The sequence below is a fragment of the Ochotona princeps genome, chromosome 2 (genome assembly GCF_030435755.1).
Source record: "Ochotona princeps isolate mOchPri1 chromosome 2, mOchPri1.hap1, whole genome shotgun sequence".
Taxonomy (NCBI): Eukaryota; Metazoa; Chordata; class Mammalia; order Lagomorpha; family Ochotonidae; genus Ochotona; species Ochotona princeps.
Window position 1 is genome coordinate 33,716,658 of NC_080833.1, and position 139,534 is coordinate 33,856,191.

The following is a 139,534-nucleotide window of genomic DNA, read 5'->3' on the forward strand; positions in this document are numbered from 1 at the left end:
ACCAAAATTACCGACGGGTGTAAAACCACTGCCCAAGACGCTCATTTTTGGCCTGTTTGTCATCTGGAGGGAATCCGTGTGCCCAGAATCACTGGAGCCACCCCTTGGCACCCACCAGGGGGCGCACACGCACTGTTTCTGAACCCACGCAGGCAACAGCAAGCAGGGAATTGGAGGCTCATCAGGCCTGGGTGGCTCAGCTCACATCCACCGGCCGCTCTCACTGCAGGCCGTTCACCCCGAATCCAGGGGCCTCCCCCAGCTCCAAATCTCGCCTATTTCTCACCTGACTCCACAGCAATCCCCGGGCACACCTCACTCTCCTGGTGCCCTGGGGGTGGGCTGAATGGACCACAGGGAGGGGCAGGTGTGGGCTTTGCTCAGGAAGGAGGGCGGAGGCAGGGGCTGTGGGGTCCCTAATTTCCCCGGGCTAGGGACTTTGGAAGACATCTTCAGGTGGGTTATGGGTTCGGTTCACACATGGATAGGTCAACATTTGTCAGAAATTCGATACTGGGGTTCCAATAAGGTGTGGGGGTGTTACGGGCCTTTGAACTCAGGGACTGAGGGAGCATCCATACCCAGCAGCTCAGGGCATCAGAGGAGTGGATGAAGAGGAGGGACTGGGGGGCGTCTCAGCCAAGCCAGCAGCACCATGGGTCCCAACGGGACTCTCAGAAGTTGGCTCAGGTGAACATCCAAACTGGGCTCCGAGTTGGGTGGACTGGAGCACAGAATCTGTGAGGGGACCCTTTCTGGTTACCCAGTCTCCACACTGGAACCTAGAATTCCCGCAGAAAGTGTACTGGGAGAGGAACGCAGCCATGGGGGCTTTGTGTAAGGATTGGCAGCCCCTGGTCCTTGGGGCTCCTTCAGAGGGTCCCCCAGGGTCGGGGCTCCATCCATCATCCAGGGATGTTGCCAGTGTTGTTCATCAGGTTAGGGTGGGCGATAGTCCTGGATTTTGGGTCAGGAATGTTATTCGAGGGCCACAGAATACAAGGTTTTGAGTTGGAATCATTGTCTGTGTCAACTCCGAGGGGGTCGGGTTTGGGGGTGGACCCAGATCCGGCAGGGGTTCCCCTTTAGCCCTCGGCGCCCCTGGAAGGATCTGCCCTCGGCGCGAGGAGTTTCGGCCTCTCCCGGCGCGCTCGGTGTGGACTTGGGCTTGGCTGGGTTGCGCCCCGCCTGGGCCTAACCGGCTCCGCGGCGCTGCGAGCGCGAGTGCACGAGGGGAGGGGCGGCGCCGGGCACGCGCACGGCAGGGCGCGGGCGCGCGCGGGGGCGGGGGCGCGCGGCTGGAGCTGGCGCGGGAGCGGCGGGAGCGGCGGCAGAGGCGGCGGCTCCGGCTCGGGCTCCAGCTCGGGCTCCGGCTCCTCCGGCTCCTCCGGCTCCGGTGGTGGTGGCGGGAGCGGGACCAGGTGCCCGCGGCGGCGGCGGCGGCGGCAGAGAAGCGGCTGCGGCGGCGTGGCGGGGAAGGGGGGTGGGGGGTGGACATGCGGACCGACGGCCCCTGGATAGGCGGTGAGTGACCCCCGGGGGCTCCCCTCCGGTCCCCCTCGGCGCCGGTTCTGTCCCCACTCTTCCCCCGCCCTTCCCCCCTCACCCCGCGTCCACCCAGCAGAGCCGGGGGTGGGGGGTGCTGGGTGGGGGGGTCGCCGCTTCGGCCGGGCCGCGCCCCCACCTGCCGCGCCCGGGGCCTCGGCTGTGCACCCCCCGCCACACACACACGGACACACACACACAGACACACACACACCTCCCCGGCCCGGCCCGGCCCGGCCCGGCCTGGCCTGGCGGCTCCTCCCCGCCTTCACCCCGCGGAGGACGCGCCCCCCACCCCCGGCCACCGCACCTGAGCCGCAGCCCGCGGCCGCCTTCCCCTCCCCTGACCCCCCCCCCCCCGTGCAAAGTTTCCCGTTTGCATTTTTGCGCCCCCTCACTCGTCCCGCCTCGAGCCCCCCATCTCCCCATCCCCACTCCGGAGCGACCGCGCTCCGGGGGCGGCCCTCAGCCTCCCACCCCCCAACTCCGGGCGGGTCCAGGCCGCGCCCCCGCCCCCGCCGCACCGGCGCCCCCTCCCAGCCGGCGGGAGATCCGCAGCCGACGCGCTCGCGTCTCGCTCGCCGCCCGGCGCACGTGCGGTCCCGGGATGCGCCGGGCGCGAGTTCGGAGCTCCCCCCCTCCCCCGCCACCCCATCCAGTAGTCTCCAGCGCCGGCCAGCTATGGGTTCGAACGGGCTGTAGCCACCCGCCACCCCGACGCAGCCCCGAAGGGCCTGGAGCCACCTGTCCCGGGAGGACGTGTCCACTCGGACCCGCTCCGAAAGTTCACTCCGTCACCACCCCACGTCCCGTCCCGGGCTGGCGGGCCCGTCCCCAGGCGCCGTACCCACGTCTGCTTTCTTGGTTTCCCCGATGTGCCCCTGCCTTCCACTTCCACGCCCTCCCCCCCAGGGTTTCTCCTGCGGTTCCCGTGTATTCCCTCCTTGGGATCCCCGTGTTCTCCCTCCCGGGGTCCCCGTTTTCCTCTCGGGGTGGCCCTGGTCTTTCTCTCCGGGTCTCTCCGTCCTTCCCTGCCTTCTCACCCAGATCTCTTGCTTCTCCTGTTCTCCCCCTCGCTGCCCAGGTCTTCAGCCCTCTTGGTGTCCCCGCACCCCCTCTTGGATCCCCTCCCCCATCGCCATGGAATGCTGCCCCTCTGGTTCTTCCACCCTTGGGAGGGGGAGGGACTAGCCTTTCAACACCCCTTTCCCCAGAGCTGGGCCCCTCAGTTGGAGCAGGCTTCGAGGGCGGGGAGCCCCCTCTGAGCTCTCTGAACTGGGAGGTGGGAGGAGGCCTGCCCTATGGAGGGGCTCTCTGGATACCCTCCCTCACCCCCCCCAGAGCCGCAGGGCAGGGCCAGGGATGCTGGACCCTCAGGGCTGGTGACTGAGGCCCCGCCTTGGCTTCCGAATGGACAAGGGCTGGGAGCCAAAGGGATCTGGTGCCAAATCCTCCGGCTGGACAGTCCAGGAAAGTGTGCTGGGGTGGGGGCCCGGGGACTGGGCCCGGAGGAGGCCCTTGCAGGAGGTGGGATCTGCTCCAGGAGCCTTTGGGACCCACAGGGGAGTCCTGCCGGGAGAACTGAGGGGATTCTGGGCTTGGCTCCATGTTAACTCTTGGTTCAGCGAGCCTGAAAATCCCTGGTTTGCTACTGATTGTGTGAACGGGCCTCTGGCTTCAGGATGGAGCAGGTGGAGCAGGTGAAACTGCCTAAGTTCAACCCGAGGGCCCAGGGTACACAATGCAGACACTCCTGCCTGTGTCCCATGCTGAGCTCACCCCTCCTCCACCACACCTGCACGCTTGGGCCTGCACGCCCCGGCCAGTGCTCAGCAGCGGCCTGTGCTTGCACACCTGTGTACATGCATGCCTGTGCATGCACGCGCTTGCACACTTTCCCTCTTGGCTCTGGAAGTGTTTGTGATTGTGTTGTCTCCCACTTGCTCTGTCTCTTCGCTCATTGTTCCCTCTAACAAGGAAATTGTGTTTCACGCTGTCCGTTGCTCCCTGTCCTGCAGCTGTGGGCCTTCCCCCCCACCCCGGGCGGCCTGGTGTGTGCACTGGAAGTTGATGGTATTGGGGTTTTGTGAGTGAGGAGGTGGCTTAGGAACCCGAGCAGCACTTGGCAGGGGACTGCAAGGGTAGGCTGACTGGGTCTTTCTGAAGGAGCTGTATTGATGTGCAGCTGAAGGGACAACCTGGTGGCTTTGTGCTCCCTCCGCTCTGTTTCCCATCAGCTCCGCTCCTGCAGTAGAAGCTTAACAGCTCCTCTGCTTTGCATCAAGAGCTCGGTTCCCTGTCCTGTACCGGGGGGCAGCTAATCCACCCCAGGGCAGGTCCCAGGGCTCTCGTGAGAAGCCAAGGGAACAGTGTGGCAGTGCAGCGTCAGCAGTGGGAGTCACTTCATGGAGGCAAGACATCGAGTATTCAGTAACCTACTATTGATTATCAGCTGTGTGCCAGAGCCCGGGCTAGGCGCTCCCAGCTGGCTGCCTCACTTCCTGGGGGCTATGGGCTGGGTGGGAGAAGCCACCTTCCATTCCCTGCAGCCAAGGTTGAGGTATCAGCCCACCTAAGGCAGTCACAGTTCTGAGCTGTGGTTAGGAAGTTGGAGGAGTTCAGAGGTTATGTTGAGATCAAGAACAGGCTATCTGAACTGGGTTTGGAAGGATATGAAGGAGTTTGTAGGTTGAAGAGGAGAGGATACAGTAGGAAGAAACCGAGTACAGACTTGAAGGTGTCACCTGTGGGGTATCCAGAAATAGAGCAGATTTCCAAGGGCCTTGAGTGGGACTTTGAGAATATTGGCAAGAGAGGGCGAGGGGGAAATAGCAAAAGTTTCAGCCTTGGCTGGGGGCGCAGTGTGGACTGCAGCCAGATTCTGTTTCCAGAGGATGATTCTACGGAAGAGGGAAGTGATGGAGACAGGATGCTCTGTGGGGAGGAGGGTGCAGGCAGGTCGGAGTCCCTGGTGGTGGAAGCGGCGTGTGGCAGGAGAGGTGATAGATGAGATGTGGGGGGCCCAGGCTCCTGGGGGTATCTGCGTGGAGCAGCCGAAGCTTCCCTGAGCATGTGCTTATGGTGGGCTGGAGGCTGGGGGTTTCAAGCTAGAGGCTGGATGCAAGGATCTGGCACTTGGGAGACAAACCTGATTCCCTGAAAGAGAACCCAGAGTTGTCAGAGCAAGCCCAGCGCTGCTCTGGTCAGAGCTTTGCCCCTTGCTTTAGAGGGGTTGAGACCAGACCCTCCTAAATAGCAGTGTGACCTTGAGCAAGTTGCTTTACATCCCTGAAGCAGTCCCCTCATTTGTCACATGGGTACCATAAACTTCCGCACCTCCTCGGGTTGTTGTTACAGGGATTAAACCTCATGGATTTGTGTGCTTAGAACAGGACCTGCCATCTCATGATTGCTGTGCCAAGTAGTGACACTTGTCATTGTGACCATGGGCACCAGGAGTGTACAGTAAACCTAACCTTGTTGAATCACTCAGGATTGCCCCCTTTTTTCCCCCAAAGAATGATGGAGGAGGGGTTAAGAGAAAGAGAGAATTTACTACCTACTAGTTCACTCCCCAAATGTCTTCCATAGCCAGGGCTGAGCCTGGCCAAGGCGGGAGGCCAGGAACTCCTGCCTGGTTTCTTAAATGAGTGGCAGGGCCTCAAGTACTTTGACCATGCTCTGCTGGGCACATGAGCAGGCAGCTGGATTAGAAGTGGAGTAACCTGGGCTTGAACCAGGTACTCTGATAGGGCATGTGAATGTCCCAGGCAGCATCAGGGTTGCTCTTCAAAAACTGCTGCCAGGGTTGGAGGGCACCTGCCTGCCTAAAGCAGCTGCAGTTCTGAACTGTTGGGGATTCAACTGTGGATGGACTTGTGTGCTGCTTGGGGAGAGGGGTGGAGAGAGGGAGTCTCAGGGGTTGACCTGGTAGATGGGCCTGAGAAGAGTGAAAGTGAGGCCCTGCAGAAGAAAATTTATGTTGTGGTGGAAGGAAGGAAGTTTAGCTTTGTTTTAAGGATTTGTGTATTTGAGAGGCAGAGTTGGAGAGAGAGAGGGAGGCAGATCTTCCATCTGCTAATTCATTCCCCAATGGCCTCAACAGGCTGACCTTGGCCTGTCCAAAGCCAGGAACCAGGAGCCGCCTCTATGTCTCTCAGGAGGGTGCCTAGGCCTAAACACTTGGTCTCAGCCCCCACTGCTTCCCAAAAGCATTAGCAGGGAGCCTAATCAGAAGTGGAGCAGCTGGGACTCAAACCAGCACTCGTATGGGGTTGTGCCTATGTGAGATGCTGGGTTTGCAGGGGGCGACTTAACCTGTTAGGACACTAGGGGCCCAGGAATGGAATTCTAAGAGGAGGAAGCCTTGAGGTGCTTAGTTTCCCATTTCCTCTCTCCCTGCCTGGGTCCTGTATACTTCCCCTGATTCTGGCCTTCAGGGTCCAGAGGCACCAGCTGTTGAGGCTGCCCGGGGGCTACTCGGTGTGCAGTAGTGTCAAGTCCTCGACTTGCTCCTGGCCTTGCTGCCAGCCAAGTTTCATGCCTAGCAGATGACAAAGAGCGCCGCTGGAGGCTGGCCGCTGATTGGCCTGATCTGGGGCCTGGGATGTGGCTGGCTGTCAGCTTCATCCCTTCTGGGGCTTTTTTCCTTAAGATTTATTTATTGATTTTTTTTTTTTTTTTTTTTTGAATGGCAGAGTGATAAAGTGAAAGGGAGAACACAGCAAGAAATCTTTTTGTCTGCTGGTTTACTCCCCTGCTGGCTGCCAACAGCCACATCTGGGTCAGCCTGAGGCTGGGAACTCCATCCTGCTCACCTGCATGGGTGGCCAGGCTCCAAGTACGTGGACTATCTTATGCCTGCCTTCCTGGGCACGTTGTGGGAAGCTGGGCTGGAAGCAGAGCAGCCAGAACTGGAACCAACCCTCCCATGTGGAATTCTGGCATTGCATGCAGCAAGCAGTTCAGCCTCCTGCCCCACAACACTGGCCCTATCTGACTTGGATCCTGTGTCAGTCAGCCCTTTTGCATAGAGTTTTCTAGTTGACCTCTGGGTGTGCTCACCAGCATTAGCCTGGGGCGTATCTGTGGTCCTAGTTGCAGTGGGAATCTGAAGGGCTAGTCAACTGCCCAGCTAGTCCATCTGGGGCCACTCTCATCTTGGATTGGTAAGGTCAAGGTGCTGTCTCTGTATCTCAGGGTCTTTGCCAGGTGCAGGGTCCAGGGTGGGTTGAGTCTGTTCTTGGATCTGCCTGCTCTCCATCTGGGGTGCATAACTCTTTCCTTGTGTGTCTCTTGTTGGAGGCAGTGCCTCTCGGTCCACAAGCAGGAGACCAGAGCTGCTGAGCTGGCCTGTGTGAGGGACCTTCTCTACCGCAAGGTGGGCCATGCCCTAGGGTCCCAGAGACAACCAAGGTGGACCATGCCCTAGGGTCCCAGAGACAACATGGAGCCAGAAGCCTCCTGCCAGCTCTGGGAGGCCTAGTGGGCATTGTCTTGGCATTTGGGACTCAGAAGCTGGTTAGTCTGGCCAGACCTGCCAGGCAGCCTGTGTGCTGGGGAACATTGGGCTCTGGAAATTTGGGCTTCTTGAGGCCCTAGGGGCTGGCAGTTCTGCCAACAGGGTCATAGGGGATGGTCCTGGTCAGGTTGGTTGGGATGGCCTTCAGAGCTGGTGAGGACACCTCCTTTTTGGCACACGTGGTCAGTCTCAGACAGCAGTGTCCACGTGCAGAAGCGAGGAGGGTCGGTCGGATCTGTGAGGATATTCCCAGCTCCCTGTGCTTTGTTACGTGTAGGGGCTGGGGGTTGGGCCAGGGGGCACCAGTAGAGGTGGCAGGCTGAGCTGTTGTGAGGAGGGGCTGAGACAGTTTGGGTGTGGATATGACAAGGCTCTGCCCCACCCAGGACAGTGTGCAGCCGTTGCGGGCTCAGTAATGGTTCTAGAAAAAAGGGGCTGGCCCTGCCACCGTGTGTGCCAGAGGAGGAGGCATCCACAGGCACTCTTTCATTTTAAAAATTACAGAGAAACAGAAAGTCAAAAATAAACATTGCTTCCCAGGCTGCTTTGGAAACTGGCACATCCGTCCACTGGGAGAGTGTTCCTCCAGGCTGGGCGCTGTTCTCTGAACTCATTCACAGACTCATCCCCTCATTTGGCGTGTGCTGACCGAATGCCTACTGTGCGCCGGGCTCTCTGCCGGGTGCCAGGGGTGCGGAGCCGCGTCGGGCAGGCACAGCTCGTGCCCCGGGCCAGGTTGAGTGATTCAGTGATTGTTGACAGATACAAATGGATCATCGCATTTGCTGTCACAGCTCCAAGGTGCGGGCCTGGTGTCTCAGACCTCACCCGAGGCTTCCCTGGGCAAGTGCCATGGGAGCCGAGATCCCGGCAGCGATTGGCAGAAACAGCACGGGGAGCCCGATCCAGGCTGCACAGGCAGGGTTGACAGGCAGGAGGAAGTTGGGCGTGTTTGAAGAGAAAGTTTGTGTGGGAGGAGAGCTTGGGCATCTGGGACCACAGAGGTGGGTGGGACCGCCTCTGCCAGGGCTCCAGGGTCATGCTGAGGACCTGGGACGCACGTTCAAGTGCTGAAGTCAGGGACTTGGTCTGGATGCTTGCAGCTGTTTGCATGGCACATGGCAGGTGTTCAAGGAGTGTCAGATGAGTGAGAGAAGTGAAAAAAGATGGGTGTTTTGCTGAATGTCATTTGTCTTGTCCAGTGGTTCTGTTTTTCTGCATGAGCAGCGTGTTTTGATGGTCTGCGTCAGTACATGCCCTGCTATGAAAAGCTGGATGCGTTTGCATCCTGTGCTCTCTGCCCAGGAAGGAGTGTAAGCCGCAGCACCCAGGAGTGATCGTGTGAGTAAGTGAGGACCCAGTGAACATGCCCTGGCCACACTGTGGCCTCAGCAGGGGCTGTGGCAAGCCATGCAGTAGTCCACAGGGTTGTGAGACCATCCAGGGTACCTGGGGTTGAGAGCAGTGGAGAAGCAAATGGGTCAGATCTGAGTGCTGTGAGGGGAGGGGAGGTTGCATCTGGGGCAGGAGAGGGCAGAGTGTTGAGCCCAGCGCGCGGCTTCCGACCATGTCTGTGGGTGGGGAAAGACATGCAGTCAGCTGCCGCAAGTGTGAAACAGGCTTTCCAGGTCAGCTCGGGACTACGTGAGCATCCCTTGGCCTGGCCTCTCAGTGGGCTTCCATAACAAAGACTGTCCATGTTGACCGTAGAATGTGATAGGCGCAGGGTACCCACAAGGTCTGTGACCCTTCCCTGTTAGACGTGCAGAGAGTGGGGCTGGAGAGTCAGTGTTGTGAGCCTTGGGTGTCGGGTGAAGGTCCCATTTTCCTGGGGGTAATACAGTCACTACCCGGAGAAGCCAGGTCCACACCTTCCGGTCTATTTGGCTCTCTGTTCACTCATGGGACTTTGAGGGCTTACTGGAAGGGGTGGGGTGTAAAATGGCAAGCCAAGTGCATCTGGTGGGCATGCTCAGAGTGCAGCCTTGTGTTGGTTTGTGCACTTGGTTGGAAAGGAATGACTGGAAGCAAGAAGCCCCATGGAAGAAGCAGAAGAGATGAAGGCTTCTCCACGCTCCCGGCCTTTCAGACTTACCAGCTGGCTGTGTCCTGGCGACCCCAAGGAAAGAGTATAACTGAGGGAGACTGAGTTGTTTTTCCTTTTTTTTTTTTTAAGATTGATTTATTTTACTTCGAAAAGAGGGAGAGACAGATAAAGAGAGCTCCCATCTGCTGGTTCATTCCCCAGATGATCACAGTGGCCAGGGCTGGGCTGATCAGAGACTAGGAGCCAGGAACTTCTTCCAGATCTCCTACAGGGCTGCAGGACCCCAAGACTTGGGCTTTCCTCGGCTGCTTTTCTGGGCTATCAGCAGTGAGCTGGAACAGAGGTAGAGCAGCCAGGACTCAAACCGGTGCCCCGGGGGATGCCGGTACCCGAGACAGAGGACTAGCAGTCCATGCCGTCACATCAGCCCCTGTCTTTTTTTAAGGTTGGCTTATTTGTTTATTTCAAAGACAGGGTGACACACAGAAATAGATTCCATCTGCTGGTTCACTTCCCAAATGGCCACATAAGCCAGGCTTGTACCAGGCTGAAGCTAGAAGGCCAGGAACTCCATCCTGGTCTCCTTTGTCAGTAGCCAGAGGCCCAAATACCTGAACCACCACCTGTTACCTCCCAGGCATGTTATCAGGAAACTGGATCGGAAGCAGAGCATCCAGGATCTGAACCGGCACTGCTGGTATTGCAAGTGGTGGCATAACCGGCTGCTCCACAACACTGGCCCTGGAGACAGTGCATTCTGCTTGGGCTATCCTGAACTGAGAGCTCCAGAGACCTGCTTGCTCTCTGAACTCCTTAGGAATAGAGCCCACAATTGTCTTGTCATCAGTTCTTGTGGCTGAAAGAAGGCGGCCACGGAGGCAGTGAGGCTGATGCAGGCAGGGAATGGGGAAATGAGCAGGTCCGGAGTGCCGAGTGCCTGCTGGTGACCGGGGCTCTGTGCTGGTGAGGTGGGCGTGGAGGCTATGTCGGGACCAGCTGGGAAGGGCTGGTCACAGGTGTAGTAGTCAGAAAGGCAGCTTGCCCTTTCTGTATGCGGATGAGGGCCTGTTCTCACCACAAGAGGGGTTTCCGAGGAGAACCCTGTGCCCTCCGGGGAGGCAGGTACTGATGGCGTTTCTGGAAAGCTGTAGGTCACACATGTTCCAAGCTGCTGTGGGGCCAAGGAGAAGTGACTGTGAAGTCCAGAGTCTTCTTGAGTTGAGGCAGGTTTGGGCTGCCTTGGATGCTCATTGGGGCTAGTCGCATGGAGGCCGAATCAGCTGAAGCATCCATCCTGCTGACCTCTCAGACTGGATGGTGCTTTGTTTTGGGGGGACCAGGAGTGCTTGCAGTCCCAGGATGTCCAACAGCAGCCTCGATTTATACGCACAAGATGCCAGCAGTGCCCCTCATCCCCAGACTTGACAATCACAGGTGTCTCTGGGTGTTGTCCTGTGTCACCTGGGGAGGGCTGGCCTGGGAACTTGTGTGGGGGGTAAGCATTTCCAGCTGGTCTCTGGAGGGTGAATTAGTGACAGGGGCTGCAGCCGCAGAAACCACATGGCTAGTGTTAATCCCAGCCCCCCAGGCCAGGGGAGGGCTGCACCCCTAAGCAAGGACACGAGGGTGTGAGTGTCAAAGCTGTGGGAAGGGGGGGCGGGGGGCCGAGAGAGCAGTGGGGAGTTAGGACTGGGTGTTGCCTGTATGTCCCTGTTCCCGCAGGTTGGCTAGAGGGAAGCAGTGCCGGCCCTACCCTGCCAGCTGCCTCCCTCTCTGGGGTGGGGGTCCCGACCCAGGCCGTGATTTATTCCTGTTGTAATCCGGTGGTTGGTTTGGTGAGAGCTGGAAGTGTGTCGGTTTTCCCTTCCCAAGTGTAACAAGGCCTGCTTCCGTCTCCGCGGCCGCTGCTGCAGTGCCACGCGGTGAACTGTCCAGGACATGACAAAAGGGCTTGGTTAGCTGCCTGTGGCTCGCAAGATGAGCGGCTCCAAGGCTCTCTGCCGAGCAGACCTTCTGCGTAGCCCGAGCACCGAACTGGCCAGCCGGGCTGCTACCCCTGCTGCCTGTGTCCTTTTTTGGGCCTCAGCCTCCTGGAAACTGGAGTCCTGGCCTGGGGAAGCCAAGGGGATTTGAGGTTTAGTTAACAGGTGGTATTTGGAGACTAATTAATATTTGTGAATAGTAGCGCGTGCCCAAGGGAAACAAACCAGTCTGTGTTTGCATATTCATGAAGGGGTCTAAGGATGACCTCAGCTGGAACGCATCCCCTTTGCCAGCCCGCTCCCTCCTGCCCCCCACCATCTCTAGCATTGCATGCCTCTCTGGCCCTGTCTGAGACCAGCAGGGGTGACTCGGATGGGCCGCGTGGTGGTGGCACCGCCTCTGAAACACGCATTTTCTGTGACGCTTGTATGCGAGTTCGTGGTTTGTTGTGGTGCCTGCTGCTTCATTTTCTCTCCAAGCTGGGATTCCCAGGCTCTCTGGTTTCACAAGTCAGTTCTGTTTCCAAAAGGACTTGGGGGCCAGACATAGGGTTGGCAGGTTTTTTTTTTTTTTTTTTTTTGCTAAGTAAGGACATTATTAAAATAACAACCCTTTGCTCTGCCCATCGTTTCATATGAGAGAGGACATTTTAGCACCAAGGACAGAATTGGAGAAGAAAGGACAGTTCCTCCCAAGAAAGGGCAGTTGTCCACTTCATACCCATGTAGAGGAGGGATAGACAGAGCTGTTTCACTTGGGGAGACCCTGCCCCGCAGTTGGACTCCGGAACCTCACATGGAGCACCAGGGCCTTCCTGCCTCAGATCTGGGGAGCTGCAGCCCAGGACAAAGGCAGCGCCAGGGCTGTGGTATCCGGGCCTGGTTTGTATCTTGCTTGTTGAAAGCCTGGACGCTCCCAGCCCTGCTGGCAGGGTGGACATGCTGGCCTGAGCACTGCCGGCCTGGGGCCACGGTACAGTCACCCTAAAGGCAGCCCTTTCTCACTGCTTCCTGCCTGCTTCCTCCCCACAGGTGACCCTGGGAGCAGATGGGGAAGGGCGCCAGTGCAGCGCTCAGGTCAGGCCTGGGCATCCGGCTGCTCTGACGAGGGAGGCCTTGAGAGCTGGGAGTGGCCTGAACCGCCTGACACAGGGGCAGGCTCTGTGCCCACAGTCTGGCAGGAGGCGCCTTGCCCATGCCAGGAGCCAGGGAAGGAGGGAGGGAGGGCAGGAGGGCGAGGTCCCGGCTCTGCAGCCTTGCGGCTGCGAGGGTAATTCCCCAGCAGTTTGTGGGGTGTTCCTCATGGCGTCTCCTCGTCCTTGTGACTGCCTGGGTTTCTGTACCTCCAGAGGGGTGTCCCTGTGGTCAGCTTTCGGGGGGTCCTGCTTTCGGGACAGGGGCCCCACTTGTCTGCCATGCCAAGGATGGTGGCATTAGAAATGCAGATTCTGTGGCTTCCATGGTTGGTCTCATCCAGGATTGTGCCACATGGATATCTTTTTTTTTTCCCCCAAGGATTTATTTACTTATTTCAAAAGAGTAACAGACAGAGGGAGAGACAGATCTATCTGCTGGTGTACTCCCTAGATGGCTGTCACAGCCAGCACTGGGCGAGCCAGAAGCCAGAAGCTTCATCCAAGTCTCCTACATGTGTGGCAGAGGCCGAAGCACTTGGGTCATCTTCTGGAGCTTTTCAGGGGAACCACTGTGGCAGCCGCAGGGCTGCAGGGCCAGGGAGTCAGGTCCTGCTTAGTAGGGACTGGATAGGAAGTGGAGCAGCTGGAACACGAACAAGCACCGACATGGGATGCCAGAGTGGCAGGCAGCAGTTTAACTTATTGTACTACAGTGCCCATCCTCCACATGAGTGTGGGCATTTCGTGAGGGCTAGGCCGATGACACACACCCTTTTAGCATCAGTTTCCGGGACTGACCCCCACCTGTTGTGGAGAGTTAACCTCCATGGTAGTGTGCTGGGGGTTGTACTCCTCTGTCCCCTTCTCGGGCAGCTTCCCCTCCATGGTATCCACACATATCGGAGGGTCTGCTTTGCCCACATGGGGGATGCGGGCTCTGGAAGGGTGTGTGCCATGGCTGTGATGTGCCTGCATACCTCCCCAACATTGTCTGATTTCTAGCGTCATCCCCTGGGGATCCTCACGCCAAAGGGCCTATTTTCCCTGTGACATTGCCCCATGGTGTCACCTGCCTGGAATGCTTGTACCTGGAGTGGTCAATTTTATGTTGCCACACTGCATGGGCACCAGAGGAAGCAACTTTGCCACTGTCCTTCAGTGTGACATGCTGTTACATTATAAACCCATGGACTGGTGCAGGGGACCAGAAGCGGGTCAAGAAGGACCTGACCAGAGAGCTCACCATCTGACAGCTGCAGGGCAATGGAATCCCCTGTTAGCTGTGAGGACCAAGTCCACACAGGGCCTTTGTGGTGTGTGACCTCTGGCTGTGTGCCCCACCCTTGCCTTGGCCACCTGAACTGTGGGATCACTGAGAAGAACTTTGGGCTTGAGGTGAACAAGGCTGTTCCCCATCCTGCCACAGGCCGCTTCGTTCCTTCTGCTTGTGCTGCTCAGCTTGTCTCGGATCTTTGGCAAGGTCCTGGGACAGGGGACACCTCCCATTCTTCCACCTTTATCTTCAGCCTTGTCTAGTATCTCTGCTCATTTGCTGCCCTCTGACCTTATGACCTTTGACTGTCCCAGTGGAAAGAAGGGTTCAAGTTCCAGGAAGGACTAGAGCTAACCTTTGAACCTTGTCACCCTGTCAATTCACAGCTTGCCCTATTGCTCTAGACCAGCAAGCAGTTGGATCTAATCACAGCTCCCCCACCCCCCAGTCTGCAGGTGCCCCAGGGGCCCCCAGCTGTGTGTGTCATCCCCCATTCCCCCAGGTTGCCCTGTGGTGTTGGCAGAGCATTAATGAGGGATTGTCTGTGTGCCAACCCCTTGCCCAAAACAAGGTAAGGTCAGAGCTGGTGGGCACTGCTTAGCCCTGCAGTTCCCAGGCTAGGGACATGAGAGAGAGGCCCTATGGGGGCTCGCCAAGGAGGCTGCCCTGAGACATCAGCCCATGTGTAACTACGATGTGGCCAGGGGCTTCATGCAGGTGCTGCAGAGTGGAATGGGCACTCCAGGGTGAGGAACTATGTGAGCAGAGGACGGAAGCCTTCCCCTGGCCCCCAGTCTTTGCCCAGCACAGCCTCCTGCCCCAACCCCTGCTCTCTGTGGCTCTCTTCCTCCATTCCCCACCTTTGTCCTGCCCTAGGCTTCCAAGACAATGTCAGAGGAGGAAGGGAGGTTAGAGGTGAGGGTCCAGAACTCCCAGTCTCAGCCACTAAGACCTGCCGTGGTTTCTTTGGGGTTGGAAGGTGTCATGGGAATCAGTAGGATGGTGGGTGGCTGGGTGGGACAGCCGCAGCCTGTGGAGAGCATGCCCTGGCGAGCCCTGACGGGCTGTGGCTTTGGCTTCAAGCCCCTGCTTCCTGGAGCTGGCTGTTGCTAATGAGCCTGTGTTCTTGGGAGGGGCACCAGCATGCCCCCAGACACCCAGGGTCCCTGGCCTGTGTGTGTCTGCCTAGCACCTCACTGCTGCCTGTCTCTGTGTTGCCTTTGTTCAGTCTGTCTGTCCCCACCTGTGTGTCTCTGGCCCCATGAAGGGAGAGAATTAGAGGTTCAAGGTGTGGGCTGTACCTCCTGGTTCGAGAACTCCCTGCAGGATGGCCCCTGGTTGCCCTAGTGGGCATTAGACATTCAGTAGGGGCCTGAGTGATCTCAGGAATCAGAAGGTCTGGGTTCTCAGTGCTGGTTTAAGGAGAGGGGGCAGTCTTTAGGCACTGGTCTCTGGATGGGCTAGGAGGTGTCATGCATGCCCAGTAGGGCTCCTGGTGGGTAGATACCAGCACACTGACCCTGCCCTTTTCTCTATTCCAGGTTGATTGTCCTGGGCTGTGGCTGACAGAGCAGCTGGAGCCCTGGATGGGCCCTGACCCAGCCCCAGGGAGGACGATGGTGCCCCTGGTACCCGCACTTGTGATGCTTGGTTTGGTGGCAGGTGCCCATGGGGACAGTAAGTATGACACCTTCAGATGCAGTGCTCCCAGGCCGAAAGGCGGCTGGCATTCCTCCCAGCAGGACCCTGGGTTGGGAACAGGACCATTGAAAGATGCCCCTGTCCATTGTATCCTAGAGAGATGTCTCCACCCTTGGAGACGTCCCCTGTCACAAGGACTAGCCTGACCCCGCTGTGACTTAGGAGCAGTGCCTGTGTGTGCCATTCCGCACAGCAGGATAGAGCATGACTGAGCGTGACCCTGCTGCATGGGGTTGGGGTGAGACGTGTCTTAGCATCACGTGGTCTTTGTAATGACGTGCTCAGGCGTGTGCTCTGTCCGCTGGGGCAGAAGTGTGCAGGAGGAGCAGAGTGAGACAGGAACTGGAGCAGGGGAAGCAGCACACACAGGGAGGGGCCCTGGGGACCTTCAAGGCAGAATGTTCCTCTCCCCTCCAGAGCCCCTTCGGCCTGGATACCGTGGGGGAGGATTGTGCTCACCCTGCAGAAGGCTGAAGCCCAGCCTCTGTGTGTGTGTGTGTGTGTGTATGTTGACGATGGGTGGAATTGTCCCCTACCCAGATCCAACTCCGAACTTTGGTCCCTTTCTTGCTGCCCTTCCCCCTGCCTGGCACTTCTAGACTGGCCGCAGCCCGCCCTGTCACCATGGTTACCACTGCTTGGTTACTGGTGGGAGGCGGAGCCGGGGCAGACTTAGCCAATAAGAGGGCTGGGGGGAGGGGCGAGGTCGGAGCCCAGGTCCCTGGGGGAAGGGACTGTTCCCAGCCTGTCCAGAGCCCTGGAGTTGGTCTGTGGCCAAGGGGAGGTGGGTCATCTGACCACAAAGACCCCACCCGCTCCAAGTCTCTGGACCTGGCTCCCCTCCACTTGCCCCTATCAGAGCTCTTTCTACTAATGGCTCATTAATTATTCAGAAACCAGTCCTGGAGGGGGTGGGACAGGAGGGCCGCCCTTTGTCCTCCCCATTGCTGGCCCTAGGTGGGGCTAGAAGGACAAGGGGAAAGAGTAGGAGGAGTGGTGGTGGGGAAGGGACATGTAGAGCCTGAGATGCCACAAGGGAAGAACTGAGGGGGTCCCCGTAAGGGTTGGGGGTGGTCTCCAGGCTGACGGGAGAGAGCTTGAGCCTGCATGGGGCTGAGAAACCAGGCCTGCCCTGCTGGAAGGGAGGCTTGCCAGGTGTGCTCAGTGTGAACTGCCCTCTCCCCCCAACCTCTGGACACCCTTAGGGCATCTTTGATGGGAAGCATCCCTGCCCCACCCAGCACTACCCCAAGTGTCCCTGCGTTCTCACTGTCCTGGCATTCCCACCCACCTGGTCACCCAGGTCAGGAGCTTGGGCCTCCTCCTTGCTTGCTGTCCTCTCCCACATCTCATCCATCACCGCATTCCATTACTTTTACCTTGTGAATATCTCTAGAATGCATGCACTTCCCTCCGCCACCCTCAGCTCTGGTTCAGGCTGGAACATGCCACAGCCTCCTGAAGGGCTTCTGTCTCCAGTGTCTTCTCTCATTATCAGTTCTCTATCCCAGAGTCGCGTTGCCAAGGGAAAACTCCGCTCCTCACCCTAAACTCTTCTCGTCCCTCACTCCTGTTCCCTGCAGATCCTGTGCGTTCTGTGTTAGCAAGTCACTGTCTGTGTCTTCCTTCAGCGGCAGTCAGCCTAGCGGTTAAGGCACCCGCAGCCCACGTTGAGTGCCTGGGCCCGGTACCCAGCCTTGACTCCGGCCTCCTGCTGACGCACCCTCCGGGAAACAGCAGTGGTGGCTCAAGTGGTTGGGTTCCTGCCACCCACATGCGAGTCCTGGACTGCATCCCTGACTCCTGTCTTCCACTTGCATTGCAGGCACCTGGCAAGTGAACCAGCAGATGGGAGCTTTCTCCCGTGGCCACTTCTCTCTTTCTGCACCATCTCTACCTCTCCAATAAACAGCCTCCCAGGCACACAAAAGGCAGCTTCATGCTGCACTGTCACCCTCAGCTGCCCCTGCCATGCCGTCTTTCCCAGACGCTTACACGCTGTGCTCTAGCCAGGCCTTTACTTTCGTCCCCACATTTCTCACCTGACCAAGTCCTGCCTGCTCCCTGTGCCATCACTTCCTTCATGTGTGCGGCTGTGGCTGTGTCAGCTCCATCACCTCACCTGACTGGCAAGGAAGGGGCCAGGCCATTGTCCAGCTTAGGGCTGGACTAGGTAGTAGGTAAGGTAATGGGGCACAGACCTGGACCCCCAGAATGCACAGGTAGGGAGAAGATGGAGCAGTTTCTTTTTTTTAATTTAAGATTTATTTTTTATTGCAAAATCAGATATACAGAGAGGAGGAGAGACAGAGAGGAAGATCTTCTGTCCCATGATTCAATCCCAAAATGACCGCAACAGCCAGAACTGTGCTGATCCGAAGCCAGGAGCCAAGAGCTCTTGGGTCTCCCACACGGGTGCAGGGTCCCAAGGCTTTGGGCCGTCCTCTACTGCTTTCCCAGGCCACAAGCAGGGAGCTGGATGGGAAGCGGGCCACTGGGATTAGATTCGGTGCCCATATGGGATCCCGGCACATGCAAGGCGATGAGTTTAGCCACTAGGCCACGGCCCCAGGCCCAGATGGAGCAGTTTCTATAGGAACCTCCTGCTGGCTCCTTGGGGACCAAACACCAAAGGATTTTTTTTCTTTTTCCTTGAGAAAGGGAAATAGTCACCATCCACTGTTCTCTCCCTCAAATACCTGCAACATCTGGAACTGGGTGGGGCCAGAGCTGGGAGTCAGGAACTCAATGTAGGATTTCCATATGGGCAGCAGCAGCCTAAGGATTTGAACCATCACCTGCTGCCTCCCGGGGTCTGCATTCCAGGAATCCAGAGTCAGAGCCAGGGCTGATGGCTTGAATGTGAGTGAGATGCAGGTATCTTAACCAGCATTGCAACCATGTGGCCAAAACACGAAACACAGAGCTGGGGTCTCAAGAGTAGAACCAGAACCATCTGCAGACACTGAAATCCCCCTCTCGGCAAGGTGAGGGGTTCAGATGTCCCAGACGACGGGCCTTGAGGCAGAGGCTGGGCTTACTGGGGGGCTGGTGACCCAGCCTCAAGACCTACCTCAAATAGAACACACTTTTTTGGATGTGTCCCTTTGCCGAGGTCAAGCTTGGGCTGAGTGTGGGGTACTCATTGCCAGAGGCAAGTGGCCAGATGCAGACAGGCTAGGCTGCTGCAGAAGGTAGGGCGGGCGCCCCAGAGAATTGACGACCAGAGCAGTGGAGCGCAGAGCGGACAAATGTGTTTCTATAGGCCTCTTAACGAGACAAATGAATGGGGGCCCTGGCCTCGGAAGGGAGCAGAGGGAAGGGGGTGGAGAAGCAGCTGCCAAGAGTTAGCCCAGAGGCCCAGTGGCAGTGCCGAGTCAGCTCTGGTGGAGACCTGGGCATACACACGGGGCTGGAGCCCTGCTCGGCAGCCCCCAGCTCTGTGGTTTCATGGGAGTGGAGGCTGAGAGGCCAGACCTGGTCCCGAGCCAGGTGCTTAGACTGGAATAGTCCAGGCCCATGGGCAAGTTTGGTGGCACTGGAACAAAAGCAGAGACCTCAGCATCCTGGGAAGGGAAAGTGCGGGGCTCCCTCAAAGACGGAGGTTGAAGGATACATGAGCATGTGTTTGTGGGGGTGCTGTGGCACAGTGAGGTGAGCTGGGAATTGGAGAGGGGTGCAGGGGAGCCACCAGAACCCCCAGTCAGCAAGGCTCAGGCAGGAGGCAGGCTGAGGTGTGAGTGGGGCCCTGGTTGTGGCTCCGATTGCTTTGAGCCCTGGGAGCCCAGAGCAAAGTACTTAGTGCTGGGTGGAAGAGGCCTGCAGAGGGTGACAGGCACCACACACATGGCTCTGCCTTGCCCTCCCCCTCAAGCCTAGGACTGGCTGAGCTAGACTCTGCCCTCTCTGTGGAACTTCCGGCACACACAGTGCTTTCCTCTCTTTCTGGACCTGTTTTCCTATTGTGCAATTGCAAGTAGTCACCCCCATCTGGAGAGGTTGACTGAGGTCATGTGAATGAGGCACCTGGCACCTGGCAGGTACTCCTTCTTAAGGGCCACAGCCAGGCGCTCACCTTGGGACACAGATGGCATCTTGTGTCCTCTGGAACTGGTCATGTCTAAACTGCTCTCTTTCCAGGGGAAGTCACTGGAGTGCTTTAATGCACTCGCAGCTCATCAGATGGCCCAGTACTTGGAAAGCCACCTTTCCAGGAGCTCCTCCCACCGCCCCACTGTCCCTTGCGGCCCTGTGTCTGCTCCCTGCTGCCGTGAATTGCTTGTGTGTATGTGTGCACCTACTCCACACAAAATAGCAGTCAGGCTCTCCAGGGAGGAGGTTTGGAGATGGCCCAGTTGGACTTCCCTGGGCTGGACCCTGCAGCCCTCTCCAGAGGCATGCTCTGCCCCGACACCCTGAGGGCCCAGGACCACAGTTCCTTTCCCAGGCCACTTGCTCCCACCCTGCCAGCCAAGGCCCGAAGGTGAGGAGCCTGGATGGTCAGGGCCTACACGGGTGGTGGCCAAGACTATGGAGATGTATACTCCTTGGCCTGGACAAGGTACGCAAGAAATGCTTCTTTGCAAGAGTACAAAGGTGGGGAGGCTGCAGAGGTGAAGTTAGAGGAAAAGGTCTGAGGAGCAGGGTGAAGGACAAGAGCCAGGAGAGTGTGTCTGACCTGTGCTCCCCAAGATCCTTGGTGAACAAGCTGTGTGGGGCACCCTGTGATGGATTCCAGAGAGGCTGGAGTAGGGTGGGAGCCCTCTGGCTCGGCCTCCGGGCTGCACTGCTGGGAGGGGGGCAGGGCAGGCGCGCTGGGGAGAAGAGTATGTCGTGTTCTGCCCCCACAGCAACCCCCCACCCCCTGGCCTTGGGCACCTTCCAGCCTCCAGCCTCCTCAGGCTTTGCCCTGGGCAGCCATCCTGACCCACACCTACCTTCCCTCCCCCGGGCTTCTGGGCTCTTTGTTTGGCCTAGAAGCCCCGCCCCGCCCCGCCTCCAGGCTCACTCGTCCGCCTGGCCATTCTGGTTCAGCAGGTTCTAGCCTCTGGCTTGGGGCGGGTAGCCAACGTGTTGAGGCAGGACTTGCGGGGGCCGGGACTTTCTTCCCAAAATTTCCCTCCCCCATGGTGTGTGTGTGTGAGAGAGAGAAAGCATGCAGCCGCAGTCTCCACCTTTGGCACCCTTATGTGCCTGCACCTGGGCCACCCCGGAACCCAGTAAGAAAGAAGACTGGCAGGTGTCTCCCCCTTGCTGCGGGTGTTAAAGGCAGAAAAGCAGACCCCAAAAGTGTAGAAAAAATAATACCACCCCACACACACACGCACGTGCGTGTCATAAGCTGTGAGCACGAGTTATTACCTCACTCACCTCCCTAACACTTTGCCAGCAGCTGTGTGGTTGGTTGGCAGAGGGCGTTCCCAGAGAGCTCAGAGCCGGGACTGAGTCAGTGTGGGGTGGGGCAGCCAAGGGATCCAGGGAGGGTTTTTGAACCGATGATGTTTACCTTGAGAAGGGAAAGTGAGTAAGAGTTAGTGGGTGTAGACTTAGCTTAAGTTCTCAGCCAGACAAGCAACTGTGCAAAGGCCCGGAGGTCACAGGGAACCATGCTTTGTGCAGGGCATCCCAGAGGAGAGTGGCTGGGGTAGACCTGGAGGGCTCGGATCAGGAGGGAGCTGGCTGGTGGCAGAAGTGAGATTGGAGGCCGGAGTATGAGCATAGCGTGCAGCCGCGGAGATGGTATCTCCCGCATAGAAGGAGAGCAGGAGCTGTTCACCAAGTCTACAGGTGTGGGGCAGAGGGTGAGGGTGTCTGTGGGGGAGGAGTGCAGCCCCCTCCACCTCCCCTCAGAGGAATAGCCACAGAATGGGCTGTGTAGACAGCTGCACCCTGCTAAGGCCTGCACTTCTTTCAGAAGGTATGGAGGGAGGGATGTGCTCATTTTCTGGGCTTACCAGAGCCCTCTTCCCCCGGCCCGTGCTCCTCACCAAGACTGCCCCCGATATCCTCCGTGCCCTGGCTCCCCTGGCATATGGGCCTTGTTCCACTGCTTTTCTGTTACAGTAGCAGAGAATTAGATCAAAAGTGGGGAGTGGAATGCTGGCATTCTGGGCAGTGTCTTAATCTATGTGTCCACACCTGTATTGAATCATTCGTACATCTTTAAGAGAGGGCAAAAAGCGCAGTGGCACCAAATCCTCATAGGAACACCGGTTCCGGGCTGCCTGCTGATGGCCTGGGAAAAGCAGCAGCAGGTGGCCCAAGTGCTGTACCCCTGCACCCACATTTGGGACCCAGATGAAGCTCCTGGCTTTGGCTTGGCTCAACCCGGGCTGTTACAGCCACCTGGGGAGTGAACTGAAGATCTGTGTCTCCCTTTGTCTCTGTAACTGATTTTAAGTAAATAAATCTTTCCAAAAACATGTACAGGCCTCCCTGCAGCCTTTATTTCCTCCCAAGTCCCAGCTCCACATGCAGGCCCCTGTGCCATCCTATACTTCCTCACCTCCTGCTCATTCCATGGCCTGGCATCAGCCACGACCCTGCTCCTGACAAGGGCCCGCTCCTCCTGATCCCATGTGAGCTGTTTTGTGCCAGGTATTTTAGCCTCAGACAGCTTGAATTCAATTTCAGATATGCCTCTCAGTGGCTCTACGACTTTAGACAAGTGACCTGAGCCTCACAGGTGGGACTACTGGGGACAGAGAAGGGAATAAGAGTCCCTGCCCAGCAGAGAGCTGAATTTCTGTGCCAGGGTGCAGCCTGGGCCCCAGGCGCATGGGCACCAGGCAGGTGGTCCGAAAGGTCATTCCTCACGGTGTTAGTCCTTCTAGAGCTGTTCATTGGCCTGATTAATAGGACATGGATCTGCTGTCAGGGCTAACGAGGCGTTGCCACATCTTCATGAGCCAGATTTCTTTGGTTCTGTGACCCTGGGCAGCGGTATTCACAGGGAGGTGTGCTGTGGGCTGGCCCCAGGGTGTGTGCCAAGGTGATGTGGGTGTGTGGCTGCACAGAGACTAGACCCCTCCCCTACCTCCCAGTGTGTGGGGGACCCTGGGGAGCAGTCTGTCCAGCCTGTTGGGAGGCAGTAACAGCAGGGAGGGGCGGGCTTACAGGAAAGCATTCACCTGGGAAGGCATCCAGCGATACTTAGAAGCTGGAATGTCTGGGCCTTTGGGGCCCACTGGTATGTGGGGGCCAGGGAGAGGAGGAGGCACAGTTTCTGGCTGGAGCCTGGGGGTGGCTGGAGGTGCCATCCCCAGAAGGAGAGCGCTGGGGGAGGGGCAGTCTCCAGAATGCTTCTCCCTAGAGCTGGGAGTGGGTGAGGGTCCAAAACAGAAGCGTGACCTCCCAACGTGGAGTGTCTGGTTTCTCGCATCAGCACCTGGCACATGGAGCCTTATGCAGGGCTAGGGATTGTTACTGGTTTCCCTGGAAATCCCTCTGAGTTGGGGCCCTCCCACTGTCTTCCCCAGGGACTACCTGCCACCTGCACTTCTGGCCATACCGGTAGTGGCCAAACCCTAATGAGTTGGTGTCTCCCTCTCTCTTATAGGCAAACCTGTGTTCGTTAAGGTCCCTGAGGACCAGACAGGGCTGTCGGGAGGTGTGGCTTCCTTCGTGTGCCAGGCCACAGGGGAACCCAAGCCGCGCATCACGTGGATGAAGAAGGGAAAGAAAGTCAGCTCCCAGCGCTTCGAGGTGCGGCCTCCATGGGAAGGGGCAGGCAGGACTCAGGGTCTGTCTGCTCTGAGATCTAGTCCCACACCTCTCCATGGGCCTTCTGGGGGAAGAGGACAGCTGGCTGAGTGGGCTCCCATATCCTAAGTGGGCTGTGACAGCACTTGTGTCCTCTGACAGGTCATTGAGTTTGATGACGGGGCAGGGTCCGTGCTGCGGATCCAGCCATTGCGAGTGCAACGGGACGAAGCCATCTATGAGTGCACGGCCACCAACAGCCTGGGGGAGATTAACACCAGTGCCAAGCTCTCAGTGCTTGAAGGTATGTGCCAGAGAGGGACCCGCTGTGCTGGACACAAGGACAGAGGCATGGGGAAAGCCAGCCAACCCTGTCCCTGTTACAGGCCTGTATGTATTTGGCACAAAGGTGGGCTGATCAGTTTGGCGTTGGCTGAAGTCAGTGGTGGACAGGGTTCGCCCCTGTACCCAGCCTGGACTGTTCAGCTTGTGCGAAGGGCAGGTAGTACTGCTGGGTTCTGCTGGGTTCCTGCTCACCTGAGGTCGGGTCTGGATCTGGCAGCGATGTGGAGCTGCAGCTGTGTGTTCTTGAGGCTATGTGACTGTGGACCTGAGTTTTGTGTGCTGTATGGCAGTAGGTGTTGAACAGGTGTGTTCCTGTTTTGCCACTGTGTGCAAGTGCCCAGGCAGGTGATTGAGATTCTGTGGATTTTGATGTTTTCTGTCTGTTGCTGCCTCTTCCATTCTTTCCCACAAACACTCCCTGGACTGTCCTGGAGTGCTCATCTTGAGAAAGTCTCAGCCTGGGGGACTGGGGGTACCCAGGGAGGGGGAACTGTGTCTGAACCACATCTTGAGAGGTAGGAGTTGGGGGCAGTAGCACATGGTAAGGCACAGAGAGAGAATGGAACTGTCGTTGCACGCTGAGGTTTCGCTGGGGGCTTTGGGGGTTGGGGGCAGAGTTGGAGGCTGCAGGCAGCAGAGATGAATGGAGGACAGCCCAGGCCTGGGGAGGAGGTGGGTGGACACATGGGGTCAGGCTGAGCACCTTGCTCCCACAAAGGGAGCCGCGCAGGGTACGGAGCAGCGTGCTCAGGCCCTGCTGTGGCAGATTCAGCAGGCTGGCTAGGGTCTGTGGGTATATTTTCAAAATATTGCTTTGATGTGGTTTTTAACCATTTTTCATTATTATTTTTAAAGATTTATTAATTTATTTGGAAGAGTTACAGAGAGAGATCCATCTGCTGGTTTACTCCCTAAATGACCACAATGACAGAGTCTAGACCAAGCCAAAGCCAGGAGCCAGGAGCTTCATCTGGGTGTTCCACATGGGTGGTAAGAACCAAAGCACTTGAGCAATCTTCCGCTACCTTTTCCAGGCCATTAGCTGGGAGATGAATTGGAAGCAGAACAACCAGGATACAAACTGGCGTCCAGGTGGGCTACCAGCACTGCAGGCAGCAGCTTGGCGTGTTGCACCACAACATCAGCCGCTATATTTGTATTTATTTGGGAGATACATAGAGGCAGAGTGAGCTCCCACCTGCTAGCTCACTCCCCAAATGCCTGCAACTGCCAGGGCTGGGCAGGAACCAGAGCCAGGAGCACAAACTAGGCTTCCCCCATACGGATGGCGGGAACCCAGTTACTTTAGGCATCACTGATGCCTCCCAAGTGTCTTCAGTGGAGGGGAGTTGCAATGAGGAGCTGGAGCAAGAGACCAAACATGGGTCCTCCAAGGTGGGCTGTGAGTTAACTGTGAGCCTAAACGCCTGCTGCTGCTTTTTCACATGCAATCTGTTCCCTGTTGAAACACTGAAAAGCATAGAATAGCATATAGGAAGCATTTAAATCACTCATTATCTTACCTCCGTCCTTAACATCTGCTGTGTTGGATTTTTTTTTTTTTTTTTTGGCCCATTTTCTGTGCCTACATGTTTGTGTCTACACTCTATATCAGACATGAGGTCACACCAGTGATCTGTGGACTACTCTTTCAAAACAAAAAGAGGGCACATGCGTTTGGAGCAGAAATTCAGTGACAGTTTGTGGCACCAGAGGCTCACATTGGAGTCCCTGGGTTCAGGTTTCTACGTTGCTCCTCATGCATCTTCCTGTTAATGTACAGTCTACACATTATGTGGTGGTTCAAGTACTTGGGTCTTTGCCACCCACATAAGAGACCTGGATTGAGTTCTAAACTCCTGTGTCTGACCTTGCTGAACCCCAACTGTTGGAGGAGCAAGCCAGCAAGCCAGTGGGGAGATCTCTTTGTCTGTCTTTCTCTGTGTAGCACACACACAGAGAGCAGACGTCAGGGACCAGCATTTGCCCTTGTAATTAAAACAATTGTGACCGATCTGACACGTGGCCTAGTGGCTAAAGTGCTTACCTTGAATGCGCCAGGATCCCATATGGGCACCGATTCTAATCCTGGCAGCCCAATCCCCATCCAGCTCCCTGCTTGTAGCCTGGGAAAGCAATCAAGGACGGCCCAAAGCCTTGGGACCCTGCACCCGCGTAGGAGACCCAGAAAAGGCTTCTGCCTCCTGGCTTTGGATCGGCACAGCTCTGGCCATTGCGGCTTGGGGAGTGAATCATCAGACGGAAGATCTTCCTCTCTGTATCTCCTCCTCTCTCCCTCTCTATGTATCTGACTTTACGATAAAAGTAAATAAATCTTAAAAAAAAAAAAAAACTTGTAACTATTGTCAGAGACCCTGCATTGAATTCCTGGCTCTTGTTCCTCACTCCAGCTTCCAGCTGACTTGGATCTTGGGACTCGGCTGTGTTGGCTTCAGGAGTTGACTTTCTGCCACTCAGGAGGGAGACCTGGATAGAGCTTCTTGCTTCCAGCTTCCCCAAGCTGTTGTTGCTGGCATTTATGGGGTGAACCAGCAGATGGGAGCTCTCTGTCTCTCTGCCTTTCAAATCTATAAACAAAACCAACAAACCAAAACAGAAACCTCATATTGTGAACATCTTCCTTGCCATTAAATATTTTTCTGCATCATTATTTTTAATGGCCAGGGTAAGGCTATATTACATGGAAGCAGCCATTCCCTTATTGTTGGACATGTTTGTTGTTCAAAGTCTTTTGCCTTTAGAAATAAATGCCCTACATAGCCTGGTGGACAGGTGCATTCACCTTCCTGATTATTTCCTTGTCCCAGGTCCATGGAAATAGAATTGCTAGGTCAGAGGGCACACTCAATTCTAAGCCTTTCAGTATTTGCAGAAGGTTCTATCTACTGGCAAGCAGGTCATAAGAGGACCTCTTTTCTGTACATTTTTACCACCATGAATTATAATTTTAAAAAAAATACATCTTTGCCAACTTAATTGGCAAAAAAAAAATGGCATCTCACTTAATTTGCATTTCTTTGATTGCAAGAGCAGTCGAACATCTTTTCACATTGGCCATTTTTACGCTGGAACTTTTCTATGTTCATACAGGCATCCACTCTGAAACTCTTTTGCCGTTGTGTCTTGGGTAGTCAGTGGGTTCCACAGTCTTCACGCAGCCCTCTCCATCAGGGCTGTGGAGGACCATGGTGAAGAGCAGGGACTTGGACCATGCGCTCTCCGGGCATCCTTGGACCAGTCCCTCTGCCCCTCAGCCTCATTTGTTCCATGTGTGAATAGGGCTGTGGCCACCCAGGCTGGTTCGGAGAGCTGAATTCGGTGCAGTTAGGCACTTCCCAGGCTTGTGACCTGAATGCACAGCTCCCCTGGGGCTGGAAGGTGTATCTCCCCAGGTGGACATGAAGATGCTGCCTGTCCCCTCCATTCCCTTGAGGGAAGGAAGTTGTGGAGCTGAAGCCCAGAGGACAGGCCCCAGGCCAGAATCCCTGCCTGCCACTCCTAAACTCACCGTCTCCACATGTGACCTGGGAACAGGTATTTCAGCTCTGTCCTTTCATCATCTGGCCTGCTATGACACTTGGCAGGTGGCTGGAGGGCTGAAACTGGGGCTTGTGCTCCAAAGGGCACGGACTGGGAAACAAGGTTTCCTCTAAACCCCAAGCCACTGCCCTTGGCAGCTGCTGCATCTAACAGACACAGGTGGTGTTTCCAGGCTGGAGGTGAAGGGACCTTCCTGGGTAGGGTTTCTCGCTCAGGGACCAGGGGTATATGCTTGTACTCCCAGGTGCTGCCAGTGTCTGGGGGGCATTGTGGGTGGGACAAGTTCCTGCCCTGGCCCTGCTCCCGCGGAGGGACTGGCAGTGGCTGCCATGGGTTTGAACGGGCCCCTCCTGCTCCTGAAACAGAACCCAGAAGACAAAATGCTGACTTTCCCGGTGTGTGTAACCTTGACCAACTCCTGACTTAGAAAAAAGAGCACAGGCCAGGGAGGCGGGGTTGCATGGAGGTAGCCCAGGCTGTGACTGCCCTGCCTTACCACCTGAAGCTGAGGTGCCCACAGGAACTGGGTGAAAGGATGGCTTTCTGGAGCTCTGGGGTAGGATCAGGAGAGAGCCAGGAACACTGGGGAGCCACATGGGGCACACGGAGGGTGGGATGAGGATGAGACTGGGCCGGACTTCTCCAAACACGTGAGGAATGGCCAGACTCGCCCAGGGCTGGACTTGAGGCTGCTGGGACACCTGGCTCAGGTGTGGGTTCTTCACTCCTAACAGGAGCCCCAGCCTGCCACCAGCCCGCTTCCCTCATGCCTCCCTGCAGCCTCCACACCCTGCTTCCATGGAGCCTCGCGCTGTCTAGGGAAAACCTTTCCTTGGCCTCCTCACTGACCCCCCCCACATTGGGGCCAGCACAAGGTGGGGTGCCCAGTACCCGCTGGCTGGGGGCGAGCCTGTCCATGCCCCACGTTCCTGTCTGAGTGGTAATTGAAGCCATTAGCGCGCCAGCCTCTCCCTCGCGGTAATGGCAGGAAAAGCTCTTCTCGCTCTGCACTCTTGAGGCGGCGGCTGAATCACTCCCCCTCCAGCCCGCCCGCTGCCGCCACTGAGACAGGGAATCTGACATTTTCCCTCGCAAGGGAGGGAGTGCTGGGGGAGGGGAGGCAGGCCTAGATTCCCCGGCCTTTCCTCCAGGAGGTGGGGGCATCAAGGGCCTGCAGCTAAGTCTAGGACAGCAGGTGCCAGGCCAGGCAGGAAGTGGGGCCAGCAAGAGGTATGGGTGGGGCCTGGTGACAGGATAGGCAGGCAATCTGGATGGACAAGGAAGAAGGGAACAGGGAGAAGGAGAAGGAAAAGAGGCTATGGGTTAAGGATGTGTTGTTTCCAACTCATCTTGGGGTCTGGCCGTGAGGGCTTGGCAGGCTGGCAGCAGCTGTGGCATTTGTCTTGTGATCATGGATACAGCAGCTCCTGTGTGGTGTGTGTGCTGTGGGTGCTCTGTGTGCCGTGTGTAAGGCAGTGTATGGTGCAGCTTGCACTGCTCCTTATACAAGGGGGTGTAAAGCAGACTGTGTGCATGCAGGTGCCAGTAGGGGGAGGGGCACGGAGTGCACAGCAGGTGGTGTGAACCTTATAGGCTCTGTATGCAGCAGGCAGTATGTGTGTTGGGGGGATGCGTGCACGCAGGTGCAGCAGTACAATGGGACTGTACTGCAGGTGCTCTGCACCTTATGAGCTAAGTGGAGGGGCGTGTGCAGGAAGTCGCCTATGCTGAACCAGTGGGGTCAGAAGTGCTGTGTCTAAGCTCATTATCTCTGAGGCCCCCTGAAGAGCCGTTCCTGAAGCTGGTGGCCAGCCAGGGCAGCTGGACACAAAGAGACAAGGGACAGTATGATTGGGCTCAGCTACTCTCAGCACCTGCACGAGCTCCTCAGCATCTGGCAGCCAGGCCAGGGGGCAGGATACACTAGGTGAGGGTCCTGCCCAGACCTGTCTTAGGAAGATCTTGGGGGACTGTGTCTTCTTTCTCTCTTTTCCCCACCAAGACCTGTGGCACCAAGGCTCTGTGCCACATGCTCCCACTTGACCTTTGTGTCCACATAAGCATGTCGCCCAGACCCAGAAACCTAGGTGGCTCTATGGAGGGTCTGGCGTTGACTGCCCTGGGGCGGAGTCTCAAGGAGAAGCCATTTGGCCGGTGCATGGTAAGAGGCCAGACAGGGAGCTGGTCAGGGTTGTGTGGACCTGGTTGCACAGTAGCTTTGACTTTGGAAGGCTTTGAGACCTGTGGGTGATAAAGGACTTCTAGAGCCCATTCCCCAGTCCCTTTAAAAACAGGCCTAGGGACAGAGGCCCTATAAGCAACCTAGGACCACATCCTATTGTGTCCTAGGTTGGGCTGGATGGGTGTGTCTTCTGCCAGGGAGTCATCTCTCCCTGCTCCACCTTGCTCCCTGCCCCAGGCCTGTCTGTGGCCTCCACCCACAGAACGACTGGGTCCAGGTCTGACGTTGAGAGATGAGAAGTTGCTTCACACGTGGCAGGATGTGCCCCCTTTCTGTTGTCTGCCTGGGAACCAAGGTGACAGACAGACTGGTTTTGCAGAAGCTGAGCCTGCTACGTACCTTGCTAGCAGCCTCAGAAAACATCAAGAGGGCCCCAGGCCAGCCTCTGTCCCTTTCCCGGCAGCTCAGTCATGCAGCAGCCAGGGTCTGTGTGACTTGTCCTCCTCCATCCCCGACCCCAGCCCTGCCATGGCCACAGGAGGTTGTAGGCCCCGGACATGAGGACAAGAGAGCTATCAGATAGACAGCCACTGACAGGGGACCTTTGAAGGTTGGAGTCTGGGTTGGTTGGTATCTGGGATCCCCCATCTGTCTTGGTTCTGGTCTGACTACCTTCTGAATGGGTCATCCTGGAGGCTGGGCAGTCCTCTTCCCTCTTCCCTTGGCCTTGGATGGTGCTCCCCGGATCTGCTGTGTGTACATGGCCTCTTTGCTCATTCCTTTTTCCCTGGTCACTCTCAGGACCACAGTGGAGCCATCAGATCCAGAACAGTCCACCAAGTTGGAATTTTCAGCATCCCCATGGGTGTACTTTTTCTATCCTTATTTTCCAGGAGATGACTTTGTTTGGGGTGAGGTTGGGGGTAACATGATCAACCTTTAGCTTCTAAAGAGGCCCCTGTGGATGCAGAGTGAGGTATGCCCAGATCAGTGAACAGGACCTGGGCTTGGAGGTGGGGTCAATGAGGGGAACAGATCAGAAGCAGAATAGAAGTAGTGTGGCCTGCCCAGCCCCCTGTGGGGTTGGGGAGGGGTCAACACCCTGTGGGGCTAGGTAGATGGTGAAATTGTTTTCCAAGACTCAGATAGGGGCTTGAAGGGACAAGCTGATTGTCCCGCTAGAAATCTGTGGAATTGGGCTTCTGTATGCATCAGGGTGGGGGTGGGGAGTCTGCGAGGCCCAAGTACATTTGCCTGGCACTCCAGAGGGGACGTCTGGGGATGGTGCTGCGAAAGCTGAGGAATGGCAGATTCCAGGGAGCCAGAGCCAAGATCAGAGACAGGGCTCGAGCTGAGTCTTGGCATTGGGAGGAGATTCCCAAGAGAGGAGGGAAGCCAGGCCCGTGCCAGGATGTGGAAGTCAAGAAAAGGAGTGTGTGGAGGAGGAGGGGAAATGGTACGCGGGGCAGGGTGGCGGCCAGGCAAGTGCCGGCAGCATCCTTTGGATTTAGCTCTGTGGAGTCATCACTGACCTTGGTGAGTGAGCCACGGCAGCAGTGTGGGTGGCAGCTGGGCTGCAGGGGGCTGAGGAGAGAGTGGGAGGCAGGCTTGTCCATGGGCTGGAGTGGCTGGAAGCAGTGCCTGAATGGACGGGAAGAGTCTCTATATAGAAGTGGGGTGGGGGAACCCCAGGAGGAAAGTCCAGCCCCGAGCCCGCAGGCTGATGTGGATTGGGCATCTTCCACTGGGGACATGGCCCCCTGCAGCCCTGCCTTCGGCAGGGAGGTGGTGGCAAGGCCTCTCTACCCCAGGTTCAGTAGGGCCATGCAGAGCGCCAGGGAAGCCCAGGGCGGGGCGGTGACTGAGAGGGGGAGGCCCGGCTGCCGACAGGCCCCAAACAGCTGAGATTCAAAAACAAAACAGGCTTTTAAGATGCCAAGTTTGATGAAATCTGAGTGCTGGAAGAGGTGGGAGTTTTCTCTTGGAAAAACAGCTGAAAATTGAGACTGAAAGCTGCGAAGGGAGATGGGCCCAAGGCTCTCTGGGCTCCGCTTTCTGCCTGGAAGCCCGGCTCTCTAGGAGAGTGGGAGCTCATGGCTCTGGGGGGCCTTCTGCCCTGTCGCCCAGGGTGGAGCTGGCTCACACACCAGGACCTTGGCTTCCTGGGAGTGCCTGAAGGGCACTGCCACCCAAGAGGCTCCTTCATGTATCTCTGTCCCTGCATGTGGCTCCAGGGGGGCACATGTCTCAGCACATGCATGTCTCTGACATTACACGACCGCCTATGTGTGCTTCCATGTGTGCGTGTCCCCCTCTGGCTGTGCTTTCATTGCGTCCACAGGTACATGTCACTGCAGGTGCCCATCCGTGCACACACACACAGAGGTTTCTATTTTTGCACCTGTTTCTCCATGGTGGATCTGGAGTATCTGTGATCAGAGACAGGGTGAGGCCAGACCTACCACTCACACATAGGGAAAGGGGTCAGACTTACATCACTGCCCCCCCTCAGGGAGCCTGTGTTGTGTGCCTGCGCGTGTCGCACAGGGGAGAAGGGTGTGCTGGCAGATGCTGCTGGGTACCCTGGGACCCTGCCCTGAGCAGCGTCTCCATCTGTCAGCATCCTCATGGTATAGCCCCCTCCCTATGGCTCAGACTGTGCCTCAGGCATCCCAGGCTGAGCTGGACAAAGAGCCTCTTGTGTGCTTAAAGGGGGCCTCCGCGGCTCCACCTGGTCACTGCTCTGGGCCATCCTCCTGCCTCTCCTGTCAGTACCCCACATATGCCCCAGTGCCCATCTGACCCGCCCTGCTGCTGCCCTCCACCCTGCTCCCCTTCTCCTCCTTTCTCCAGTGTTTCACTTCTTCCTGGAAACGACCAAGATAGCAAGCAGGTGGGCAGTCAAACCAGTGGGCTTCACTACAGGACCTCAGCCACTTCAGCCTCACTCTCCCAGCCCCACTCTGCCCCCTCTACACGCCATCATCTTCCTCTGCCTATGCAGGGGAGGGGACAGGTCGCCCACTGCAACGTTCAGAGGAAGGAGAGGTTCATGGACACATGTGCCCCCGCTGCAAGTGTGCACAGATCTTTGTGGGCAAACTATGGGGAATGTGCGTGCTACCTGTGCACGAGTGAATGCGCAGACTCCTACCACCGGGCACCCCCTGCTTCCTCATCCCTGACTTCCCTTTGTGTCCAGGGATCATCTTATCAGAGATTGGCCCGGGAAGACAGATACCATGGACACTGCGTGAGGCTGTAGCAGCAGATATGGGGTCTCCCCGCACTCTGCTGGGCACCTGGTGGGGGTCAGGTGTACTGTTATGTGGAGTGGGAAAGCCTAAGGGGAGGGTTCCCTGGAGTTGCCCTAGCAGGGTCCTGGGCAGGCAGCAGGCGGAGCGGGGAGGGTCGCAGCTGCTCCGCCCAAGCCGGGGTGGGAAGGGCGGCGCCCAGTCGACCGCGGATGCGCGCACTCCACACGGACACGCGCAACCCTGCCGCCGCCGCGGCGCCCGCCTCTCCGCCGTCGCCATGGTTACTGGTGGCCTGGAAGGGGGATGGGCCCCTCTCTCCCCTCTTGTGCTGACTGCCCTCAGTCACCACCAAGCGCATTTTGAGGGACCTGGGAGTAACGGCTACTTCCCGGTGGTGGACTGTGGGTGCAAGCCTTCAGGTGTGCACATGTGAGGACACTGGGGCTCCTTTTGGGGTAAATCCAGGCTCCCCCGAGTTTGGGCTGGGGTCTGTGTGGAACCCTGAACCGCGCCCCCAGCTGGCAGGGGAGCGTCACAGGGGAGCTTTCCCCCACACCTCTCTCAATCCCCTGCCCTCCCTACAGGTGTTTCCCAAGAGCAGCAGTCCTTCCACCTGGGATTGTCCAAACCCCACCTCCCCTTTACCTGCGTGACCTTGAGCAAGGTTCTGACCCTTCTTAAGCCTTGTGCACTAGTGGATCTCCTAAGGTTTAGGTGAAGATTAAGTCATTTGGTCAAGGCAGGACCTGGACCAAAGTAAATGCCTTGTAACCTGTTATCCCTCCTATTCTTGCTTTCCCAGTGCTTGATGGTTTTGGGGTGTTGGTATGATGTCAGCCCCAGCAGTCCAGGCCCTGTGGGTACTTTGGGGATGTTCTGGGGGTGGGTAGGGCTGTTGACACCCCCATGCTCAGTGCTTGTGGTCGGCAGCTGTTCTTGGCTGCGGGTAAAGGTGCTAGGCCCCTGGGTGATTCTAAGGGACTGTGCCAGGCAGCCATGGGTTGCTCCCAAGGGGGTCTTTGCCTTCCTGTGAGGCCCACTTCCCCTCACCCGGCTGTCAGGACAGCAGCCTTGGAAGCGCAGCCTGGAATCCTGCTTGGCACAAGGGAATGGCTTTGGGTCCCGCTGTTTTACAGACAGCTCTTCACACTCACCGGTTTCAGACTCTGGCGGCAGTGCCTGAGGGATGATCTGAGCCAAGGACAGAGCCATTGAGGGTGCGATAATTGAGGGAGGAAAATTAATTGTCCTTAATTTGGCATAAATCCCAAAGACTTTCCCCGTGTCAGGAATTCAGAGTGGATTCCTGGGACACAGGGCCGCAGGCATACGGTTTTTCCTTCTCCTTGGTCCGTACCTCGCAGGTGCATAGGGAGGCCACCTGACTTCTGGGTTCTCATTCTAGCTGGTCTCCCCTCTCCACCTCCCCCTATTCTAGTCCCCACCCAGTTGCTCACAGGGGACGTGGCGGGGAGGGAGTCGAAGGGACACATCTGAGCAGGTTTCAGTGAGGTTTGAGCACAGCCAGATGGGGTCCTGGTGGGCAGGATAGTTCCAACAGCCATAAGTGCCCCCTGACTATGAGTGGGGGGCAGGGTAGGCAGCAAGCCTTGGACCCCAGTTCCTGCCCAGTGGGGCCTTCCCATAAGGCATAGTTGTCAGGTGAAGGAAGCCATCATCTGGCTTGGTGCATTCCTAGTCCTTTTCATTCCCCGCCTCCCTCTGTTCTCTTGCTGCTGTTTAACGTTTTCTTTTTTAAAATCCAAGTTGAAAGTCAGGGCGCTGTGGGATCATATTTACAGCCAAGGAAATGCTGGGTTTACATCCAGAATTTATGGATGGGGCTGCAAGCCGGGACACGTACAGCCGTGCTGCAGATCCTGCCGCCCCACTTCAGTACCTGTCCCTTCTCTCTTTGGGAAGGTCTGGCAGCTGGGGTCCAGCAGCAGCTCCCAGGGGCTGGAGGGGTCTTGCCCCTTGCCTGGCTCCTCCAGCTTCCTTGCCCCTTAATCGCTCCCCTGGATTTCTCAGTGTCTCCAGGGATGTCTTGCTCTGCCAAACCTTTCCTCCCTTCCCGCTGAGTATGCCAGGTGCTTCACCCCCGGCATAAGAGCCTGACCTCAGCAAATGTTTTCACATGCTCGACTTGTGCTGGGCCTGCTGCAGGGGTGGGGAGGTGTACAGTAGCATTGGTCACCCCCACCATGGAGCCCAGCTTCCTGCAGGGAGGTAGACAAAGGACAGCTGCCCCCATTTTACCTGGCATCCACATCAGTGGACAAATTCTGCAGGTTCTTACAAACACTTGACAGCTTGGTCCCAGTAGAGAGAGCCTCTCAACAGCCTAGGATGGCAAGGAGACCTAGGTCCCAGCTCCAGTACCTGTCTGCCCGGTGGTTCAGCCTTGAGTAGCCACACTTGTGTCCACTGATCTGCCTTAGGTACAGATTCTGTGTCAGGTGCTCTCTAGCAGCACGGGTGCAAGATCGGTTATGGTCCTATGGATGCCTCACAGGTTGGGCACAGGAACCCTGTGCATAGACCAAAGCAGAGGCATGGATAACAGTGGCAGCCCCCACACCAGGCCCCCCAGAGCTGGTGGAGACACAAGTCCTACCTGTCTTCACCAGTCTATAGCCTGGTGCCTCATTGCTCCCAAGGGGCAAGGAGCAGGCAGCTGTTGGGGCCACTGCAGGAGTGCAAGGAAGCAGGCTGTACTGACACTTGTCCCTGTCGCCACTCAAAAGGGATTTCCTGGGGCTACAGCCCTTGAGAAGCCAGGAGAGAAAAGTTGTTTGGCCTCCCCTCCCGGGCTTTTTTATTTCCTTAGCATCTACATATTCAGAAATGGGCAAGACTGGAGTCAGGCCCCAGGAAGAAAGTGGGTTTTGGTGGAGCAGGGGTACCAGGCTGAAGCCCAGACCCTGTCATGGGGTAGCTAAAGGCTGGATGCAAGCAGGTGTGGAGGGACTGCTGTGCGTGTGCGCGCACGTGGATCAGGGCACAGGTGATGGCTGTGGGTGTCACAGTACACCTAGGGCCCCGTGGCCTGGTGTCTGCGCAGTGCTTTCTGCTGTGACTGGCAGAGCATTGATCCTTGTTCTTCCCAGGGCCCAGAGCAATAAACGCTGATGTCTTTGGTCTAAGGCACTCCTTAAGCCTGCCCCTTCCCAGACAGGGCCAGGGTGGGACCTATTGCAGCCCCCTGCTCTGCCAGGGATCCTCTTGGGAGGGGCAGCCTTTAGACAGGGTGGAGGAGAGTAAAGGATCCCTGCCCATCTGGGCATCAGTGGGTGGGGTGAGAGGGCAGCTGCCCACAGGGATGTGCTGGGCAGGGCTGGGTCAGCACTGATGTGTCCATTCTGTCTGCAGAGGAGCAGCTGCCTTCTGGCTTCCCCACCATCGACATGGGGCCACAGCTGAAGGTGGTGGAGAAGGCCCGCACAGCGACTATGCTGTGTGCAGCAGGTGGAAACCCAGACCCAGAGATCTCTTGGTTCAAAGACTTCCTGCCTGTGGACCCCACCGTGAGCAATGGCCGCATCAAGCAGCTGCGTTCAGGTGAGCAGAGCTCAAGGCCCAAGAGGCCACCCGACCTTACAAGAGGCATGCTGCCAGAACCCTGCCCCTCTGAGTCCCTGTTGTCTGGGGGCTTCCCTCTAGACCCATGGGCCAGACATCTTGCCCCAGGCCAGGGAGGGGCACGACCTGAGAGCCTCCTCCTCTGTTGGGGTTGTCAGACTTGACTACTAGCGAGAGTTCTGCCAAGGTGCTTGTGGGGATCAGCCCTCCACTGTCCCCACACCTGGTCAAGGATGGGGCCTGCACGACACCCCCTGTTTGCTTCTGCACACAGAAGAGCTTAGCTTGCTCTCCTGATTCCTCGGACTTCCCAAGGCTGTGCCCTAGGGGTACAGAACCAAGCAGGGGGACTTGCTGTGTGTCCCTTGGACCCCCAGAGCCACTTGCCTCCTCTGGATGCCTCAGCGGAGCCGGCTTGAAGCCCTTGGGATCAAGGATGCCGCTGTGACCAGGCAGGAGGTGTCGCCCGGTTGATCGATCTGCCCGGGAGGCTCCTGCCAGGATAATTGATTCCGATTTTGTGGGAACGGAGCTGGCGTAAAGGGAGCTTGGAGTCAGCTGGATTCCATTCTGTGTCTGCCGCCAGTGTGGGCTGGACCCGTAGACCTTGCCCCAGAAGTCCTGCTGGCTGCGGGATGGTGGGCTGCAGGCGAATGGGCAGTGCCAGCCAGAGCCCCTGCTGCCTGTCAGCCGTGATGTCAACATGGAAAAGGAGGAAGTGATGTTACCCTCTTGGGACCTTGCAGACGCCCGCCAGACCCTGCAGTGCCAGACCCTCCCCGCCAGCCCCCTTCAGGCATCCTGCCCCATCCCCCTACCAGCCAGTGCCCAGGGAGAGGATGGAGAGAAGAGTCGCCCAGCAGGACAGGATTCTGGCCCCAGCCACGGCCGCCTGAGACAGCCCACGAAGTGTTAGCTCATTTAATTTAATTAAAACTCAACAAGATGGAGGCAGCTGTAGTGCAGTTAATTAAAACAACCATAATCAAGGCAGGAAACGGTCCGGCAGTGTTCGTGGCCGCTGCCCAGCACTGCACGGCAGCTGGCTTGGTTTGGCTCCCCTGCGCTTCTCCGATAGGTCACCCAGGCAGCCAGACTGGCTGTGGTGGGCAGTGGTGCTGGGAAGCTGCCCTGTTTGATGCATTCAGTCATCAAGTATTTGCCATGTGCCGGGCCTGTGCCACCCCGTCCCTGCCACTGCATTGTGGGGCCCTCTGTGTCCCTGCCGCATTCTGACTCTGTCCCGCTTTCCCTGCAGTATGGCTTCCTCTGCCTGTGGGAGTACTGCCCTTGACCCAGTAGGATCTGCCTTTGCCTGAGCTTTAGGTGCAGCTGTCCAACTGCCCTCTGGGTGTCCCCTCCCCCGCCGACCGGCAGGAGTAGCCGCCTCCTTCCCACACAACTTTTGACCCCCTGTCCACGCATGACAGTCTTCCAACCTGGATTGTTCAAGCCCACTTCCAGCCCTCTTACTCCAGGCAGGGGCCGAATGCCTCGGTTTATGCGCCACACTGCCCTCACCTTGGTCCTTCTCTGCTGCTGAGGCCTGGTGCTGTATCTCTGCAAAAGTCTGTCTTCTGTCCTGGTCAGAGCTTTCTGTCCACATCTCTCCCACACTTCGTCGGCCTCTGTGGTGCCTCAGTGCCTTCATGGTGGCATCCTTGTGGCGTGTCCCTTGCTGGCATCTGCAGCTCTGCTTCCTCGGGTCCCAGGTGCATGCTTGCCGGCCCCGTGGCCCATGTTACCTGGCTGCTTACAGCATCAATGTTCTTGTCCTTAGGGACACAGCAAGGAGTAAGGGAGACAGCAGAAGCCCAAGCTGAGTTGATCACCCCCAGCAGGGACCCAGGAGTGGAGGGGAGCTGTTCCTGCCACCTGCTGATGCCCCTCTCCCCTAGAGCTGCTCAGTTCCAGCCTCACCCTCCTCCTGGCCCTCTGCTCCCCTTCTTGTTCCTTGGCTTGAAAGTTTCTATCATCAGAGCCTCAGAGTACTCCTCCAGGACCCATCCCACTTCATCTGGGCACCCCTTGCAGGGAGGACCTGGTACTAAACCCAACCCAACACAAGCCCAGCCGTAAGAACATTCTCTGAGCCCTAGTGGAGTAATTGAGTTCATGAACTTGATCATGTCCTCTTGTCCTCCCAGACTGACATCCACTTCTCCCCATTCTTCCCAAGCTCAACCTCACTTGGTCACCTTCCCTGCCAGCTGGAAGCTGTGACCTAAGAGCCATGGCCCAGTACAAGCTCCTGAAGGGCCTTCGTCACCCGCTTCTGCCTTGACGCAATAACCTCCTCCCTCCCTGTCTGACCCTGATCTGTGACCCTCGACTCTAGTAGCCTCTGCCCATTTAGAAGGGTGAAAGCTGAGGCTGTTCTGTGTGAGTTTTACAGGCACGTCCCATCATGGGGTGGACTCAGGCCCCTGAGCACTCGGCTGTGTGCAGGGACCTGCATAGTTTCCACGTCGCTGACAGCGGACAAAGTGCTCTCCCATGCTTTGTTGCAACTCCCCCATAGCCCTAAGAAATAGGACTTGCTGGGATGATCTTGCCCACTTTACAGCTGACTTAAAGGAGTCATCTGGGGTCACACGTGGAGACCAATAGTCTGGGAGCTTCCCTGTGAGGTCACAGCAGGACCTGGGGAGTGGCTGGACCCTACTAGGGCCCAGGAGTTGCACAGTACCACCCTCTCCAGACCTCTGGCTTACCTTTCATCAAATGGCCACCACTAACACAGGAGCTTCTGTCCTGGTCTCCCACATTTGATGCAGGGACCCAAGCACTTGAGCCAATCTCTGCTGCTCTCCCAGGAGGATTAGCAGGGAACTGGATCAGAAGTGGAGTAACCAGGACTCAAACCCATATGGAGTGCTCACCTTGCCACAGTGTCTGACCAGACCTGAGCAGTTGAGCAAGAAATAGACAATAGGCCTCCACAGTATGTGCCAGCCCCTATGTGGACCCTGCTGCACAGCCCTTTCCCTTTTTTATTATTAAAAACTTTTTTTAGATTTGCTTTATTTATTTTACAAGGTCAGATATACAGAGAGGAGGAGAGACAGAGGAATATCTTCGTCTGCTGCTTTCAATCCCCAAGTGGTCACAATGACTGGAGCTGAGCCAATCCAAAGACAGGAACTTCTTCCGGGTCCCCCACGTGGGTACAGGGTCTCAAGGCCCCAGGCCATCTTTGACTACTTTCCCAGGCCACAGACAGGGAGCTGGATGGGAAGAAAGGCTGCTAGGACACAAACCAGCACCAATATGGGATCCTGGAGTGTGCAAGGCAAGGACTTTAGCCACTAGGTTACCACACTGGGCCCACAATTTATTTTTTATTGGAAAGGCAGATTTACAGAGAGAAGAAGAGGCAGAGAAAGCTCTTCCTTCAGCTGGTTCATTCCCCAAATGACCACAACAGTCAGAGTTGAATTGTCTGAAGCCAGGAGCTTCTTCTAGGTCTGCCGTGTGGATGCAGGGTCACAAGGCTTTTAGCCATTCTCCACTGCCTTCCTGGACCATAAGCAGGGAGCTGGATGGGAAGTGGAACAGTTGGGGTATGAACCATAATGCATGTGCGATACCACTTGGCAATGGAGGATTAGCCTGTTGAGCCAATATACTGGCCCCCCCTGTCCTTTTGCTTGTCACGGCCACAACCTCTGGAGCTTTTGAACCTGAGCCCTACTGGGGGCCCCAGAGTCATGGCCACACTTGAAGAAAACGCAGACTTAGTCACAAGCAGACCGATCTTTGAGTGGGACTCAGAGCCACCCCTGGGTGCTAAAAAGAGCTCTTGACCTCGACAGTTTCCAGGATCTTCATGCTCCCACTTATGGCCTGGGTGTGCAAGGCATGCTTGTTCTACACGGTGAAGGCTGCCGACTTGAGAGGGCCAGAGGTGTGTGTGTGGCAGAACCGAGGCTGCCTGGAGTTGTGGGTGCCTTGTCGGGCTGGTTCCCCCGGCAGGCCCTGGCCTGGTACAGAGGTATAGGTCAATGGCTGTCAGCTCCGAGGTGTCAGGATCCTCTGCAAACTTCAGAGAACTTGCCATGAATGAGTTCTACCTATTACTCTTGGCCGTCTTAGACGGTGAGACGGCAGAGTTTTTAATATTTGCTAATCTGCTTTAACATAAGTTTTTAAAACCCATTACGTGTTCACATCAATAACATTTTTAAGTGAAAATTATATTTTCTGAAAAAGAAACTGTGCCGTGAGAACGTTGTTTTACAAATCTCTTTAATTTGGGGTTTAGTAGGAGGCAGCTAGATTCTCATTATCGGTGTTTGGCCCATTACGATGCCATGCGTCACATGTCCCCAGGGAAGCTGTGGTGTGTGCATGAGAGCATGTGGATAAGGCACGTCATTTTCGTAGTTCCGTGACAATAGTGTGGACCTTATGGATGGCCCTAGGACCATGCTAGAACAATTGCTGATGATTCCTCCCCAATGCCCCTCACTTACACCCACCTCATCCCCTTCCCCAGCCTCCATGTCTGCACTAGGGAGGCCGGAAGCTGAACAGGTCTGATCGGATCCATGTCCCAGTTTCAGGCAAAGTGCCTGATGCTTCTTAGCCTCTGTGTATGCAGAGCCGGTGCGTTCCCCTGGGTGGGTATTACAGAGCTGGGTGGTGCTCGACTCTCTGCACACTCTTCCTCAGCGGAGAACATAGCACGGCTAGGGAGAGAGGACTGCACCCAGTACATCCACAGGTGCTTCGCCCCCTCTGGAGGAGGAGTGGCCCAAGCCTCGCAGGAGGCTCGTGTCAGGAGGGAAGCCAACCAGACCCTTGGGGTGGGCCTGGCCTTGAGGCTGCTGATTCCCAGACAGGCAGGCATCCACCCCTGCCAGACAGCTGTGGGAGGCTCAGTGGTTATTGCACCCTTGGTGTAGTAAGTGGGTTTTACCAAGTCCTGCTGTCTCCCCTGCCCAATGAACCACTGACGGGGCCAGGGTGTTTGTTGGTAGGAGCCCTAGTCCGAGCCCTCCTCAGTAGCCCCATCTCCTGTCTGCTTAGATACACTGGTTTTGTTGGTAAGTGCTTTGCTTTGAAATCTTACTGTGGGGTTTGGGAGATCCCTCCATGGGGGGAGGGGTTACTATTCCGTTTCTTCACATTTCCTCTCCATTGACCCTAGCCAGTGGCATCTACAGGAAGCCTGGCCCACTCCTGATCCTGCTCAGCAGAGCCTATGAGCTGGGGTGCTCGGCCCACATGTTGCCGCATCGGCCAGGCCCAGGCCTTGGTCTTTGTGGATGGCAGTTCCTCTCTCGTGTTTGGTTTTATCTGACTCTCCTTCCTCTGTACTAATGCTTCTCTCTGATCTTATTTGCGTTCGTATTACCTCACCAGGTGGTTCACCAATCAGAGGTAAGAATGCTGTCCGTGCATCTCGCCACGCCACGCCACTGCCGTCACCTCCACTCCATCCCGTCCAGTCCGTCACCTCCCCATCCCCATCCCGACCATCTCCAGCTCTGGCCCTCCCTGACAACCACTGGCCACCACACACATCCACTCTCGGCCATTCCCTCCTGTGGACTCATCCATTGCCAGTCTGAATTGTGGAGACCCGTTGAACCCTGCCCTGGAGGGCAAACCCTGCTGCCCCAACCCTCCCGGCTGGCCCCACACAAAGGATCCTGTGGGCCCCAGTGGAGCAGCCCCCTGTCCCAGGCAGGCCGGAGATGGAGACACTTCCTGTGAGGTTGGGAGCTGGACCCAGTCTTAACTCTCCCTTTTTTTCCAAGGGACCTCAGTTATGGCTTGACTTCTTTGAAAGGTCCTCCCTTCAATCCCTCAGTCCAACAGGGACAAGGGTAGTGTTCCCTTAGGCCTTACCTGCAAATGCTGGGAGATAAACAGGTTCCTCCCACATGAGCTATCACATATAGGCAGGGTCCAGTGACCTAGCGGTAAAAGCATATGCTAGACTCAGAAAACCCCAGGTTCAAGTTTAACTTTCCACTGTGTGACCTTCAAAACCTCCAAAGTCTGTTTCCCCAGCTCAAGTTGACAGTGAGGCCATCTGACCACCAGGGAGAGAGGACCTGTGTCTGCACACCCAGACCCTTGGGTCAGGGCCATGAGGGTCTGAGAACAGAAGCTGGGGCTGAGGGCAACAGCTGCTTCCCTGTGGAGCGTTTTGTCCACTGCCGCATCCCTCAACACCCCACACACCATACAACAGATGCTGACACTTTTCCATGCCTATTCCTGGGTCCTGGTGCTGGTACCAGATTTGGGGATTTCTGTGTGCATATTGGCAAAGATCTGTGGTGGGTCCCCTGACCGCATATAGGCTCCTGTCCCCAGGGGCTCCTGCCTTCCATGGGCTGGCACCTCCCCATGCCTCACTCTCCGTTCCCAGCCGCGGTACCTACCCCTTTGCCTATGGCCATCACTTTGGCAGCCTCCACTAGCCTTGGGCCTGTGTCCCTGCTGGTTGAATATACATCGTTTTTTAATTTTTTTTTGTCAGATTTATTTAGATATTTTTCTTTGAAAGGCAGAGTGACAGATAGGGGGACACAGAGAGCTCTTCCATCTGCTAGTTCACTCCCCAAGTGGCCACTTGGCCATGTCAAAGCCAGAAACTTCACACAGGTCTCCCAAGAGGGTAGCAAGGGCCTAGGTACTTGGGCTATCTTCTGCTGCTTTCCAGTACATTAGCCCCTAGGGAGCTAAGTCAGAAGTGGAATAGCCAGGACTCGAACTGGTGTCTATATGGGATGTGGGCAGCGGCTTAACCTGTCATGCCACAGTGATGGCCCCAAATGAACATTCTCTGTAGCAGCGTCCCTCCGTCCCATAAACTTGGCCAGAGCCTCAAAGGCAGTTCTTCTACCTGGCTACCTTTTGCCCCACCACTGACTCCCAGCCCCTAGGAGTTCCTAGCCCCTCCTGCTGTCCTGAGTGTAGATGCTGGAAGAGGAGCATCAGGTTGGACCTGGAGTGTTTTCCTTGGCCTGGGCTATAGGGCTTGGCTTGAATCATTCCCTGTGGTTCCTGTCCAGTCAGGTGTGGCCAGGCAGGTTCTGTCTGTCCTGTGTGAGTGTGACTCAGTCCGCCACCTTTGGGAGGGGACTGTTAGGGGCTCCCTAGCACTATATGCAGGAGGTGGCTGTGTCAGACTGTGTCAGACTGTGTCCTGTGGGGATTATTTAACTGTCCATTGGCCTGTCTTGTGTGGCTGTGATTGTCTGTCGACTCGTTCCAGGGAGGGGCATGGGGCCTGTGCCTAGGTAGTTCCTGTCACAGACGGCTTGCCCAGTGCTTTCATAGCAGTTCTTCGTGTGTTTAGGGCTGAGGCTGAGGCTAGCCAAATCAGCGGAGTGAATTCACCCCAGGTGCCGCCGTGGGCTTCCAGACCTGGCCCTACAGCACTGGCTGCAAGCCCAAGGTGCTCCTTCCTCTGTGAGGGTCCTTTCCAGCTGCCCCTCCACTCCTGGCTCCTGTCTGTCCGGCTGCGGCCAGAGCAGCCCCTCAGGGCTCTGGCCCGGGTGGGAGCTACAGCCTCCATTAGCCTCCTGAATTATGCAGGAGCGTGGTGGGTCGAAGCACTTTAGCAGGAGCAGGCTGAAGAGAGGAGCCGGAATGGGTGGGGCCAGCAGGGTGGGGATGGTGGGGGAAGGGAGACTTGGGCCCAGGAATAGAGAGGCTGCAGGGCACCAGGCCCGTGGGCCAGCCCTCTCCTCCCTGCTGGGGTGGGGGGCAGCAGGTGCTCAGGCCCTCACCCCACACCTTGCTCCAAGGTGCCGGGTGGCTGTAGGGCTGGCAGCACCCGTGGATATGCTCACCGGCAAACATGCTGTAGGACTGACTGGCAGGAGCATGGCAGTCATGCAGTGTAGTTCAAAGCCTGGTGGGCCTGTGGGGTGGGGTGGGACTGCACTCCCTAGTGCAGCCCTTGGTTCTAGCCAAGACCCCACTTGCCCTGTACCTCCTACCCCACAGAGACTGCTGCTCAGAAGCCTGTGTGAGCTGCAGTTCATGGTCAGCACAGTCACAGGTGCTCCTGGGAGCCTTTCCTGCATTCCAGGCTATCCTTGACACTGGCCGTGTGTGACCTCTTTCTCTTATGTCCCCACAGGTGCCTTGCAGATTGAGAGTAGTGAGGAGTCAGACCAAGGCAAGTACGAGTGTGTGGCGACCAACTCAGCGGGCACACGCTACTCGGCCCCTGCAAACCTGTATGTGCGAGGTAAGGACACAGTGGAGCCCGGCCTCCATCCCCATGGAGCTGGGCTGCACCTGCTGGGCTCGCCATGGGAGCTCTTGGTGCAGACATGCAGGGGCCCACTGTGGACCCACTCTCTACTGCTTCCGGTCTCTTCTCTGCAGCATTTCCCACTGGGTGGACTCCTAACGTCTGCCACTGCTTGCCTTTCTTTCTTGCAGGCCCTTGGGGAAACAGCCACTCTTGGGAGCACTTGCATCTCTTGCAGGTCCTGCCACATGAGCCCTTAGCCCTGTGGGAGTCTAGAGGCTTCTCCAGCAGACTTGATGCAGTGTGTGTGTGTGTGTGTGTGTGTGTGTGTACGTGTACGTACACGTTTGACTTTGCCTTCCTCCAGTATGTCTTGCCTTCTCTGGTAGAGGAGGCTCCAAACCTGGTCTGGCCCCATGAGACAATGAGGCTCCTGGCAGAGACCACTGGAGCCTTCCCTCTTTCCGGATCTGCCTGCAGCCTTCCTTTAAGGGCCCATTGTGAACCTCCATGCAGGGATCACATGAGGCAGTGATGAGAATCTTGCCTTGGAGGAGCCCTCACTCTGTTCCTCCCTGAGTCCAGCAGAGAGGGCCTGGGGACTATGCTGTGGTATCTCATCTCTGCTCAGCCCAAAAGTATCAGTGTGGCCACATAGCCCCTTGCTGAGAGCATGCAGTGGCCCCCTCCCTGCGCCCTCCTCTCACTTAGCCCTCCCACCCAGATGCATATCATTATAAGTTAAACCATCTCTTCTCTGGGGATTTGTGCCGGAACAGGAAGTAGCTTCCTTGTGCCAGTGATTTCATCACATTAAGTGTGCCTGCTGTAGCTTCATGAGGGGGTGTCCTCTGACCATCTCCCCAGCACATGTGGCTGGGAGGACTGTGATAGCAGGCCTGGCCCCATCCTCCAGGATCATTTGGGCAGACGTACGCTCTCAGATGGGGCAGAGGGAGGCTTTTGTTGGGGGCTGCTGAGTGTCAGTTGCAGGCTGCCCTGGACGAGGACACAGGGGCACCCTGTGCAAGAGCCAGGGAGCTCAGGGAAGCTGGCAATGATGCGTGTGGCATGCCTCATAGGAGTAGAAGAGGTGGGACGGGAAGCCCCCTAGGGGTGGGGTTCCTCTTTTCCACTTTGCCCAGGCCTTTCCTTCATCCACAGCTTCTGGAAAGGAAGGCCAGGAACCTCCCACATGGCCAGGAGAGCTCCTGCTGTTGTAGCCTTGTAGACAGGGGAGCGTTTATTGGCACATGGGCTGATTAGGCCCCCCGAGGAAGGAGCCACTGGGTGTCCCATGAAATCTGCCCCTGCCCACTCAGACCCTCACAGATGCCAGGTGATCAAGAATGTGGAGGGCCCAGTCCCTCAGCGAAGAAGTCCTTGTGTGCCTTCGACTACCCCAGGGCAGGGACAAGCCCCTGGAGACCCCCTAGCAGGCTATGTGGTCATGGGGCACAGGTGATAGGGCAGAGCCACAGGAGGCACTGTTGAGGCAGGAGAAGACGGGTGTGGAGCAGCCTGGGCGTAGAGCAGTGGGTCTCCCTGGGAGTGAGGCAAGCTCAGCCACTCGGCCAGTGGCTGGGGTTGCTAAGCAGGGATGTTTTCTCCAACCCCCTGGACAGCCCATATCTGTGGAGCACTGGGGTCCACACACAATGGGCTCCAGCAACCCCAGCTAGCTTCTGCCATAGCCCAGGTCTTTCCCCACTCCAGGTCTTGAATCTGCCTTGTCGGCGCCACTCCCACACACTTTTTGGCAAAGAACTGGGTTTCTTTGGTTTCGGTTTCCCCTGCCAGGGGCTCTAAACCTGCCAGCCTGGCTTTTGGTGTTTCTCTCTCTCTCTCTGTCTCTCTCTCTGACACACACACACACACAGAGTACTGTGGCCCTGATGCTAAGGACCAGTGTCTGCTGCCTGTCCAGGCCCCATCCGAGCCTGTGTCCACATGCCTACCACCACCCCCACTGTGCAGCCTATTCTGGCGTCCAGCATGACCCTACTGGCCTAGTGGGGCCCCCTCACCTCTCATAAGCTCTACTCCCTGGGGACTTGAGCCCCCACCTCTCATTCCCACCTCTCCTGGTAGAGCTCCCAGCTGCCCCCAGCAGTGCTCAGGGGCTTTCAACCTCAGCTTCTTCAGTGGGAGAGGGGAAAAGCCTGGGTCGGAGTCGAGCAAGCTGGCAACTCCATGTCCTGAACCTGCTCGTGGGGCCCCAGCTGTGGAGTTACCACTCATGCTGAGCTGTGCCCCCTTTACCTCCCAGCAGAGATCCTTGGAAGCTTCCTTTGGCCCCCAGCGGTCATAGGCCTCTGTTGGGCCCTAGCTAGGTCTGGGCCCACACCTTGGGCTCTGGGCCCATGTGGACTTCAGCCCTGATTTTTCTCAACCTGTGTCCTGTGTTACCATTTTGAGCTGAATAGCTCTTGGTCGGGGGAATGTACGAGGTGGGGAGCTGTCCTGTGCATCAATAAGGTGCCTCATAGCTTCCCTGACCCGCTCGATGCCAGGAGTGCCTCCTACCCTTCCACCATAAGAAACCAAAACTATCTCTGGTCATTGGGGGGACAGCGCCCCACTTGTGAGTTACTCTTTTCCATCTGCATCCGAAGCTTCATCTCCCCATGACTGGCTTCAGTGTCTGTACCCACCTGGGCTCTCAGGGTGCTCACCACCTCTCTTAGGCCCTGTGGCTGCCGCCTGCACTGGAACAGTACATTAAGGTGCCCAGCATGGTGCCAGGTACACCGGAAGCACTGGGTCACCTGGAGCCTCAGCAGTCGAGGCAGCACTTGCTGCAGGAGACACATCACTTCCGACTTTGTTCACAGTTGCCGCAGCTCCGCCCACTGTCCAGCAGGCCCGGGCACGCTGGTTAGATCAGCCTCTCTCCATTGACTCCCTCCCTGAGTGACTCATTTTCTCCTTGCATCCACAGCGTCTCTCTCTGCAGCAGCTCTCAGGGCATACAGCTGCCAGGACCGGGGCAGAACCCCACCCTCCACCAGAGCCCTGCCTACCTGCGCCAGGGTGGCCAGCCTGCCTCTGTTCTCTGCAGGGACCTTGCTGTTGGGCCATGTCTGACTCACACAGAAAGGAGGGAAAGTGACATCTCCCACCTCTTTCCCCTACAGGCACCCAGATGGTCCCCTCCCACTGGGGGCTATGTATTTTGGCTTCATTGAGGAGATGGCAGGGGTCCAGCGGCTCCTGTGCTCCATTGGGTGTGTGGGCTGGGTGGGCCCTAACCCCAGAGCTGAGTTAACGGATCTGACTGAGCCATGGGACTTGCGTGAAGCACAGGGGCCACCTGCACCCCACCTCTGCCCCTCCTGGTTCCACCCTTGCTGCCTGCTCACGGGGCCCCAGCCCTGTCTACCGTGTCCTCCATGAGTCCTGAGTCTTCTGTGAGCGGTGTGGTCCGTGTGCACGTGCGTGTGCAAGGGGGCACCAGAGTCTCGTCTCGTCTCCGTGTTGTGTGGGCAGATGAAGGTGGCCTGTTTTTACTCTCTCTGTGTTTCTCCTTGTCTTTTTTTTATTCCTTCCTCATCCTCATCGCACTCTGCCATCAACCCAAACTCTCATCTCTCAGATCAGCGAGAAGGTTGGTCGTTTTCACTTCTTATCCATCTACAGCCCGCCGCCCGCCCACCGGGTGGCCTGTCAGTAGGGACCAGCAGGCTCAGTCAGCTCCCTCAGGCCATTCTGGCCTTGCCTGCTCCCCACCAGTGGGCCCCAGTTCCTTGCTGTTTGGGCTGGCAGGCAGGCAGGACCAGGGGTGGGTAGGCCTAACCCTGTCCTGCATGTCGACTGCTTGGAGAACCCTGAGGTGCCTGTGTCTGCATGTCTCCTTCACTGGGCTCCTCTGCGGGGGGTGGTGGGGTGGAGGGGTGGGCAGGCATGGCGCATGGCACGTGACTGCACCTCTTCCTTGTGCACAGGCCAGGCCAGCTCTCGGTTCCAGGGAAGTCAAGAGTAGCTGTGGGAAGTGTGATCTGAGCGCAGGGTGAGCTCTGTGGCCCCTGCTCATCCTGAGGCTACAGGGCTCCAGGTGCAGCCAAAACAACTGTCTGCCGCTAGAGATAAGAGCAGGGGTGACTCTCAAAGGGCTGTGCCCTCCAGGTCCTGCTACCCAGGACAGCAGTCCCCCTGAGGTGCCCTGAGATCCTTAGAGGCCCAGCCTGGAGCAGCCCTGGGCTGCCTCGAGGGCGTGTAGTGTCTGTGACCAGTCAGGGGCACTGAGGAAGTCTCCCAGCCAGATCCAAATTAAGATCCTCCCACTTGCCCCAAGTCCAGCTCCTTCCACCCCCGACCCCAGCTGCCCAGACCAGCCTGCTGTGGCTTTGGGAGGGTGAGTAGGTGATGTCCCAGGATTAGCGACTGGGTGGCATTCAGCTGCCGCTCAGCAAGGCCCCTGAAGGGGCACAGGACTGGCACCTAGCCCAGCCAGCTGTTTCAGGGTCCTAAAAACCCTCAAGCCCATTCCAGAGTGGTCTCTGGGGCGTGGATTATGGCTCCACCCTTGAAGCCAGACCCCTCTTTGCCCAGTGCTGGGGCTGGTAGCAGGGCCTGGTGATCAACCGGGGGTCAGATGGTACTGAGGGCAGAAGATGGTCCTCTAGGCTCTGGGCCCTGGACCCTGGGTGATTCAGGTCAGACATATAGGACCGGCTGTCTGCAGAAGCGAGACCCTGAGCTCTCAGTTCCGGCAGAAACAGCAGCAGCAGCAGCAGCATCCTAGCTTGAGTTTCCTATGCGAAGGAGAAAGGGCCAGGCACGTGGAGGGCTGCAGCATGAGCTCAGGTGGCAGCCACGAGCATCCGTCCACACACGTTCCCCGCTTGGGGCCATTTCGGTTACACCATTTCGCTGACCGTGCGGATCTGCCAGGACACTCAGAAAGCAGCGGAGACGGCCCAACCCGCGGTGCTGCCCCCACCACCTTCCCCAGCCTCTTGACCTCCTTGTACCCGCCCTACCCCCCTACCCCATGCCCCTCCCTGTGGTCCCACCAAACATAAGCACATGCACAAATATTTAACAGGAAGGTAGAAATGAGTTTCTAAATATTCCAGGGGGATTTGCCGGGCTGGTAATTTGTTTGGCGCTGATAATTGCATCTTACATTTTTCCAGCTTTACTTAAAACTGTGTGCTGGGTGCGCCGGCATTTAATTACTGCTCTGCGGCAGCCACAAGGTTATTTATTAAAGAGTTATTTTATCTTGATACAGTGGATCCTGCCCCTTCTCCCGTCCTTAATGTTGTGTTATTTTCATCAGAGAAATTTCCGAGAGTGAATGCAGATTGCGGGGCCGCCTCCCCCTGCGATTAGGCTGTCAGTCTTCTGAATGCTGCTGCCTCTGGGCGCCGCACCGCCCTATTATAGGGGGTTGTCAGCGCAAATAATTAGACTCAGAAGTTACAGTTGAAATATAATCCAGAAATGGCAGGGCCCTGTTTGGGAAATTGTCTATAAAATGTCAGTGCTGGGATGCACGGAGAACGGTAATAGCCCGCCGTTGCCAGAGCCCGAAACCAGACCTTGAGTGCATCTTCCCAGCTCAGGTTTCTCCTTCCCTGCTGTCAGCTTCTGCTGAGTAGCTTGAGTCCATCTGTAAGCCTCATGGCCCTGACGCTGGGCAGTGGTGGGGCTATAACAGGGAGGTCTCTGTCAGCCGCCCCTGGCTTCTTGGCACTGAGTGCCCACCTAGGCAGACCCAAGATGCCCCCATGAGTTGTTGCTTACCTCCCTTTGAGCCCCACAGGCACACCGAGACCACCTAAATCCACAGGAGCAGGAACCAAGCTGCAGGTAGAGTGCAGGTACTCAGGATGAGCCAGAGGGTCAGACTCAGCTCTGCCACCTGCATCCAGGAAGGGAGAAAGCAAAGCAAAGCTATTCTTACTGTTGGTTCCTGTGAGACTCCCCACTTCTGACAGTGGCAGGGGGGTCCCAGGGGGCTGTTGTAACCTCCAGGGCCCATGGTGAGACGGGCATTTTCGTCTCAAGACTCTATCCTCCAGGGACTCTTTAGGGGTAGAGCACAGTCAAGTATGAGTTGCTGAGTCGGAGTCCCATGTTTACTGATCATGAATATTACAATTTCTTCTGCTGGAGCTCTTAGATTCTGGCAGAAGGGGACTTGATTAGGCCCCAAGATTGTGCCACTGGGGTCAAGTTTGCAGCCATGAGCTTTCTGCTGGCACCAGCTATCAAAGTCCCCATCTTCGTGCCAACTGGAATACCATCTCCTGCCAGCCTTGGCTGACCCCACGGCTTCTCCTGGAGCCTTCTTTTCTGGTCTCTTTTCAGCCCTGTCAGGGATCAGTAGGGGCATGAGGCTGGCACCACACAAACCCACCACTACTGTGTATAGATTTGACCATGGCAGGGGAAGTGTCAGACTTAAATCTGTTCTCTTATCTGGCTTGGCGGGGTAGAGCACCTATGGCACGGAAACCTGTACCAAGAGACTCGGTGAGCTGAAGTTGCTTCTTTCCCCCACCTTGCAGGCCTTGGGGCACACGGACCTGCCGCCTGGAACCCCTGTCTCCTGTCGGCCCAGCTCTGGAGCCCAGGCAGTGCCCACAACCACCAGACTGGCGACAGTCCTGTTTGCCTCCTGGCCTTACCTTGGGCCATGTGGGCTGAGGCCTCAAAGGGGACTCTGTTGCTATGGAGTGGCTGCCAGCTGTGCCCCCAGGATCCCCCTGTTCTGTGGCAGGGAACCCTGTGTCTTTGACTTGCTGTCTTCAGTGTACATGCTGGCACCAGGACAGATGGCAGAAAGTCACTTACACCAGCATGAGCAAAGCAAGGAGTTGCTTGGGTTACAGACATGGACAGGATGGGGCAGGGCTGTGTCTGTGGCTCTGACCAGCTGGATCAGGCCTTTGTCTCTGTCTCTTGCCTCTACTCTCCTGGGGGACTTCTTGGGCCTCTCCCCCCCCAGCTACTCTCTTGGGGACAGAGTGGCTGTTTCTCATTGGCCAGGCTGGTGTCACTCGCCCAATGTACCTAAGACTGGGAACTCTGGAGCTGACACCTATGAAGAAAATGAGGGATCCAGTTGAGCAGAGGCAGACACCGAATGTCCACGAAATGCCCTGGGCACTCAGGGTCAACCTGTGGGTTCGGGGAGCTCCCTGCCAGGAGCTTGGGCCTCTCTGGAGGACTCCGAGCAGGCAGACTGGGGAAGCAGTCACGGACTGAAGTGAGGAGTTGTTGGGGAGCCACGCCAGGCGAGGCTAGGTGGAAGTAGAGCCAGTTAATGCGGATGGAGGAGACCACAAGATGGGACCACCCTTGAAGAATCTGGTACAGCGACCCAGGGAAAGATGGCAGCAGTTGCCTGTGCATTTAGAGAAAGAAGTGGGCTTCAAAGGTATTTTAGGAAACATCACTGACCTGGTGGCTTGCTGAGTGTCAGCATACCGTACCACCATTTTGACTTCCGTGTAGTGAAATCACAAGTCGGACCACATGGTCTCTGCAGTTAACTGATTCTGTCACGGGGCCTGGTGCAAGGGCTCATTATGTGGTGCCACAGGTCCTTTGCATGCCTGGGCTGCCTGGCCAGGGTCCTCCGAGAACAGTGCTCTCAGGGGTACCCTGGGGGTGCTTGGTCTTCTCTGCCTGCCTTCCCTGGGCCTATGTGTGAGGGTGCCCATGCTGGACACACCCTTGCCTCTGCCCACCAGCTGCATGCCCCAACTGCATGCCGAGCATGCCTGCTTGTGGCCAGGTCTTCCCTGCGGTCCCTCCCTCTGCATGCTCCGAATGTCTGGGCCAATCCTGCAACTTGAGGGTGGGGGGGGTGATTCCAGGCTGCACCCTGGACCAAGAAGCTCAGCCCAGCTTTTGGTTGGGGCAAGTCCAAGGCTGGAGAGTGGCGGCCAGGCTCAGCCCCCCTCCCCCTGGAGACCCTGAATCATTGGTGCTGAACACCGTCTGTTCGGCACACTCATCATGTTACTGCCATCATCATGCCCATCCTGCCCACGGACCATGTCCCTGGCTGCCCTAATCCCTTGCCTTTGCCCAGCCCTCCTGGAGGGCTAGTCCTCAGGTCTTGGGCTGTGCTTTGAGCATGGCCAAGGCCCTGGCAGGTGGCCATGCCGCTTGCACCTTTTCTTCCTCCTTGGCCCACAGCCTGGAAGTGGAGGCAGTTTCTCCAGAGCAGGTGTTTTGTCCCAGCCACGCTCTGGGGACTGTCACGCTAGGGAGCCTGGGTCATTCCTTGCTGCTCTGGCCAGTGTTGCTCTGAGCTGCCTGGGAGGGGTGTGAGTACACAGGGAGAGGCACTAGAGGACAACCTGGGCCTCAGTTTGCCAGGATGTAAAATGGGAGCTTGGTCGCCAGAGCTCTTTTTGGGTGAGATGTGTCCCACAGGGTCCCTGAGGGTGGGGACCACATCCAGACAGAAAGGGGGCTGGGAGGTGGCGAGCTGGATTTGGGAATGCCATCCCTCCTGACTCTGAGTGTGGGTCTGGCTCTGGATGAGGGGCCCCCCCGCCCTTGCATCCACCCATATGTCCTGCCTGGCCTATGAGTGCCTCTCTTCCCTCCTCCCACAGTGCGGCGCGTGGCTCCTCGTTTCTCCATCCCTCCCAGCAGCCAGGAGGTGATGCCAGGTGGCAACGTAAACCTGACATGTGTCGCTGTGGGTGCACCCATGCCTTATGTGAAGTGGATGATGGGGGCCGAGGAGCTCACCAAAGAGGACGAGATGCCAATTGGCCGCAACGTGCTGGAGCTTAGCGGGGTCACACGCTCTGCCAACTACACATGTGTGGCCATCTCCTCGCTGGGCATGATTGAAGCCACGGCCCAGGTCACAGTGAAAGGTGAGTGTGACAGGCAGCTGCAGGGCCAGTGCTCTGTCTTGCTGCCAGGTAAGCCAACTGCCATGCAAGTCATCCTCCCCACCCTGGCTCCTGTCAATTGGTAGCAACCTTAAGGATGGCTGCGGACCTGTACAGAGCTCTCAGTGGCAGCCCGCATGCTGGCAAGCACAATTTCGTTGGCTTAGTCTTTGTGTGACTGTGGAAAAGAGTTGCCCATGCTTTTGTCATTGGACAAATAAGGGGCACAAGGCACCAAGAGGTGATACCATTTGCTCAGGGTCACACGGCAAATGACAGTACATAGATTTGAACTCCGGGTGGCCTGAATCCACAGCCACTTTGCAAACCATTATGTACAAGGGTGGTGCAGCACAATTGGAAGATAAGCTTATTTGAGTACAAAAAAAATCTGATATCCTGCATCTTTTTTAAAAGATTTATTTATTTTTATTACAGTCAGATATACAGAGAGAAGGAGAGGAGAGACAGAGAGGAAGATCTTCCGTCCGATGATTCACTCCCCAAGTGAGCCGCAACGGCCGGTACTACACCGATCCGAAGCCGGGAACCAGGAGCCTCTTCCAGGTCTCCCACGCGGGTGCAGGGTCCCAAAGCTTTGGGTCATCCTTGACTGCTCTCCCAGGCCACAAGCAGGGAGCTGGATGGGAAGTGGAGCTGCCGAGATTAGAACCAGCGTCCATATGGGATCCCGGCATGTTCAAGGCGAGGACTTTAGCCGCTAGGCCACGCCGCTGAACCCACATCCTGCATTTTTAATATCTATTTTCCCTGAATGTTTTGATAACCCCCTTATAGTTATGAGACCATTTCTTGAGTTTTGGTTTTTAAAGAAAATTATTAATGCAGCCTTAAAATTTTTATTTGTTAGCTGCCCAGATATCCCCAATGACTGGAGCTGAATAAGGCTGAAATAAGGTGCTGGAAATTCATGCCTGGCCTGACGTCTCCCATGTAGATGGCAGGAACCCAGTTACCCGAGCCATCCCAGAGCCTGTGTTAACAAGAAGCGAGAGTAAGGATCCAGAGCAGGGAGACAAACCCAGACTCTCTGATCCAGAACACAGACTTTTTAAAAAAAACAATTGTGATACAGCAGGTAAAGCTGCTGCCTACAGCACCAGCATCCCATATGGGTGCTGGTTCATGTCCCGGCTGTTCCATTTCTGATCCAACTAATGGCCTGGGAGAGCAGTAGAAGATGGCCTCAAGTGTTTGGACCCTTGCCACCCATGTGAGAAACCTGAATGAAGCTCTTAGCTCTGGCTTCCGCCTGCCTAGTGCTGGCCATTGTGGCCATCTGGGGACTGAGCAGATGGAAGCACTCTCTTAAAAAGATTTATTTATTTTGAAAGAGTTACAGAGAGATGAACAGGAAGAGAGAGATCTTCTATTCTCTTGTTCATTTCCCCAAATGATTACATTGGCCTGTGGCCCAAGGCAGGAGCTAGAAATCCTTCTGGAGCTCCCACGTGGTTGCAGATACCCAAGCACTTGGGCCATTACCTGCTACTTTCACAGGTACATTAGTAAGGACTTGAATCCAAAGTGGAGCAGCTGAGACTCAAATCAGTGATACTATAGACTGCCAGCATCACAGGGGGCAGCTTAACCCACCCTGCCACAGTGCTGGCCTGCAACACCAGCACCAGGACACAAGCATCTGAACTGGCATTTTTACCGTTGGACTGTGTGTCCCTCCTAAGACCCTCAATTTAACTGCCTCCAAACCAGAGAATGTAGGAATAGTAGCCTAGGGGGAAATAGGTTTTCCTCGGAGCCTTGGGAATAACCACACAGATGTGACATGGAAGTGACACCCATGGAGCAGGGTCCTTTCTGGTCTCCCTGCGCTTGGTGGGCAGTTTGAGTGCTGTTTTTAAGAGCAAGTAAATCATCATCTTGTCACTTCTCTTCAAGAAAGGGACAGAGTCTGCTCTAGGCCTTGCTGTGGTCTTCAGGCCCTGGCCTCCCGCCCTCAGTGGGCATGGGCCTCTAGATCACACACTGTTCTCTGTCCCTCACTCCTTGCCCAGCCTGCGCTGTGCTTGGCTGTATCTGCCGGTCCGGGTCTCAGCTCTGTGATGCTTGTTTTCCCTGAGTACCCACCTCATCCCAGGAGAGCCTTTGTGTGGTCTGGATCTCAGATTCTGCAGGTGCCAGCATCCTTGTTAGGGACTCACTGACCGATTGTCTCCCACTGCAAGCAGAAGGTCCCTGAACAGTGGTGGGGCATGGGCTCTGTGGCCTCAGGCACCTGCCACCAAGTGGACCCTCGGTCATCACCTGTGCAGCAATCATCTGTGGGCCCTGGCCTTCTCTCCCTTCAGCCTGAGCGAAGCCAGCCAACTCTGCAGGGCAGATTGCTTTTATGTTGGTGGGGGCATCATGTGGACTGATGTTAAGGCTCCAGGGAGCCCCAGAGGCGGGCCATACACCTGCCATGGCCTGGCCCCTATCTCCCACTCAGAGCCCTCACAGGTATTCTCAAGGCTGCAGGTGTTAGCTGTGCTTGGATGGAACACGAGGTAGTTGGATGATCCTCAAGGGTTGGAGGGGTGCCTGGGGTCCTGGCCTCCAGCAGCCCCTGAGCCTGCCTTCTTGTCCTCAGCTTTGCCAAAGCCTCCAATCGATGTTGTGGTGACAGAGACAACCGCCACCAGTGTCACCCTGACCTGGGACTCTGGGAACTCAGAACCTGTCTCCTACTACGGCATCCAATATCGGGCCACAGGCTCAGAGGGCCCCTTCCAGGAGGTGGACGGCGTGGCCACCACCCGCTACAGCATCGGCGGCCTCAGCCCCTTCTCTGAGTATGCCTTCCGCGTGCTGGCAGTGAACAGCATCGGCCGGGGGCCGCCCAGCGAGGCTGTGCGGGCACGGACCGGCGAGCAGGCGCCCTCCAGCCCACCACGCCGTGTGCAAGCCCGCATGCTGAGCGCCAGCACCATGCTGGTACAGTGGGACCCGCCGGAGGAGCCCAATGGTCTGGTACGGGGATACCGCGTCTACTACACCCCAGACTCACGCCGCCCCCTGAGCGCCTGGCACAAACACAACACTGACGCGGGCCATCTCACCACTGTGGGCAGCCTGCTGCCAGGCATCACATATAGCCTGCGTGTGCTCGCCTTCACCGCTGTGGGCGATGGCCCACCCAGCACCACCATTCAGGTCAAGACCCAGCAGGGAGGTAGGTCGGGTGTGTGTGCTGGCCAGCACTGTATTCCTCAGATGCCGGTGCAGGGCTTGAGGGTGAGGCTCTGCAGCCTCTTCCTCCTGGTGTGCCCCTGTCCCTGATGCATGTGGCACTGGGGGGTGTTACAGTGCCTGCGCAGCCTGCGGACTTCCAGGCCGAGGCCGAGTCGGACACCAGGATCCAGCTGTCATGGCTGCTGCCCCCGCAGGAGCGGATCGTTAAATACGAGCTGGTGTACTGGGCCGCTGAGGATGAAGACCAGCAGGTGAGCTGGGAAGCTCAGCAAGGGGCAGGAGGCGAGGAGTGACCCATCCCCTCCAACTGCCCAGATCCTGTGGCTTGCAAGGCTGTGAGCTGGCGGGGGACGTATTTCTTAGGGCCCCTACCCTTGGGACAGCTAGGCTCTGGGATTTCCATGAGCTTGGTCATGCTCCTGGGGCCATCTGTCCCTGATGTGTCCCATGGCCTGTGTGTGGGATGATGGGCTGTGCAGTCTGTGTGACTTTGTAATGTGGAGCTAGCCTGGGGGCCATGGCAGTTGTGAGGTTCCAAGAAGCTTGGATTGGAGCCAGAGTCAGCAGCATCTAAGGTCAGAGCGGTCACAGTGCATGTTCCTTGCTCTTTCAGCAAAAGGTGACCTTCGACCCCACCTCCTCCTACACTCTAGAGGACCTGAAGCCTGACACAGTGTATCGCTTCCAGCTGGCTGCCCGTTCTGACCTAGGGGTGGGTGTCTTCACCCCCACCATTGAGGCCCACACCGCACAGTCCAGTAAGTATCCCGGGGCCACCTCCTATCACTCCTAGGCTGGGGTACACATGCACCTTTCTTAGCCAAGAGGGCGGTCGGGTCTGCTGGGTCTAGACCCTGGGAAAGGGACAGGTAAGTGCCCCTTGTCTGTCCAGGCGGCTGCTGCCCCTTCCTGTTCCCTGCCCAGGCTCAGCCTGACCCCCATGATCCCCCTCACCCTACTCAGGTAAGTTCTGTGTCGGTGACTCATCTCTATCTTCCATCCCCCTCCCCCCGCCATCTGCAGCAGTGGGCTTGCCATGTCCCAGACATGCTTTAGCAGCTGGCTTCCTTCCCCATATCCCAGATCATATCTTGCCATCACCCCCTTCTTCATGCCCCCCATCATAAAAACTACCTGTGAACCACTGGGCTGCCATATCTGGGGCAGGTCTGTAAGGATGTGGCAACATGTCCATGTGAGCAGTTTCTGTGACAACTGTGTGATGCGGTGTTCTGCATGTGTGAGACTGTTGAGTGACCATATTCGACCCCTGGATATGGGGTGTGTGTGTGCGCGCGCGCACCTGCCCAGGCATGCCCTGTGTCTATCTGTGAATGACTGATTGACTCTGGTCCTGGCTGAGACCATGTGTTTAGGCCCCTGTAGCTCTCCTGGCAACCATGGTCCCACTGGACAACCTCTCTGTGGTCATACAACCACAGTAGGCCCCTGTGAAGCTCTAGGTGATAACTGGGCCATGGATTTGATGACAGCTAGGTAATATTGTAGAACTGAGACTGTGATCACACAAGCTGACCACGAACACAGCAGTGTCTGTGAGGCCTGTGTGAGGTGGGAACCATGCGTGGTGGGGACTAATGATGCTCAGAAGCCACCTGTAACCTGCTGTTCAAGAAAGACCTGCTAGGACCCAGGCTGAATGGGGCAGGTACATGGCGCAGCTGCACCTGAAGCAGCTCAGATGGGCTCCCAGTACACTTGTGTGGAGCAACATGGAAAGGTGACACAGAGATCCTCTCCTGGTTTAAGGGATCTGAGAGGGCTACCTGGAGAGGACACACATCTGCCAAGGCCTGCAGGAAATCTGCAAGTCTAGAGGCCCTTGAGTGGTTGGTCTGGGGTCTTGGTGAGGGGGTGAACAGTATGGCCGTAGCAGCCTTTGGATCCACAGCAATTAAGACCTAACTGGCTGAGCTGCTATGTGAGGATGGGCGGGGAACTCAGAAAAGAAGCCAGACATCAGGCAGGAGGCTTTGCAGTGGTCCTGGCAAGAAGTGGTGGTACTGGTGGATCTGAACTGGGGCCCCTGACTGAGGTCAGGACATGGGGGTGGGTGGCGAGTGGAGAGCTGAGAGGAGTGGTTAGGAACAGACAAGCATGGGAGTGCTTGCACCTGGGATCCAGCCAGATGGAGAGGGGCAGGCATACAGCAGCAATGTGGAGTCACCTTGGCAACTGTACCCCATGCAGGTTCACGAGGCCCGTGGGTAGTCAGGAAGAAAGCTTCAGATGCCGTCAGCGAGTTCAGCTGTCACTGGAGGGGGACAATGAAACTGAGGTTGGGACCCTTCTTTGAAGATAGGGCAATCTTAAGGGTGTTTAAATGCTGTTGGGAAGAAATCCGCAGGCAAAAATGGAAACTCTGGGAAGGAGGGTGAGTGATGGAGCTTCCTGTGGTGGGGCAGAGCTCAGGCCTGCAGTGAGACACAGCAGCCTCAGCTGGGGGTGGGAGGGTAGGGGCTGGAACCTGTGCCTGTGCAGGTTGGTAGGTGTGGGGCCAGAAGCTGTAGCCACCACTGTTGGGGGGAGGCCTCTGTCCTTCTGTGATTTGGGAGACAGGGTTCTGTGCTGGGGGCATGGAGCTGCAGTTTGGGGCGCACACGGGGAAGCTTCATGTTTTTCTGTGCAGAGAATGGGCAGACACTAAAGAGGGCCCTGGGTGTGCATTCTCAGAAGGCCAGCCTGCCAGGGAGGCCACTTGCTGACGTCCAGCCCATTGCCACCTTGGAGAAAGTGGCAAATTGAGATCCTTCAGGCTTGGTGCATGTCAGGCAAGTGATAGGAAGACACTGGGAATTTTAGGGATTGATGAAAGTGAGAGCAGACGCCCTTTGGAATGAAATCTGACTGTGGAGGGCAGCTGTGGTGGAGGGGGCAGGTGGAATCCAGAGGGACTGCCGAGCCTTGGGCCACTGAGTTAGGACAAGAGGTGGGGAGACCACAGGGGTCCAGGACATGAACTCAACTGTGCAGGAGAGGGAAGCGCCCTGGAGGGGCGGGGCTCTTGGCCTTGGTAAGTCAAGGTGGTTGCCACAGGCACCTGCACAGAGAGTGGTGTCAGGGCTTGACGTGGAGAAGCAGCACCCTGCCTTGGCAGCAGCATCCCTAGTAACTGTGGAGATTATAAGAATGTCCCTGGGCACAAGAGGGGCATGCACCTGCCTTCCACCCCCGGGGAAGCTGTGAGACACCAGCCACAGTCTGTTGGCCACCTCCTGCATGTCTGATTTCCCATCTCCCATAACCTGTGGCTCAGGCATGGAGACCTTGTCCCAGACAGTGCAGATTAATGCCACTTCATACCACAGGGGACCCCAAAACCACTTGTCTCGAAACAGCAGGTGTGGGGCTTCTCCCCACATGTGGTCGTGTGTGTATCTGGCAGTGTGTGTGTTTTGTGAGAGACAGCATATGTGTGGGAGAGACTGTTAGAACTCCATATGTGCAAGAGAGACGCTGTGTGTGTAGGAGGGAGCGGGAGGGGAAGGGAGGGAGCAGCCGGCAATTCGGAGTACCTAGGGCCGCAGCAGCAGCAGTGGCAGCAGCCCGGCTAGAGGCCCCTGGGATGACCATTTCAGCACCCAGGGTGGCTTCCTTGGGTGAGTCTCCAACCCACGTGACTCGGTCACCATGTCCATGACCCCCACCCTCCATCTGCCTGCTTCCCCCCCATTTGTCTTCCCCAGCCCCCTCCGCCCCTCCCCAGAAGGTGGCGTGCGTGAGCACAGGCTCCACCACAGTCCGGGTAAGTTGGGTCCCACCGCCAGCCGACAGCCGCAACGGCATGATCACGCAGTACTCCGTGGCCTACGAGGCAGTGGATGGCGAGGACCGTGGGCGTCACGTGGTGGATGGCATCAGCCACGAACACTCCAGCTGGGACCTGGTGGGCCTGGAGAAGTGGACGGAGTACCGGGTGTGGGTGCGGGCACACACGGATGTGGGCCCCGGCCCCGAGAGCAGCCCAGTGCTGGTGCGCACCGACGAGGACGGTAGGCAGCCGTGCCAGGTTGGGTTGGGCAAGGGAGATACACCGTCTCAGATTTCCCCCTCCCTAGACCCCAGGGCTCTGCCTCCCACCCGCCCAAGCCCAGTGGCCCAGACTGTGGAGCTGGAGCTGAGAAGCAGCCTGTGGGGCTGTCTGCAGGATAGATGGGAGACATAGCTCCACCTAAGACTGGAGAGTGCTAGAGTCAGCAGGACCCAGGCTTGCCCTGGAGTGGGACCCTCATGGGAGCTTGCACAGTGTATGCTGGGGGTGATTCAAGGCTGGAAACCTTACAGGTTCAGTTCTTGCTTCCCAGACAGCTGATCCTGAGCTGTAAGCTATGACAGCCACAGGAAACCTTTGTGTTCCTTGCTGGGATAGGTGGTCCAAGGATACCACACCAAGGCCTTTCCTGGAGAGTGGGGTGCTGGGGTGCAAGGCCTTGGAGTATGCTATATCTGCCAAGCCAGCATCTATGGCCCCAGGCCTGACCTCCTTCTCCACCTGACCTCCAGTGCCTAGTGGGCCCCCACGGAAGGTGGAGGTGGAGCCCTTGAACTCCACAGCTGTGCACGTCTCCTGGAAGCTGCCCATCCCCAGCAAGCAGCACGGCCAGATCCGTGGCTACCAGGTCACCTACGTGCGGCTGGAGAATGGCGAGCCCCGCGGCCCACCTGTCATCCAGGACGTCATGCTTGCTGAAGCCCAGGTATGCCATTGGGTGGGAATGTGGGCAGCAGAGGCTAGCCTGTGCTGCTTTGTCTTGGGAGCCCAGAGCAGCTGCTGCACCTCTGTCCACCAGGTGTGCCCTGAGAGGTGGTACCACAAGAGACTGCTTACTGCATCCAGGGTGGGAAGCCCTGGGGACAGGATGCCAGGACACGCCCTCCAGCCCCACCTGCCCCAATAACAGTCCCAGCCTGGTAATGTCTCCATGGTTCAGCCACTAGCATTCACAGGCCTCCATCCCTGGATTGCCGCACTCAGACCTCAGTCCTCCTGCTATGAGTGCAGCACACTCACTCCACAGTTCCCCCAGTCTTCAGGGAGTGCTCACTCCTCCACAGTGGGAGGGGCTCCTGGCCTCTTACACCCCACCCCCAACTTAGTAGCTGTTGCAAGGCTTGCTCGGGCTGCTCTGCTGCCAGCTCCAGCAGAATGGCTGAGCTCGGGGTAGGGGCCCAGGAGCAGTTGAGCACCGCCTTGTTGACCAGATAAGGAACCTACAGCTCTAGGAGGTTCTGTGAGTGGCCAAGTGGCTGAACTCAGACATAAGGCCGAATCTCTGGACCCCAGTGACTCTGCTGGTCTTCATGGCCTGGCACTGAGCTTTTCTGGGTTGAGCACCTGGCCCAAGCTGTGCCCTGTGTTCTCTGTGCTGTGCTGTGCTGTGCTTAGGAGAGGGCTCACCAACCACACAAGAACCTTGTTATACCCCACTCCCTGAGACTCAACCTTTGAAGCAAAATTCCTTTCTGCCAGAGGATGCCCTCTTGCCTTCCCACCTGCCTGGTGCTGAGGGTCTAAGACGAGAAGAGGTGGGCATGTGTGTCCTGCATACCCTTAGCAGGTGCATACCTAAAGCAGCTCTAGGGCTTCTCATGAAACCTCCGCTGACACAGCTACCCAGAAGTAGCGTGGGAATGGCCTCCTTCCCATCCCTCCAGTCCAGTGGTCAGCAGCACAGCCCAGAGACAGTGCTTCGGGTGTCCCCTTCTGCTCCCTGCTGGTTTGAACCAAGGCAGCCAGGCCAAAGGGTTATGGCGCTGTCCCCGTAGCTGCAGAGACAAACAAGGTAAACCCAGGTGCAGGCTTGTGGAGACAAGGGAAAACAGAGGCCCTGCCCTTCCGGCCCCTCTTGGGACTGGGTCTGCTGCTCTCAGCCCGTGATGGAGCAGATGGGCCAGGTCCCGGCCTGGCCCCAGGGCCCAGCTGTCCCTGCACGCCCAGTCAAGGACATCACAGCCTGTCCCTCTTCACCACAAGCACCATCTGCTCAGCCCAGGGTTCCCATCAGTTCTGGAAAAACAGGCAGTTTGGGCTTTACCACCCTGCAGAAGTGGCCACACGGTCTCCCCCTGTCAGGCAGGTTTCCCTCCTGCGCTGAATTGGGCTGGCTCCTCCCCCGCCACTCTACCAGCCCTTGATTTCCGCCCCCTCCTACCCTGTTCTATTTCACCCTTTGTTTTTCTGTCCCTAAGCCCTGCCTCTAATGCAGGAACAGCACACATTTCCCCCTAGGCAAGGAAACTAGGGCTGGGCCCAGCCACACCCTGTAAGAGGCCAAGGTCATTAGGGACCTGTCCATCCTCTTCCCCCACCTACTCCTCAGAATTGGAGAATCTTAGCCACTCTGCCCTGGGGCCAGTGGACAGAGGCTAGACCAGCACTGCAAAGACCCCAGAGTTCCTGGCCTGGCCACCCCCAAACCCTGCAAGCCTCAGTCCCTGCACCTGTCTAGCTTGTATACCTGTGTGCACCGATGGCCTAAAGAAGGATTTACCAAGAAATAGCAGCATGGCCAGCCTTGAACCCTATCTCCCTACCTTGAATTGTCAGATACCCCAAAACAGGAAAAAGGGTCTTCAGGTTGTCTGTGTCTATGGAGTAAGGCCCAGGCTCATAGCTTGGGCACTCAAGCCTTCCTAATCTTATTAGCCAGCCTTGTTCTGCCCACGGCCACCATGGTACAGCACCAGGAGAGTCCACATGCCCCAGGGTGACTGTTATTATCCCCATGGGGGTATTTTTGAGAGTGAGAGTGGACAGAGACTCTGAACAATCAGAGCATGATAGCAGGTGGACACCAGGACTCGCCCCGCCAGGTGCAACCCCACAGATGTCTTAGTTCTATCCCCTCCACCTGAGTCGTCAAGCTCATCCTCCACATCCAAAAGCGTTGCCACTGGAGTGTTTTGATCTCTGCTGTCAACAAGGCCTCGCCCTTCAAGCTGTCCTCCCTGCTTTCCTCGGCTCTCACGTACATAGCAGGTTTCCCTTAAGGCTGGGACTCACATCCCTGGATGGGAATGGTCCTGGGCTGCTACCCCTGAGAGCACTGCAGAGGACCAGGGTTCAGCCTGTGTTCTTCCTGGGCCTAGTCCCTTCTGCCCAGAGTCCTTTATCATCCTGTCTCCCTTTCTCTCCCTCTCCCGCGGTCAGTGGCGGCCAGAGGAGTCCGAGGACTATGTAAGTAACAGGTGTGCAAAGTGCGGGCAAGACCTGGGTCAGGCTGGGCTTGTGGGACACTGCCCTGTTCCCTCCTTCCCTCCCAGCCTGTGCTGCCAAGATCCACAGGGTTACCGGCCACATCTGGAGAAAATTGGCATTTACACGCAAACCCCGAGCTGAGCAGCGATTGGCATTTCCTCTAATCCTCACTTCTCGCCTGTCGAGCAGCAATTTGAGGCCAATGTTCCTCATCGACCAGGGTCCAGCCCGGCTCTGGCCAGACAGGGATGGAGTTAAATTCAATCCTGATCGCTTGGCCCCTATTGATCCCTTGAGTGAAAAATCACCTGCTCGGGACCCAGGCTGGCAGGGCGGTCTGGGGAACTGGGTCTTGGCATTGGTGCGTTCTGGAGCCCTAGCCCTGGGACACCCTCCAGCCAGGGTAGGAAGGAGCTGCTGTGGCCCTGCTCCCGGCTCGGAGCTGGAGGGATGCCAGAGTTGGTGGTGACAGCTCAGTTCCACTGCACGGTGGCCTTCCCTTCCAACCCCTCTCCCCTCTGTGTGGTGTGGCTTGACCCCTGTGCTGTTCTCCGCATGTCCGGAAGTGATGCCTCTGCTGGAGATGGAGGAGGGGCAGGGCGTGGCTGGGAGCACATGGGGAAGGGTGCTCCTCAGGTGTGGGGGTGTCCCGTTTTGCTACCTACCTTCTTCTCTCCCAGTTCAGGGGGTTTCGCAGGGCACAGATGTTCACAGATGCAGCCCAGGCAGGATCCTGACCTGATCCTCTGTGTGTGTGTGTATATGTGTGTGTGTGCGCACACACGCATGCATATGCACACATGCCGTTACTAACACACAGGAGGGATAGGCCATGTGTGTGTGAGCTTAGGGCAGAGTGCTGGTGCGTCTAGGCCCTGCGCCCTGGGTGTATGGAGCATGCATGCACCTAGAAAGGTGTCATTTACAGCACAGTGGAGCAAAGGAAACAGCATGGCCCTTTGTTCTTGTCTGGAAGGAAGAACAAGCTCTGCGCCCCAGGCAGGCTACACCTGGGGTGGGTATAGTCCTCCCCATCCACCTCCCACCTGCCTGCACTACCTCCGGCTGCTTCCCGTGACCTCTGGCCCTGCGTGCCTGGAAGCTTCCCCCACAGCGGGTTAGGGCCCTGTCCTGGCTGGCATTGTCTGGCTGCTCCTTGCACTCTGATAGTAATGAGCCCCTTCTCCTCTTCCTCCCCCAGGAAACTACCATCAGCAGCCTCACCCCAGAGACCACCTACTCCATTACCGTGGCTGCGTACACCACCAAGGGGGACGGTGCCCGAAGCAAGCCCAAGATTGTTACAACCACAGGGGCAGGTGAGTAAGGAGCCTGGGATGGAGCCAGGGTGGGACTGCAGTGGGAAAGGGCAGCACCAGAGCCCAGCACGTGGTTGTTCAGTCCCAGGCCGGCCCACCATGATGGTCAGCACCACGGCCATGAACACGGCGTTGCTGCAGTGGCACCCACCCAAGGAGCTGCCCGGCGAGCTGCTGGGCTACCGGCTGCAGTACCGCCGGGCCGACGAGGCACAGCCCAACACCATAGATTTTGGCAAGGATGACCAACACTTTACGGTTACCGGCCTGCATAAGGGAGCCACCTACATCTTCCGGCTTGCTGCCAAAAACCGGGCTGGCCCAGGTGAAGAGTTTGAGAAGGAGATCACTACCCCCGAAGACATTCCCAGCGGCTTCCCCCAAAACCTGCACGTGATCGGACTGACCACGTCCACCACGGAACTGGCCTGGGACCCGCCGGTGCTGGCCGAGAGGAACGGCCGCATCACCAACTACACTGTGGTGTACCGCGACATCAACAGCCAGCAGGAGCTGCAGAACATCACTGCCGACACCCACCTCACACTCTCGGGCCTTACGCCAGACACCACTTATGATGTCAAGGTTCGCGCACATACCAGCAAGGGCGCCGGCCCGCTCAGCCCCAGCATCCAGTCCCGGACCATGCCCATGGACCAAGGTGTGTGCTGCGGACACTGCGGCGCCTGCCCAAGCACGGCTGCGCCTGGGGAACTCTGCTGTCCTTGACCCACTGCCCTCTGGTGACTGTGATCCACCAGCCTCTGCTGTGTGACTCTCCACTCTCATGACTGTGACCACTCACTAACCTCTAGTGATCAGGCGCCACGTTCTTGGGTGTGTGATCCCTGACCTCTGCTGTTCTTGACCTACTGACTCTGCTGGGTGACCTAACCTTTTGTGAGCTTGACTCCCTGCTCTCAGTCAATTGCATCACCATTCTCGGGTGTGCAACCTAACCACCTGTATGTCACACTGGGACTCGGGGCTGTGACCCACTGACCTGTAGGAGATGGGCTGCACTGAGCTCTGGTGTGTAGCCATGTGCTTCTCGGGACTGCAGCCCACTGACCTCTGGCTGTCCTGGCCTCATGTCCATAGCTCAAGCCTTTAGCCACGCACCTTGGAGATTCTAGCCGTGGAGACCTCACCCTCCCCTGCCCAGAGCAGAGCTCTCTGTGCGGCTGGGATTAGACCTGTGCAAGCTAAAGCGGGCCGGGAATGGGAGCTTCGTGCTTTGCAGATATCCCTGCTAACCCCTTGCTTCCCATCAGTGACTTCCTGGTGGAGAGCCCTTCTGGCCCATTCCCACCCATACGCAGCTGGAGCTGACCGCCCCTCCTTATGCCCTTACAGTGTTTGCCAAGAACTTCCGAGTGGCAGCTGCAATGAAGACATCTGTGCTGTTGAGCTGGGAGGTCCCTGACTCCTACAAGTCAGCCGTACCCTTCAAGGTGGGTACCTCTCAGCTGGCCAGGCCTGGCCCACTCAGGCCTACCTCAAGTGTGCGTGTGTCTGGGACACGGGCTCGTGGTTATGTGTTCACTTAGCCCTGAACGCTGGGGATACTCTACCCCGAGATGCCATCATACTCCTCCCCATCTCCCTTGCAGATTCTATACAATGGGCAGAGCGTGGAGGTGGATGGACACTCCATGCGGAAACTGATTGCTGATCTGCAGCCCAACACTGAGTACTCGTTTGTGCTCATGAACCGGGGCAGCAGTGCTGGTGGCCTCCAGCACCTTGTGTCCATACGCACAGCCCCTGACCTCCTGCCATACAAGCCGCTGCATGCCTCCGCCTACATAGAGGATGGCCGCTTTTCCCTTTCCATGCCGCACGTGCAAGACCCCTCACTGGTCAGGTGTGTGGTGAGGCCTCGGGAGGCTCGGAGGGGCTGTGGGATTCTGCCACCACTGCCCATGGCAACCCTGATTGCCACTCTGCCCACCCAGGTGGTTCTACATCGTGGTGGTGCCCATCAACCGCATGGGCGAGAACATGCTGAGCCCAAGATGGAGCACGCCTGAGGAGCTGGAGCTGGATGAGGTACCCATGGAGGGGTCGGGGCACTGATGACACTCTCAGGTGCTGGTTGGCACCATGAGGCCTGATGCTGTCCTGTGAGGGTCGTGGGTGGGTCAGGCTTAGGGCCTTCCATAGGAGGTGGGCCTTGGTCTCAGCGTCCCAAGGTGCAGTCCCTGAGTGACTCCCCATCCTGCCCTGACGACTCCACCCTCTGCTACTCCCACAGCTCCTGGAAGCCATTGAGCAAGCCGGCGTGCAGCAGCAGAGGCGGCGGCGGCGACAGGCAGAGCGGCTAAAGCCCTATGTGGCCGCACGGGTGGATGTACTCCCGGAGACCTTCACCCTGGGGGACAAGAAGAACTACTGGGGCTTCTATAATCGGCCCCTATCTCCAGACCTGAGCTACCAGTGCTTTGTGCTCGCCTCGCTGAAGGAACCCATAGACCAGGTCTGTCTGCGCCAGTTTGACCCTCAGCACCCCCACACCCCAGGACTGACCCAAGGCTAGGCTCATCTCGAAACACGAGACCCCCCTCCCCAGATCTGCATCAGCCTAGGGCAAACCCAGCAACCCTGGAACCTGCCTTGGGTATCCCAAGGCATTAGAAACCCCAGAATCCAGGCAGCCAGACCTAATCTGGCCCTAGGGCACCCAACCCTGCTGAGTTGGCCCAAGTCAGCAAGTGCTAGCACTAGACCCCAGAGCCCTCCCTCGAGTTTTGATGGGCAGGGTTGGGTTCTTCACTCTGGACTCACAGCCCATGATGTTTTTCCCACTGGGCCACAGAAGCGCTACGCCTCCAGCCCCTACTCGGATGAGATTGCAATCCAGGTGACTCCAGCCCAGCAGCAGGAGGAGCCTGAGATGCTGTGGGTGACAGGCCCTGTGCTGGCCGTGATCCTCATCATCCTCATCGTCATCGCCATCTTGCTGTTCAAGAGGTGGGTGCTGTACCCCTCAGGCCCTCTCTGGAGGCAGTGCCCATGGGTACCTACATGTGTACGTGTGCGGCTGTCGAGGCCTCTGGGCATGTCAGCCCCAGTGTGGAGAGGGGCCAGAGCTTCCCAGGCCTTGTTCCTGTGTGTCCCTGGACGTGTCTGTCTTTGTTTCTGTGGGTTTAAGTGTGTCCGTCTCCTCTTCCACTCAGAACACCACACTCGCCTGGTTTCCACCTGCAAGCCCCTTCTGCCCACCTCCACGACTTAGAAGATTAGGCCCAGGCAGGTCTAGATCTGGACGCAGCCCACACACCCACACAGGCTCACTTCCCAGACTCTTACTGAAGGCCTGTTGTGTCCACGACGTCCAGGGTCATCTCAGCCTCTCACACTCAGTCCTATCTCTCTGCAGTGGCCGTGGCCACCTGCCCTTAGAGTCTTCCCTTCCTGTTCATTTGCCTCCTAATCCCCAAGATACTGCCAGACTCAGCTTGTCCTGCTCTGTTCAATACCTGACAGACACCTGCCACGCCGGCCACTGGCTGCTGGTCCCTGGCCGGCATCGTGGTTCGGAACAAACATGGTTCCCAGGCTGCCAGTGGCTGGGCCCACCTCTGCACTGTATCTCCCCGCCCCTGCCCACTTGGCCACTGCCACCATTCTCATCCTTGGAGACTCACAGGTTCCGCGGCTCCTGTGATCCTCCCTGTCACTGTCTCTTCGTGTGATCCCATCGTGGCACACAGTGCCTCCCTGGGAAGGCGCTGGGCCTATGGTAGGCAACAGTGAGCCCCTGGCTGACGCCTGCTGGTCTGTGTGTGTGAGCACACAGACCATGGTTATGCCTGGTGCCTGGCTGCTGGCACCCCACCTCTACCTTATCATCCACCCTTCCCTCACCCTTGATGAGTATCTCTGCTCCCGCTCCCACCTGGACCCTGGTGTCCACCCCCCACCCTATGAATGCCGTGTGGGTGCTGTGTGCACAGTGCCACCATGCTCCCACGTGACACGAGGGCTGAGTGTGTGCTAGAAACAATGACCATTCCTTTCTTCTGTCCTTGCCTGTCTCTCGGAACCTAGTAAACAAGAAAGGTAGGAGTCCTTCCTTCCCTCTTCACACACCCCTGCCTACTCACCCCTGCTCACGCCTCAGGCCCACAGGGAGGATCAGTGCTTTGAGCGGAAGCTACTTGGCCTGTGACTTTCAGCCGTGCAGCAGGCTCCCCAGCTCGGGGCCGAGTCCTCACTGGCACAAGAGGCAGGCTCCATCCCTCTCACAAGCTCGACCCTGTACCTCTGCACAGAGCAAGCTCCTTCCTGGGGCATAGAACTCACCAGAACCTTCCCCAGGCTTCCTGTGCTCTGAGAAGTCCCTGATGCTGTAGGAGGTGGACTTGGCCCTGCCTGTGAGCACACGGGCGTATGTCCTGGGGCACATCTCTATGTGCAGGCTGCAGGTGACCCCCAGGTATTTGGCAGTGGCCAGAACCTGCAGTCCATCTCTGACCCTGTCCCTGTAGACGGGGCAGGTGAGACCAGTGAGAGAGGACTCTGCCCGGCTAGGGTGATGCCTTTCCCATTCCTCCCCTGCTGCTACCCTAATACCAGAGAGCCAGACAGCGGGGGCCCAGTCCCCCTCCCACCACCATGATGTTTTCGTATTCTGTCATTTGCATGTCTACTCTTGGTGGCTCCTGCTGCCTCAGCTATGGGGGCCTTGGGGATTGCAGCTGCTGCCCAACAGTGACCTACTTCCCTCCAAAGGAGCCAACCCCTTCCTCCCTTGCTGCTCGGCCCCCTCTGCTCACCTCACACTCCTGATGTCCCCCCACCTCATCCCTGCCCTGTGCCCCCTCATGTTGAAGCTGCTTTGCTCTTGGCTCCACGCTCAGAGACCTCAGATGAGGCGGGGCAGCAGGAGGGTGACAGAACTGTGGAGCCTCCATCGCAGCTGGCCTGGGTCTGGTCCTCAGGCTCCCACTGGCCCCTCTTCTGCCTCTTTAGGAAGAGGACCCACTCCCCGTCATCGAAGGATGAGCAGTCCATCGGGCTGAAGGACTCTCTGCTGGCCCACTCTTCTGACCCCGTGGAGATGCGGAGGCTCAACTACCAGACCCCAGGTAGGGCTACTCCCGTACCTGCTCACCCCTCAGCCCAGACTGAGCCGGCAACTCCACCATAGGACCTGGGGTGCATGCCCCCCATTCTCTGGTCCTTTGCCCTTCTATGCCTACCATCTGAGCACCCACCCAGTAGCTGAACCAGCACCCAGGGCATGGAAGCCCTTCGGGACAGTCAAGATGCTTAGCTCCTCATCTTGTCTCCCCTTAAGGCCTCTCCATGTGGGCTAAGGAACCCCCCCAAGTGCCCGCAGCCCCACCTCGGGTTTCTACACTCTGACCCCTCTCATGAAAAGGGGAAGCACCCCAGATTCACATGTGACCCTGTGTGAAGCCTGATCCCAGATCTGCTCTGCAATGACAGAGACTGCAGCTCACAATGTGGTCCCCCCCAAACCACACCCTGCCCCAGTCACTTGTGTGCTGTCCACAGTCTCTGTGTGGTGACCCTGCTCCCCCATGCCCTGCAGACCTAGCTCAGACTGGCATTCTGGGAACACTCTGCCACCCCTGCAGCCCCCAGTGCTGTTTCTCCTTGGCTGGCAGAGCGTCTGCTGTGGGCACAGTGCCAGTCACATGGGCTGGAGTTGCTTGGGTGCCCAATCCTGGAGCTTGCTCCTGCCTCATCCCTTGCATATGGCAGGTTCTTGTTGAATGCCCGTGAGGTGACGGGTACATGCTGAGAGTATGTATGTGTGTATATTAGAGAGAGAGGGAGAGCGCCAGTGATAACCACCAATCACAGGACCCTCGGCACAGTGACTGGGCACAGCCAGAGCTCTATGTCATTGCTCATGGGTTTTTCAGTCAGGATTCTGGCCGAGGGCCATCTCTCCTCGGGTGTTGGTCCCCGCTGCCAGGAGCACAAGTTGTTTAAAATGGGGGCAGGACCCTATATGGCCCCTATCTGTTTGTGTGGCAGAAGCCGCGCTGAACACAGCCACGCTGCTCGTCTCGGTGCTGGCTGTGACCCCTTCCCAAATGCAGGGGCAGAGTTAAGTAGATGCCCTGGTTACCAGATGCCTTCCTAAAAGCCTTGGCCTCAGCAGTCCCAGGCAGTGGCTGGAGCAACTCAATATGATGAATCTGGGAGACAGAGGACCATCCTGGGTCAGGAAAGGGAATGGGAAGAAACCAGCTTCCAAGTACACACGTACCCACTCTAGAGCCTTGGTGCTAGTGGTCAGGGCAGTGTGGGCCTGGAGCTGCCTGAAGGGTTGGGCAGAGAGGTTAGTCTCAGAGGACCATGGGTGCCAGCTAGAAGTCATGTGGGCTCTCCCTTGCTGGGTATCAGGGAGACGGGGTCATCAGCAGGGGCTGCAGGAGCACTGTTTAGAAAGCCCCTGTGTAGGTGACAGGTTGGTGTGGGGACTGAGGAATTGAGTTGAGAGGCAACACGGCAGAGCTGGGCCTTGAATCCCCACGCTGTAGCAGGAGGCAAAGACGAAGCTGCCCACCAAGCAGTGGGAAACACCATCTAAGGTGGCTGGGAGCCTGCAGGACTGGCATCAGAGCTGAGCACCCCAGGTGGCAGCTCTTGGGTGGCATGTGGCCATCCTAAAGGAGCAAGCCTGGGTTCACAGAGAGAAGAAAGGAGCCAGGGAAAGGAAGGTGAAGCGGTGTGAAGAGAGGGTGGGTGGGAGTAGCCAGGCAGATGGGAGGCCAGGGGGTGGGAGCGTTCGCTGTGTCAGTTGGCATGTCTCGGGGCGTGTGGCGGCCGCAGGAGGGGAGAGGGAAGGAGGGAGCACAGCATGAAAGCGGGAGGAGTGGGATGGAAGTCCTGTGCTGAGACCCCAAGCCTAATGCTGGGCATGGCAGGGCCGCAGGCCACACCCCTGGCGTGGTCCTCTGAGGTCCCAGCGCCTGGTGGTGGTGTAGCTGTGCAGGTTTGTGTTCGTCATCCTGTGATGAGCATGCACCTGCCTTTGCACTTGTCAGTGTGCATCCCTGCGGCTCTCGCTGTGGCCCCAGGTTCTGAGCCCTCATTTCTGCAGAGAGAACCTCTGTCTGTGTGACTGGCAAACAAGGGGTGCTGTGTTCAGGGATTGTTCCCTAGACCCTGGCCATTCGCTGCCCCTTCCTCCTTTCAGCCCCTCCCTGCCTGCCCACCTGCTCCAAATGACCAGGAAAGGTTAACAGGCTCTCGCTTCTTCGTTGTTTTGTTTTGTTTTGTTTTCTCTGCAGGTTCCAGTGCCCCCAGTTGCCCGAATATTTCAAGTTAGTTTTCAAAGTTGCCATGTTTGGGGAATCCTCTGGCTTCCATGTCTGTTTTCACTCCTCTGTTGTCCCCACCTCCTCCCTGCTCCATCTTCCCTTTCCTCGCCCCTGTCCTTCGTCTCTTTTCTGCTCTCCTCTGTCCTCCCCTGCCCATGCCCTCCTCCAGCCTCCCTTCTTGGTCTGACCCCTTTCTGGGTGCCCTGTCTCCGTCCCCTTCTGTCACTCTGTCATTGTCTGCACTTCGTCACCACCCCATCAGTGGTGTCCCCAAGTCTGCCATGGTGACCAGCAGCAGTGAGCGACAGGAGGGTTATCTTAGCAGGAGCCGCAGGAGCCTAGCTTCTATCCTCTCGCCCCTCTTGAGCAGACCCACGGGGCAGGGCCCCTGGAGTCCCCACTCCACGTGTGTCACTGGCACCTGCTGCCACATGCCCACGGCACACATAACCTCCCCACCCCCAGCCACCATGTGTGCACCCTCCCCATCACCGCATGTGCTGCTGTCTCCATGCCACCAGTGCCGAGTACTCCATGGTCACACGTGTTCACATGTGCACATACATGCATTGGGGCTGTTTCTGCCAGCCCAGCCCCAGCCTCAACTCACTCTGCCTGTGTGTGCCCCATCTCCCCCAGGTATGCGAGACCACCCGCCCATTCCCGTCACTGACCTGGCTGACAATATCGAACGTCTCAAGGCCAACGATGGCCTCAAGTTCTCCCAGGAGTATGAGGTGAGCCATCCCTGTGCTGTCTCCATGCCCTGCCATGTACAGCTAACCAAGCCTAGTTGCAAACTGGCTCGTTTCTTCTCCAGGTCCCCAGGCTTTCTCATACAGAGAGAGAGAGAGGAGGGGCAACCCAGCCTGGCAAGGCTCAGACAAGCAGCTAGGCTCTGTAGGGGCTGGACCTGGCCACTGTCCGGCCTGCTATCCTCTGCCACCTAGCTCAACTGGGTCTCTGGAAGGCTGAATGCCCGCATTGGTCTGGATGCTCAGGCTCCTGCCCAATTCATAACAGAGGCACAAATAAGACCATGCCACAGAGCAGTACTGACAGCCCCCTAGCTGACCTCTGGTTAGAGATTGCTCTAGGCACCTGGTATCTTTTTTATTTTTCTTTTTAATTTATTTATTTTTTATTACAAAATCAGATGTCAGATATACAGAGAGGAGGAGAGACAGAGAGGAAGATCTTCCATCCAATGATTCACTCCCCAAGTGAGCACAACAGCCAGTGCTGTACCAATCGGGAGCCAAGAGCCTTTTCCAGGTCTCCCACGCAGGTGCAGGGTTCCAAGGTTTTGGACTGTTCTCAACTGCTTTCCCAGGCCACAAGCAGGGAGCTAGATGGGAAGTGGAGCTGCCGGGATTAGAACCGACGCCCATATGGGAATCCTGGTATGTTCAAGGCGAGGACTTTAGCCGCTAGGCCAGCACACCGGGCCCTGGCACCTGGTATCTTAATCTTACTCAATACACCCACCTTACAGATGAGGACGTGAAGGCTCTGAAGGGGAAGTGACTATCAAACAGCTGATGAGGAGTAGAGCAAGGATTCCAAGCCACGCCTGCCTGACACATGTCCATGTGTGTGCTTACATGTGCACTCAGGGTGGCACAGTTCACAGATGGCGAGTCTGCACAAGCTGCCCTTGTGTTAGCCTCACTGTGACCTTGACTCCTGCCAGGCTCACACTTCAGGGGCCACGGGCTTCCTTGCCACCTCAGTTGGTGACCGGGGATGCCCAGCTGGGCAGGGACTTTGTCAGAGGATGTAGTGAGCAGGCTGTGCCCTGTGGACACCTTCCTGCCCAGCCCCATCCTGTTTCCCAGTGCCTGGTGCAGCCTGATCTGTGACCTTGCTCCCCTCACAGTCCCATGTCCCCCTCAGCTATACAGAGGGATGGAAGCCAGGTGGGGGCCAGGGGCCAGGGGCCAAGTTTCCCATGGGGAGACTGAGCTCTGCAGACACTGTGTGCAGAGGACCTGAGCTGCGCCGACCTGCAGGCCCACTGCCAGGTGCCTGCCTTGCAGAAGGCTGTGCTGAGGGTGATGCCACTGTTGTGCTGGACTCGCTGCCTTCAGCTGGCAGGGGCTGGCAGGGGCTGGCAGGGGCTTTCTCTCTCTGGTCTTCGACTCCTCTTCAGCAAGGCCCTGCCTCATTATCTAGGACCCTGCCCTCCCCACCAGCCCTACTTTCATCTTCTGGCTTGCTTCTCTTCTTGGAAATCCAGAGCTTTTCCTACGAGACCCTCTTCCTCCAGGAAGCCGCCTTCGTCACCTGAGGCTGCCAGAGCCTCCCTCTCATCCCACATTCCAGGGCTGTTCTAGGTCATCACCCACGAGTAAGCTTTCACTGCACGCCAGCCCCTGTGCAGGTGCTGGGAAGATGGTGACAGGTGCCTCAGGAGCCTGTCAGTGGCACTGCACATGCAGACTGAGCGAACATGTTACTCGTGCAACTGTCACTTGCCAAATAGTTAAATGTAGCAACATCTGGGTAGGAGACAGGCGGCCTGGATGCAGCACAAGGGCTGGTCTGTGCTGGGCAAGCTCACAGGAATGGTGGCGCCGTCCTGTGGATCGTAGCAAGGGTGGGACATGGAGGACACCCTGTGTTTGGCTGAGAACTGGATCTCATCTGTCTGGGAGATGAGGCTAATAATAGAGCCGGTCCCGTGCAGGAGTTCGGTGAGGGAATACATGCAGGAGAGCCACGGCCATATCATTGCCATCTGAATCCAGGAGACCTGAAGGCTTTTAAACAGGAAACTGATACATCTGCCTTTGCCAAGGGCTCCTCTGCTGTAGGACGGGGAGGTCAGAGCTGGGGGTGGGGTACCTGGCCAAGGGGGGCAGCAGCCGAGAGCCAGAGCCAGCACAGAGAGGGCCTGGGTCAGCATGACCTGTGGGAGTAGGCGCCAAGGGCTTTCCAGGTTGACATGTCCAGGCTGGACCTCTAGCTATAAGGGTCACAGAGCCTTGAGCTGAAGCGGAGTTGTAGCCGCAGGGCACAGTACGCAGCAGGCATGGATGACCCTGGCTTTGAAAGGCCCAGGGTGAAGGGACTGCAAAGCCTCTGGTTGCAGATTCTGATAGGCTGCTTGAGGCTCAGGGGAGGTGGGAGAGAGAGATGAGGGCCAGCTGGGAGGGAACCAGGAGATTCCTGTGTGCTACCTAGGGAAGGGCAGGAAAAGTAGCTGGAAAGCTCGCGAGGTGGCGCTGTTGTGTCCAGCGCTCTCGGCAGCTCCCATCACCACCAGGGCTTCCCTCATCTGCTCTGCCCCCACCACATCCCACTGTTCTGGTCAGGGGCCATCCAACCCACGATGCCACCTCACCAACGGGAGCACAGCAGCTCTTTGGGTAGAGTGGCTGTGGCCTGTGGGGCATGAGTACACCCAGTTGGGCTGTATGCCCCTGGGGAAGCTGTCCATCTTGACACTTGCCCCACTCCACCTGTTTCCTGTATTTTTGCAGTCCATAGACCCTGGACAACAGTTCACCTGGGAGAATTCCAACCTGGAGGTGAACAAGCCCAAGAACCGCTATGCGAATGTTATTGCCTACGACCACTCCCGCGTCATCCTCACCTCCATCGATGGTGAGCCATAGATGGGCCCTCCCACACCCCATCCCCTGGCCACATGGGCTCCCTTCTCGTCCTGCAGGATAGGATGCCCATGAGTGACCCTCAAGAGTGCCCTTAGGAGTGCTGGGCTGCCCACCCACATCCTTGGTACTCTACAGGTGTCCCTGGCAGCGACTACATTAATGCCAACTACATCGATGGCTATCGTAAGCAGAACGCCTACATTGCCACGCAAGGCCCACTACCAGAGACCACGGGTGACTTCTGGCGGATGGTGTGGGAGCAGCGCACGGCCACCATAGTCATGATGACCAGGCTGGAGGAGAAGTCCCGGGTGAGAACAAAGGAGCTGCAGGAACGTGGGGCACCCGTGTTCGTGTGCAGACAGCTTCCCAGTGTGGAGAGACAGGGAGGGCTGCCATGGCTGCTGTTTGCCTGGGGCATGCCTTCCCAGCTCCAGCGCTGTGGTGGGTTTGCCAGTGCCCAGTAGGCAGGCTGCCAGGATGAGAACCTGTGTCACCAACTGCCACTGTTCCTCGGGCAGTGTTCACACATCCTCAGTGGGCAGCACATTCCTGAGGCATTTGCTGGTTCCCCAGATGCTGGAGCGTTCCCAGGGCGTTTGCACAGCCCCCAGGTTCATTAGCGGGGAAGCGCTGCTGTTAGCCACTAGTGTACTGCAAAGCATTGACTGGAACGTGAAATTTACAGAGCTTGAAAATGGCGCATGAACGTTGTGGGTAAATTTGGCAGAAAATGTGCCTGGTACGGTCTGGCTTGAATAAATAATTTTCAGTTACAGCCCTAATTCCATCAGCTAAGGCAGGGCCAGCAATGCCAGTGGTCAGAATGACTAGGACCCCGGGGCTTTGCCCCCTGTGTCACCCACCTTAGCCTTTGTGTGCTATTAACATCCCCCCTGCCCGCCTGCCCATGCCCCTGCAGGTGAAGTGCGACCAGTACTGGCCAGTAAGAGGCACCGAAACATACGGCCTTATTCAGGTGACCCTGCTGGACACGGCGGAGCTAGCCACATACACTGTGCGCACCTTTGCACTCCACAAGGTATGACTTTACCACAAGCATGATGGAGACAGGTGGGGACCGGGTGATGATTGTGGCACCTGTCAGGGTGGTCGTTGCAAGCTCCTCCCGGCTGTCCAGAGGTATAGCCCTGGGGCAGGTCATCCTGCCCTGTCCTGACCAGCATGTTTCCCTCTCCCCATTCTTCTCCCCAGAGTGGCTCCAGTGAGAAGCGGGAGCTCCGTCAGTTCCAGTTCATGGCTTGGCCAGACCACGGGGTCCCTGAGTACCCAACTCCCATCCTGGCTTTCCTGCGCCGGGTCAAGGCGTGCAACCCGTTAGATGCAGGGCCCATGGTGGTGCACTGCAGGTGAGAGGGTGTGGCATTCCTACAGATGGGAGAAGAGGGTATAGGATTTGCGGGGGGTGCTGCCCGTACTGAGCCCATGTCCCACAGCGCGGGTGTGGGCCGCACTGGCTGCTTCATCGTCATTGATGCCATGCTGGAGCGGATGAAACATGAGAAGACAGTGGACATCTACGGCCACGTGACATGCATGCGCTCCCAGAGGAACTACATGGTACAGACGGAAGACCAGTATGTGTTCATCCACGAGGCGCTGCTGGAGGCCGCCACTTGCGGACACACAGAAGTGCCCGCCCGCAACCTCTACGCCCACATCCAGAAGCTGGGCCAAGTGCCTCCTGGGGAGAGCGTGACCGCTATGGAGCTTGAGTTCAAGGTGGGGCTCGGGTGGGCCAGGAGGATGACTCCCCCTTCGCTCCCCCGACACCACAGCATTCACACGCAAGACAAGGCCTGACCGCCCCTCCCTCGACAGTTGCTGGCCAGCTCCAAGGCCCACACGTCTCGCTTCATCAGCGCCAATCTGCCCTGCAACAAGTTCAAGAACCGTCTGGTGAACATCATGCCCTATGAGTTGACCCGCGTGTGTCTGCAGCCCATCCGGGGCGTGGAGGGTTCTGATTACATCAATGCCAGCTTCCTGGATGGCTATAGGTCAGCTTGCTTGTTGCTGCCCCATGCCCTCCCTCTCTACCCTCTGAGTATCTGAGCCTGCTCTTGGATGTTTGGGGTTCAGTGGTCAAGTCAGCCCAATGGCCTTGGTAGAACAGAGAGGGCTTCCTGGAGGAGGGGTGATGGACTATGCGTTCTCTGGCAGCAGCGCCTCCAGCATGTTTTACATCCCCCTCCCTGTAGGCAACAGAAGGCCTACATAGCCACACAGGGGCCTCTGGCTGAGAGCACTGAGGACTTCTGGCGCATGTTGTGGGAACACAACTCCACCATCATTGTCATGCTGACCAAGCTGCGTGAGATGGGCAGGGTGAGCCCCAGTCCTGGCACTTGGGAGAACACAGGCCCCCCTGGGATTCCTGGCTCCCCTCCCTCCCCAGCCTCCGTTAGCATAGCCTCAGCTGAGGCTTCCTTTGCCCGAGTCCCCCAAAACCTAGAGCTCCCTCCACCCCTTCCCCACCTGACCATGGGGCCTGGGATCTGTCTACAGGAGAAATGCCACCAGTACTGGCCAGCAGAGCGCTCTGCTCGCTACCAGTACTTCGTGGTCGACCCCATGGCTGAGTACAACATGCCCCAGTACATCCTGCGAGAGTTCAAGGTCACGGATGCCCGGGTGAGTATGTTGGCAGCAGAGTACGTCTGCTTGTGCCTGAGCATGTCTGCATGTCTGTAGCCCCATGTGGGCAGCTGAATGACAGAAGCCACCAGCCCCAGCTGTCGGAGCTTGTTGCCAGGGTGCTGGTGTTGAGGTGTGACCGCCTCATCCATGCATGACCGTGTCATGGCACTCCTCCCCTGGCCTGGCCCACAGTGGGGCTGACCCTGGGCCCCACTCTCTCCTCCCAGGATGGACAGTCAAGGACCATCCGGCAGTTCCAGTTCACAGACTGGCCAGAGCAGGGCGTGCCCAAGACAGGCGAGGGCTTCATCGACTTCATCGGGCAGGTGCACAAGACCAAGGAGCAGTTCGGGCAAGATGGGCCCATCACAGTGCACTGCAGGTGGGCCGTGCCTCTGGTAGAGAGAGGGGGCGGGGCTAAAGGTCTTTGAGGGGTGCAGGACTCTGACACACCATTGTCTCCAAACAGCGCCGGGGTGGGCCGCACCGGGGTGTTCATCACACTGAGCATTGTTCTGGAGCGCATGCGCTATGAGGGCGTGGTCGACATGTTCCAGACCGTGAAAACCCTGCGCACGCAGCGTCCTGCCATGGTGCAGACGGAGGTACACAGACGGGCATGTGTTGGTCAGCGCTGCTGATGCTGAACGTGGCTTGCTTAGCTGAGAGGTTCAGGAAGAAGTACAAGATCCTGGGGCTCCTGTGCTGTGCTGGCTCCTGGGAGAGGGAGGGATGGAAGCCTTCTTTAAGTTCCACTGGACACTGCCATGTGCATCCAGCTAGACCAAACTCCCCAGCTCTGTGACTGCTGCATCACTGACCTCCACAAAACAAAGTGTGTGTGTGTGTGTGTGTGTGTGTGTGTGTGTGTGTGTGTGTGTGTGTAGGGGAGTGTCCTTGGCCAACCCTCTCGTTGACCAACCTCCCTGTCCTGGCAGGACCAGTACCAGCTGTGCTACCGTGCTGCCCTGGAGTACCTCGGCAGCTTTGACCACTATGCAACGTAACTACTGCTCCCCTCTCCTTCGCCGCCCCCACCCAGGGGCTCCGGAGGGGACCCAGCTCCTCTGAGCCATACCGACCATGGTCCAGCCCTCCTGCACCGCCATGGAGCACAGCCCGCCACTGAGATCGCAGCCTCGTTTCAGGAGCGAGTCGTTGGATGGGGCCCTGGGCCCCTCTGTCCACCAGGCCCACCCGGGACCTGCTTTAAGCTCTCTGCGTGCTACCCTTGCGTCTCTCACGCTTTGTCTCACCGGGTGGGGAGGGGGTGGCAGCCTCCTTTTTTATACTTGCCGCAGGGTGGACTAAGGGAGTTAAGGCTCTTTGTTCCTTTTGCCCGTTCACTGCAGAGTGAGCCGCCGTGGGGCTGGGGCTGACTTGGCCTTCTCCTTTGAGTTCACCTTGGACCTTCACTGCTAAGGGGCTTGGGCATGGATCTGCCTTGCTAGGGTGGAGCCTGGACCACCTGCCTGAGCACCCAGGAGGAAAGAAGCTTCTGCCTACCCCACCCTGCCCTCCAGCAGGATCCTGTCCCAGATAAAGCAGGGGAACACAATTGGATTTGGGTTTTTTGTTTTGGTTAGGCTTTGTTTTGCTTTTCCTTAAGAACTTTGTTTTCAGGCCCCAGAAGACAGTGTTGGTGGGCGGGGAAGAGGCAGGTGCCATGGGCTGCAGCCCTCAAGGTTCCAGTGTGTGTTTAACATTCCCAGGCCGGGCCAGCACCACAGACATGGCTGAGAGAACCTGGTCAGGCGCTCCTCATCACCATCGTGTTTGCAGAGGTTTCAAAGACCAACACCACAGACATCTGAAAAAAAAATTTTTTTTAAAGAGGGAAAAAAAAACAAGAGTCAAGCCTCCCCCCCTTTGCTTCAGACAAACAGACTAGGAGGTGACTTGGTTTGCCTGGGGGTCCAGGGGCATTTCCTTTGTCCCCTGTGTGGCAGTGCAGACTGGATGACCGGCTGTGTGATCCAGGGAACAGCACAGAGTGGGGTGCAGACCACGCCCTGCCCACCTCGGCAGGAGCGCAGCTCGCCCTGCAGGTCCAGGCCAGTGGGCCCGGAAGCACATGCCCACCTCCCTCCCTGGCTTGCAGCTGTTGTCAAAGGCCCCGAGAATCACGCTGTCCACCCCTTCAGTATGCCCTCATAAACCACTGCGGCAAGGCTACTGGACTCTGGCAGCGGGCTTGTCAGTCAAGGGGCAGGGACAAGCCTCTTCCTCCAGGCAGCACTATCTAGGTAGGTGAGTAGGGGCGGGGAAGGGTGCATAGCTGCTTTAGCTGAGGGACGCCATGGAGGCGTCCTTGATTCTAGCTAGGCTGAGATCAACAATCCAGGGTTGGGTGATGTTGGAGGCAACATTCATTTTTACTTTGTGGATGCTAGTGCTGTAGAGTTCACTGTTGTACACAGTCTGTTTTCTATTTGTTAAGAAAAACTACAGCATCATTGCATAATTCTTGATGGTAAATAAATTTGAATAATCAGATTTCTTACAAATAGGGCCTGTCTGTCTGCTCTTTGGGGAGGACTATTCTCAGCCACTGGGCCAGGTTCTGGAGCCTGGTCACTGAGACCACAGCGAGGCCGCCTTCCATGCTTGTGGCAGGGCAGGCTCCCAGCATGGCCACTTGTTCTGGCTGGGGACCATGCTGTGCCTCTCCTTGCCATCTACTCTTCCTGCTCTCCAAAGAACATGGTTCTGTGGGGACCACACTGGTTTTCCCCCAGCTGTGGAATTGTGCAACTTGGGGATCCTGAAATGGAAGAGACCCAGTACAAGATGGGGAGAGAAACCTGTGGGACAACAGGTGGCACTGCCTAGAGTCTCACAGCAAAGCCCCACATGGATCAGCTCTGGGCACCTTGCAGCAGCACCGTGACTCAGTCTCCCTTCAGGTGGAGAAGGCTCTTGGCACAGGTGGCATGCACTGGATTCCAGTAGGGTGAGAGGAACATATGGCCTCTGGAGGGAATACCTTACGCTTAGAGTTGGAAGCTTAAAAAGGACCAGGAGATATGTGAGACTGTAAAGTGCCAGAGGGTAGGGATGACTGAGGAGGTGAGTCAGACAGAGCCAGGGCACACAGTTAAAGGCACAGGTTTCATGGGTAAAGGGGAGGGACCTCTCCTCGTACCTGTAGCACCTAGTTAATGCTCACCCTACCTGTATATGTGCGCAGAGAGAACGTGATGGTCATGTGATTGCTGTTTGCAAAATAAAAGAGCCTGGCCCAGCACAATAACCTAGTAGCTAAATCCTTTCCTTGCATATGCCAGGATCCCTTTTGGGTGCCAGTTGGTGTCCTGGCTGCTCCACTTCTCATCCAGCTCCCTGCTTGTGGCCTGGAAAAGCAGTTGAGGACTGCCCAAAGCTTTGGGACCCTGCACCTGCACCTGCGTGAGAGACCTAGAAGCTCCTGGCTCCTAGTTTTGAATCAGCTCCGCTCTGGCGATTGCAGCCACTTGGAGAATGAACCAGTGGACAGAAGATTTTCTATCTCTTGTTCTCCCCTTAAATCTTATCTGCCGTTCCAATAAACACGAATAATTTTTTTAAGATTTGTTTATTTTTATTGCAAAGTCAGATATACGGAGAGGAGGAGAGACAGAGAGGAAGATCTTCCATTCAATGATTCACTCCCCAAGTGAGTGCAACAGCCGGAACTGCACCAATCCGAAACCAGGAGTCAGGAACTTTTTCTGGGTCTCCCACACAGGTGCAGAGTCCCAAGGCTTTGGGCCGTCCTCAACTACTTTCCCAGGCCACAAGCAGGGAGCTGGATGGAAAGCAGGGCCACCGGAGTTAGACTCGGTGAACATATGGGATCCTGATGAATTCAAGGAGAGAAAGCCCAGCCCCTAGGCCACTGCACCAGGCCCCTAAATATGAATAAATCTTAAAAATATATGTATTAAAGAACCATCGCTTAGTGCACCTCTAAGGATTGCTGCAGAAACCCACCATCTTCTCCACCCACCCATGGCCACCTCTAGATTCCTCCAGGCATTTCCAGTGAAAAATTTTTTTTAAAGATTTATTTTTAATTACAAAGTCAGATATACAGAAAGGAGGAGAGACAGAGAGGAAGATCTTCTGTCCTGTGATTCACTCCCCAAGTGAGCCACAACGGCTGGTGCTACGCCAATCCGAAGCCAGGAACCAGGAACCTCTTCCAGGTCTCCCATGCGGGTGCAGGGTCCCAAAGCTTTGGGTCACACTCAGCTGCTTTCCAGGCCACAAGCAGGGAGCTGGATGGGAAGTGGAGCTGCTGGGATTAGAACTGGCGCCCAAATGGGATCCCAGTGTGTTCAAGGTGGGGACTTTAGCTGCTAGGCCACTGCGCCAAGCCCTCCAGTGAAAATTTAAAATAAAATCATATCTCATCCACTCGGGACATGTAGCTAATGAGCATTTACTATGTGGTCATCGTTCAAGGTGTTTGGAATACGTCAATGAGTAAAGACTTCTGTGCTACAAACACATGAGCTCCCAGGAAATGGTGATACTGGTTTCTTAGACTCTAAGTGCTGGGGAAGGCTACACGAAGAAGGCTGGAGCTCACAGGCTCGGTCAAGTTTTTAATTAGGGTGGTCAAGGAGACTTCATTGCCAACACAGGATTTGAGGAAAAACTTGGATGTGGGGAATTTGTGGAGTTTTTTATTAATTTGCTTCTAAATTTATCTATCTGAAAGGCAGAGTTACACAGAGAGAGGGTGAGATGGAGAGAGATCTTCCATGGTGTGCCACAGCATCTGCCCCTGAGAAATTCTACCTAAACATTGAAATGAGCAACCTCACTGAGGAAGGCACTGGAGCAGGGACCCACGCAGGAAAGTGGTTGTGTTGAGGCTGGTGGCGGCCAGAATGTTCTGGACCAGGGCGAGGGGGTGGCTGGGGAGAAAGAACAGAAATTCAAGTGCCCGGACCGGCGCAGTGGTGCAGAGCGTTAAGCTGCTAAAACACTGACATCCCATGGAGGGAGTCCCAACTGCTCCACTTCCAATCCAGCTCCCTGCTGATACACTTGGGAAAAGTAGTGACCAATGCCCCAAGTGTTTGGGCCCCCTGCCATAGTCATGGGAGACCAAGGTGAAGCCCCCGGCTCCTGACTTCAGCCATGTTGCCTTTTGAAGAGTGAACCAGCAGATGGAAGATTCTCTCTCTCTCTCTCTCTCTGATAGTTTTGAATTAAATGGAAGGCAGGGAAGATGAAAAAAAATAAATAAATCCAGATGTGAGAAGGAGCCAATCTCGGAGAGTTTGGCTGATAGGCTGAGAAGAGGTAACAAGGTTCACCCCACATTCTGGCCTGGACATCAAGGATGGAATCATTTTTACCAAGAATGAAGGCAACTGCCACAGAGTGAAGCATCTGTGGCTGGCACGATGGCTCAGTCAACTAATCCTCCTCTCTGCCAGTGCTCAGATCCCACGTGGGCACCAATTTGTGTCCCAATTGTGTGGAAGGAATAGACCAAAAGCCTGGGGAGGAGCAGTTTTAGTATGTTTGTAATTTTCTGAATTTGAAGAGCTCATTTTACTGTGGCTTTCGTAAAAAAGACAATGCTTCCTTGTTTTTTTATATTTTTGTTTTTTAAGAGATTTTTATTGGAAAGACAGATGTACAGAGAGAAGAGAAAAAAACATCTTCATCTGCGGGTTCCCTCTCAAAATGGCCTCTGGCCAGAGCTGAGCCCCTCTGAAACCAGAAGCCAGGAGCTTACTCCAGGTATCTGATACGGGTATAGGGTTCAAAGCCTTGGGCCCTCCTCCACTGCTTTCACAGGTCATTATCAGGGAGCTGGATTGCAATTGGGACAGCCAGGAATAAAACTGGCACCCGGGTGAAGGGAGCCTCAGCAGTGTGGCAGCTGCTAGGGGTACCTGAGCCCGGTCGGACTCACTGCTTGGTACTCTGGCCATGGGTACCACCACCATGCAGTGAACTTTTGGGCAGCCAGGGCACCAGGTGGCACCAGGTTCTGCCTGCTTTCCGTCTGACAACAAGCTCTAGGGTTTTGGGGGTATGTAATTGCTGCCTAGGGACAACCATGGATAAGACCAATGCGCATGTAGGTGAGGAATGAATCCTGTGTGACTTCCAGCAATGGGGTCTCTGAACTTGCAAACCAATGGTGGTTTGAAGGGGAGAGTCCGTAAGACCTGTTTGGGTCAGACTGATTCATCAGCCCTCATGGGAGTCCTGAGATGGGCTGTTAATGCAGAATGTCGCTGACTGCCACACACCAGCCCACACGAAAGTTATGGCTGGGGACTTGTCTGGCAGGTCTAGATCCCAGTACCTAACTGAGTGTCAGAACAGGAAATGGGTCACATTAGGCAGGATTATGACACTAACCAGCATGCAAGACAGCCAAGTTCAGGGGTAGATTCTGCGGGAGATAAGAGGGCCCAACCCTGTGGAAATACAAGTCCCGCTGGTTAGCTTAAGAGTTGGGGGGGTGACTGACTGACTGAGGAGTGACCATGGAACCTGCTAACACGGATGCTGAGGCTGGAAACAGGCTGGGCAGGTCCAGGCTGCAGCACCCAAATGTGCATCCTAAAACAAGGTGTGAGGCGGGTGGGCTGCAACATCCTCCAGCTCATACAAAGGCCAAGATAGAATGACAGGCTATGCCAAACAAAGGCCTAGTGCCTGCTGGAGCATGTGGGATCTGGAACAGGGATGGCCCAAGTGGGGGAACCTGGGAATCTCTCCTGTTGGGATCATAGCTCCTGCTGGTGAGCACATGTTCGAGGTCTAGGTGTTGGGCAGCCTGAGTAGGGTAACTGCAACTGTTGGCCAATGTGTGGGTTGGTTTTGGAGAGGGGCAGACCGGGCAGGGCCAAGCCAGCCTTACCTCACAGGCAAGAGCGGAAACCAGGCTGGAGCACAAGTCAAGCTCAGCTATGTTGTCACCCCTACCAGTTTGCATGAACCTGAGATGGGAGCAGACAGAGTAGGGCCAAGTTCCAGCACCCACCAGCGAGTGGTGGGACTTGGGAGTAGGCTGGGTCAGGCCAAGCAACAGCATCTAAGGAAAAGGCCAGGACAAGTGAGGGGTTATTGCCAAGCTGGGTCAGAGCAACCACTGCCATGTGCAAGATCTATAGCTGGGAACAGAACTGGTTGGGGAGCAAAGGGGACACCTTGGCTGGGTTATGGTTCCCACTGGTAAGCACAGGTCTGGAAAGGGAGCCACATTCTGCTCTGGACTTGGCTATAGCATATCTTGGAACAAATGTGGACTGTGCCTGAGTGTGCCAGACTGGGCTAGAGCCCAGCACCCACTGGTGCTCGTGAGGACCAGGGTAGGTGTAGGACAGGCTAGACTAGGTTTTTGCCGCTGCTGAACTGGGTGTGAGCTGTGTCTGCATGTGGACCAGGCTAGACTGGGCTATAACACACAATAATAATAACCAGAATGGGTTGAAGGCTGGTCAGGAAAGGCCATTGTTCCTGCTAGGTCAGGAGGTGTCGTGGCTAGCTGAGCTGGTATAGTAGGCACGGCAAAGGACCGGGGGTCAGGCACCCACGGAGACCCGAGATGGTGGTGGGAGTGGTGGGAGCAGTCTGCTCCCAAGCCTCTTTATTACCATATTATATCCTCTTTCCCCCAAGCCCATTAACAGGACACTAGGATGTCAATGAGTCTGCAAAGGCCAGGTGCTACCGCCGCAGGCCCAATTCCTGAGTGCTCAGCTTAAGGAATGTAAATCAACTCCTTAGCCCACAACAAGGAGGTGGACTGAGTAGGACTGGTCCATGGGATCACCGGTGTGCACAAGATCTGGCATTGAGAGAGGTTCTGTTGGAGGAGCTTGGGAAACTGCTCTGTCAGGACACAGCCCATGCAGGTGAACGCAAGAACCACTATAAGGAGCAGTACAATCAGTCCAGGAAATGGTACCCAGCGGCATACATACGGCACAGGTCGGGGGTGAACCAGGCAGGGCCAGTTCACATCACCTGCTGGCAAATCTAAGCACCAGAATGGGATGTGGATCAGGCCAGGGTGGGTCACAACACACACCAGTACACATGAGTGCTTGGACTGGGTGCCAACTGGGCTGGGCTGGGCTGTAGACCCCAGCAACCTGAGCTGGAATTGGAGGTGGACCGGGCCCGGGCCAAGCTACAGCACCCACTAGCAAATGCTGAGGAGAGGCAGGCCATGCCAGACCAGGCCACGGCACCCAACCAGCACACACAAGACCCAGGGAGGATGGGGCAAAGCCGGTTGAGGGATGTGGTGAGCTACCCTGCTGGATCACTACCACTGGAGAGCATGAGTTGGGATGGGAGCAGACCAGACCGGGCAGAGCTACAACACTTGTTGGCTTCGTGTGACCTGGACCAGGGAAAAGTTGTTCCTACTGGTGCAAGTGTAACTCAGTGGGTGTAGGTTGATTGGGCTTTGCCACAGCATGAGCTGGCAAATGCTGGCACTGAGGGGTAATTCTGTCAAGACAAACTGTAGAACCACCTGGAGAGTGCATGATCCAGGAATGGGAGGGAACCCAGTAGGGAAACAGTGGGCACCTCCCTCCTGGTTTGCTGCTCAATCTGGTGGACATGAAAACCAGGACTGGGGCAAACATGGCTAGACAGAAAGTGGCACCTGTTGGCAAGTGTGTGGGCTGGATAGTGGGGCTGGTTGGGATGAACTAGGCATTAGTACCCATTGACATGTATGTGAGCTGAATGGGATGTGGGACAGACTGGACTAGTCTGCTGTACATACTGACAAGCACAGGAACAAGGGCAGGGAGCGGGCCTGGTGGAGGTTATTGGGAGTCGCCCCAACTAGGCTGCAGCTCCCGCTGGTTTACGTGGCCAAGTGTGTGGTGAGCAGGATTGGGACGGGCTCCAACACCCATTGATTTGTGTAGAAGATGGGGCTGGAGGCTGTACTGATCCAGCAGTGGCAACCACCAGCATATGCATAGGCTGATTGGGGCGACTGAACATATACTGGCAAACACACCCAAGAATCAGGTCTGGGATCACTTCAGATGAAGTTTCTTTGGGGAACCCCCCCAATCGATCTGCCAGACTCAGAACCCCAACCATGAAGAGAATTGCAGGTTCCATGGTCTGACCATGGAGTGCATGTACATGGTCAAAGCTGAGCTACCTCAGTGGCTCAAGACAGAGCAGTGGACAGCATATCCAGGTTGCACATAGAGGATATGGCAGTCCGTCAGAACCTGCAGAGGACACCTGGTACCACAACAGAAGACAGAACAAATTGATCAACTACCCCAGCCAAGTGTTGACAGTGAAAATCTGGGCAAGTGGAGACGCTAAGGTGGACTATGTCAGCCAGTGGATTCTAGAGAAATTTCATCATGCTTGGAATGGCGAGATTGGCGGCAATTCAGAACTGTTGAACTATCAAAACCACTTGAGCAGTGCCCTTGGACCGTGCCCCACATCAGGGACCCTGGGATGGTTGGGAGGCTGGGTGGGGCTTCTCCTTTGTCTCTTCCCTTCCCCAAGATACAAAATGGAAAAAAGAGAATGTGGAAACAATGATCTTACCCACTTTCCTGTAGTCGTTGACCCTTTGAGCCCTAACCAACTATGTAAAGATCATCAAAATAAAATTATATATATATATATATATATATATATATATATATAGCACCCGTAAGGATTATGGCACTGCATCCTGCCCCCCCTGGGTCTTGTCATGTCTTTTCTTTTTTTGAAAGGCAATTCAGATATATGGAGAAAAAGGAGAGAGAGAAAAATCTTCCATCCTCTGGTTCACTCTCCAAGTGGCCACAATGACCAGAGCTGAGCCAATCTGAAGCCAGGAGTTCCTTCTGGTCTCCCACATAGGTACAGGGTCCCAATCTGGGATGCCACAGCTGGGATGAGGTTCCCACCAAGGGGTGTATGTGCTGGAATGGGGGCTGCGTTCTATCTAGGAAACAGTTGCAGTCACCCGAGGCACTAGTGTGGGCTGGGATTGGATGCACCAGGCCGGTTTAGATCCCAGCACCATCTGGTGTCATGGAGAACCAGAGGGTAGATGTGGGACTGACTAGGATGGGTCTCAATCCCCTTCTGAGCCATGTGTGAGCTGTATGTGGGTATGGACGAGCCATGGCTGGGCTGAAACATCCAACAACAAGAGTCAGAATGGGGTGAAAGCCAGCCAGGAAAAGCCACTGTTCCTGCTAGGACAGGAGGTGAACTGAGTAGGGTTGGCTCAAGAACCCCCTGGCAAGCGCAAAATCTGGCATTGGGAGGGGTTCTGATGGAGGAGCCTGGGCAACTCCTCTGGCAGGACACAGTCCCTGCAGGTAAGCGCGAGAAGCATGATTGGAAACAGCCCAGAATAGGCATGCATTCGGCATGGGTCAGGAGCAGACCAGGCTGAATCAGTTCATGTCATCCTCTGGCAAATCCGATCACCAGAACAGAGTGTGGAATGGGCCGGGTTTGGTTGCGACAAAACCAGTACACATTATGGAACGCCAGGGCGTGGTTGCCTGTACTGGATATGAATGCAGCACCCATCCAGCACACGTGAGATGTACAGAGAGGAGGAGAGACAGAGAAGAAGACCCTCCATCTGATTTACTCCCCAAGTGGCCACAATGTTCAGAGCTGACCTAATCTGAAGCCAGGAGCCAGGAGCTTCCTCTGGGTCTCCCATGGGGGTGCAGGGTACAAGGCTTTGGACTGTCCTCAACGGCTTTCCCAGGCCACAAGCAGGGAGCTGGATGGGAAGTGGAGCACCCAGGACTAGACGTAGCACCCAAACGGGATCCTGGCACATGCAAGGCAAGGATTTAGGTCCTTTTTTTTTTTTAGATGAAGGGTGGTCAATTTTTTTTTAAGATTTTTTTTTTTTTATTAGAAAGATACACAGAATTAGAGACAGAGAGGAAGATTTTCTGTCCGATGATTCACTCCCAAAGCAGCCGCAATGGCTGGAGCTGAGCCAATCCAAAGCTAGGAGCCAGGAGCTTCTTCCAGGTCTCCCACACGAGTACAGGGTTCCAAGGATTTGGATCATCTTCAACTGCTTTCCCTGACCACAAGCAGAGAGCTGGATGGGAAGCGGGGCCGCCAGGATTAGAACCGGTGCCCATATGGGATCCCAGAGCATTCAAGGCAAGTACTTTAGCCACTAGGCTATTGCGCCAGGCCCTTAGCTACTATTTTTAAATCAAGAAAATCCTTCCAAACTCTTCCTGCTCCCCACTTCTCTGAAGGAGTCATTATTTATTAACAGTTTAGATTCTTCTGAGCATTTTCTATGATACAAATATATAGATATGCATATAAACTTTATTTTTTATATAGCCAGAATCATATTGGCTATATCTTTCTGAAAATTGCCATTTCCTTTAAATATATTGTGGACTTATTTCTACATTGGGAGCTTATTTATAAAACAGTTTTGTGGTATTCTGTTATAGGCATACCATTATTTTTATTTTATTTTTATTTATTTAAAAGGCAGAAAAGGGGAGCTTTGGCTTCCTCCATAAATGGCTGCTACGTTGAGGGCAAGGCCAGACCGAAGAAGGCAGGTGCTTCCTACATGTCTCCCACCCAGGCACAGGGCCCCAACGTCTATTGTTGTATTAGCAGGGAGCAGGATCAGAAATGGAGCAGCTAGGACTTGAACTGGTGGCGTATCTAACGCGTGGGCATTGAAGGCAGCAGCTTCATCCACGACACCACTATGCCACCCTTACCCCAAGTTTTAAGTGGGTATCTGCAATTTTTTTGATGAACGATGAAACAGAGGCACCTAATGCAGTAGATGGGAACATTTCCCACAGTCCTCAGGGACACAAAAAAAGAGTTCTTCTTCCTCCTCTCTCCCAGCTCCATTTTCATTCCTGTGGGAATTTTGGCTTTAATTCTTGCAATGGGGGAGAACAACGAGACCTTTAGCAGGTGATGTAGTTGAGTCCTGGGCTGTAAATTGCGTGGGATTTAGTCACTTCCTGTGAGGCTCATCTCCACCTCCAGACTGTGTAAGCTGTATGATTACGGCTCATCCTCCCTTCCTTCTTGTCTTCAAACACTGTGTTTAAACATCTATTTCTGGACTTCATGCAGTGTCTATTGATCACCTCTCCGAAGCGTGGGAAAAGTCACTTCACAGTGAGTGTTTCTTCTTGCACAGTCAAGCTTTAGAAGACTTCTGGTCTACTAATACAGTCTTTCATTCTAAAAATTGAAAGCCAATACGCAGCACTTTAATTGTCTGTTTATGAGAAATCTTTCAAGCATCCGTTGCAGACATGGCCTCTTGTCACTTTGGCTTTCTGCTCCCCCCCTTTAGCCACCCCATCACTGCCACAGCCCATTGGTCCTGCACAGTGGTGTAGCACCTCCCTTCACATAGCTTTTCACGTGGGATTTTACACGTTCTGGTTCTCATGTGTATGAAGACATCTTTTATATGCACGATCAATTTTCAGTTTGCCTGGCCTGATTTGCTTTAGAGAAGAGGGAGACAAAGCAGGCTTCATTTGCTGATTCATTCTTCAAGAACCTGCAACATCCAGGGCTAGGCCAGAGCTGGGGAACTGGATTCAGGCCTCCTGTGTAGGTGGCAGGGCCCCCAGGTACTTGAGCCATCACCATTGCCTCGCTGTGTGTGCGTTAGTAAGCAGCAGCAGATCAGACCCAGCTGTTCTGGTGTGAAATGAGTGTTATAGCTGGTATCTTAACCATTGAGCCAAACACCTGCCCTTGAATTGCTTTCTTCCAAAGAACTGAGCCTCAGAAGATTTCAAGGCATTGCCCAGAGTCCTGCAAGAGCCAGTTGTTGAAGGAGGAAAGTCATATGGCCACGAAGTACCCTGGTACCCACTGGATTTTGCATTTGTAGATTCCAAGCTTAGAACCTGTTCAGGGGTGGGTGTGTGGCCTAATGGTTAAGGCAAGTGAGTCCCATGGCATAGTGGGCTAAGACTCTGCCTGTGGGGACAGCATCCCATAAACGTACCAGTTAACCGTGGTTGCTCCCTTTCTGATCCAGTTTGCTGCACCCACCGGGGGAGAGCTGGATGAAGCTCTTGGCTCCTGGTTTTGAACTGGCCCAGCTCTGTTGTTGTGGGTCATTTGGGAAATGAACTACTAGATGGAAATCTCTCCTCCCTGTTCTTTCTCTTTCAAATAAAAAAAAAAATAATCTGAAATAAAAAAAGGAAGGCAGGAATAAAAGAGCCCCATATTGGAGTACCTGAATTCAGTCCCTTATTTTGGCTCCAGAGAGGAACTGGCACAATGGCTCAACTGGCTAATTCTCTGCCTGCAAGTTCCAGCATCCCATATGAGTAGTGGTTCATGTCCCAGCTGCTTCACTTGCCATGGCTCCCTGCTTGTGGCCTGGGAAGGCATAGGAGGATGGCCCAAAACCTTTGCACCCTGAAAGACCCCAAGGAAGCTCCCAGCTCTGGCCCAGCTCTGGCTATTGTGGTCATTTGAGGAGTAAACCAGCTGATGGAAGTTCGTTCTATAAATCTGCCTTTCCAATAAAGATAATCTTTAAAAAAAAAAAAAAAAAAAGACCCTGGAGAGGAATGACAGCTCATGTGGACTCCTGTGCCGTCAGGAGACTTGGACCTGGTGAACTCCTGACTTCTCTCCCAGCTGGAGTCCATAGTAGGCATTTGGGAAATTATGTAGTCTATGGGAGCGCTGTCTTTCTCTGCCTCTCACACAAGTAAATAAAGGAGAAAACACCTGCGCAAGCCTCTCGGAAAGCGGACCTTAGACTGGTGTCTGGGCTGTGGTTTCCTCAGTGCTACTTTTTTTTTCTGCTTTGAAAGGCAGAGTTAGGAAAAGAAACAGAGCTCCCATCTTCTGGTTCACTCCCTAACAGGCAACAAAGGCTATGGCTGGGACAGTTTGAAAATAGGTGCCAGGAGTTTTTTATGGGTTTCACTAGTCATCTTTTGTTGCTTTCCCAGGTGCATTTAGTAGGAAGCTGAATCAGAAGTGGAGCAGCCAGACCTGCCACGGTAGCCTAGTGCCTAAAGCCCTCACCTTGCACATGCTGGAATCCCATATGGGTACCAGTTCATGTCCCAGCAGCTCCACTTCCCATCCAACTCTCTGCCTGTGGCCTGGGAAAGCAGTAGAGGACAGCCCAAAGCCTTGGGACCCTTCACCCACATAGGAGACCCGGAAAAAGCTCCTGGATCCTAGTTTGGTATCAGCTCAGCTCTGGCTGTTGTGGCCACTTGGGGAGTGAATCAGCAGACAGAAGATCTTCCTCTCTGTCTCTCCTCCTCTCTGTATATCTGTCTTTCCAATAAAAATAAATAAAGCTTGAAAAAAAAAAAAAGGAACAGCTATGACTGGTATTGGCACTCATCTGGGATGTCAGTGTCATAGAGACTAAGCCTGTTATGTCACAACAGCCCCCTTACTGTGATTTTTGTCATCAATATGATTCCATATGCTCACTCTCATTTCTCTGGGGACCATCATTTGAAGCCTCCCAGGCTTTAAATGGGACAAAGGCATTTCGAACAGCAGCTTTTAACGTGCTGTACTACAACACCAGCCCCTCATTTCACTTTGGTGCCTTTTACTACCTTTTTATTCTTGAAAAATTATTGGTGCTTTTCTCCTGGTTTTCTTTTGAACAGATGTTGGACTATTTTTTAATCCACCCCTTCAGTTTTTATTCCAGATTTTGATTGTTCCTCAATACATTTGATAACTTATCTGAATCATATATGTGTTAACGTGAAAGAAAAAAATGGGTGGAGTTTAAATGACGGTTAACTTTTGTCAGCTGTGCTGGAGCCTGCATTGTGCACAAGCCACTCCTCATCACACTGGCATTCCATATCAGAGCACTGGTTCAAATTCCGCTGCCCTGCTTCTCATCAGCTTCCTGCTGATGCGCCTGGGAAAACAGTAGATGAGTGGCTCAAGTGTTTGTGTCCCTACCACCTACCTGAGAGACCTGGAGGACTCCTGGCTTCCCCATAACTTTGGCTTTTTAAGTAACAATGATAATTAACTGTAACAATGTTTCTCAGAGCATATCAGGTTTCTTTTCAATCAGCAAGAACAAAAGTGAACACCTTCCTGGGAAATGAGTTTACACACAATTAGGCAATGTCAGGAGACAATGGCTCAATAGCAAAATCCTTGCATGCGCCTGGGATCCCATCTGGGCAGTGTTTTGTGTCCCAGATGCTCTACTTTCCCAATAAGCTCCCTGCTTGTGGCCTGGGAAAGCAGTAGAGGATGGCCCAAAGCCTTGGGACCCTGCACCCGCGTGGGAAACCCAGAAGAAGCTCTTGGCTCCTGGCTTCGGATTGGCTCAACTCCGGCCATTGCAGCCACTTGGTAAGTGAACCAGCAGGTAGAAGATTTTTTTCTCTCTCCTTCTCTCTATAAATCTAATCTGCTTTTCCAATAAAAATAAATAAATCTTAAAAAGCAAACTGACAATGTCAAAGGAAAATATACAAATTCCAGTAAAAAAAAATGAAAGACAATCAGTCTCACTAGTAACCAAAGAAATGCAAATTGAAACAAGAATGAGGTACTATTTTTTGCCTATCAAATTGGCCCAAAAAATTATGCATCAGGATGACGTGGGGAATTGAGCTCTCGCATCTGTTGCTAGTGGGACTACAAACTGGTTTCCACCATTTCGGAAGGAAATTTGCATTATCTATCTAAGTCTTAAAATATGCTTTCCTTTTGACCCCACAATCCACAGTTAAAGATTTGTGTAAAGGAAGCATAATTTCAGAGTCTGCAGAGGGATTGTCACCACAGTATCTGAGTGGTGATGCTGAAGCCTCAGAAAAAAGCCAAATGAGACGTGTCCACCCACACAGAGTCTGCCGTCTTGCTGAAGCGAGTCTGGAGGCCTTCAGGATGTGCATCCCTGGGGAAGCTTTTGTCAAATTTTATTTTTAGGGGCCAATGTTTTTTTTTTTTTTTATTCATTGATTACATTGTATTATGTGATACAGTTTCGTTGGAACTGGGAATCACCCCACCCCTCCCCTCCCCCCGCCCTCGCCCCATGTGGAATATTCCACCTTGTTGCATATCCACTGATCAAGTACAGTTGAGATTCCCTCTTTGCAAGCATAAACCAAACACAGAGTCCAACATCCCATAGTCCAATCTAGTTCCTCAGCTTCCTGGGGAGACCCTGTCTGGTCCGAGGGCAGAACCATCAGACTATCAACCCGATCAATTAAAGGCTCCAACGTACCCTCAGCAACAATTAACTTCGTTGTGTAACTAATAGTTATAGTATTGAGTAACCAGTATGTTAAAAACAATTGCAATTTCTTAATCATCTTCTGTGATCACCTCATTGTCAATTCAGTTTTAGTTTATACACAACATATAACATAATATACATAAAATAACATGTTTTACATAACATCATATCCTCTTAAATTAACGCAAACATGTGGTATCTGACCTTTTGGGATTGGCTCATTTCCCTTAGCATTATGGTTTCCAGTTTGGCCCATTTGGTCACAAAGAACTGCATTTTGTGTTTTTTAATAGCTGAGTAGTATTCCATGGAGTAGATGAACCATAGCTTTCTTATCCAGTCTTCTGCTGATGGGCATTTCAGTTGCTTCCATGTTTTTGCAATTACTGATTGTGCTGCTATGAGCATAGGGGTGCATGTTGGCTTCTCATAAAGCAGGTGTTTTGGGTATATTCCTTAGGAGTGCTATTGCTGGATCATACGGTATGTCGATTTTGAGTTGTTTGAATGTTCTCCATACTGATTTCCATAGAGGCTGTACCATCCTGCAGCCCCACCAGCAGTGGAGTAGGGTTCCCTTTTCTAGGGGCCAATGTTGTAGCACGGTTAAGCCACTACTTGCAATGCCCGCATCCCACCTCAGATTGTCAGTTTTCAAGTTCTGGCTGCTCAGATTCTGCACCAGCTGCCTGCTGAGAAAGTAACAGAGTACGGCTCTGTGCTCAGCCCTGAAGGAGAGCCCCATGATCAGGCCCCTGCTGGGTGGAGGGCCCCGTGCTCACCCATCCCCCACCCCCACCCCCCACCCCCACCCACTGGAAGGAGACTCCTTGCTCAGGCCCCTGCCATCCATACAGGAGAGCCTATGGGAATTCTTGGCTCCAAGCCTCAGTTGGCCCAGCCTTGGCTGGTTTTTGTTTGTTTGTTTGTTTGTTTGTTTGTTTGTTTTTCAATATTTATTTATTTTTATTGGAAAAGCAGATACACAGAGAGGAGGAGAGACAAAGAGGAAGGTCTTCTGTCCAATGGTTCACTCCCCAAGTGGCCACAATGGCTGGAGCTGAGCCAATCCGAAGCCAGGAGCTCTTGCGGGTCTCCCATGTGGGTGCAGGGTCCCAAGGTTTTGGGTCATCCTCAACTGCTTTCCCAGATCACAGCAGGGAGGTGGATGGGAAGTGGGGCCGCCAGGATTAGAACCGGTGCCCATATGGGATCCTGGCGCGTCCAAGGCAAGAACTTTAGCTGCTACGCTATAGCGCAGGGCCCCCAGCCTTGGCTGTTAAAGCCATTTGGGGAGTGAATCAGCAGATGGAAGATGTTACTCTTGTTTCTCTTTGTTTCTGCCTTTAAGTTAAAAATTTTTTTTTATGTTTAATGTATTTCATTTTTATTGAAATGACAATCGAACGGAGAAAGAGTTTCCATTCCTTAGCTCACTCTCCAAATGCCCACAGGAGCTAGGGTTGGGTCAGGAACTCCATCCAGGTTTCCCATGGGGGTGGCAGGGAAGGACCAAACTACTGCTTTCTTCTGGAGTGTGCCTGAGTAGAAAGCGGGACCCAGTGCAGAGGAGCTGAGACAAAGCAGGCACACGGAGACAGGATGCAGGCATCCCAAAGGGATGTGCCATGTGCCTGCCTCCTGTGAGGTTTTAAAAGATGCGGATTGTTGTGCTCACTTCACCAGCATATATACTAAAATTGGAAAGAAATGCAGATTGTCAAGCCCCACCCAAGCTAATAAATCAAAATTTATATTTTGCTAATTGCTTGTGGCATGTGTGTGAGCATTAGATGTGGAGAAGTGCTGGCAAATGTTCACCAGAGTGCGTGTCGGGTGGGGAGGTGCCTCCATACTTTGCATTTTCGAGGTGTCCCTCTGGTGTTCCTTTTTCACCAGTGTGTACCGGGAAGGAGGCACACGCTGGGCTGTGACTGCCCCCCGCCTCCCCCAACCCCCCCCCACCCCATTCCAGACCAGTTCTGATGAGGAGATGCTGGGAGGCGTCCCTGAGCTTGTCCCTCCTGCGCCCCTGTGTCCTTAACTACCACCCTCACAGGTAGCTGCGCTGCTGGTGTAGTAATCATGGCACCGTTTGGAAACTCTTCTTCCTGCTTCTCCAGTTGTGCACACTCGAGCGCAGGGTGAAAACATCAAGATAACATCCATGCGGCCCTGAAGATGTGGAATGCGAACTGGCATCCTGATGATGGGTTTCTTCTTCTGTCTCCACAGGACCATGAACTTCTCCAGGACAAGGCCTGCATGACACTTGCTTCCCAGCCTACAATCCTGACTCCCAACAGCGACTCCGCACATCTTGTGTGTGGGCCGGAGTGGGCTGCTTGCTCTAGCTGGACCTGCCAGCCCCCAGGCCCTTGGCTCTCCACTCCCAGCCAGAGCACACACTAACCAGCTCCAGGAGGGACTCTCCACCCGCATCCCCCACTTCAGCCAGGAGGAACATGCATCCTTCACATCATAACCCCCTCCCCAGCTCAGCCGCTCTTGTGCTCACAGTGGGAATGGCTAGCAGCATGTTGAGAACGAGGTCAGGGGCCAGTACTGCTGCACAGCAGGCTAGGCACCACCTGCAACACCAACATCCTGTCCTACATTAGAACAAGTCTCAGAGCTTCCACTTTTTTTTAAGGTGCCTAATACTTAACCAGTGATTTTTTTTTTAAAGATTTATTCATTTTATTACAGCCAGATATACAGAGAGGAGGAGAGACAGAGAGGAAGATCTTCCATCCGATGTTTCACTCCCCAAATGAGCCGCATCGGGCCGATGCGCCGATCCGAAGCCAGGAACCTGGAACCTCTTCCGGGTCTCCCACGTGGGTGCAGGGTTCCAATGCATTGGGCCGTCCTCCACTGCTTTCCCAGGCCACAAGCAGGGAGCTGGATGGGAAGTGGAGCTGCCGGGATTAGAACTGGCGCCCATATGGGATCCCGGCATGTTCAAGGCGAGGACTTTAGCCGCTAGGCCATGCCGCCGGGCCCAACCAGTGATTTTCTTTTTAAAGATTTATTTATTTTTGTTGCAAAATCAGATATACAAAGAGGAGGAGAGAGAAGGGGGAAGATCTTCCATCCCATGATTCACTCCATAAGTGACTGCAATGGCCAGTGTTGCGCCAATCTGAAGCCAGGAGCCTGGAGCCTCATCTGGGTCTCCCATGCAGATGCACGGTTCCAAGGCTTTGGGTTGTCTTCCACTGCTTCCCCAGGCCACAAGCAGGGAGCTGGAGGGGAAGCTGGGCTGCCAGGATTAGAACTGCTCCCATATGGGATCCGGCGTGTTCAAGGCGAGGACTTTAGCTGCTAGGTCACCACGCCAGGCCCAGAGCTTCCACTGCAATGAGCCTAGGAAGGCAGCAGGAAATGGTCAACTATTTGAGTACCTGCCACCCTTGGGGAGACCTGGGTGGAGTTCCAACTTCCTGGCTTTGGCCTCATCCGATCCTGGCTATTGCAGCCATTTGTGGAATAACTGGTGGATCAAAGCTTCTGTGTCTCCCTCTACCCTGCCTCTCTCTTGATTATTTTTCCTTTCAAATAAAAAAACTTACAAAATAACAATCTACCAAATGAGATGAATACTTCAGGGCCACTCAGAGCCTGGCCTGGGATTTAGCTGGGAGACGAATTGGCCCCAGGCTTGGGGTACACCTTAGGCCCAAAGACCTTCAGTCCTGCCCTCCCCAGCCTCTTCCCTGGCATGTGAGTTCCATATAAGCGCCTATGAGGCCCTAAATTTTATTATCTTTTTTTTTTTTAAATATTTATTTATTTTATTTCAAAGTCAGATATACAGAGAGGAGGAGAGACAGAGAGGAAGATCTTCCATCCGAGGATTCACTTCCCAAGTGAGCTGCAATGGGCCGATGCGCGCCGATCCGAAGCCAGGAACCAGGAACCTCTTCCGGGTCTCCCACGCGGGTGCAGGGTCCCAATGCATTGGGCCGTCCTCGACTGCTTTCCCAGGCCACAAGCAGGGAACTGGATGGGAAGAGGAGCTGCCGGGATTAGAACCGGCGCCCATATGGGATCCCGGCATGTTCAAGGCGAGGACTTTAGCCACTAGGCCACGCCACTGGGCCCAAATTTTAGTATCTTTATATTTAGCTATCTGAGAGGAAGACGGAGTGATCTTCCATACACTGGCTCATTCCCCCAAAGGCCCACAGCAGCCGGGGCTGGGCCGGTTGATTAAAGGAACACCAGGAAATGCATCCAGGTGGTCCTTGTGAGTGGCAGGGCTCCAACTATGCTGCCTCCAGGGTTGGAATACCAAGCACGGCGGGGATGCAAAGCTCAGCTCTTGGCTATGGAATCGCAGGTGTCCCAAATGGCATTTTATCCTGTATGCCAACCATCCATTGGGTCCTAAATACTAAAATACAACAAACAGATGGTAAATACAGATTACGTGCTATAATAATACCTATTAGAGGGCCCGGCGGCGTGGCCTCAGGCCTTGGGTCCTCGCCTTGGGTGCGCCAGGATCCCATATGGCTGCCAGTTCTGGTCCCAGCGGCTCCACTTCCCATCCAGCTCCCTGCTTGTGGCCTGGGAGGGAAGTCGAGGATGGCCCAGGGCCTTGGGACCCTGCACCTGCGTGGGAGACCCGGAAAGAAGTTCCTGGTTCCTGGCTTCAGATCGGCGCAGCACCGACTGTTGCAGGTCACTTGGGGCGGAGGATCATCCTCTCTGTCTCTCCTCCTTTCTGTACATCTGACTTTGTAATAAAAATGAACAAATCTTAATAATAATAATAATACCTATTAGACGGGCCTGGCTTGATGGCTCAATTGGCTAATCCTCCCTTGCAAAAGCTGGGATCCCATATGCAGCTGGTTCATATTCCAGCTGGTTCACCTCCCATCCAGCTCCCTGCTTGTGGCCTGGGAAAGCAGTAGAGAATGGCCTAAAGACTTGGGGACCTGCACCTGTGTGGGAGACCTGGAGAAAGTTCCTGGCTCCTGGCTTCAGATCGGCTCAGCTCACCCCAGCTCAGGCCATTGCGGCCACTTGGGGAGTAGGCCAGCAGATGCAAGATCTTTTTCTCTGTATCTCCTTTTCTTTGTAAATCTGACTTTTCAATAAAAAATAGGTAAATCTTTTTTTTTTTTTTTAAGATTTATTCATTTTATTACAGCCAGATATACACAGAGGAGAGACAGAGAGGAAGATCTTCCGTCCGATGATTCACTCCCCAAGTGAGCCGCAACGGGCCGATGCGCGCCGATCCGATGCCGGGAACCAGGAACCTCTTCCGGGTCTCCCACGCGGGTGCAGTGTCCCAACGCATTGGGCCGTCCTCTCCTGCTTTCCCAGGCCACAAGCAGGGAGCTGGATGGGAAGTGGAGCTGCCGGGATTAGAACCGGCGCCCATATGGGATCCCGGGGCTTTCAAGGCGAGGACTTTAGCCGCTAGGCCACGCCGCCGGGCCCCCAAAAGAAGTAAATCTTAAAAAAATGAAATAATAATACCTACTAGCATCGCTAAGCATTCAACTGTGAAAGCATTTTCCCCCATTATTAAAATTTAAGGGGCAAGGGTTAGCATTGCAACATTGCAAGTAAAGCCAATAACTGCATCCCATCTGGGCGCCAAATCGAGCCCTGGTTGTTCCACTTCTGATCTAGTGCCCTGCTTGAGTAACTGGTTGAGCAGAGAATGGCTCAAGGGCTTGTGCCCCTGTACCCACATGAGTGACCTGGGAGAAGCTCCTGGATTCAGCCTGGATCAGTGCTGGATTTGCAGCAACCTGAGGAGTGAACCAGGAGATACAAGATTTTCTCTCTCTCTCTCTCTCTTTCTCTCTCTCTCTCTCTCTCTGTCTTTAACTCTGCCTTTCACAGCATGTTTCCAAGGGCTGTGGCTGGCTATAGCCATGGGATCTCCAACTGCATGCGAGAGCAACCTGGAGGGCCTTTGACAGCGCAGGCCAGCCCGTGCCTGCAGCTGCCACTCAGCTTTCCGATAGTGCCTCATCCTGGCCTGGCAGCTGTGACCTGTGAGCGGAGGGCTGGCTTAGTCAGCTCAGAGTCCTCACACACTCTTGTTCTGCAGCGCCCCTCATGGCACACAGGGTCCAGTGCTGCGCTCTGCTGCTTCCTGGAGCTGTGCTTGAGCTGTCCATGTTACCATTAGCCTTGTCATGGCGGTGGACCTGCAGGGGGGATGAAAACCTCCAACGGAAGAAGTGAATGACAAAACAGTGAGCAGAGGTGGGGCTTTTTGGGGCTATGCCCTGTGTGATGCAATAAAAGCTTTAGAAATGTGAAAAAAAAAAACCTCTGCCTTTCAAATAAATTAATATTAAAAAAAAAAAAGGAGACGGTAGACAGGTATTTCTTTAAATTGCTTTTTTCATTATTGGAAAGGCAGACATGCAGAGAGGAGGAGAGACAGAGAGGAAGGTCTTCCATCTGCTGGTTCACTCCCCAAATGGCTGCAATTCCCAGAGATGAGTCGATCTGAAGCCGGGAACCAGGAGCTTCTTCCTGTTCTCCCACGCAGGTGCAGGGTCCCAAGACATCGGGCCATCCTCTCCTACTTTCCCAGTTCATAAGCATGGAGCTGGGTAGGAAGTGAAACATTCGGGATGTGAATCTGTGCCCATATGCAATCCTGGCACATACAAGGTGGGGCCAGTCTTGCATATGGACTGTGGGAGATCCTGAGCTCCCAGAGGAGTAGCAGGGTGCTTACTGAGCTAGGAAACTGAGTGAGGAGTAGGTTTGGGGAGTGCCAAGATCTTGCTTTATTTTGTATGCAGTGTCTGTGACTTTCCAGTTCAAGAAATAGAATTGTCGGAACCGGCATGGTAGCCTAGTGGTTAAAGTCCTAACTTTGCATGCTCCACGATCCCATATGGACACCAGCTCATGTCGTGGCTGCCCCACTTCCCATCCAGCTCTCTGCTTGTGGCTTCGGAAGCATTCAAGGACGGCTCAAAGCCTTTGGTCTCTACGCATGTGGGAGACCTCGAGGAAGCTCCTGGCTCCTGGCTTCTGATTGGCCCAGCTCAGCTCGGGCCATTGCAGCCACTTGGGAAGTAAATCAGCAGATGGAAGATCCTTCTCTCTGTAAATCTGAGTTTATAATTAAAAATTTTAAAATAAATAAACTAAGTAAATAATAAGAATAAGTAAATCTTAAAAAAATAAATGAAATAGAACTGTCATCTCTGTTCCCATGGCCAGTCCAAAATATCTGCATATTAAAGAAACTTAGTGGGGGTGCGAATGGTGCTGTGGCAGAGTGAGTTAAGCCACTGCCTGCCGTGCTAGCAAGCTAAATGGATGACAGTCCATGTCTTAGTTTATCCACCTCCAAGCCATCTCTCTGCTAATGTACCTGGGAGAGCTCTGGAAGATGGTCCAAGTCCCACACTGTAGCCCAGCCCAGCCTTGGCTATTGTGGCCATTTGGGGGAGGTAAACCAGTAGATGAAAAATCTCTTTCCATCTTTCAAATAAACACAATAAAATAAATTTTAAGAAATAGAAGAATGCATGAATGGATAGAATTTGAGTAATAGATGGGCTTGGACCTTGGGTGGAGGATATCTTAGTGCCTGAGATCAACACATACTACGGCTGGTGGAAGCCAACAATGGAGAGTGAATGCAAGGCCCCTGAGGACGTGACTGCTGCACCTTTGCCTAGGACACTCAGCCATCCTCTGCAGCGCTGAGTCTAGAGCCAGCAAGTGTACTTGTGCCTAGGCACTTGTCTGTCTTGAAGATTTTTGCATTCGTTTTTCTACATGTATTTCTGTATGTCATAGGCTAGAACATCCCGGTCTTGCCATTGGATTTTGCCGGTAATGCTAAGTTAAGGCTGAACTCTCCTTATTTACACAGACTGAAGTGGCTGCAGGAATCCCCTACCCTGGGGCCAGAGCATAGGATGTGTTCCCAGCACTTACGCGTTCAGGGCTTCTGTTTCTAGGTACCCTTTGCCCAGAGTCCTGCAGTCTCTAAGAGGGCTAACTGTGGGCAGCTGGTACCCTGGTCAGGGTGGGAGTGTGAGGACCAGAGGCATCATTCATATTTAAACCTAGTCCTGCTTGTCACATGTCCAATCCCTCCTTCACTTTTGGATCCTACATGCATTGCACAGCCCACTACTGTTGTCACCCTGGTGCCCTCAGGTACAAAATGAAGGTGGCAACAGTAAAAAATGGGGATGAAGGAATGTCAGTCCCTCAACCAACACTGAATGAGCATCTGCGGAATGCCAAGGGCCATAGACTGTCTACACAGGCTCCTAGCCCCATGCAGTAGACAAGCTAATGGAGAGAATTTGATGATATAAAACTAAATTAGAGCTTTTCTAGGTTGTCAAGGACAGCTTTGCTGGAGGAGGTGACATTTCAGCAAGACTCTAATGCAAGTGAGGGAGCAAGCCCTTCAGGTAGAGAGAGATATGTAGGGGGATGGGGAAGAAGAGGGGTGCAGGCACTCCTCTGCGGCCTATTAGAGGACTTGGCTTCTCTAGTCTCTGAGGGTTTTGGGAAGAGCAGTAGCTTGATCTGGCTTCTTATTAAAGGCTCCTTTCGTGTGCTGCATGGAGGAGCCTGCAGGCGCAAGGCGAGAGGCTTGCTGTGCAGTCCTCCGATTCAAGCTGCAGATGGCTTGGACCCAAGTGGCGGCAGTGAGGGCAGAGCAAAGGGCTTCATTCTGGATGGATTTTGCAGACAGAGCAGAACCATGTCAATGTGAATGTCAGTACGCCAAAAGCACAATTCATGAAATACATCGACAAACCAAACTTCATCCAAATTCCAAACTGCTGTGCTTCAAAAGGCACTCTGAAGAAGATGAAAAGACAAGCCACAGCATGAGAGAAAATATTTGTAAAGCCTGTATCTGAGAAATGATTTGTATCCAGAATATATAAAGAACCCTTACAAGTCAATAAGAAGAAGATAAACAACCTAATTAAAAAGCAGACAAAAGATTTGAATAGATAGTTCACCAGAGAGGATATATGAATGACTAATAAGCACATAAAAGATGCTCAACATCATTAGTCATTAGGGAAATGGAAATTAGGAGCACAATGAGATACTACTTCACGCTGGAAGGGCTATAATCACAAAGACAGTCTGAAAATGTTGGCAGGGATTGTGGGGAAATGGAAATCTTCCTGTATTGTTCAAGGGAATGGAAAATGGTACAGTCACTTTAGAAAACACTTTGGCAGTTTCTTTAAAAGATAAACATAAATTTACTATACAACCCAGCAATTATTTCACTGCTAGTTATCTACCCAAGAAAAATGCAAACATACATTCACACAAAGACTTGCATGCAAATGTTCATAGCAGTATTATTCATGATAGCCAAAAGGTGGAGGCAATCCAAATGTCCATCAATACTGCGACGGTAGAGTATTCAACAATAGAAGGGGAAGAGAGCATGAAGGCATGCTGCAGCATGGGGCGATTAAAAAAATGCTTAATGGAAGAAGTTCAACACAAAAGACCACAGATTGCATGTTTCTATTTATACGTGATATTCAGAAAAGGCAAATCTATAGAGACAGAATGTAGATTAACGGTCGCCTGGGGGCGGGCCTGGCAACGGAGACTGATCCTGAGCAGGCTCCCTTCCAGGAGGTGGTCAGTTTCACTGAGGCCATGCAAATTGTCCAAAGCAGGACTGGGTGGGGGTTGTACGACTTGGCAAGTTTATTTAAAAATCATTCAGTGACACCCTTAAAAGTTGCTAATGACAACATGTAACTAACTGTAAACAATTTTTGTGTACACAAAACAATTAGCACAGTGCTTGAAATACAATAATAGCTTAGTCAATGCAGTTACTTTTTAAGTGACTATTATCATGACTATTCATTATAACCGGCCCTACTCTGTGCTGAGTGCTGATGAATGGTAGCTCCAGGAAAGAACACCCTGGTAGGAACTGGTAGGAACTGGTAGGAACACAGCATATAGTTTTTTTCTTTTTAATTTTTATTGTAAAGTCAGATTTACAGAGATAAGGAAAGATAGAAAGATCTTTCATTTGTTGTTTCACTCCCAAGTGGCCACAATGGCTGGAGCAGAGCTGATCCGAAACCAGAATCCGGGAGCTTCTTTTGTGTACGTGTATGGGGGGTGTCTTCTATGGGGGTGCAGGGTCCCAAGGCTTTGGGCCATCCTCGACTGCTTTCCCAGGCCACAAACAAGGAGCTGGATGGGAAGTGGTGCAGCTGGGACACAAACCGACACCCATTTGGAATCCCGGCATGTGCAAGGCGAAGACTTTAGCCACTAGGCTATCACACCAGTGTCTGTCTCTCTAAGGTTTATTTTAAAGATTTATTTTTACTGGAAAGCCAGATCTACAGAAATAAGGAGACCGAATTACTTTGCCATTTGCTGGTTCACTCCCTAAATGGCTGCAATGGCCAGAGCTAAGCTGAACTGAAGCCAGGAGCCAGGACCCTCTTCCAGGTCTGAAGGCATTGGGCCATCCTCCACTGTTTCCCAGGCCATAAGCAGGGAGCTGGATGGGAAGTGGGCCAGCCTGGACACAAACTGGCATCCATATAGGATGCTGGTGCCTGGAGGCAGAGAATTAAACACATGAACCAATGCACTGATCCCATCTCTGTTTCTTCATAGCAAGCACAACTTCCGTGATTTCATTTCCTTTTGTGAGCACGTGTTTTCTGTAGCTTCTCACACTAGATTGTGCATATACAAGGGTAAGAAACGGTCGATGTAGTCGTGGGTAGGTGGGAAGATTCTGACTTACTTTTTGCTAGCCTGATGCAAGAACAGGTGTTGATACTATCTTTTTCCTTTTACTCCTCTCCGTGGAATATGGGCAGGCCATCTGGAGCTGTAACAATCAGCTTAGAACCAACAAGCACATAGCTACTGGCCAAAGCCAAGTTGCAAAGGATGATGGGCAAAGATAGACTATGCCTGTGACCTGGTGGACTGCTCCCACTGCCCTACCTCTTCTGACCAGGGACAAACATAACTTTGTATTTGTTGAAACCATTATTATTATTATTTTGAATTCTGACAATGAAACTTATTCCTGTATTATATTACTCATAAAACCAGGGTGATACCTTTGATTTTTATCTAGTGGAGGAAGATGGATATGTTAACAAATCTATGTCTTTGCAAAAACACTTGCCCGTGGCAGTCTATCCGGGGGTGAGGCAACAGACTACATCAGACCATTCCTGTTTGGATGCTGGTTTCTGGAAGGAGCCCTTTGGCTGGATGGCTGATCCACTGAGACACAGCACGCAGGAGGTAGAGCTTATTTGTGAGGCATGACTAGTTATGACTTGGCCATGTGGATTTGAGATTATTGGAAGACATGCAGGGAGGGTCCAGAGAGTGAGATACACAGATCTGCACTCAGGAGAGAAGGGCATAGTGGGGATGTTGAATGAGTGGGTGTCCTCAGTGGCCCAGGACCAAAACCTAAGAGGGGGAGTGTGCTCTGGCTTCAGGCGGTGTGCTCAGCCCTTTCATCATCAGCAGCATCACAGCTAACATATACTAAGTCCTATGGCCTATTAGCTCACTACCTCATTTATGCCATTTGATTTGCCCAACCAAGAAAGAAAAGAACTATTCTGGTTTTTAAAAACATTTATTTTTATTGTAAAGTCAGATTTACAGAGAGGAGAGACAGAAAGATTTTCCATCCACTGGTTCGCTCCCGAAATGGCTGCAAAGGCCGGAACTGAGCTGATCTCAAACTAGGAGTCAGGAGCTTCCTCTGGGTCCCCCACATACAGATGTAGCTCTAGGGCCTAGCAGCTAAAGTCCTCGTCTTAAACGCGCCAGGATCCCATATGGACGCCAGTCACAATCTTGGCAGCTCTACTTCCCATTCAGCTCCCTGCTTGTGGCCTGGGAAAGCAGTCAAGGACGGCCCAAAGCCTTGGGTTCCTGCACCCTCGTGGGAGACCCAGAGGAAGTTCCTGGCTCCTGGCTTCGGATTAGCGCAGCACCGGCCATTGCGGTCACTTGGGGAGTGAATTAGAGGATGGGAGATCTTCCTTTCTATCTCTCCTCCTCTCTCTATATATCTGACTTTGCAATAAAAATAAATCTTTTCATTTATTTATTTTTAATAATCTTACTTAGTTGATTAGGGTACAAAGGGTCAAGGGCTACAGGAAAGTGGGTAATACCATTGTTTCCACACTAATATCATTATTTTTTCCCCTGTATCTGGGGTCAGGGGAGAAACAAAGGGAAAAGCCCCACCTAACCTCCCACCCATCCCAGGTCCCCAATGTGAGGCATGCTCCAAGGGTCCTGCTCAAGCAGTTCAACAGTTCTGAATTGCTGCCAATCTAGCCATTTCAAGCGTGATGAAATCTATTCAGAATCAACTGGCTGACATAGTCTCTTCATGGTTGGGGTTCTGAGATCAGCAGTTCAGTTGGAGGGATCACCAAAGAAACTTCATCTGAGGTGATCCCACACCTGATTCTTGTGTGTGCTTGCCAGTACAGGGTCTGGCACAGTCCGTTGCCCCAATCACTTATGCACATGCTGGTTGTTTCAATCGCTGGGTCAGTTCTGTTTCCAGCCCTGTCATCCACCCGAACCAATGGGTGCTGTAGTCCAGCCCGATCCTACCCATTTCATACTTGGCCCTCACGCAAACCAGTGGGAGCTGCAGCCTAGTTGGGGTGAGTCCCCATAACCCCCACCAGGCCTGCCCTCTACTCTGGTTCCTATACTTGCCAGCATGTACTGCAGACTTGTTCAATCAGTCCCATATCTCATTTAGCTCTCATACATGTCAATGGGCTTTGAAGCCTAGTTCAACCCAACCAACCCTACTATCCAGCCCTCACACATACTGGAGGGTTCCTTTCTGTCTAGCCACCCCTGACCCTGTCCTGGTTTTCCGGCTCTCCTGTGGGAGTGGTAACCCAAGAGGGTTACCCACTATCTCCCTACTAGGCCTCTCCCATTCCCGGATTATGCACTCTTCAGGTGGTTCTGGAGTTAAAAAACAAAAACAAAAACAAAAACAGATGTAGCTCTAAGCTCTATACTTAGACTAGTCAACCTCCAAGAAATGTTACAAGGTCGATTAGAGATCACACAAGACACAGGAAATGTTAAAGTTTAGATAGAGACACAGAAACTTAATTAGCAGTGTTATTGTTTCTCCTATTGGTGTCTGGCAGATGGGCTAAGGGTGGTTGCGGGTGGTTGACTTTTCTCTTAGCCTCAGATTAGCTACAAAGTTTCCCCTGAGAGCCTAGACCAAAACACAGGTCTTTTACAACCTTGGGAAGAAAGAGCCCAACCTTGAGAAGATACGAATTCCTGACAGTTCTTCCCTTCATCACATTGCACCAGTGAAAGCTTAGTTGATTGTTTTTCATGTCAGTGAGAACTTAAAAGCTCTAACAGCAGCCTTTCGAAGCTGTTCTATTCCACTTGGGGTGGTAAGAGACAATCTGGCGACTGCTGAATAAAGACTCCAGAACTTGTTTTTTTTTTTAAGATTTATTTTATTTTTATTACAAAGTCAGATATACTGAGAGGAGGAGAGACAGAGAGGAAGTGGAGCTGCCGGGATTAGAACCAGCGGCCATATGGGATCAAGGCGAGGACCTTAGCCACTAGGCCACGCCGCCAAGCCCCAGAACTTGTTCTTCTTTTTTTATTTTCAAAGATTCATTTATTTTTATTGTAAGGTCAGATATGCAGAGAGAAGGAGAGGCAGAGAGGAATATCTTCCATCTGATAATCCACTCCCCAAGTGACTGCAACAGCTGTTTCCTACAGGTCTCCCACGTGGGTGCAGGGTCTCAAGGTTTTGGGCCATCCTCGACTGCTTCCCAAGCCACAAGCAGGGAGCTGGATGGGAAGTGGAGCTGTGGGGATTAGAACCGGCGCCCATATGGGATCCCGGGGCGTTTAAGGTGAGGACTTTAGCTGCTAGGCCACCGCGCCTGCTCCCGTACCAGTATTTTACAGGTAGAGAAACCTTGGCCCAGGGAATGGATTAGCTAGAGGTCATAGAAAGAAATTGTCCAGAATCCAGAACTTCTTTTTTTTTTTTTTACATTTTTAAAAAAATTATTTATTATTTAACTTCATTAATTACATTGTATTATGTGACACAGTTACATAGATACTTGGGTTCTCCCACCCCTCCCCAAACCCTCCCACCATGGTGGATTCCTCCACCTTGTTGCATAACCACAGCTCAAGTTCAGTTGAGATTCCCCCATTGCAAGCATATACCAAACATAGAGTCCAGCATCTTATTGTCCAGTCAAGTTCAACGGCTTCTTAGGTATACCCTCTCTGGTCTGAAGACAGAGCTAGCAGAGTATCATCCCAGTCAATTGAAAGCTCCAACATACCATCAGCAAAAATTTACATCATTATGGAATTAATTGACATAGTAATGAGTAACCAATATGTTAAAAGTAAATGCGAGTTCCCAGCCACCTTCTGTGGGCTTGGCAGCGTGGCCTAGTGGCAGAATCCAGAACTTCTAAGAGTCTGCCTCTGAATCATTTTTGGGATAGAATCAGTCAGTTCACAACAGGTCTCCCACGTAGATGGCAGGGTCCCAAGGACTTGAGCCATCGTCAGCTGCCTGGCAAGCCATTAACATGGAGCTGGATCCAAAGTGAAGATGGGATTTGACCCCAGGCACGCTGGGAAGCGATGTGGGTGTCCCAAGCAGCCAGCTAACCGCCACACCCGACACTCATCCACTACTGGCGGGTGGTACTCCTTTAAAAAAAAACTACTTAAAAGGCAGATAAAAATCTCCCATTGGCTAGTTCACTCCCTCAATACCCCCCAACAGGGTAAAGGTCAGGCAGAATTCAGAATGGAAACTCATTCCGGTCTGCGATGTGGGTGGACCCGGATCCCCAGGGCCATTGTCACCTGCCCTGCTTGAGCATCAGCAAGCAGCTGGGGCGGAGGCCACCCAGGCAGCGCCAAAGACGCCAGGGCGGCGCGTGCTTGTCTTTCCGGCCCCACTACAGGTGCTTCACCTTCCGTCGAGGGGTTCTGGGAACTCCCCTGCCCCCCCCAGGAGTGTTCTAATGGCTCCCCAAATCCCCCCTCTGCTCCCGGGGCTGCTGTAATGACCTCACAGCTCTGCTCCCCGGGGAGCAGCTCTTAACGACTCCAAGGACACTCCCCTCCCACCCCCACACCTGGCTTGGGGCACTCACCCGGCTCCTTGCCCTACGGGGACTCTCTCGGCAGGGAGGCTGGTCCTCTCACCCGGGCTTAGCGGGCCCCCTATGGGCCTCCATCACACCTTCACACCAAGGCGCTACTCACCCCAAGGAAAGTCCGGCCCAGCCCCTGGTGGGCACAGCCCACACTCCGTAAACTCCCGGCCCCTGCCCACCTCCCGGAGCCCCGTGGACCCGGTGCTGGCCGCTTTCAGCCCCGTCGAGGCCCGGAGGCCCGAAGCCTGCCCCTGATTGGCCGGCTCCGCCACCAGCCGGGATGCTCAGTGGCCGTGCTCCCGAGGGGAGCGCGTTTCCCCCTGGCAACAGCCCGGGAGGCCGTTCATAGGCTGAGGAGATGGATATTCCCAGACTCCGAGGCGGCGGCTGCGCCTGCTGATTGGCTCTGGGAGGCACGAGAGCCGCCCTCGGATTGGTCGGCTGCGGGGGGGGCGCTGTGCGACTGCGCAGAGGCCGACTTTGGAGGAGGCGGAGCTAGGTCCTTCGCCTGCTGTGCAAGCAGTGCGATCGGCCGGTGGCGACAGCAGAAATCGGGGCTGAGGCCTGTCGGGACTTCGGGCTGTAGGTGAGAGTCGGAGAGGTGTGGATGGTTTTCGGCGGGGTGCCGCTGGAAGCCTTGACCGTGCGCTCCGGTGGGGGAGGGGCCGCGGGGTGTTTCTGGAGCGGGGAGTGATCGGCATGTGGCTCGCCCAATGGGAGAAAGGGCTTGTCAAGTGCGTCCTGTGATTGTCCCTTTCCAATCCTGTGTGGCCAATGGGCGTCGGGAGAGGGGGGCGGGTCCTCTGGGCCTTATTTTCTTCTTCCTGCGGCTGGGCCTCCGTCGCCTGCCTGGGCGGCGGGGCCGGGAGGGGCCGAACCTGTGGCGGGTGAGCCTCGGGGCGGGCGGGCTGCAGGTGGTGTCCGTGCTCGGCGCGGTGCCTGTGGGGGCGACTGGAGGGCAGTAGGCGGATGCTGGAGGTGCTGGTGAACAGCCGCCGGCCGTGTGGAGCGGTCAAGTCCCCGGCCTAGCTCTGGGGCTGTCGCTTGCATCATCGAAGTTCATCACGGCCATCGTGCGGGGCAGGGGGCTGGGGTCCCCATTTTGCCCGCGGAGCTCCTGAGGGCTGGTACACGTGCACGGGCAAGGTCACGGCGCAGGTCCGGGACAGTAACTCGTTGCGCAAAGTTTGGACTCGCGAGCCGGTCGGAGCTTTCGCACCCCTTGGGCTTTGTTGCTGGGGTGCGGGAGGGAGGGTGTTTTCGGGGACGGGAGCTTTCCCCAGTGCGAGGCCTGGGGGTGGGGGAGAGGGTGAGCAGCTGAGCTGAGTCTGGGGAAGCAGTTTTTCTGCCGGCTCCGTAGGCTGCGGCGGGCTGGGCATTGTTCTGCTCCCTGGCGTTCGGAGATGAATAGAGCCTGAGGCTGATGAAGCTCCTAGCTGGGAGGCCCCCTTCAGGGTCCCAACCTTGAGTTGATAGACTGGTGCTGCTGTGAAATTTGCAGAAGCTTGAAGCTTGCCTTCCGATTTTTCTTAATCCTCTTTATTGTTATTTTTTTAAGAAAGTGCTGAACGCTGTAGAAGCTTCAGGTCCCTCCGGATTTGGAGCTGCGCTTGAAACCGATCTAGTCCGGGTCGGGGTTAGGGTGTCTGCAGCTTAGTGGACTGTGGGCAGACTTCCTGCTCTGTACACCTGGCATAACAGTAGACCTGCCATGCAAATTGTCTATTATGTTCATGGAAAGCACCTGGCTGGGGGTATGCCTTGGTGTGGCTGTGGCTGGGACAGTTGGTCTTTCCTCCTGTACCTGTCGTTTGCCTATCCGATGCCAAGTTGCTGATCGATGGGAAGTAGTTTTGTCCTTATGGGACATCCAGCTTTCAATGGAGCTCTTGGAGCCAGACTGCTAAGAGTGGGACCGGGACTTGGGGTGGGGGTGGGGGTGGATGGGATTAGAGCTGCCCATTCTTGGAAGTTCAGAGAAGGCAAGAATTTACTAGTTTTGCTTCTGAGCTACCTTCTTTTGGCTGGTTTGGTTGCCTTCTCTAGTTGGTCATCAAGTGAGAGTGGTGCAGCCACTACAATTCCCATTTGAAAATGTGTATTTTGCCTTCTCTCATCAGTGATGAAGCTTGCCCTGTATTGCTAGTTTATTACCTGTTTCATTTTGTCTTTGAGTTCAGGGCACAGTGCCTTTGAACTTGTCTCTAGTTTGTCTTCATTATGGCCTGCAGAAAAGTCACCTGATTCAGGAGAGGTTTTAAAAGTTGCCATGCTGTTCCTTTCAAAGAACTTTTTTAAAACACTGAGGTGTTGTCTGTCATCTTGCAGCCAGGCAGTTTGCCTTTGCCATCCAGAATCCTTGGAAAGGAGCTCATGGCTTTTCAGTTCAGGTTATGGTGTGTTTAGTACTCTGAGAAGTGATTAGAAGGGTGTAAGTAAGAGTAACTTGAAAAGATCAGGGCAGAATGATTGCACCTTTGGATGGGAAACATAGTACAGTGTCTCAGCTGAAAGTCTGTGTGAGATTTGGATACATGCAGTTTGATACATAGATAGATGGAATGTTACTGTATGTATTTCTAGTTCTTTTAAATAACAGAACTGTTAGTGTATGCATTTCTAGTTCATTTAAATAATTCCTAGAGATGCATTCCAGACATGAGGTCTTAATGCTTCAAGATTTCTACATTATCTATTCTTGTTTCATCACGGACAGTCCCAGCACTTGCTTTTTATTTATTTATTGGAAAGGCGTAGTTACTGAGAGGGAGAAAGAGATCTTCCAACCACTGGTTTACTCCCTCAAATAGCAGCAAGGACTAAGGCTGGGCCAAACTGAAGCTAGGTGTAGGAATTTTTTCAGATCTCTTTGGGTGGCAGGGGCTGGAGTACTTAAGCCATATTCTGCTGCTTTCCTAGGAGCTTTAGCTGGGAGCTGGAATCTGAAGTGGAGCAGTCAGGACCAGAGCTGGTGCCCATACAGGATGCCAGTGTCACAGGCAACAGCTTTGCCATTAGGCCACAACACTGGCTCCAGCATTTGCTATTAATTCCACTTCATATACTGTTATACACATAATGTATTTCAGATTTCTGGTTGGCTGAAGTGATTTACAAAGGAGCGAACATGGCTTCTGAGTCAGAAATCCTGAATCCCAGTGCCCGGATCATGACGTTTTATCCAACCATGGAAGAGTTCCGGAACTTCAGTCGCTACATCGCCTATATTGAATCGCAAGGTGCTCACCGGGCTGGGCTAGCCAAGGTAAGGAGCCACAGGCAGCAGCTTCCTGGGGATTTTTCTGAAGGTTGAGTAGCCTTGTTGTCCCATTTGCAAGTTAATTCCCATTGTTAACACCTGATGCTTCTAGAGAGACTTGAGTCCTCACAAAGGGGGAAGGACAAGCTAGCTCTCTGAGCCTGGCTGGCCTTTCTGTCCTTATGCACCTGAGGGGTTGTCCCTCCCCATCTTGTGCCATCTGACTTCTCTCTTTCAGTCTCACCCTGACGGTAATTTGGCTTCCTTTGGGGGCTTTCTTCAAGGCCAACTCCCAGGAGGATTCTGGTCCTTGTTGTTAGAAGTTGGATCTCTGCTTTGTATTCTTTCTACTATGAGCTGGAGTAGTTATTTTTTTCCCAAATCAAAGCAGGCCCTTCCTGTATCTGTCCCAGTCAAGTTGCTGAATCCCTGCAGATGAAGTGGCTGCATTTCTGGAAGGATCCTCAAAAAACGAAAAGGCCAGAGGAAACTTTTCTGCATTGAATTTCTGGCCATTTGCACATGTTCCTTTTTCTCTATATGTATAGTTAAGATTTTATTTTAGCAGAAAAGCAGGTTTGCAAAGAGAAGGAACCAGCAGATGAAAGATCTTTGCCTCCTTTCTATAAATCTGATCTACCTTTCCAATAAAAATAAATCTTTAAAAAGTAAGTAAACAAAACAAAACATTTTTGTTTGAAAGATAGAGTTGGAGATTTTCATCCAGTGGTTCACTCCCCAGATAGCCTGGCTGGGCCTGGTTGAGGCCAGGAGCCTGGAGCTCCATCTGGATCTCCGGCAGAGATGGTAGGAACCCAGTCACCTGGGCCATCCTCCACTGCTTTTCCAGACCACAAGCAGGGAGCTGGAATCGGGCATCCAGGTTTTGAACTGGTGCTCATGTGGGATGCTAATGTTACTGAGAGCTACTTAATCCACTGTGCCACAACACTGGCTTGTATTTTATTTGGTTTTAGAAGATCCTGGGACTGTTAGATTGAGAGACCATCAGTTTTTCAGCCTCTTCTTGGTGTCTACGTAAGACACCGAAGCTGAGAGCGAGCATCATTTGTTACCTTGGGCCATGAGTTGGTGCAGGACTGTGTGTGGGTTAGCATGGCCTGACAGTGGGATTCCTTTATTTAAGTCCAGGTCACTGTTAGGTAAACTTCTGTCAAGCTGTAGGGTGTAGGCTTCCTGAGCTCTCCCCGCCAGCCAGACTTCTCACTTGTCTAGTTCTCGTGTTCCCTACAGGTTGTTCCTCCAAAGGAGTGGAAGCCGCGCACCTCATATGATGACATAGATGATCTGGTCATCCCTGCCCCCATCCAGCAGCTGGTGACAGGGCAGTCTGGTCTCTTCACTCAGTACAACATCCAGAAGAAAGCCATGACCGTCCGCGAGTTCCGCAAGATTGCCAACAGCGACAAGTGAGTGGGGCGGTTTCCTTCTCTGTGCTGGTAACTGGGAGCCCGTGTGGCTGCCTCCCGGACTGCTCCCATTCTGCTCAAGTGTGCTTGCTCCCCTCAGTCTCTTGCTGCCTTCCTGTTCTGTCCGTGTGCGTTTCCTCCTCTAGTTGCTGTGTCCTGTTGTGTGCCCAGAGACGGCACCTTCCTTTCCCACCCCAGGACGACTCTGGTTTGGCCTTCTGTGGATTGCAGAGGACCATGTTGGAGGTGGTTCAGGGAGCTTCACTCGCTGACCAGAAAGTGACTTTCGTAGTGTCCCTGGCTCCTCTTGGTGTCGTTCTGAGTTGGTCATGTTTGAATGCCTCACTGTGGCTGCAGCTGTCATTTCCATTTTGACATTGGCTGAATGGGAGTGAATGAACAGTCTAGGTGTGTTCTGGACTTCTCCATCCCTCGTGTGTCCTGGCTTCTGTGGTTTCAGGAGGCCTGTCGTTGTCAGTCTGTGTTGTGTGATGTTTCTCAGCTTCACAGGGCATGCCTTCCTATTGTTCTCATTGGCAGGCTGCTCCTGCCGAATCTCTCCTCCCACATTTCACCCTCGCTTATTTTTCCCAAGCTTTTTGGTCTTGAGATTTCACCGTGGACGAGCCCAGAACCAGGTCTTACCCCTGTGGTCGTCGTGCTCCCGGAGGTGGCCCTTTGTGCCTTGTCCTCATTGTCACTTGCTCATGCTTTTTCTGCTCTTGGTCTTTTTTGCCTGAATCACATTTCTTTTGGAGATCTAGCTTGATTGACAACTTTGAGAACTTGAGCTGCACCTGGCCTGTGAGCATGGTGTGTCTTGTCTTGCTTTGTGTCATGTCTGACCAGGGCACTGGGGCCAAACCTGTGTGTTTCATTTCTCATGTGGTTCCACCAGAAGCTTCAGGTGTCTGTCAGTTCCTGTCTGCACCTGCTAGGGTTTCTCTCCTTTCAAGATATCTTTTGTGCTTTTCAAGTAATCAGCCCTGAGTTTTGGATTCTTAGCCCTAGATTCCTTTTTTTCATTAAAATTTTTTGATTTATTTTCATTTTATTTGAAGGGTAGAGAGGAATCTCCCTCTTCCTTGCTTCATCCCTCCTCCCTGTGCCCCCTCCCCCCCAAGACCTCAACAACCAGGGCTGGGCCAGGCCACAGCCAGGACCTGGGTCTCCTGTGTGCATGGATCAGAGGTAGAGCACTGTGGCACAATCGTTCCCAACGCTTGTCATGTTTTGTGCTGGTTGGAGTCCTGGCTGCTCCTCTTTGGGTCCAGCTTCCTGCTACTGTGCCTGGGAGGCAGCACAAATCCTAATTTTTTTTTTCTTAGTCCCAAGGTTGGTATTGTGGTACAGCAAATTAAGCCTCTGCTTGCCAAACAATGCCCTGTACTGGCCGCACTCTCAAACCATATCCTGGATCCTCTCCCCTGGGCCTCTTAATTAGAGAGGTCCCCACTTTAGCTTTTTGTCTGTCAACCCGTTTCCCAAATGGCTGCCTGGGTGATATTTTTGAAGGGTATTCCTGGAGCTGGAATTATGGTATAATAGTAGGTTAAAGTTCTGTCTGTAGCAATAACATTCCATATTGGCACCCATTCATGTCCTGGCTGCCATCCTTCCAATCCTATTTCCTGGGGGAAATCCTTGAGAGATGGCCTAAGTCCTTGCTCCCCTGCATCCCTGTGGGAGCCCAGGATGGAGTTCTAGGCTTTTGTCTGCAGCCTGGCCCACTCCTAGCAATTGCTATCCTTTGGGAGTGAACCAGTGAATAGAAATCTGTTCTGCTTCTCTTTGTAACTCTGGCTTTCAAATTAATAGATAAATGTTTAAAATAAAGAAATTCAGTCTTCTGTAAGTCGTTCAACTTTTTTTTTTTTAACATTTTGAAAGGTACTGTACCCCACGCTACAGTGAATTTGAAGAGCTTGAGCGGAAATACTGGAAGAATCTCACATTCAATCCTCCCATTTATGGTGCCGATGTGAACGGTACTCTCTACGAAAAGGTGAGACTCCCTGAGCTGCAGCAAGTGTGCAGTGTGCTCCTGCGCACAGTAGGCACCCAATAGTTGAGTGAATGGCTCCAGGAGCAGCTGACGGTGGGTTTTGCATGTGACTGACTGGATTGCACTTCTCCCACTCTACGTATGAATTGGATGATGTGGTGTTCTTTTCCAGGGCTGTTAGCATAGCCTGTGGGTGGCAGCTGATGAGTTCTTGAAAGGGTGGGATGGATCACAGCCAATGAAATGCGGGAGAGGCAGTGTCGTTTCCGCAAGAAAACAAAAATCCCTGATTAATATGTTACATAGTTAGGCACAGAAATGTACTTAGATTTTTCAGTCTTCAAATGAGGTTCTGTAGCAGAAGCTATTTTAACCAGCATTGGCTTAGGATGTAATGCTTTCTGGCATAAGGAGCGTCCATAAATTTGGCTTAGAGGGAATATTTGAGACAGTCTTTTTTTCCTTTTAAGATTTTCTTTTTAAGCATGGTGTAGTAGGTTAATCCTCTATAGCATCAGCATCCCACTTGGGCTCCTATTTGGGATTCTGCTGTTTAATTTATGATTCAACTCCCTGCTTGTAGTTTGGGAAAACAGTGGAGGATGGCCCAAAAGGATTGGGCACCTACACCCACATGGAAAATCTGGGAGAAATTCCTCACTGCTAGCTTTGGATTGGCTAAGCTCTGGTCATATTGTGGGCATTTAAGGGGTAAGCCAGGGGATGAGAGATCTGTGCCTTTTGTCTGTAAATCTGCCTGTCAAATAAGTCTTAAACATAGATTTATTTTTTGAAAGGCAGAGCAGCATAGAGGGAGGAGAGACATAGAAAGATATGTTCCAACCACTGTTTTGCTCGCTAGATGTTCACAATAGGCAGGACTGGACCATGCCAAAGGTAAGAGCCGGGTACAACATCCAAGTTGTTCACATCAGTGGCAGGGGCTTGAGTCATTATCTGTTGACTCCCAGACATATTAACAGGAAGCTGGATCAGAAGCTGAGCAAATACGACTCAAACCTGCACTTCACAATGGGATGCTGGTATCACATGCCACAGCCTATCCTGTTCCATGCCATAATGCCAGCCCTTTGCGATGCTCCTTGGATGATTAAATAACAACAAAAGAAATACCTCTGTATGGAGTTTAAGGGATTATCGCTCTTTTTTTTTAGATTTATTTATTTTACTTTAAAGAATTACAGAGCGGGAGAGACAGCCTTATCATTGGCTGGTTTACTCCCCAGATGGCTGCAATGACTAGGACTGATCCAGGCCCAAGTCAAGAGCTTCTTTTGCATCTCCCATGTGGGTGCAGGAACCGAAATACTTGAGCCATCCTTTGCTGCTTTTCTAAAGGCATTAGTAGGGAGCTGGATCAGACAGAGTAGTGGAGCAGCCTAGACTTGAACCAGTGGCATATGGGATGCTGGTATCATAGGCAGTAGTTTAACTTGCCTCACTTTGGCCATAGCCCTGAGTGGATTAGCTGTAATGTTTTCTATGAATTGTTTGAAGGAAAAAGTTTAAAGAATGGATTCTGTGTATTGATAACAGTTGTTTGAAGGTAGTGAGAATTCAGCCTGATAGGGATGAATGGCAGGAAATTGCTTTAAGCGTCTGGGATGGGATGGGGGAGCTATGTACAATGTGTAGTAATCTGGATCCTCCTTAGTTGGAGAGCAGGGTTCCCAGCTGACCATTACTAATTGGGAAAAAAGACATTGCAAACGTAAGTTTTATTTATTTGAGAGGCAGAGAGGTGAGGAGAGATGAGAGAGATGAGCCAAATAGACTATCATGGGGCTTCCAACCACTGGTTTACTCCACTGGTTTACTCCCTGAATGCCCACAACAGCCTGGGCTTCACCAGGCTGAAATTGGCAGCCAGATCAACCTTTATGGGGAATGGAAACAAGTAATTTGGGCTGTCATCTGCTGCCTTCCATGTGCATTAGTAGGAAGCTGGATCAGAAATGGATATAGGGGCACTCTGATATAAGAAGAGGTGTCCTAAGCTCTCTGAGAACTGAACCCACTGTATAGCCTTTGTCCAATGTGGCAGTTTACTTGTGACTGCTGTGATGCATGGCCTGGGGCTTTTGTTCATATTCTAATGAAATTTGCCCTGGACTTTAACTTTGCAGCATGTTGATGAGTGGAATATTGGCCGGCTGAAAACGATCCTGGACTTGGTGGAAAAGGAGAGCGGGATCACTATTGAGGGGGTGAATACCCCATACCTGTACTTCGGCATGTGGAAGACGTCCTTTGCATGGCACACCGAAGACATGGACTTGTACAGTATCAACTACCTGCACTTTGGAGAACCCAAGTCCTGGTAAAGTCAGCCTGTGGTCAGCACCTGGCTTCTCATGTCTGAGTAGGGCTGCTCTCCTCCAGCGGCCATAGGGAACCCTGGGGTCAGCAGGCTGGTCCATACAGTGCAAATCAGCTTTCCTGTGATGATGCTGTGGGAGCTCTCTGGGGTAGGGAGGTGGAGAGGGCACAGCACTTAGGACCATTGGTGAGAGATTAAAAGCCAAATCAGCTGCTCTAGGTCCATTTGCTGCTCCAATTTGTTTATTTGCTTTTTTAATTGATTGTTTTTCATGTTAATTTGAAAGGCTGAGTGAGTTACAGAAAGAAGGCGAGACAGGGGGATCTTCCATCCACTGGTTCACTCTCCAAATGTCTACAATGGCTAGAGGTGGGCCAGACCAAAGTCTGTGCAGAGGCCAGAGCTGAGTTGATCTGAAGCCAGGAGCTTCTTCCTGGTCCCGCTTGTGGATGCAGGGTTCCAAGGCTTTGGGTCATCCTTCACTGCTATCCTAGGCCATAAGCAGGGAGCTGAATAGGAAATGGGACAGCCAGGACACGAACTGGTGCCCATATACGATCCTGGCACTTGCAAGGGATTAACCAGTTGAGCTATTGTGCGAGGCCCTAAAATCTGTTTGCTGGAGGTTTTCCTGCCTCCACATGCTTTCCATTCTGTAATCTCTGGGGAGGGGGAACCCTTCTGTGCCTGTAATTACCACATAACTTTGCTGCTTCCTTCTTTGTAGCTTCACTTGTAGATTCTGTAGTTTTCTTTTTCATCACCACTTTTTATTCCAAAATTCCCAGGCAGGGAGTTTCTGTCATTTAGTAAGAGGTTTTCTGGTTCTTAACTCAGATGTAGTCCTCCAAGGACTTCTGCTCTAAGATGTCTGGTACGTGTCAGTCCTTCCGATAACTTTTCGTTTTTTTCAGCACTCCTTTGTTTTGTTGCATGATGAAACTGTATGGGATGGGTTTTTTGTTGTTGTTGTGGAATCTTGAGAGTAGATTTTAAAGGTTAAAAACTGCTAAGATTTTCAGAATGTAAAATTTAAAGAATTTGCAAAAGCTTTCAACATGAAATTTTTTTTTTAAAGATTTATTTATTTTATTACAAAGCCAGATATACAGAGAGGAGGAGAGACAGAGAGGAAGATCTTCCGTCCGATGATTCATTCCCCAAGTGAGCCGCAACGGGTCGATGCGCGCCGATCCAAAGCCGGGAACCAGGAACCTCTTCCGGTCAACATGAAATTTTAGGACTTATTTTTTTCATTCATTTTTGGCTTTTTTTTTTTTTTTTTTTTAAAGATTTTATTGTTATTGGAAAGCAGGATATACAGAGAGGAGGAGAGACAGAGAGGAAGATCTTCCATCCGATGTTTCACTCCCCAAGTGAGCTGCAACGGGCCGGTACGCGCCAATCCGATGCCGGGACCTGGAACCTCTTCTGGGTCTCCCACGCGGGTGCAGGGTCCCAAAGCTTTGGGCCGTCCTCGACTGTTTTCCCAGGCCACAAGCAGGGAGCTGGATGGGAAGTGGAGCTGCCGGGATTAGAACCGGGGCCCATATGGGATCCCGGGGCTTTCAAGGCGAGGACTTTAGCCGCTAGGCCACGCCGCCGGGCCCCCATTTTTTGCTTTTTGAAAGTGTTTCATTTGCCAGAACAAGGGGGTGGGGGTGGACAGGAAAGGAGAGAGAGAGAGAGAGAGAGAGATCTCTTCCATCCACTGGTTCACTCCTCCAATGGCTGTAGCACGCATGGCTGGATCATGCCAAAACCAGATCCTGGAGCTTCATTCAGGTCTCCCACATGAATTGCATGAATTCAGATACATGGGCCATCTCTTGTTCTTGTTGCTTTCCCAGGTGCATTTGCAGGAGTTGGATCCGAGATGAAGCCCTGTACTCAAGGGAATGTTAGCATTAACAGATGGCAGCCTAACCCTGTGTGCCATACCACTGGCCTCTCTGCTACCTGAGTTATCGTCTTCTGCCTCCTAGAATCTCACTAGGAGTATAGATTAGAGGTGGAGTAGTGAGGGGCTGGCTAATCTTCTGCCTGCAAGCACCAGTACTCCATATGTGTGTCACTTCTGAACCCCCTCCCTGCGCAGGGAGGATTGCCCAAAGCCTTAGAACCCTACACCTGCATGGGAGACCTAGAGAAGAATCTTCTGACTTTGGATTGGCTCAGCTCTGGTTGTTTGAGTCATTTGGGGAGTGAACCAGCAGATGGAAAATCTTTCCATCTTTCATTCTCTCTGTAGCCCTGCCTTCCCCCCCCAAAATAATTGTTTTTTTCTTTTTAAAGGAAGTGGAGTAGTTGGTATTTGAACTGGTATGGGATGTAAGTGTCCCTTATGGCAACTTAACCCGTGCACATAAGCAGCAGTTTCTTGGGTGTCTGGACACCCTACAGGTGCATGAGTAATTATTGCGTAATCAGTGTAGTGCTTATGGAGTTGAAGTGAATATACAGACAGTGGGGCTGGGTCTCTAAGTTCTAATCCACCTGTGGCTTTTTCCGTTCTCCATCTATCCTGCTGCCAGTTAAATTTTGCAAGCTCTGCCAGGAGCATTAAGAAAAAATACTGAGGTTGTAGAATGTCATCCTTTTTCCTCTTATTCAAATTTTATTACATGTACAACATTATAAAGGAGAGAAACATTGCGAGCCGTAAATCCTGGCTCTGGGTGAATATTCAATAAATGTCTTATTAAGTGTTGAACTATAGATGAAATAAATTCACTCACCACTGTGTGGGCTCCACCTTGGCGGCTCAAGTTAGTACTCTGTTTCTCCAGATTGGTTTCTAGGGTTGGGAGTTGAGAGGTCTGTTCTCCCCAGGTGTTTGGAGGGTGGGCCCAGCAACTGATGCTCTGTCCTGCTTGCTTGCAGGTACTCTGTCCCACCTGAACATGGAAAGCGACTGGAACGCCTTGCCAAAGGTACTGTGTCTGCCACCTGCCGTGCTCCTGGCTCTCTGTGATCAGGTTCTTATAAGGCCTTTTGTAGGCCTGCAGGTCGGGGTGAGTGGGAGTGAGCCGGAGCAGTGACCTCAGCCCCTCAGCTGCAGGCCAAGCTAGTGCTGTTGAACCTGGTTCCTCTGCCAAAAACCCAGAGTTAAAGTTGTAACTGAACTGTTTTGTGTCCTGGTTCTCTTAACATGTATTCTTCAATAGTAGATTTGTAGTTGTAGAGAGACTTTGCAGGAAGCCTGGGTTGACTGTTTTCATGGTTTCAAAACTAATGTAAGAACAGAGACAGCCAAGGTAGTCTCTCTGCCCTCCTTAGAATTTGATCATCCATGTGATGCCCCACATGGCAGAGAGTTCAGGGGCTCCTTGTACAGAAGCAGAGGATGCCAGGGAGGTCTTGTTGGTGTGTCACCCTTACTGTCTCCAGGAGGGCGCAGGTGTCTGACTCTGAGATTACCAAACTACCATGGAGCCTTGCAGTGACCTAGTCACGTTTTCCAATGAACAGGTTTTTTTCCTGGAAGTGCTCAAAGCTGTGAAGCTTTTCTCCGCCATAAGATGACCCTGATCTCCCCTCTGATGCTGAAGAAGTACGGCATTCCTTTTGACAAGGTGAGCTGGCCATCCATGGGCTTCCAGAGAGACCCGGCTGTGTCCTCACTCAGGCCTGTACTTCGCTGAGTATCAGCTCTCTGCACTTTGACCTTGGGCTGGGGCTTTGCTAAGGAACAGTGATTATTTGGAGGAAGGTTAATTATAGTGCTGGAGTCTGAAACGCCAGGCCTTTGCACGGCAAGCACGAGGCCCCTTGTTTTATGACTTACTCTGAGTTGCTGAGCCAGAGCCCAGGTTCTGGGTGTGTAGACTTGTGCTTGGCGTGCTGCTATTGCAGATCTGTTCTCGTGCAGGTGACTCAAGAAGCTGGAGAGTTTATGATCACCTTCCCTTACGGCTACCACGCTGGCTTTAACCATGGCTTCAACTGCGCTGAGTCCACCAATTTTGCGACCCGTCGGTGGATTGAGTACGGCAAGCAAGCTGTGCTGGTACGTGCCCTCACTTCCTTTCTATAGCCCCGTGACAGAAAGTGTCAGGTTGCCTGACAACCTTTTTGTCAATGTTTAGATGATTTCCTTGAACTGTTTGATCCTGGAGATGTACAAATGTGCCCACACTTGGTGTTGATGAAGACTTTCTTAACACATGTCTGCAGTTTTGAAGCACAGAATGAGGTTCCATGCCCAAGGCCTTCAGGCATTTGAATTACACCCATTCACACCCATTTTTTTGATTTAGCCACTCCAAGATTTTCTCTATTAAGAAGTTACTGCTTATTTTAATTCCAGATCATTCTTAGTCTCCTTTTATTTCACTTGGGCCCTGGTTGGGAAAACTTGGTTGTGTCCTGACTCCCACGGGCCAGGTGCATGCTCACCATCCATGGTCTTGAGTGCATAGTCTCCCTCTAGGCACGCTCATTAGTGCCTGGTGGACTTGCCCAGGTCATTTGGTCTCCATTCCTTCTTTTCCTGTTTCCCTTTGTGGTTACAGACTCCACAAGGACAGTGCCCTCAGCCTGTGGACCCAAATTGTTTGCTTTTAAAACTCCCTGTGCGTTTTTCCACCCCGAGGGAGGAGGAGGGCTCTGGGCCGGGGCAGCAGCCGATGAGGATCACCCACACTCACCTTAGTGCTTCTGGCTCCTGGTAACAGTGCTCCTGCCGAAAGGATATGGTGAAGATCTCCATGGATGTGTTCGTGAGGAAGTTCCAGCCAGAAAGGTATAAACTCTGGAAGGCTGGGAAGGACAGCACCGTCATCGACCACACTCTGCCCACGCCAGAGGCAGCTGAGTTTCTCAAGGAGAGTGACGTGCCCCCACGAGCTGGGCAGCAGGAGTGCCTGGAGGAGGACATGGACACACTGGAGGATGGAGAGGAAGGAGACCTGAAGAGGAGGTAACGCTGCGTGCTTGGGCGGAGCTGGGGAGGGAGGGCTGTGCAGGCAGTCCCTGCAGCCATGGCGAAGGTGCTGCCAAAACGGGGTCTGAGCTCCTGGGGAGGGAGCTGGCTTCTGAGCACAGGTTCCGGAAAATCTCAGGCAGGGAGCTGAGGGCTTTCCTTGTGGCTCTTTGCCAAGAATGGGGCTCCTGGAACAGGCCTGTGGTCTGGGATTTGGAAGGACAGGGCACCCTCTGAGCCAGCGAAGTCTACTTTCCTCACTGTCCCAGCTGCGTACATGGTAGCAGGCAAGACTCAAGAGGGCCACAGGATGGTGTGGTTGACGTGTGTCTGCATCATCTGCTCTGGGCAGGGGGACCTGTGTTCTGAGCGGAGCTTCTCTTGGACCATGTGAGAAAGAGGAGAAACTGAAAATCCCTGTGTGCCAGGCACCCTGTGTACCTCTTCCAACTCTTCCAGTCGGTGTGTCGTGGGGTAGTAATGGCTGTGTTTTCCAGATGGCAGAAGAGGCTTGGCGAGGCCAAGTGTTTGAATAACATTTGGTCCTGAGTTTCACAGCAGGCCTAGCTGGTGCTGCCTAATTATTCACGTTGGCTGTTATGTGGATGAGACTGTCAGTGGATGTTATGTAGGCTCCTAAAGGTCTGCCCTCTCCTTGCAGCCTGGCCAAGCACCGCATAGGGACCAAGCGGCATCGAGTTTGTCTTGAAATACCCCAGGAGGTGAGTCAGAGCGAGCTCTTCCCCAAGGAGGAGCTGAGCTCCGGCCAGTACGAGATGACGGAGTGCCAGGCTGCCCTCGCCCCCGTGAGGCCCACCCACAGCTCTGTGCGGCAGGTGGAGGATGGGCTGACCTTCCCAGGTGAGTCATCAGTGGCGGTGCCTTTCCCAACCCTCACTCAGGACTGCCTGAGAACGAGGCCATGTTGTGTACAGAGATGCAAAATTGGGGAGACACAAGTGTGTGAGTGGTGGCGTGATGAGTGGAAGGAGGACCCAGCTTCAGGCTTTGCCTGGGGAAGGGCTCAGCCCTCTGCCTGCTGAGAAGAGAGGACATGGGAAGTAGCTTCCCAGAGCGTAAGAGCTGTGCTGAGGCAGGCAGGTGCATGTCAGGAGGAGCTCCCTTGGTGATCTGGAGTGAGCTTGAACTTGAATGTTGGAGTGGGGTTGGTGAAGACAATTGTACAGTAGGAAGCAGGGCTGGAGAAACAGGGTGAGATGAGGCAGGGCCACCTGCCATGTCATTATATGAACTTTAGCAAATATGCGATTGCCATGAGATAACGTGCTGCCAGGGTTCCAGAGCGATTCTTGGATCCAGGCACACAGTGTGTGAAGATTGGATCAGGGGGCCTGATGCTGCAGAGAGGGCTCACTTGGATACTTGGGGAGCCATGGAAGCCTTGAGAAAGGGGATCATGTGTCTGAGGCAGCATGTCAGGAGGCTTTGAAGGAGTCTGTGATAATGCCAGGCAGTGCCGTTGGCATGGGTTCTCGGGCAGACTTGGCTGCCCTTGAACAGATTGGTTGCTTTGAGGTGGCCGGGTCTCTGCCAAGCTCAGCCTGTGCCTGCTGCAGGGGACTTCTGTGTGCTACAGAGCATTCTGGGTACCCCCATCTGGATGCAGACTTTTTAACAAAGAAGAGAAGTGGGGGTTTGTGAAGCTGGCAGTCACCTCAGATTACACAGGACCCCATAAGCCACAGACAGGAATGGAAGCCAGGGTTCGCTCCCAGCCCCCTGTGCCTTGTGCACTGTTGACAGTGGCGGGCAGGGACCCGGGCTCCATCTGATGCGTATGTGCACATTTCAGATTACTCGGACTCCACTGATGTCAAATTTGAAGAGCTCAAAAACGTGAAGCTGGAGGAGGAAGATGAGGAGGAGGAACAAGAAGCAGCAGCCTTGGACCTGTCGGTGAATCATCCTGCTTCCTTAGGGGCCCGCCTGGTCTTCTCGGGTTCCATGAAGAAGCCGTCTTCCAGCCTGGGCTCCGGCTCTTCACAGGACTCCATTTCTTCTGATTCCGAGACCAGTGAGCTGCTCTCCTGCCAATTGCAAGGGCAGACAGGCGTTCTCACTGTGCACAGCTCTACCAAGGGAGAAGGCAACATCACTGTGGGAGAGCCATGTGCGAGGAAGAAAGGCGGCACCACTCGGACATTCAGCGAGCGGGAGTTGGCAGAGGTACAGGCTCCCGGGCAGCAGGATCGGGGTAGCTGCAGTCGAAGGGAAAGTGGCAGATATCCCATGCAGGGGCGTTGCATCTGGGGGAATGCCACAGGTCTGGCAGCATGTCCAGCCTGCCCTGCTTGTGTTGAACAGAGAGCCTGGTGGCATTCACTCTTCTGGCTTGTTCTTTGCTGGACTTTCTTGCTGTGTGACAGCATTAGAGCCTCAGGGATAGCAACATATCCCCAGTATGCTGTTTTTTTGTTTGTTGTTTTTTTTTTTTTTTCTTTTCACTTTGGGTGGCCAGGAACAAGAGTGCAGCCCAGATCCTGGAGGCTGGGAATGAGTTAACCTTTGTTAGCCTGAAATTCAGGTGTTGTTTTCACTGATGAATCTTGTCTGCCCTGTGGACTGCCAGGACCCAAACTCCTCCCACTCCTTCCCAATCCCCAGTCTCCCGGTTTGTGCGGGTTAAGTGCAGCCTCTGGGAAGGGGTGATGGCTGATAGGAGATAGTGCAGAAGGTCAGTCCTCTGGCTGCCTCATTCCCTTACCTCTAGTTTGTAGACATTGCTCTCTTGGAAATTTTTGTTAGGAAGTTTCTAATGTACACATAGAATACCATCACAAGGCCCCACAGATGCTCATTCCCTCTCTAATCAGAGGTGTGTGGTCTGTTTCTCTTGTGTTTTTGTTTTTTTTTACTAAAGCACCAGCACCCTGTCCATCATCAGGTTTCCATAGTGTTGCAGGGCCCTTCTTGTGGTAGTTTTGCCTTCTTCTCTGGGCCACTGGGTTCCGTTTCTGAGACTTCGATTTGACCGGGTAGATGTACTTTGCTCTGTGTTACAGTAGTTGTGGGCAATGAACTAACTGCTACTGTGCCTCCTTCTCATTGCCTCTGATTGCTCTGTGTTGTCTTTTTTTTTGTTTGTTTTAAAGATTTATTTATTTTTCATTACAAAGTCAGATATACAGAGAGGAGGAGAGACAGAGGGGAAGATCTTCCATCTGATGTTTCACTCCCCAAGTGAGCCGCAACAGCTGGTGCTTGCCGATCCGAAGCCGGGAACCTGAAACCTCTTCCAGGTCTCCCACGCGGGTGCAGGGTCCCAATGCATTGGTCTGTCCTCAACTGCTTTCCCAGGCCACAAGCAGGGAGCTGGATGGGAAGTGGAGCTGCCGGGATTAGAACCGGCGCCCATATGGGATCCTGGTGCGTTCAAGGCGAGGACTTTAGCCACTAGGCCACGCCGCTGGGCCCGCTCTGTGTTGTCTTAAGGTACCCTGCACAAGAGCACAGGGGATTCAGCTTGGAGACCCACATTGCCTTGCAGCCAGTTGCCAGTGGCACAAAGCATTGAGTTGCCTGTGATAGTCAGACAGCTCACATTGGTCTTCCACCATGTCCTAACTTTTTTTGTGGTCTGTTGGAGTCGCAATCACCAAAACAGCTACAAAGTAGCATGTGCTTGCTCTATAGTAAATGCTTTGTAAGAATTGCTCAGCCTTTGTATGACTGCTGACTTGGAGCCACGTATTGTTGTGGGCTTTTTAGGGAGGAGAGGCAGAGAGCCAGTAGTAACCTATTTTTTCCTTCTTTCTGAGATCTGGACCCAGTTAGATGATGGCTATGAGCATCAGGCACTTGTCGCTTAAAATGATGAAAGAAGGTGGCTTTAAACCTGTGGCAGGTTGGCCTTGCTGCTCTGAAGCTTTCCATCAGACAGATGAACTGCCTCATCCAGGAAGTCCTGGATGTCCCCAGGACCCCTCTAGGGACAAAGCCTTTCCCTCGATGTGGGAACTGACCAGCAGATTCTATTAAAAAAGCACAAGGCAGATTCTATTAAAAAAGTTGCACTGATGGCTGCAGGATGGCGAGAAAGGCCACCTTGTTCAGTTCCTTGCCGAAACCTTATCATTTCTGCATGTGCCTTTTTTTTTTTTTTTAAGATTTGTTTATTTTTATTGGAAAGGCAGATATACAGAGAGGAGGAGAGGCAGAGAGGAAGATCTTCCATCCATTGATTCACTCCCCAAGCAGCTGCAATGACTGGAGCTGCGCTGATCCAAAGCCAGGAGGCAGGAGCTACTTCTGGGTCTCCTATGTGGGTGCAGGGTCCCAAGGCTTTGTGCTGTCCTTGACTGCTTTCTCAGGCCACAGGTAGGGAGCTGGATGGGAAGTGGGGACGTTGGGATTAGAACCAGTGCGCATATGGAATCCCAGCATATGCAAGGCGAGGGCTTTAGCCACTAGGCTACCGTTCTGGGCCCTGCCACATTGCTTATTAGTGTAGGCAAAGGGTAGCAGCCTTCTCCACTCCGTCCCTCCACTGCCAGCTTTCTCTGGCTGGTCTGAGCTTATTTAAAGATGTCCTGGCTGCCCTCTCGCCTCACTGCTCTCTGCCCATGTTCTGTATAGTAGTCATTTATGGTGTTGCTTCTCTGGGCCAGGACGGCTTCCAAGGGGCTCCCAGTCTAGAAGAGCACACCCATGAGCAGATATTTCCAGTACTTTGTGGTAAATGTTGTGCGGGAGTTACTGCTCAGCCTAGTGATGGATGAGTTGGGCAGCTGAGGAGAAGGAAGCATGCGACCAGGCTACAGCTAAGTAGGATTGAGTTAAATGAGATTTGAGAATCTGGGAGAAGACAGTGCTCTGAACGGTGATGCTCAGGTCGAGGAGCAGGTGCGTGGGGGCTGCAGTGGATTAGCTCGTTCCAGGCCTGTGGGCCAACAGGGGCCCTCTGGAGGATGAGGGCAGGAGCTGGAGCTCTGTGCAGGTCTCCCTTGTGGATGGCAGGAGCCCAAGGGATGTCTTCATCACTGTGCCAAATGCTTGCCCTAGTGAAGGGATTTTTAAGCACAGCACTGAGTTTTTAGGAGATCATCCTGTAAGTAATACAAAGATTTTGGGATTCAGGAAAGAAGGAGGCGAAACTAGAAATTGTTATTAGTTAGGTGATTTTCACTTTCCACATCTTTTCTTTCGTTCTTTAAATTTTTAAATGATTAACATGTTATTTTTAAGAGATTTATGTGAAAAACAGTTAGAGAAATGGAGAGATGGAGAGATCCTCTGTCTACTAGCTGACTCTCCAAATGGCCAGAACAGTTGAAGCTTGGCCAGGCAAAAGCCAAAAGCCAGGAGCATCTTCCGGGCCTCCCATATGGGTGGCAGGTCGCCAAGGCCTTGGGACATCTTCTGTTGCTTTCCCAGGCTATTAGCAGGGAGCTGGATGATAAGTAGGGCAGTTAGGACATGAACTGGTGCCCCTATGAGATGTGACAGCTTTGCCTGCTATGACACAATGCTGACCCCTAACATGTTATTTTTATGATTAGATATTTCTGCTTTAGGAAAGAAGGATAAGTACGTGAAATGGAAATGAACTAGGAACCTATTTTTGTAGTGTGGGAGAAGGTCAACAAGGACTGGCAAGGTCGCTGGCGGTGGCAAAGGCGTGGTGACAGCAGTGGACTGGATGAGGAGTGCAGGACTTGGGGCCTGGATGTGGAGTAGTCAGGCTGGAGGGGGAGGCACTGTACTTTCCAGCTTAACTTGGGTGGAGGTGATAAGAACAGTGAAAAGAGGGTTTTTGTGCAGGTCAGGAAGTGTGTTTGGAACCTTGCTTGTGTGGGAAGGCTTGGAGGCGTATACTTAAACACCTGCAGCTTGAGTCAGCAGATGTGTGCTGTGCAGCAATTCCCCCGGTGTGCTTGCAGGTAGAGGCCCAGGCAGGAGAATAGGAAGCAGCTGCCAGAGGAACTAGCAGAGAATATTGTGGGGAAGAGAAAGCATGAAGACCTTGGGAGTCAGGGCCTGGTGTGCCTGTGTGGAAGGGCAGGGGCCTGCCAAGCGGGGGGAAGCTGGAGAGGAGAGGGAGGGCAGTGACTGGGTCCTGGGGCATTGGAGGCAGTGGGCAGTGGGCCTGGAGGCACAGGAGAGGTGATTGCAGGTGAGTTGCTTGGTTTTTCACTTGGTAAACTATGATGACATCGTATTTACATCTGGAACACTTTGTGGCAGTTGAGCACATTCACTTTGCTGTGTGACCAAGCCAGGCCGCAAGGTGATCCTGGGAGAGAGGGGACAGAGCGAGATCCTGCAGGTCTCCCCCTGGAATGGTCAGATATACAGAGAGGAGGAGAGACAAAGAGGAAGATCTTCCATCTGATGATTCACTCCCCAAGTGAGCCGCAACGGGCCGGTGCTGCGCCGAATCGATGCCAGGAACCTGGATCCTCTTCCAGGTCTCCCACACGGGTGCCCCTAGGGTCCCAATGCATTGGGCTGTCCTCAACTGCTTTCCCAGGCCACAAGCAGGGAGCTGGATGGGAAGTGGAGCTGCCGGGATTAGAACCGGCGCCCATATGGGATCCCGGGGCTTTCAAGGTGAGGACTTCAGCCGCTAGGCGCCGCCGGGCCCACCCACTTCCTCTTAACGTCCTTCAGGCCCTCTCTAAAGCAAAGGGTCCAGAGACGTCACTGGATCTGATTCCCTTTTTCCTGTGAAACCTGGGCTACAGTGCTCCACATTGTAGTTACCATGACTGCTGAAGAGGACAAACTTCTATTAGGCTTTGTGTCACCTTCATCCTTTCTGGAGGCACCAGTTTGGCTCCCAGGGCCCTTGAGCTCTCTGTCAATGGGCAATGAGTGGCTGGGAGGGCAGGTTTATTTCAGCAGGAAGCCGGCATCAGTAGCTGCTTTGGGGCCTGGTTGTTGGGGCTTGGAGGCCAAAGCTGAGTCACTTGGCTTCTCTGGAGAGCTCTGAGAGCACTGTGTCTTTATTTGGTAACAGCTCAGCTCCTGAGAACTCCCTTGTGTTCTCTCGCCCCACTTGATTCCCTGCAAGCTGTGATTGGAGCTGCTTGCTGTTGAGTCTGTGTCCACGGCCTTGTCCAGGGCATCCTGGTGAACAGCAACTTCTGTTTAACTGTAGCCCAAGCCACTGCAAGGGCTCTGCTGCACACACTCTTCATAGGAAAGTGAGTTCCCACAAGCTGTGAAAGTGCTTGGTCTCACTGAAGAACAAGCCCCGTTAAGCACCGGCCTGGACTGTGGGACCCATCTGTTCACAGCAGATCCTGGAGCTTCAGCTCACTTCCTGTCAGTGGCCTGGGACACTCTCCTTCATTTTAGAGAGGAGTGGGAGGGGCACTACTTGGCCAGGCTGGCGGAGCTACAAAGCTAGTTGGTTGAATCTGGACTTAGCCAGCACGGTTATATTCCCAGGGAATTTAGGAAGTGGAACATATCCCATGAGAAGGCAGTTCTGCTTGGACGTTTGCTCTCCCTCGGGCTTGGGAGACAGCTTAGTGATCATATGCAGACTTGAGTCTGCATTGCCAAAGCAGCAGACTGTGTGCTGGGTCTATGGGGAGCACTCTCAGTAACAAACACTGGGTAAAGGCATGCATGTGTCAGCCCCGCCCCAGAAGCTACACTTTACCTCCTACCTCCTACTCTGTGTTAGTTTTCTATTTGCTTCTGTTGCAGGTTACTTGAAATTTAGAGGCTTGATGCAACACAAGTTTATTAGGGTTCTTTAGTCAGAAGTCTGAGAGGGCTGCTACAGTGTCAGCAGGGCCGGGTACTTGCCTGGGGGCTCTCTGGGGAGAAATCGCTTGCCTCCAAGTCGTCCTCACCTCTTGGCTTATGGTCCTCTTCTGTCTTCAAGGCAGCAGTAAGCAGATGACTTGCACCATAATGCCACAGCTCTGGGATGCCCTCCCACTTCCCTAACCCTTTATTAAATACCATTCTGATTGCATTGGGTCCACTGGATAATCCGGGATAATCTCCCCGTCTTGAGGTCATCTGATTAGCAGCCTTTGTCATGTTAGCATAATATATTCACAGGGATTAGGACAGGGACATCATTGGGAGACCGATATTCTGTCTGCCAAGTATCCTAATAGCTCCCTTTCATAAGCTTCTTTCTTCCTTGCCTACAAGTAGCCCCTGTCCTTAAATATCATATTGGAGGATATTGCTTACTGTAACTGTACTTTGTTTCTTCCCTTGCTTGTCTCCAATATAGTCTGATGTCTTCATTCTCTTCTTCCTCATTGTTCCTGTCAGAACTTAGTTTGAAAAAATGTCCCGACATCTTCCCACTGCCGTGTCCATGGGCCAGCCCCCTGCTCAGCTCCTCCATGTCTTTCATTACTTGTGGCTCTTCCCCATCTTGCACGCTGTCCCCTTCTTGGCTTTCCAGTTTTCCTTTGACCTGTGTGCTTCTGAGCCTCTTTTTCGTCTCTTTCTTTCTCTGCCCTGGAAGGCTACTTCTTCAGTTGGTTTACCTTCCACTCATCTCTTTAATTCTGAGCCTGAACCTAACACTCTGGAGCATCCCCAACTCAAGCTCTTGCTGCTGCTTTTCCAAACATCTGATCTGAATTTTTTTTTTAAACCACTTCCTGGACATTTACAAATGAAAGACCCAGAGACCTGTACTGTGTGTCCTACATAAGCATCTGTGATGTGATGGGCCTTAAGCCTTGTATCCTCACAGTCCTCACACATGTCCTGCCTGAATGAAGCAGGCTGGAAGTCCCTGCCTCCATGACTCCTCTGTACTTGGCCCTTGTCTTCCTATCCTGCCTGTCACTAAGGTGTCTTCAAAGTGGGAAGTACATGATGATTGCTGGGGTGCAAGGATGAGATAAAAGGAATTTTAATTGTCTTTTCACAGGGGGAGAGAACTCTTCATCTGCTTGTTCAGTCCCCAAAGGCCTGGAACAGCCACTGCTGGACCAGGCTGAATTTAGTGTCACTCTTTCATGTGAGTGGTGGTGGAACTCTTAGCTACTGCTTTACAGGGTGTGTGTATGTTAGTGGGAAGCTGGAATTGGAGGCAAAGCAGGGGCTTGATCCCCAGGCACTCTGATACAGGCTAGCACTTCAAGCCAACAGGAGTCAACCCCTAGGCCCAACATCTCTCCCAGCCCTGTTTGAAAGTGTGCAGTAGTGTATTAGTTTGAATGCAATAGGTATGCATGTTTTATCTATGCAGCACTATGTAAAAAGATGGTCAAGTACTGGCTTGCATTTTGTTTTCTCCTTGGAACCTTTCCTTTAAATGAAATCCTAACTCCTTTACCAAATGCAAATGAAAAGCAGAGCTGTTCTTGTTGGAGAAGAGGTGGGGTGCAGAACCCTTACTGTTTACTCTGATGGAGGGTCCTTGGGGACCCCCTTGAAGTACACTCTGAAAGCATGCAGCCCTTGCTTGGGTGAAACCCATGCCAAGTCTTCTTGGGACTCTGGTAAAATATCCCTGACATCCTCACCTCACAACCCTGTCTTCACCTCTCATACTTTCTCTTCTCGGCAGGCATTTGCACACAATAGGTACTTGGGGGAATAGGCAAAGGGATCCTGAAGCCTGTTGGAAAATCTGCCTCTAGAAAAGCAGGCCCTATTCTACCTGCTCGTGGCCTGCCCATGGCCTTGTGTTTTCCTGACATTCCAAGCATGGTCCCTAAGTTCTGGGTTTCTGCAGTTCCTCAGGCCCAAGTGCCACCACCATACTGTCACTGCTCTGGGCAAGCAAAGACCTTAATTGTTTTGCTTTTGTGAAATGCCCCTCTTCTAGGCCTCATTTCCTCACATAATGGGTTTTGTTAGCCCTGCGTTTCCCGATGTCAGTATAACCAAGATTCAGATGCATTGATTAGTTTCAAGTGAAGTGTTGCTGAGTTAGTCGTGTACATCTTAGGCTTAATTACGTTTGCTCTGGCATTATGATAATGCAATGTGAAATCGGCCTTCCTTCAAAAATTAGGCTTTAATAGTAGACACTCTTCGTCTGTATGATGCTCTTTCTGGCACAGAGGATACTCGGTGGGGGAATAGCAGTGGCAGCCAGTGACCAGGTCTGCACAGGGCAGAAGAAGCAGGCCTGTTCTACTTTGACTGGCTCAGTTGCGTTTCTTCCCCTTTGGGTGTCTTCTTCCTGGCATTTATAACAGGCCCTGATGACCTGCAGTTCCAAGGACAGCTGTGCTGCCACGGGGGCTCTGTGATGCTGTCTCATGCCAGTGAGATGAAGGGACGGAGAGTGGCACTCCATTTAAGCTGGGGTGGGTTTATTTTTAATACATTTGTTTCAAGCCATTGCTGAGAAGGCTAGGAGCCACATTTATTAGGTGCATTAAAAAATTTATGGAAAGGGAGAGTGACAGAGTTGAGAGAGATCTTCCATCCATTGGTTAACTTCACTAATGGCTTAATGGCTGCAGCAGCTTGAGGCTGGGCTAGGCTAAAGCCAAGAGCTTGAACTTCTCTGAGTCTCCCACATGGGTGCAGGGGTCCAGGTAGTTGGTCCATCTCCTGCTGCTTTCCCAGGCATGTTAGCAGTGAGCTGGATTGGAAGCAGAACAGCTGGCACTCGAACCAGGACTCCCATATGGGATGCAGGATGCCAGCATTGAATGTAGTAACTTAACCAGCTGCATTATAATGCCAGTCCTGAGGCACAAATTTTCCCTAAATTTGGCTTTTTCTAAGAGGTGTTTCCTAAGTTTGGTTTTGTATTTCTTGGTATTTCTCCGTGCCCTTCTCTTCTGCTCCATTTTCATTGTCAGGCTAAACTTGTGCTGTGCTTCAACTGAGGCAAGGTCATATGACTCTTTCTGGTTTGCCTAGGTTGCAGATGAATACATGTTCTCCCTGGAGGAGAGTAAGAAGCCCAAGGGTCGCCGCCAGCCGTTGAGCAAGCTGCCTCGACACCACCCGCTTGTGTTGCAGGAGTGTGTCAGTGACGATGGTAAGTGTTGGCGGGACTTGTGTGTCTGACCTACTAATCACATTGATTCCTGCCTTAAGTCTCTTGGAAGGCACGAAATGCTAGATATTTGAGTGCGGATTCTTAGCTTTTTTCCTTCTCCTCAGAGGTATCAGGTTGAATTTTCAGTGTAGATAGCAAATTCTGTCTGTGATGCCAAGCCCTGTGCTGAATGTGTGGATGCAAGGATGGCCAAAATGGGTCCTTGCTCTCAAGAAGCTCATGTGGTAGTGGGGGAGGCCCAACTGAAATCTAAAGGAAGAAGAGAATGAATCCAGGCCACAGGGTCGGCCTGAGCGTCTCTGGAGGAGAAACAGGAGGGTGTGTGTGGAGGAACTGTAGCAGTTCAGTGTGGCTGTCTTAGAGGGAAGGCCAGGGACAGACAGGTGCAGAGGAGGAAGGAGGTGGGACCTAGGCCTGAGAGAGGGTGAACTTTCTGATAGGCATTCAGGAGCCACTGACATGTTTTATTATTTTATTTATTTGTTGTTAAGTTTATTTTTACCTTTGCGAAAGGCAAAGAGCAACCATCCATCTGCTGCTTTGCTGCCTGAAGCCTTGCAACAGCCAGGACTAGGCAGCCAGGAGCAAGAGCCCAGCCTCTTGTTCCTGTATGTAGTCTCCAGTATGGACAGCCAAGTCTCCAGCATGGGTGGTTGGAGCCCAAGTACTTGAGCCATCGTCTGCTGCTTCCCAGGACCCATTAGTAGGGATTTAGATCAGATGCTGTCGGGGCCAGGATTTGAACTAACATTTCAGTACGTTTTACGGACACTCCAGGTGTTCACTTAATGTGCTGGGCCACAGTGCCTACCCCTGAGGTGTTCTGGGCAGGTCAGATTAACATTCGAATGCTTTTAGCAATGGCTCTGAGAGGACTTTTGGGCTTTGTAATGGCCCCCATCAGATAGCACAGTCTTACCTAGGGTGGAGGGAAGGGAATGAGGTGCACATACTTGGAAGGTAAAGTTAGTCAGCTCTGGGGACTGGCTGTGGAGGTGGCAGGGAAGTAAGAAGGATGGGTTGACTGCGTCCCTTGTTTGTATTTGGATTGAGTTTTGGAAACCCAGGGGCACCATCTAGGTGGTGCAGATGGGGTGTATTTTGTTCCCAGAGTAAATGATGTTGCTAATGGGGAAGGCACAGAGGGTGGGAGTGGGGTGGGGGACGTAGGAGGGGCCCTGTGAAGGAGCTGAAAGGAGCTGCAAGCATGCAGAGAGAACAAGGAAGGGTGGTGCTGCAGCTCAGGAAGCTGACGTGAGCAGTGTCCCAGAGACCCAGCGAGCCGAGTGTGGGGGAACCTACCCCCTTGGGGCAAGCGGAGGTTGTGGCAGTGGTCACGTTGAATGCCATTCCTTCTAGCCTGCCCCTCCTTCCTGATCTCAGCCACAGCCCTGTCTGCTAGTGGACGGTTGGGCATGAGCCAGGGAGGCTGGCATCCTCTGCGATCCCGTAGTCAGAAGTGTGGCTGGATCCCAGCTTGGTCTGAGACAGTCCTCCATGGACAGGTCCCCGTCCAGCAGGAAGCTTCAGGGACTCTGAGAGCAGCAGCCTTTTTGTGGTTTCTGCCCCTAATTCTCTCAAAGCAATATTGGTTGTCAAACATGAACACTATGGATATTGTGTTATCTTCCTAACTTTCCAGACACACATACATAGAATACTGTATTTTTTTTTTTACTTCTTGTAGTTTTTAAAGACTTGGTTACTTTCTACAAAGACTTATTATTATTATTAAAGATTTATTTATTTTATTGGAAAGACAGATGTACAGAGAGGAGGAGAGACAGAGAGGAAGTTCTTCCATCTGATGATTCACTCCCCAAGTGAGCGCAACAGTCGGTGCTGCGCCGATCCAAAGCCAGGAACTCTTCCGGGTCTTCACGCGGGTGCAGGGTCCCAAGGCTTTGGGCCGTCCTCGACTGCTTTCCCAGGCCACAAGCAGGGAGCTGGATGGGAAGTGGAGCTGACGGGATTAGAACCAGCACCCATATGGGAATCCCGGCATGTTCAAGGCGAGGACCTTAACCATTATGCTATCGTGCCGGGCCCAGTACAAAGACTTACTATTTGAAACATGGAGAGACGGTGATTGTTTCATCCCCCCAGTGGCCACAACAAGTAGCAAAGCCAGGAGCCAAGATTTCCCCTGCGTATTCTTCCTTGTACGTGGGTGATAGGGACCCAAGTATTTGGGCTGTCTTCTGCTGCTTTCCCAGGCACAGTAGCAGGGAATCGGCTCGGATATGGAGTGGCTGGGACTCCCAACAAGGGCTCTTTGGGATGCCAGCATCACAGGCATTGGCTGCACCTGCTGTGCTACAACACTGGACTTCTTGTCACTTTAAGAAAAAAATATTTTCAGTTGACGCATGATGTATTCAATGAAATACACTCTTTGCAATTGTACATCTTAATGAAGAGTTACAGTTATGTGAACTGTAAAATTTTGATTCCTTCCTCATTTGGAGCCACAAATGAGTGGAAATGATTTTTGGCTGCATTTGGCTTTGTAATTGGAACAGATGTCCATGTGTTAGAGTTCTAGTGGTGGTTGCGAGCCTGTCTGTTTCTCTTTCTTCATCCTGTTTGGTCATTTGGACTTAGCCAAGATAAAGGGAAAAGGTCTCTGCCTGGATTTGGGTGCTGAGGCTCCTGCCTGGACCCTGGCAATGGGGGCTTTCAGGAGTAGATGTTAATCATCTGCGTCAGCTTCCTTAGGCTTAGTAGCCTGCTCTGAGGCCATACCCAGTGGCAGCTGCCAGATCCCTGGAAGCGAGATGTGACTGAGCAGGAGTTGCAGAGGGACAGGCACATGCTGCAAGCCTGCCCACCAGAGCTGTCCCTGGGCTGGTGCCTACGGCAGCTCTGCTGTCTGTAGGGTATGAGGTCATCAGACACCTTGTCTCTGGGAATTGTTGAGGGCCTCACTTGGCTGGATGCAGTGCTTTATGGGATGCCTTAGGGGGATGGCTGGCCTTGATCACACCTGCTGAGGTGTGGATTTGTGTACGTTCCTCATACCAGGGAGGCTCTGCAGAAATACGCTGGGTATCAGTTTAGATTGCCAAAGATCGTCCTTGCTCACTTGTAGCCTTCAGAATTCTTATGGACTTTGCCTCGCTTGATTTTTTTTGTTTCCACTGGAAGCTGGTAGACTGTGTCTCGGTCACGTCGACTCAAGGGGAATCCAAGTGGGCACCTTTGTCCCTTAACTCTCGTTTTGCAGTTGATGTAAGTGCCTGTCAACTCAGGAAACATATCCAGGGAAGTTTTTCTTCCTTAGGCAGTAATGAGGTCTGAAGTGTGTGTGCTCTGCTGGCTCGAGTACCCGAGAGACACAGTTGGTTCTGCAGACCGTGGGTCTGTGATGGGCTAGGGAGCGTGAGTTGCGAGTTTGTGGTCCTTGTTGGTCCCTGATACCTTTTCCTCCTACTGGCCCTTTAAAAAAGCATACGTGATTCTTAGTTCCGTGAGTGGGCTGAGGCCGCCTACACACTGTCATAGTGTGACCTTCGGCTTGAGCATCGCATCCTCTAAATCACGCTAGGAACATGATTTAGTTGTGTGGAGCTGATGTGGCTGGAAAGCCTCACCAGAGTAACTTGGTATTCTGCTCACCTTTCCAGAAGACCCAGGAAGTTCTATCCCAGGTCTGTGATGTGCCATTTTTCTTCTCCTTGCAGTACAAGTAAAGGGAAAACCCTAAGGGGTCAAGGACTTGTCTTTGGTGTCTGGAGGCGAGGTGGTGCTTCCCTCCCAAGGCATCCCCGATGGATAGCGGCACTGGCCAAGCTACTGGGCCAAGAGCAGAGTGGAGGTTGTGAGCCAGTCTGCCTGGAGCAAGAAGTGTGGACAGGCCTACCCACAGCTCCCCAGGGAAGGGGCCTGCTCACCGTCCCGTCCTCTTGGCGTTTTGTCTCCCTTGGTACTCTGGAGGCCTGGCTGAGCTCACTTGCTATCCAGGTTGAGCCCTGAATGTGCAGAGCTGGTGCTAACTCAAGTGTCCATTTCCTCTTGCAGAGCCCTCTGAACAGCTGACCCCTGAGGAAGAGGCTGAGGAGACAGAGGCCTGGGCCAAGCCCCTGAGCCAGTTGTGGCAGAACCGGCCTCCCAACTTCGAGGCTGAAAAGGAGTTCAACGAGACTATGGCCCTGCAGGCCCCTCACTGCGCTGTGTGCATGATCTTCCAGACCTACCACCAGGTACTCCCATGCCCTTGCCTGGTAGTTGGAGGGAAGCCACACTTCCCTGTGGCTCTGTCCCTACTGGCCTGACAAGGGTTGTTTTTCCTGGTGTCCCCTGTTAATCTTTGCCAGGCAGATAACCAAGCAGTGTTTTAACTGCAAAACGCGTGGGACAGGAGGTGGGGACGTGGCTTAGCTCCCATGGCTCCTGCAGGAATCACAGGCCGCACCATGTGCCCAGCAGTCTGCCTTTTTGTTATCAACCTGGCCCATGATTATCCCTGCCAGTCAGCGTGAAAGACTGTGATGGCTTTACTCCTGCCATCTGAAAGCTGGGCGAAGAGCCAGGTTCTCCAGTGTTGTTGTCGGCCGAGTTTCTTTCCTGCCGTGAGGGGTGTTGCCTGGAGCTGAACGAGCTTGAGCTGGATTGGGGAGGGTGGGAAGCTTGAATGCTGAGCTCGGCTGTGTCCTTCCTCCATGTGGTGATCAAGGGCATCACCCGTCATGGGTCTCTGGGTCCAGCTCTGGGAGGCCAAGAAGGCATTCACAGCAGCAGGTACCAGGGTACCAGTTCAGTTCAGGTGGGGCCTGCACAGAGTGACAGGTAGGTAAGTGGTCCTGCCCTCGTGGTTAATGTGGCGTGACTGCCGCTGAGCCTG

The 139,534-nt window shown here is 54.0% G+C and overlaps 2 protein-coding genes and 1 non-coding gene across 9 annotated transcripts in view; all 3 read left to right on the plus strand.

Moving 5' to 3' along the window:
* Positions 1 to 1,382: 1,382 nt before the first annotated feature.
* PTPRF (protein tyrosine phosphatase receptor type F) lies at positions 1,383 to 80,095 on the plus strand. Of its 4 annotated transcripts, XM_058680033.1 has the most exons (33): positions 1,383 to 1,524; positions 15,046 to 15,181; positions 22,764 to 22,909; positions 23,069 to 23,210; positions 35,624 to 35,812; positions 43,941 to 44,051; positions 52,640 to 52,909; positions 55,539 to 56,120; positions 56,255 to 56,391; positions 56,754 to 56,898; positions 59,848 to 60,153; positions 60,665 to 60,858; positions 63,312 to 63,338; positions 64,561 to 64,678; positions 64,761 to 65,339; positions 66,035 to 66,132; positions 66,292 to 66,545; positions 66,637 to 66,730; positions 66,936 to 67,157; positions 67,497 to 67,651; positions 69,656 to 69,771; positions 72,625 to 72,722; positions 75,471 to 75,594; positions 75,741 to 75,916; positions 76,528 to 76,647; positions 76,821 to 76,975; positions 77,063 to 77,348; positions 77,448 to 77,626; positions 77,828 to 77,954; positions 78,135 to 78,260; positions 78,494 to 78,648; positions 78,736 to 78,871; positions 79,205 to 80,095. In XM_058680033.1, exons 2-33 carry the CDS (start codon positions 15,091 to 15,093, stop codon positions 79,271 to 79,273), a joined length of 5,727 nt encoding a protein of 1,908 aa, XP_058536016.1. In that variant the 5' UTR covers positions 1,383 to 1,524; positions 15,046 to 15,090; the 3' UTR covers positions 79,274 to 80,095. The 4 variants fall into 4 exon arrangements, with proteins under 4 accessions (XP_058536016.1, XP_058536024.1, XP_058536020.1 ...); XM_058680041.1 differs by lacking the exon at positions 64,761 to 65,339; XM_058680037.1 differs by lacking the exon at positions 63,312 to 63,338.
* Positions 80,096 to 100,398: 20,303 nt separating this feature from the next.
* On the plus strand, positions 100,399 to 100,528 carry LOC118758750 (small nucleolar RNA SNORA44). Its single transcript, XR_004995832.1, has one exon. It is a non-coding gene; the product is annotated as a small nucleolar RNA SNORA44 (small nucleolar RNA).
* A 9,706-nt stretch (positions 100,529 to 110,234) lies between these two features.
* KDM4A (lysine demethylase 4A) overlaps positions 110,235 to 139,534 on the plus strand; it is a 42,839-nt gene continuing 13,539 nt past the window's right edge. Inside the window, exons 1-13 of one of the 4 annotated variants that reach the window (XM_004591489.3) lie at positions 110,235 to 110,346; positions 112,850 to 113,025; positions 114,274 to 114,449; positions 116,340 to 116,454; positions 118,602 to 118,795; positions 121,679 to 121,728; positions 122,267 to 122,370; positions 122,667 to 122,804; positions 123,472 to 123,716; positions 124,381 to 124,580; positions 125,533 to 125,906; positions 134,550 to 134,670; positions 138,712 to 138,893. In XM_004591489.3, coding sequence (XP_004591546.2) covers positions 112,888 to 113,025; positions 114,274 to 114,449; positions 116,340 to 116,454; positions 118,602 to 118,795; positions 121,679 to 121,728; positions 122,267 to 122,370; positions 122,667 to 122,804; positions 123,472 to 123,716; positions 124,381 to 124,580; positions 125,533 to 125,906; positions 134,550 to 134,670; positions 138,712 to 138,893 — 2,037 coding nt within the window. In that variant the 5' untranslated portion in view covers positions 110,235 to 110,346; positions 112,850 to 112,887. Of the gene's footprint in view, positions 110,347 to 110,560; positions 110,648 to 110,739; positions 110,919 to 112,849; positions 113,026 to 114,273; positions 114,450 to 116,339; positions 116,455 to 118,601; positions 118,796 to 121,678; positions 121,731 to 122,266; positions 122,371 to 122,666; positions 122,805 to 123,471; positions 123,717 to 124,380; positions 124,581 to 125,532; positions 125,907 to 134,549; positions 134,671 to 138,711; positions 138,894 to 139,534 lie in introns of those variants that run through there. The other 3 variants (XM_058680065.1, XM_058680059.1, XR_009247509.1) reach the window with 3 other exon arrangements.

What these genes read in the sequence shown, in the direction of transcription:
- PTPRF (XM_058680033.1), top strand. Translation starts at nt 15,091, where the DNA reads ATGGGCCCTGACCCAGCCCCAGGGAGGACGATGGTGCCCCTGGTACCC. An exon ending in TCATGCTTGCTGAAGCCCAG is followed by an intron (nt 60,859 to 63,311) that starts GTATGCCATTGG and finishes TCCCGCGGTCAG; the next exon opens with TGGCGGCCAGAGGAGTCCGA. An exon ending in AGCTGCGTGAGATGGGCAGG is followed by an intron (nt 77,955 to 78,134) that starts GTGAGCCCCAGT and finishes ATCTGTCTACAG; the next exon opens with GAGAAATGCCACCAGTACTG.